We start from the raw sequence: 130,051 nt of genomic DNA on the forward strand, positions 1-130,051 counted from the left end.
TGAGCATGACTACCAAATTATCAGAATTGTGACCCTTTAAATGCAAGTTTGTTTACATAATGCTTACACTTTTTCATGAAATCAACACAAAACATTTTCTGAAAACTAAATGCCTGATATGCCATAATGAGTTAAAATGGGTAGTGTATATTGTGGGTCCGGTTTATTTGATCTGGTTTATTAAAGACTTATAGGAATTACTGACACATTTGCCAAAATGAAAGCTACATGCATTGAGTTCACACAGCAATATTCAAAACTTTTATAAATGTAAAAATCCAAAATTTCCCTAAGGATGCACAAGGGTTAATCAAATAAGTGACGCCTTGAAAATAAGTAAACTTTTGTAATCTTTTAGAAAATCAGCATCTGTGAATAAAATATTTTCACAATATTCTTTTATTTTGGAGGGCTACCAGAAGTAGTCACCTGATGATTTCTGACGTGTTTCCGCCAACGGTGGGCGCATTGCACTGAAGCATCAGTAGCTCGACATTTCTGTATCTTAACGCTTTCGTAAGTTATTTTTCACAAGGCTGGACTTGCACAATTGTTTCTTCAACCATAAACTGTTTCTCGCCACAGAGCTGGTGTGGTTAGCTTTCATTTAATGCGGCCGTGTCCAGTCAGGAAATGGAAATGTAACATCAGCTACCGGTTTTATACAAAGTAGGTTAACATTAGCTGTTAGCTTTTTTAGCCACTCAGGCCCGGCTCTATGTAAGCACAAAGGCCGAGTGCACCGCCTCGCTTTTTAACAATGTACCCCTCCTGGGGAAACTATGGGCCACCCCAGTCGCAAAACTTTGGAGGGTCTGTGCCCCGCAAGCAGCCCGGCCCCGGCCAACCCGCCGCGGCACCGGGGTTCGGCGGCTTCGAGGCCTCAACCGGCGGTGGGTCGATGTTCTCCAGCCTCCAGGAGCAGCACCTCCAGCAGATGCAGCAGCTGCAGATGCTGCACCAGAAACAGCTCCAGTCTGTGTTACATCACGGCAACAACGCTGGTCAGTACGGTGGTGGATACTCTGCTGGATACCCGGGGTCATCGTGGCATTCAGAAGGAGCAGGATACCCCGAAGGTGGTGCTGGAGCTCAGTATTTTAATCAAGACGAGACGTCTGGTCAGGCGGCCAGAGGTCCCCCTGCTCCTCAGACAGGTCACCCACAACCTCCTCCACCTCCACCACAGCAACCGCACCCCAATGAACCCCAACCTCCACCTCCAGAGCCCCCGTCATCCAACCCACCTGAGAACAACAGTGCTCCCACAGCCAAAGATCCAACCAGCAAAGATTCATCCACGACAGAGGACGACAAATCCTTACCTTTGCAGGTAATATCTTGTATCTGGACCCCACTCTTTGTATATGGCTATTATACGAGTTATAAAGATTATACTGTTGACATTAAGTGTGAACTTTTGGTTCTTTGAAATGTGTCTTTGAATATTTAACTTGATCAATTACTTTTCCAAATATTTGTTACTTTTTTAAATCTAAGTGAATCACTACAGCACTTACTTAGAAAGGATATGACCAGTTGCTGATCGCAAGTTTTATAACTTCACTCTTCACTTCATTGATGATTAACTTTACCCCAGGGAATGTGTGAACTGATAGATAGATAGATAGATAGATAGATAGATAGATAGATAGATAGATAGATTACTTCATTCATCCCCGAAGGGAAATTTGGTTGTCACATCAGTCCGGTATTCAAGTACAATAAAATACAATAGAATAAAATACTGAGGTAGCATAAATAAAAACAACAATAGAAAAAAACACGGAACAGAACAAGAACAAGGACACTTAAGAAGTTAAGAAAAGAACATCATCAGTTGGTAGGATGATTGTAACTGCATGCTTCATTACAGTGTTGCATCTTACTAAGCAAGAGAAAAGAGTCTAATTAGTGTTTCTTCAGTAGGCAAGCAAAGTGGAAAGAGCTCAGTCCATCTGATTGGTGGTTTTGGGAAATGTGTCGAGAATCACCTGTTTAACTGGCTTTAGCAGTTTCAGTAACAGACACAGGCCTCATTCATGAACTTACAGCAGTGCGCCGCTGCAGAATGAATGAAGGGGAAACACTGGAATGGATATTTGATGTTAATTATTTATTAATTTATCTTTGGCCTGCTCTGTACAGTTATATGGGACACACCTGAGTCCCCATTTAAAGCTTATTATTGTTTTTATTTAATGTCACTGGAAGTTACTAACATTTGAAGGCTGCAAGTATTTCATTGAATTGTTTTAGCATTTGGCTTTTAATATTGCATGCAAGTGGGGGGACATTTTTTTAAATCATTTAATTAATCAACGTAAAAAATATAATATAAAAATAGAAAGGAAATTGAAATAACATATTAAAAGGGGTAAATATCATGCAACTGATGAAGGCATCAAAGGCTGTGTAAATTACATGCAGACTGTACTATTGCAGCTAGTTCAATATTTTGTTTTCCGAACTATTATAACACTTACATTAACAAATAAACACACAATCTCTGGCAGTGTGAACTTGGGATGTATCACCTGTATCCACAGGGAGTGCATCAGGATATGGGTGTCCATAGGGTTTGCCAGCTGTTAAATATATATAATGTTGAATGAACATGTTTTGTTCTTACTGATCAAAGACTACCAGCAGATGATTTTAAAATCAAAGAGCAGATAATAATCTGTTAAAGTAATTGAATGTAGTCATTGATTTATAAAAAAAATAATGTAGATATTCTTGGACTCAACAAAACACATTTTGAGAGCCTTGTCCTGACGGATAGTTAGTCATGCAAAAAACTGGATGATCCAGTGTAAAATCAGGGAGTCTTTATTACTTACAGTGTGATAGTAAGAACGAGGATTCTTGTGTGTTTTGTCTGACAGATAATCTTGTTATTGTTTCACACAGGAGCAGCAGCAACTTTGGTACAAAAAACATCTTCAAAATCTACAGAAGTTAAAGCAAGAGAAAGCCAAACAGAATCAGAAAGAGGGTGATGGTCCTCTGCCACCACTACCCCCTGGCCAAGGGGTTGCTCCCCCTCCTCCATCAGAACCACAAAAAGGTGCACCTCCTCCACCCCCTCCAAGAGATGAGCCCCCCGCACCACCTCCACCGCCTGAAGAAGCAAAGGTAATCATTGCTAAGATATAGTCAACACTTCACTGCACTATCCCTCTGGTAGCAATACCAGTTTTTCCCCTATCATTGTCTGTGGGGGGCAACCCACTGCCTGATCTTTGTGTTTCACCAATGGTGGAGCTTTACAAACACACACACACACACAGTGCCAAGCCAATGCCAATTTGTCCCTGGGGCTTTGTCCAGGAGCTTAAACACGGTTGGGATTGAAAATCAGGACTAAAGTTGGGTTGTGTGGACTAGGTACTATCCGCAAGGCAACATACATGGGTACCTGTACTACCAAGGTTACTACTCAACCAGGTGATTAGGAGGATGATGGACAAAGTGGGCATGCTGAGAGAGAGAGCACACCTGTGACAAGATGTGATCTTTGCTCGTTGAGGATGACCGCTCCGCAAGGTCCCCTGAGGAGCTGCAGCCCATAAGAAAAAGCAAGTTTATTAAAAAGAAAAGTGTGCACTTCCACGGCCAAATCCACTGTGCCTGTTCTGTTTTGGGGAAGATCTTAAGATCAAACATTAAAGATCCAAGCAAGACCAGCCATATATTGGGTTTCATCAGACGAGTATTGTTTCTTGTGAAAAATTGTAATTGTGATTAACGAATCTTCCATTGATTGTAATCGTCCCACCTGCTCCGTGTACGGTACACAAGTAAAGTAATGCACTGGTATACATATTTTTACCCTCCTATTGCTTGTCTTTAGGTCTGGAAATAGTTGGCTACTGATCATTGGATTAGCTTCTCGATCCCCAACCCTGCGTGATGGTCCGCTGCCATTGCTGTGTTGAGTGTGTGCATGAATTGTTCAATGAGCATTAAAAACCTTTTATAACTTTAGATAAAAATGACATTTACCATTAGATTCTTTGTGAGTTACAAAAATATGCTTTTCTCCAATCTTGTCTTGTTTATGTTTCAAGCCTGAGATCCCAAAAGACCCAGAGGAAGCTGCCCGGCTCCAGCAGTTACAGGCTGCAGCAGCGCAATGGCAAAAGGTGCAGCAGCAGAAAGCAAGCTTGCAATACCAGGCTCTGATGCAACAACATGAAAAGCTTCAGCAGATCCTGGAAAAGTACCAACAACTAATTCAGCAACCTACAAACCTACAGGTAGGTAAATGGTAATTTTGTTGACAGCTACTATCTAGCTGTTTATTATCCCTGATCTGAAGACAGCCTGTACATGAAATGAAAGGTGAAAAGCAAGTTGAGTGTTATGTTTAGTGGACCAAAAGAAGCTGCAAACTCTGATCTGCAACCCTATTAGGATCTTGGAGACTCATGAGTTTTCATTTTTACACATCATGTCTCAGTAATTTCTTTGTTCTGCATGTATCAATATATTTATATTCAAACCTTTTGTTGTCTTTTGCAGTCAATGTCTGCTGAAATGCAGCTGAGGCACTATGAAATGCAACAGCAGCAGTTCACACCTTTATTCAAAGACTGGGAATGCTCCTTCACCTTGTGGTATGAGCAGTTCCAGACCTATCCTCACAAAGACCAACTGCAGGACTATGAGCGCCAATGGAAGCAGTGGCAGGAGCAGATGAATGCCACCAATGCCCACCTTCAAGAAAGGGTTGCCACTATCACTGCCGTGGTGCCATATGCCTCAGGCCAGTATAGTAGTGGGATGATGGGACAGTTTGGCCAGTTCCCAGGACAAGACATGCAAATGCAGCAGCAATCTGCAAACCTGGGTATGCAGCATTCCCCAGTTGGTGTTGGTCCTAACTCTCAAGGTCCACCACCTGCTGGTTTTGGGCCCCATTCAGAATTACCTGCTGGCCTAGGAGTCAGAACCCCAGGTCCCCCTACCATTCAGCCACCAAGCATCAACAGCGTCAGTGGTCCACGGTCAGTAGGGATTGTTTCATTCTACTTCGATTGACATTTTTTATTTAATTTGTTTAGAATAGATTTCAGAAGAAAAATGTTTCATAAAATCAGTTGAGAGTATCTGAATTCAGTAACTAATGTTAACAATGAAAATGCATTTTTTTATAGAGTAATTCTAGTATTGCTAAAGAAAAGCTTTATTAATATTAATATTTATGTCTGTAGTCCTCCTGGGCCCAGTGGAAACAACCCAAGATTTGACCAGCCAAAGCAACACTTCGATGGGCCCCCAAGGTTCGACCAACCACAACAGCGTTTTGATGGTCCCCCAAGGTTCAACCAACCACAGCAGCGTTTTGATGGTCCCCCAAGGTTCAACCAACCACAGCAGCGTTTTGATGGCCCCCCAAGGTTCAACCAACCGCAGCAGCGCTTTGATGGCCCCCCTCGATTTGACCAACCAAGGCATCGCTTTGATGGTCCCCCCAGACTTGACCAACCACGGCAGCGATTTGATGGGCCCCCCCGATTTGACCAACCTCGATTTGGGATGCAGCCTAGGTTTGAACAGTCCCCAAGACTTCCTGGAACGCCGCCTATTTTTGAACGCCCACCTGTGCCCCAGCAAAAACAACAGCAAGGTCCCCAACCTATCGCTCAGTCAGCCACTAAACAACCTGCCAACATGGATTCCAAGATTCTGGTCAAGTCAGGCAGCCAGCCACAGTCTGAAAAAGGAAAAGGTGAATCAGAACCAGATAAAAAGGCCAATACTGAAGACTTGACGGATGATAACTTGCTTGGAAATGAGGGCTTTTTTGTCCAAAATGACCCAATTCCTCAGACATTAAAAACAAACACAAAGCCTGAGGAATCAGATGGCAAAAATGCTCCCAATAATAGGGAAAAACCAAATCCTGGTAACAGCAAGCCTTCTGTCACTGCACCTTCTACTGTGGCATCAAAAAATACTGCTCCCCTCAAAACAGAGGTACCATTGACAAACAACAAAGCCCCAGTGGTTTCAAAGCCCCCTGGAATCCAACAGGAGCCCAAAGCTTCTGGCCATATGCAGTCAAGAACAGATCTTCCAGGGCTTCCCCCTGGGAGGGGACGGGGCCAGCCCCCAGTACCTGTCCAACTACATGGACGAGGACGTGGGCAAAGGGGCCGTGGAGAGTTCAGGGGACCAAACACTGTACCACTTGGGGAAGAGATTGGAGAAATGTCTTATGACTACATGCCAGCTGAAGAAAACTGCGAGATGTCAGAAGAACAGGAAGAATATCACTGGCAAGATCCTTCATATGAGCAGTGTGGTGATGAGGAATCGGAGGTGCCCCCTGAAGAAATGTGGATGCCAGACGATCATCACTTCCCAGAGGAAGAGTATTATGAAGAACCCATGGGGGGACCCCATATGCGGAGAGGAGGGCCCCCAATGATGAGAGGTGGGCCCCATATGGGAAGGGGAGGCCCACATATGGGCCGAGGTGGTCCTCCTATGGGCCGAGGTGGTCCTCCTATGGGCCGAGGTGGTCATCCATTGGGGAGAGGAGGGCCACCTATGGCTCGTGGGGGCCCTCCGATGGCAAGAGGCGGACATCCTATGGGAAGAGGAGGACCACCAATGGGAAGAGGCGGACTTCCTATTGGAAGAGGAGGACCACCGATGGGGAGAGGATTGCCTCCTATAGGAAGAGGTGGACCACCAATGGGGAGAGGAGGGCCTTCGATGGGAAGGGGAGGACAAAGAGGAGAGCCGATGGAAAGGCACTGGGAAGAACCTGAGTCGGAGGAGTACTCAGAGGAAGCTGATCCTTACTGGGGAGAAAGGAGACCTCCAATGAGAGGTATGAGACCCCCCTTTCCACCTGGCCGGGGTCGTCCACCACCTGGTCATGCTGGATTCATGCATCCAGGACGAGGGCGTCCCCCTCACCCTGCACATGGGCCATTGGATCATGAGTCATTAGGTCATGGCATGGATATGAATGATGCTGAAATAGATCCAGCAGAGGACCCAATGTACCACGGACATGACCCTCATAGTCATCCGATGCATCCTGATGTCGGAAGAGGCATGCGCCGCGGGCCACCACCACCACCACCTCACGAAATTATTGATACTATGGAGGAGCCATTGTACGATGAAGACATAGAAAGAGAATTAGGGTGGCAACCGCCACATGGCAGAGGTCCTCCGCCGCCCCCACATGAGATGATAGATAGGGGAGGAATGAGGAGGAGGCCTATGGGTCGAGGGGTGGCAAGAGGCATGTGGCGGCCAGGTCCAGGACATGAGGAATATGAAGAGAGACGTGAGGGTTTTGTGGAGGATTATGGTCATGGAGAAGAAGGCTATCGCTGGCGGCAACCACCTGACTATCCACCTGATGACTATCGGCACGAGGCCAAGTACTATGAGTCTGAATGGGACAGAGATCGTGCTCCTCCTGAGAGGGATTATCCTCCCCGCATGCCCCGGCCTGAGCCCTACAGAGATGATCATTGGCCAGAGGACAGAGATAGAGAAAGGAGTCGGCCATATCCTTATGATGAACATGAAAGGGGAAGAGGGGAACTTAGAATTCGTGAGTATGGGGATGAGCCACCATACCGGAAAGAAGAACCACCATACCCACCACCAGCTCCATCTTCAGAATGGGATAGGCCTTCAAGACTTCCTCCACCACCAGAGAGAGGGTATCCTGCTGACTATGAGGACCGTAGAGCTCGCTATGAAGACCGCAGAGAAGAGGCTCCTTTGGATGTACGTCAACCTTTACCTCCTGCTGCACCTGTCACAAACTTGCCAGAGGGCTCAGTTGATCCGGAATCACAAGGAGTTGGAGCAAATGTACTTGCTCTCTCCCAACGTCAGCATGAGATCATCTTGAAAGCTGCTCAAGAGCTTAAGCTTATAAGGTGACTCATAGACTTTCACCATTTATTAAACATTATGTGCTAGCTTCACTCATTTTAGTTCAGGTGATTTTTGGGGAACTTGAACTTGACTTTTATTCTTTTGGTTTTACAGGGAATTGCAGGAGGGTAAAGCACCAGGTCCTGAATCGAAGCCTACACCAACTGACATGCTGCCTGAGCTTCCTGCTGGTCTTCTTGGGTTGGAAATCCCAGCGGACATCAGGAATGTTCTGAAGGTAATTTATTTTTTACTAACAATTGAAATTGAATTTTTGGTTATGCAAGTTTGTACAACATTTTGACAGATTCATTTTATAAAATTATATTTTTACTTTGCTATTTTGTATTATTTTAAATTAATATAATATTTTACTTTATCCTTAGGGCATGACCGCAGCTGCAAAAACAGCTGTACCCGAACCTTCCCCATGGGATGCTAAGCCTGCTGTCACAGATTACCAGCCACCCACACCTTCAGTGATTCCAAAGACTTTGGATTATGGGCATGGACACGGTATGAGCAGCAAAGATAAACACATTTGACCATTTTATTGAAACAAACAGGTTTCAAGACATAAAATGGTAACATTAACACTCAATGTTTCAGAGCCTGGAGCCACCGTTGAGCGTATCTCTTATGGTGAGAGAATTGTGTTAAGGCCTGACCCAGTGCCATCAGACAGGGGCTATGAAAAAGGTGAGTCTCAGTCATGCAAAATTTATATTTCTCTTACAGAGCCTAATTTTGCAATTTTCTAACTATTGTTCAACAATGAACTATTTGATTCTCCTAGAACCTCTTGGTCCCAGAGATCCTTATGGCAGAGACCCATATTATGAAAGACGATTGGACCCTTACATGGACCGGCGGGAGTACAGCAGAGAGAGGGAATTGTACAGAGAAAAGCCTGAATATGAAAGAGAACGATATGAGAGGGAGCGCTATCCCCCACGGGAAAGAGATGAAAGGTAACGCATTCCCTCAGTGGCTCTTAGACACTTTTTCCAAACTGTGGGAAAGTGTGCTGTTTCCGTACATATGTAATATTCTTTTCTATTTGTCTGTTTTGATTCAAGCACACAGCCCATGATTGAAGAAAGGTACTATATCACATTGTGTCAATACATTGTGATTAGTTGTCAGTGCGTGCCAGTTTGAATCAAGATATTTTGTTGATGAAACAAAACTTAACAATGCTCCTTCTCTGTGTAGATCTCCACTGGCACCCCCTTCACGTTCAGGATACAGGGAGAGAGAACGGGATCTTCGAGAAAGGGAGCGAAGTGACAGTCGAGATCGAGATGAACATTACGGAAGGCCTGGCTATGATAGACTTCCATATGATCGCAGTGGACTCGACCGCAGTGGGCCTGACCGTTACAGCCATAGCTCATCACCTTACGGTATGTTCAATCACACACGGTAACAGACTTCCTTCAGCTGCGTTTGGTAGTAATTTGACTTCACGCTTCAATCATGAGCTACATCCTGAATTACTAAATAAATAATAGTCTTGAAGATTTCCTTAAACCTTCAGTTTGTCTGTTGCTGGATGAGTTAACACACACTTTGCTTATGTCAAAAATCTGATCAATTTTGACATCATTTTTCTTTCTTTCAAATTTTTTGTTTTAAACTATAAAAAAATCAACTGAAATACAAACATTACATTAATAAATATTTCATATTTAGTAGAGTTGTTCCGATTCTGATACCAGTATCAGAAATTGCTCCGATACTGCCGAAAATGCTGGCATCAGAATCCGCGAGCACTGGAGTCCAGGCACCGATCCGATACCACGTAATTTATGAAATGAGCTCTTAAAACAGTGGCGCTGTGCTGCAACATGCAGCCTGCTGTTTTAGAGGGACGAGGAGGAATTGATTACGTAACACAGACACAACAGACACAGACACACGTGTGTCAAAGCAGGTTGACGCGAGGCTTGGAGCTAAGCTAAGTAGCACTATCGTGTTGGCGGTGTGGCAATATTTCACACTGGAATCTCCCACCAGCATGCGCGCAGGTGGCACTAGGGACGGGGGGGATATGTCCCCCACAGATTCAAAGTGATCCCGATCCGTCCCCCCCATTTTCAGCAACAAACATCGTCGGTAAAACAGAGGAGTAATGTTCCGTTAGTTAGACTATTTACATTGCAGCGCACATAGAAAGTCAGGCGGCTGATGGTGCGTTCAAGGTCTACACAACTGTCAGAATTTTCAACGCTGTTCCAAGCTCCAAGTCTCGACTTTTAAGTTCTGACTTTGAGTGTTAGACCCGCCTTCAAAATAAAAGCAAACACATGTAGCTTTCAAAATAAGAGCACATGGATGTGTTAGCAGAGTCCACCACATAATTTACAAGAAGACTGTCAAAATAAGATGCCTTAAATAAAACATAGAAGAACATAGAAAGGGTTTAACTTGAGCCAGGCCTTACCACATTGATAATCATATCGCAGTCATGCAGGTGTAGGCTGATATTTTTTTTTAATAACATACTGGTATCGGATCGGTACTCGGTATTGGCCGATACCCACAGCACAAGTATCGGAATCGGTATCGGGAGGAAAAAAATGGTATCAGAACATCTCTAATATTTAGATAGTTGAAATAATATAAAATAATATAAAAATAATTAAATTAAATAATTAAATGGCTAAGATCAAAAAACATAAGATCAGGGTTGCTGTGTTGTTTGCACTGCCAAATATTCAATATGGACCAAAAAAAAAAAAAAATAATTTGTGCAAGATCCCAAAACAGTCCTGCAATTACTCGCCGTATGTGAAAAAATTATGCCATTTAGAGAAATACCTGAATTGCAATGATTATCTTACAATAGACAGAAGAAGTTATCCAGAGGACCGAGGACCTCCCTCTGCACCACCACTTCCACCTCCGCCTCAGCCACCTCCACGAGTCGAGAGGAAGCCCGAAATCAGAAATATTGACGATATCCTCAAACCACCTGGCAGATCGTCTCGCCCTGAAAGGGTACGAATTACTGCTGCATCTTTCTCAATGTAACAATATCACATTGAAATAATCACATTGTATGATATTAAGTGATAATTTTTGTCAAATATTTCAACAGATTGTCATCATAATGAGAGGGCTTCCAGGAAGCGGAAAAAGCCATGTTGCAAAGCTCATACGGGTAAGTGAAGTCATACCAGCAATTTATAGTGTAATAATTTAATTATAATATTATCTATCCAAAACTTAAAGTACAACATACAGCAACAAAATATCTACAGAGCCTGTTTATATTTATTTTAGTTAAAATATGTTTTTTTGACCAATATTTTTTAACAAAGCAAATAAAATATAAAAACTTAATTTCTCAATCTTGTTGACTTTATTTAGGATAAGGAAGTTGACTGCGGCGGTGCACCTCCAAGAGTTCTTGTTTTGGACGACTATTACATGACCGAGGTTGAAAAAGTACAGAAAGACCCAGACACTGGGAGGAGGGTCAAAACCAAGGTGAGTCTGACATTGAAACATAATAAAGTGTTAAAGCGTGCAGTTTGAAATCAAAGTTGGTGTCAGTGACCAGTGTCAGCTGGCGCATAGCGGAATTGTTAGTGTAAACGTCACAAACAATGTCATACAAAAAAAATGTGTCCTGCAGGTTCTTGAGTATGAATATGAACCGGAGATGGAGGATACCTACAGGAACAGCATGCTTAAAACGTTTAAGAAAACACTGGATGACGGATTTTTCCCCTTCATCATTTTGGACACTATTAACGACCGGGTTAAACACTTTGAACAGTTCTGGAGTGCGGCCAAAACAAAAGGCTTTGAGGTGAGTTGTGTCCATGAATGAGTTAGAAAAAAAATGTTTTTGTTCCAGTCAACCCTGTGCTAAGGAGGTTTTTTTGTTGTTATTTTAAGGTGTATCTCGCTGAAATCACTGGAGACACTCAGACTTGTGCAAAGAGAAATGTCCATGGGCGATCGCTTAAGGATATAATGAAGGTTGGTAAAATCGAAATAACTGTCTCAGTTACACCACTTCAGCTCATACATGTAGAATAGACCTGTTAATGGAGTATTCTGCACACAGATGTCCAACAACTGGGAGCCTTCACCGCGTCATATGGTGCGCCTGGATGTCCGGTCCCTGCTTCAGGACGCTGCTATAGAGGAGGTGAGGTCTCCAAGATGTGACTGTTAGATAATATTATGGACCTTTTTAGAAACAGAATTAAACAAACATGCTTGTGTCATTAGGTTGAAATGGAAGACTTCAATCCTGATGACGAGCCCAATGAGCCGAAGAGAGAGGAGGAAGAAGAGGGTGATCTGGTAGGACATGAACAAGCTTAAATTTATAGCCACATAGTTTTCAGAATCATTTCCACTTATTTGTATTCCCATCTACCACATAGGGCTTATCCAGTTATTTAATTTATTGTGAATCTCAAGTTTCCAAGGAGAAACAGAGCAGAACACAGAAAATATAAAAGAGTGACATAGAAACTAAAGTTCAGTCCAGTAACTAAAGGGGCAGTTGGAAAGCTTCCTTTTTAGTTTTTTTAAGCATATTGTCAAATTTCATTGTTAGATAGTTACCTTTGAAATAGCTTTCATCTTCACACCGAAGGGTGATTAGAAGAGTTGGTAACACTTTACTTGAAGGTATCGTCATAATAGTGACATGATACTGTCATAACTGTGACATGTCACAGTCATAAACGTGTCATAAACATTATGTCAATGTCATAAACGTTTATGACTGCTGTCATTAAGTGTCATTCGGTTTTTGTCATGACAAGTTGACATTCCTTGGGTTGTCTTGATTATGACAACTTGACTTTAATCAAAGTGATATTACCAGAAAATATCTTTGTCATGACAACTTGACATTAAATTTGTTTGGGATGTCCTTATTATGAGAACTTGACTTTAATCAAAGTGACATTACAACAAAATGTCTTTGTCATGGCAACTTGACATAAACAAAATATGTCAACTTGTCATGACAAAAACCGAATGACACTTAATGACAGCAGTCATAAACGTTTATGACATTGACATAATGTTTATGACACATTTATGACTGTGTCATGTCACAGTTATGATAGTATCATGTCACTATTATGACGATACCTTCAAGTAAAGTGTTACCGAAGAGTTTTTAAATTCATATTGTTGCTAAAATTCCACCCTCAGGGAAAGTTTTCCCAAACTTGAGCCTCCATCATAGTGGATGAGACTGAACCATACTGGAACGTTCAGATTTTCATTCACAAAAAAACTTTTTTATTTTTGCAAAAAATAAATAAAATAAAAAATCAAGAAACAAGAAAAAAAAGAAAACACAAATATTCAACTGGTTTCAAAATTATCATTCATATAAGCAATACATTTCTTCCTAACTTGTATGATGTAATCACCACAAAATTCAAAACTGTGAGATTTAAATGAAATAAAGGGATCACATTCATTTTTCTGCCAAATGAGTGTTGCAAAGATGAGGTAAAATATTACCTTTGACATGAAGGAAAATGTTGTTAGAAGCTTTTTATAATCAATAATTGAGTGTGTTTGTGCTCAGATAATTATTTATACAGCTGTAATTATTCTGGTGAAATTTAACAACAAAAAAAGTAAAAATTAGGAATTAGTTGGTAGTTATAAAATGAAAATTATGAACTTTCTAATATCCATTATTTTCAATTAAATATACTTTAAATCTGTAGCACTTACTGCTTTGTAACATATTTTTAAGGTTTTGGATTTTTAATGTTTCTTTTAGTACCAGCTTTGAGAGGGGCGGGTTGTCCTCATATGGTTTATACAAAGTTCGGGACCAAACCGGTCTGCGGGGCAAGAGTTCATGAATTTGTGATCATCAAAAAGTCATTTTCATAAGAAGCAAGAACAAAAGCAGCAGAAATAAACAAAGCCACCGGTCTCGGATGCATCGTTGCACAGTAATAAATCGTGGAACAAAAAATCTGCTTCAAATCTGCTTTATCTTAAAGCAGCTACAATCAGTATTTATATAACAAAGTTTCAAATGACAATGTGAAAACAATGTGACAATCTGAAATGGGTCGCTTATAGTGAACAGCCAAATCTATAGCTCCCCTCAGCTTTAAGGAGCTTTATAGTGAGGCTCACCTTGTTTAGCTCTCCGTCCGGCAGCTTTAATGTTTTAACTTACACTCACTGCTCACATAACTCACCGTACACTACCTGCTCATCAGCAAACTTCAGACACGGTGGGCGGCGAGCTGGTGAACAAAGTGAAGCATTTAGCTGCTAAAGAGATGGATATTTTGTTCAGGAGGTGGAGACAAAGAACAAGAACAAGGTCTCGTAGGGTTGCAGCAGTGTGATGAGGCACCATCCATGAGAATGGTACAGCACTAGCACAATATCCAAACGGCACATGAAAATGCTCTAGTAACATAAGAGAATGCTCTGAAGTCATAAACTCTAGCTCTGCACTAACAGTGCAACTTAAAGCCTGTCATGTTTATTATATACCCTCGTATTTATGAACCATTAACCGCTTTCTTTAAACCTGAACAAATTACAGTCAAGTTGACTTTGACATGACTGTGGTGACTGTGCAAACAAAATCTTGATAAATGTCCACATCGAATTTTGAATATTTTTTAATTTGCAGAATTGTCACAAATTGCTCCAATAATAGCTTGCCTCTGGTGCATGCATGGCAGTAGTAGCTTTTAAAAAAAGCAGAATTTAACTGCACAACATCTCCGAGCATAGACAACAAGGTCAGCAATACCTGGAATTTGTTATAAATATTGTAACCACTGGAAATCAAGGCTGGTATCATTAGTTCTTCTCTGGAAGAGGGTCATGTGAAAGGGGTCTGACAGATCAGGGAGGGACAAGATGTGACTAATGAGACCCAATCTAGAAGTGAATGTGGGTTCCAAAAGTCACCTTTTCCCCTTGTCCAGACCTAAACGCAATCTTGCAAATTTCGAACTAAAATGGAGTTAGCAGCTTTTAAAATTTGAGTTTGAAAGTGCTGGAGTAGTGCTGACACTGTTTGTAAAGGTAGAAAAACTGCATTTTAAAACAGAAACACATTTGTTTGGATGTAGCCTCAATACAGAAAGTTTACTAATTATATCTGTCACGCTATTCTTTAAAACATGATGATATAATGGTACTGCAATCACAACGCAACTAACTAATTTATTTATTTATTTATTCATTATTCTTAGTTGTTTATCTGCAGCCAGTCCCAGCTGACATTGGGCGTGTGTGTGAATGGTCTTTCATTGATCAGACCAAAGGATGAAAATATGCTTTGTACAAAATTCAAAATGGTCAAAAATATAGTTAAATGTTTTTCTTTTAGATTCTATTAAAAATGTGGTTGTAAATCTTTCTTGGCATCATAAATAAACTATTGTGGATGAAATCGAGAAACCTTTTTAAACAAAAGAAAGTCACAAGCCCCTTTCAAAGTGCGGTCAGCAAATGTTATATTGCGACCTCCGTTTGTTTATAACAATCACCGGAAGATCTGTGCACAGTTAGCGATGCCGGTTTGTTTACAAGGTTTTACAAACACAGTTGGCAACGGCGGCCACAGTTGTTGTGCATGCTGCTAATTCGATGACTGTTGGACCAAGTGGGAGGTGTGTGTTAGACGACACACGTGACGTCAAATATCCCGCTTCGCTCCGATGTCTTGTTCATGGTGGTCCTGCTTCCAACAGTCCCACCAATTTTCTGCCTCTGTGACTACCTCTGAAGGCGGAAAATTGGTGGGATCATTTGACCCCGGCATCCCGCTTCTGGCGCATTTATGGTGGAGGCGAGACGTTACAGAGCCGTAAATGTCCCGGGCCGGCATGAAACGGCACTATGAAAGGGGCTACAGACATCAGGATCAGTTTCCCAGTTTGGGAAACTTTTTGTGGTTCCTCAGTGGACTACTCCACAGTTATACAAAAGGTGTAGATACAAAATCAATCTATCTTGTTTTCAGAAAGACAACATTTGTAGTGATGCTTTAAATTGGCAAAATAACATCTTTATAAATGTCTCATTTCAGTTACAACAAGAAATTATCAGTTGCATTTAAAAGCTCATTTTAAATCTACAGAACAACTAAATCCAGTGGCATGAAACATTTCATCTAATGGGGCCATCTGTGCCCCTGAGCACAACTGATCCCAAGTGTGCAAAATGTTTGGTGTCAACTTTTACAGAAAGAAATCTCCATTAATCTTCCTTAGAGGAAAGGACATGGCTTTGTTCAAACCATGACACAGAACTAAATATAATAATTTGACATGATTACCTACAGAAATTTGTTAAATCCCCAATAAGATGATTATGGTACATTGGAAAAACACAATTATAAAATTGTCAGTCTACGCCTTTTCCCACTGTCCCCAAATGAGTTTCAACTGCAAAATGTACACCCATCCATAATCAAAATGTTGTTTCTTTACTTTATTATATACATAAAGTTGTTAGTGGCATAGTAAAAATATAATTAGTGTTGTGGAAATAAATAACTGTATTCCTTTTGTTCCATTCAAATTCAAAAGTCATCTGTATACACTAAAGTGTCTGTACTTTTACCTCCAAACTTCAGTACATTTATTTACTGTAAACTTGTTGTCTCAGTAAACTGCAGTTCACTGTTAAATGCTTCATGTTCCTCTGAACAGAAACTCACTCCTGCTGTGTGCTCAGCTCCGTTAGTTATTGGCTTTATTAGCTCTGTTAGTTCAGTTAGCTGTTGGCCAACAGCGTACGAAGCCTCTTTCAGCTAATTAGATCTCCAAGTGGTAATAAGTACAGTGACAACACAAGAAGATGTTCTCTGTTGTCGTCCTGTTGGAGCTCGGTTTAGTTTCATTAGTTAATCAATAGTTACATACTGTACTTACAAAAGTAAAGGAAAAAACTTTGGTCATCCCAAACACATTCCTCTGCACGATCCCACTGTTAATATACAGTACATATTTTAGCTATTTTAATTTAGCACACTTGGCATCACAGTTGGATGTGGTCAGATAGTGTTTTTTGCCCTGCAGGCACACCCAGCAGTGATGTTGCGTTGCACTGTGAGGTGATTTACTGCACAGTGTGTGTGAGAGTACAAGCTGCATATCAAATCTGAAAGTAGTTATCCCTCTTTTCTTTTTTTAAGGATGTTTCAGTTAAAGTATTAGTATAGTTAAGAGAAGTAGTGGGTTTTTTATGCTTATAGTATATTAATGAATAATCTGATGTCCTTTCTTCAGCTTTAATCAAGCTTCAGTTTGCATGTTAAACTCTGAAAATCCAGAGCACCTGAACTTGGATTAAACCTGAGCATGCACTGCTGGAAGTGAATTTTCAGCAGTGTATTTTTATCATTCATGTTTTGATCTACTTTACAATACAGTAGTGTTCAATATAATAGCAGTCCAATGTGACTAACCAGATTAATACAGGTTTTTAGTATATTTTTTATTGCTACATGGCAAACAAGGTACCAGTAGATGCAGTAGATTCTCAGAAAACCAACAAGACCCACCATTCGTGATATGCAGCTCTTAAGGCTGTGCAATTGAGCAATAAGTTGAAAGGGGTGTGTTAAAAAATATAACAGTGTCTGCTGTTGACTTTACAAACTCAAAACTATTTTGTACAAACTTTTTTGTTTCTAGGATTTAGCAATCCTGTGAATCACTAAACTAATATTTAGTTGTATGACCACAGTTTCTTATAACTGCTTCACATCTGTGTGGCATGGAGTCAACCAACTTGTGGCTCCTTTCAGCTGTTATTCCACTCCAAGATTATTTAACAACATTCTACAATTCATTTACATTTCTTGGTTTTGCTTCAGAAACAGCATTTTTGATGTCACCCCACAAGTTCTCAATTGGATTAAGGTCCGGGGATTGGGCCGGCCACTCCATAACATCAATGTTGTTGGTTTGGAACCAAGATTTTACTCGTTTACTAGTGTGTTTGGGCTCATTGTCTTGTTGAAACACCCATTTCAAGGGCATGTCCTCTTCAGCATAAGGCAACATGACCTCTTCAAGTATTCTGACATATGCAAACTGATCCATGATCCCTGGTATGTGATAAATAGGCCCAACACCATAGTAGGAGAAATATGCCCATATCATGATGCTGCACCACCAAAATGCTTCAATGTCTTCACTGTGTACTGCGGCTTGAATTCAGAGTTTGGGGCTCGTCTCACAAACTGTCTGCGGCCCTTGGACCCAAAAAGAACAATTTTACACTCATTAGTCCATAAAATGTTCCTCCATTTCTCTTTAGGCAAGTTGATGTGTTCTTTGGCAAACTGTGACCTCTTCTGCACATGCCTTTTTGCGGGAGAACAGAGGAACTTTGCGGGGGATTCTTGTAAATAGATTAGCTTCACACAGACGTCTTCTAACTGTCACAGCACTTACAGGTAACTCCAGACTGTCTTTGATCATCCTGGAGCTGATCATTGGCTGAGCCTTTGCCATTCTGGTTATTCTTCCATCCATTTTGATGGTTGTCTTCCGTTTTCTGCCATGTGTCTCTGGTTTTGCTCTCCATTTTAAAGCATTGGAGATCATTTTAGCTGAACAGCCTATAATTGTTTGCACCTCTTTATAAGTTTTCCCCTCTCCAACCAACTTTTTAATCAAAGTACGCTGTTCTTCTTGAACAACCCATTTTCCTCAGGCTTTCAAAGAGAAATGCATGTTCAACAAGTGCTGTCTTCATCCTTAAATAGAGGCCAACCTGATTCACACCTGTTTTTTTTACAAAAATGATGAAATCACTGATTGAATGCCACACTGCTATTTTTTTGAACACATCCCTTTCCACTAATTGCCCAATTGCACAGCCTTAAGAGCTGCATATCACGAATGGGTCTTGTTGGTCTTCTGAGAATCTACTGCACCTACTGGTAGCTTGTTTGCCATGTAGCAATAAAAAATATACTAAAACCTGTATTAATCTGGTTAGTCACATTGGACTGCTATTATATTGAACACTACTGCATGTGCATACTCGTAAACAAACTGAGAAAGAGTGATATATTAGGCATAATCTAGCAAAAAATGCACAATGTGCACCTTAAATCTATCAAATGAAAACACTGAACATCCACCTTCACAGGTGTTTTCACTTAACGTACCTGATTAGACTTCTGTCAGGACTTTGTGCTGGGCCCATGTTAAACCTGAGCAGAGGTTTAATCAGAAAAATGATAGAAAACACCTGTGTTAAATGTGTATTTTGACTGCTGTGGATTTCCTAAAATGTGAAAAAAACAACAACAAAAAAAGTTGCCAAATATTAAATTAAATCTTGCACAACAACAAATAAATGACAAAAGTGCAAAAACAAAAGTGCATAAATATGATTATAGTTTAAAATATTTTCATGTGGACTAAAACAACTTGCCTTAGATTTTATTTCTTTGTTTTAGAGAGACTGTAGTCTAATGTTGCAAGAAATAAAAAGGTGTTAGAAAGACACAGGTCTTTACCACAAAGCCTTTACAATTAAAGAGTTATAAAGAGAAAAAAATTCCTGCAAAGTTTAATTGCCCATATTTTAAAATTAAGCCACAATTTGGTGTGGTTGATATCTTAAATCTTACATTTGACTCTAATTAGGTGGTAAGAGTGTCACAGGAATACAGTCGTGTGTCTTAGCTGGCTACCAGCAGCACATTTGACAGTTGTGCATCAGTCAGGGAACAGTGATGCTATGTCAGAAAAGCACACTGTTTTTGACCAGAAACATTTACATGTTTAATTAACACCAATATTGGTGTAAAAGTTTGAGCAGCAGCACTGCAGACTCAGACATATGGGCATTGTTCTTTTAAATGTAAATTACAGATTGAGGTTTGACACTTTGGCACGGGATTTGTGTTCTCCAAAGCAGAACACAATGCAGCTTTTGTTCATTCTAACTTTCATTTTGCATGTTGCCAGAAACAAATACTTAGTCTGAACACATAAGTCTCTCTCAAAGATTTGCATGCCACTGTTGCATTTATGTCTTAATTAGACAAGTCCTCATCCTTCACTTGTCTTTGTTGTCTTCTGATAAACCAGTGTGCTCTCTTTTCAGCCACCACCCTGCTTTCTCTCTCCCTCCCCCTCTTTCACCCAGATGTTTAACCATTGCAGTGTTTCTTTATATAATATAGGGCTACATTCCAAAAAGCAAATGGGAGATGGACACGTCTGAAGCAAAACTTGGTAGGTATTCCTATTTGTTACACTTTATTTGAGGAAATGCGACCATAGCTTTGTATCTCTGTACGGCTGATGATATTAGTTGGATTCAAGATGTTTATAATGTCTCATAGCTGTGGCTCTGTGTGTATCTGTGTATCTGTGCACACAGCATGACAACCTAAACTGTTCATGATGTTATTGACAGATGCTTCAAATTGAACATGCTTAACCTTTTAACACCCACCCTTTTCTTTTCTTTTTTTCTAAACTTCATCAGTTCAAACATGGCTCCAAATACGATAACTATAAAAGTCACCACATGCCTCTCCATCTAGTCAACCACACCCGTATAAAATTCAAGACCTCTAGGTCTAACCTTATGGGACCTAGGGGGATTTTAGTTCACTGGTGTAGAGGTAATGAGTAACTAACTATATAGTATACAGTTTAAGCTCGCTGATGGTGGACAGGTGGGTTTTAAGTGGTTAAATTAATCCCACTTTTGTTTTCATCTGTAGAAAACATGCCTTTTATATATTGGTGAATGCACTGAGTGTATGAAAAGATGAGGTTCTGCATATATATAGCTCTTTAGACAAATTGTTCTCATAAACTTGGTCAAAAGTTCTACAGATCCCAGGCCAGACAAATTGATGGAAGAAGTGAATAAGAAACATTCTAGTTGGGTTGATGTAACTACACTGTGCCAGATGTTATTCTGTACAACTGTGTGGATGTGAAGCAGGACAAAACTAAAATGGATAATTCTGATGGACTTAAAATTGATGCTAGATTGATTAGGTATAAGCATTCATGACGTTTAGGAGAATTGACCAGAAAAGCTATCATCTATTCACACAGACAAGTTGGACGGTCTGGGGAGCGGCGGGAAGAGGAAACGTGAAGACATGTCAGACCTGGAGGACTACCTTCAGCTGCCAGACGACTATGCCACACGCATGTCTGAACCTGGGAAGAAAAGGGTAAATTGCCACGCTTGCGCTACAGAGCTGTGGCTTTGCTCAACCTCAAGTTGTTTTTGTTTGTTACTGAACGTAGGGGGGTGGGTGATATGTCAATTACACTAAGTGTATTGCAACTGGTTCTACGTAGGGTGTAGCTATTGTGAGTATGAATTGTCATGTAATGTTACGTTCTGCGCACCCAGAGGACGTAGCGTCCCATTGAGTCGATGGTGCTGTTAGGAACGTCACTGTCAAGCAGTTTTTCCATGAAAATAATGATCTTGCAGTCCATAATCCTTTATCATTGATCAATTTTTTTCCACCAAAGACCAACACTGGTGAGGAAAATGCTGGGTTGAGATAGCTAATGAGGACTTAGCTTTGGTCTGGGGTCCTCTCTCCCCTCTTATTCACACACAATTATATATTTATATTTATACATAGTATTATTTATAGGTCATATCGCGTATCATATTGAATATAAAACCCCAGTTTCAGTTTGGAAAGATACCATTTTCTATACCATTAATTGTTAACTAATGTAACAGATTTATCTTTAATGATGCTCTTCTATCCGTTTTCTGGTCATAATACGACGTCCTGTTTGTTTTGTCAAGGTTCGATGGGCTGATCTGGAAGAGCAGAAGGAAGCAGATCGAAAGCGTGCTATCGGCTTCGTGGTGGGTCAAACGGACTGGGAGAGGATAACGGATGAGAGCGGAGCGCTGGCACAAAGAGCTCTCAACCGTACCAAGTATTTCTAAGAAGATAATAATGCCCCCCTTTTGTTCCCTTCATTGAAAGGTATGTGTGTTACACTTTTGTATTACGTTGGCTCTACATGTTGCTGGCGGTTGTTAAGTTAGAAATCTGATTCTAATCACCATTTGTATTTTTGAAATATTGATATGATTAATCTTCTAACATTTTGAATGATTTATATAAGTACACATTTGATAAGGACATGTTGGAGGCCTTCTCTTGAAAGATGCCCTCTGTGGAAAATCCTTCTTTCAGTTTTCTAAATAAAAGCTCACCATTGTTCATCAAGCCATCTTCAAAAAGGCTTGTCTCAAGTTTTCAAGCTTAAGCGGAGTAAATACTGAAGAAAATGCTATGAATAGTGTAGTAATAGTTTGATTGCAGCCATTTGTTTTTACTGATTGACTATAATGACTTCTGTAATGATACAAATACAACATTTAAACACAAAATTTAATTTTATTCCCAATAAAGGTGTTGCTTTTAGTCTGAATGTATCTCTATTCACAACCCACTTAACAATTTATTAGGAAAGAATTATCTTTGTAATGACATGTTTTTTTTTTAACTTTTGCTAAATTATTAATAATTTGTTTTTGTTTCTGCAGGTTTCCAGAATGTGAAAACACCGAAGCTAACTTGTGGTGAAGACAAAGACAAGTAATGGATCAAGATGTTGATATCACCAGTAGTTAGAAGTCCTTAGTTATTTAACTGATAAGGATAATGTATAGGTTTATTTCTCTTATTTTAAACTAAGCACTGGTTATTCACAAATCAATTTGTAGTTTATAACTATGTGCTTCCTCTGGTCAAATATTCTGTACTCAGTTATGTTTCTTGCTGTTTTTTACTCTTCATGCTTTCTGTACTGTTTGACTGTAGAACTGTTTCTTGGTCAATGCATACTTAAAAAAAAAAAAAACACAATAAAACATTCACAAAATTACCAACCTGGGAAGTCTTTTCTTGCTCACTAAAACAGTGAAGCAGAATGTGCTAGAAAATTATCCATGAGGCTGAAGAATAATTATACATCTTACTTCACATGTTTAGCCCTTGAAATATTTCTTACGGACTGTTGTCAGGTGTATTGCTGTATATGGTAAAGCTGGGGTAGGCAGTTTTCTGAAAAAGAAAGAAAAAACAACAGCTCGTACCTCTCTGTGCTAAGCCCCTCCCAGCAACACAAGCATGCATGTTCTTCATACAGTAACCTGTATGAGCACTTGTCATCAGTTGTCGACCTTGATACTGTTATAAAGTGGCAGTTCTATGAGAATAACCAACCTTTTTTCTTTACAAGCTTGTGGCCCTGTAAAGCCCTGAGGTGACCTACTGAAGCCTCTTTCAGACTGCATTTCTGCAAAAGTGCCGTTACGAGATTTGCTGTCATTTTGCCTGACGACATTCATACTGATTCCACAACTGTGTCCATTCACATGGAAGGAGATGCAGTGCCGTGTAACAAAGCAGCGGCAGTACGTGTACGTGGCGAGTGCATTCAAAACAATTATAGCGGAAGAACGGCCCGCCATGCTGTTCATCACAGGAGAGATTCTAGAGACTCAAGCAAAGCTGTTCTGCATTTTGCTGAACATGATTTGACTGTTGGACTCAAGTGAGAGGCGTGTTTCTGATGACACGGTACACTTTATTTATTTATTATTCATTTAACACCTCTGTGACCCTTTTTCCATTTAGCAGTAATGTGGTCTGAGTGATCCGAACACAAGTGGACAGCTCTGTCTGTGTGTTCTCACCTGGTAGTAGCATGAGTCTCCACATGTGTCTTCAGTGACAACTTGTGATCCGATTCCACTTCCCCGCTCTGTATGTAAATTAACACGTTCATCAATTACGTTTGCGAAACACCGAATGCATTGCTGTCTTTACCTGGCGGGGGCAGCAGTGCCCATCCCGTGCCTTGTTGGCCGGAAATAAAATAAGTAGTAGCACTAGTAATAGAAGAAATCAAAACAATACATTAGTTGCCGTGTTCCAGGCAAACCACATCACCGAAGGTGTTAGGCGCACATTTTTGTCTTGCACGTACTTCCTCTCGAGCACGGGGGTGGCAGTTGAGTAAGCGGCCCCTAATGTTTTCACCTGTGTTTAGAGCTGTCCACTTGTGTTCGGATCACTCAGATCACATGTTGATGCTAAATGGAAAACTGGGTCTATTACTATCTCTGAAGGCATTACAGAGCCAGGATCACTTGGTCCCCCCATTACACCTCTCGGACATCACAGAGGCCTTAATATCGCAGCTTTAAACGGCAGTCCGACAGGGGCTTGTGATCTATGGTTCTAGTGAGCTACATAAACCTGAACTTGAATTAGCCGCAGCCATTAGCCTGAATCTCTCTGAAATACTTACAACAATATTGACATTTCTTCATAAAAAAATTAAAAACCTGCCTATCCCAGCTTGAAGTGAGGAGAATGATAGTAAGAGAGTAAATGGTCACATGAGCTTTAGTGATGTGTTTTATGTACATGCTAAATGTCCACAATGATTCCCTCCCCCTTGGCAAATTTTAGTGGAAAACGTATGCAAATGTATCACATCCCTGGGCAGTTTTTCACCCCTGTGGGTTGCCTCCCTATCCCTTAATAGTGGTGCATTTGCCAATTTGTCTTTGTTTGTTTTTGTTATTTTTTAAGAAGAAATACTATGAGGTAATTGCTGAAAAGGTGCAAATCATCAAGGGTTTTAAATAACACTATTTTTTGTTTTGGGCTGACAAATTTTTGCTTGTTATAGCATTTTCTCAACTTGTGCCTTGAATGGGTTTGCAGACAATGCTGTATAATGTTCATGCATGATTGTAGGACTGAAAAGGACCACCACACTGTTTTTTTAACCTGTAATAATGACAGTAATTTCAACACTTTCAGTGTTCAAAAATTTGTGATTACATACAATGAAGTAAAATCAGGAATAGTGGGAACACTGGGGTTTCTTCAAAGACAAATCACAGTGGCCTATTATTACAAGAAAAGTATTTTTTTTAATTTGCCAGTACTGCATTCAGCTGATTTTTACCATATAAGACCACTAATGCACATTATCAAAGCCCATAATATTTATTTACGTGAAAAAGAACAATGCAAATGAATTGCTTTTATTTTTGTTTATCTGTCTCACAAGTCAGGAAAACTTTGAAGCGAGCTGAGAACTGACTGCAAACATATGTCATCAATCTACAATTAAAAACATTTTTTAAGCAATATCTCTGACTGCTTAGTTCAGTCTGCCTGGGGCGTCTGTTTGACTCCAAATAACTCTGTGATAACTAGATATAATGTATATATATTTTGCAAGAAATGGTCACATAGATGTGCAGTTATGTTGCATTGCTGTGCAGTTTTCAAATGCCTATGTCCACGCTCAGTATTTAAAGGAACCAAATTCACTCTCACTGAGTGATATTTAAGCAGGTCTGTTCAGTTTTTTAAAATACATTTTACATTTACAAACTTGTGAAGAATAAATGTCCAGAATTTTCACTTGTGCGAAATTTTCATCAATATTATCAATATTGCTGTTACCGGACTGACTGAAGACAAAAGAAGGATCATCAGTTGTGACCTAGCCCCACTGACGAAGACCATGCTTGATTTGCCAATGGACATCCAGCCAGTGTATCATTTGGAAAGTGGACGGATGGGTCATCTTGGTAAGTATGCAAGAGAAACAGCTGCTATTTTAAAGGCACAATGAGTAGGACTTTTACTAAAACAGATCGTTAAAGCATCATTTATGACCCACTAGAATTGCGTGACTGAGTCTCTCTGAAACTGTGCTCTGTATTTTTTATTCTCTTTTCTTTTTTTTAATGATGTTATATTTAGAACGTTTCTGGCTGTGGTCCAGTCTAGACCATGGACGTATTATAGAACCGGATGATGATTTCAAGGGGCCATTCATGGTATTGTAACAAAAAAAATTTTTTTACCTTGGACCCAAAAAAGCATATTTCCCAAAGACTTCCATCTGTAAAACAAGACATTGTCAGTTCTAATTCTTTTTTATTATTTTTCAATTCATTGACGTTTTATATTTGTAAAACTTTCAAGTCTAGAAAATAAGTTTTTTAAAAAATCTGTGAAATCAATGTGAAGTCTATGGGCCTAGTAGTAATTTGTGGGCAGGGCCAGCGAGATAAGCATTACTTAGCATATTCAACAGGCTGTATACTGTGCAAGTAAACCCAGGAAGTTTGTGGGCACACACTCCAGGCGCTCAAGTCTCATTTTAAAAAATCCTACTCATTCTGCCTTTAACAACATAGTTTGTATTATGAGACATAATAGACACAATGTATTTATTTATTTAAGTCATTTAAAAAGACATGTAATTGCCTTTATATATATTCTGTTCACTATACAGAATGACCAGAATGAGTGCTACTGCATATCATTTCTTTTCCCTTTGTGATGTGGACTTTTTGTTGTGCTTATTAAAAAGAATGCTGCTCAAAAAACAGAAAATGTGTTCTGTCTTGCGTTTGAAGATATTTCAACAATAAAACTGTTTGACAAGCGATACAATATAAAATGTGTTATTTTATTGACCTCATGATGCAATCATAACAGCCAGCAAGAAAAGCCTTTGATGAACTCAGACATAAGTCTGCCATATTTGTTGAGATTGTAAATGTGCAGAAATGTACGTCACTCACCTATTTTACAATATAGCATGCTCTCCATTAAAGGAACTGGAATGAGTTTATGCATACTTGATTATGAAATGGTCTCAATTCAATGCTGATGCCTCTATTAGACTTATATAAGCAAACAAGACAATTGCCAAGATGATTAGTTATTTCAATATACTTCTTAATGTTAATTATTAATCTTCCATAGCCACAAATAAATATACTATCTCATCACTATGCATCCTACAAACAGCTAGCCTGGTAAGATCAAACTATCACGTGAACTCAACATAACTTTTGTTTGGCTCTGGCCTTCGTTTGTTTCCAAAAACTAATAGACGCCCTAAGCCAGATCAAGATCTTCACTACACATCGCTGGTGCTCGTGGAAACACTGCTCATACTGCTAATGTCCACAGGGGGCGCCAACACAAAAAGCTCTTTTGTAGTTGCTTTAAATATATATATGTATAGTTTGGTATTCAAAGCACAAGTAAGTCCACATTTTGATAGTAACCATTGTGGCACACAAAGTCTTCTGGTTTGTTCTCATCCAGAGCGATGACTTTTGAATTCAACTGGTACGTCACTGTCCAGTTTACAAATCACCTTGTAGATCGCTTTCTTCCATGATGGATCGCAATCTTTGCCCATTGAAATGGAAATGTAAAACTCCCTCAGTGTAATCTCTGCAACCTCCAGGAATCTGTCAGGGACCTGTGTATTAACAGGAAAAGATTAAAAACTTTAAGACCTTTTACACACATACTGTTTCTGTTTTACATAATCAGAATTAGGGCTGGATGATCAAGGTAAGTAACAAGTCAGAACATGGCAAAAGGGACTACAGTTCATTGAGAAAAATAGTGAACAAGTTGAAAGGATATATAACTTGACTTTGCCTTCATTACACACCTGTGCAAACGTACATTTTGTAATATTGTAGAATTCCAACAATACAGGAGCTTGTGAGCAATACTATGCTGCCAGGTTAAAAATGACATAACCAAAGATCATATAAAATATGGATGTAATCTCTGTAAATTGACCCATAGCTCAATCTGGGTGGCCTAAACCATTTTCAGGCTATAAGCATGTGTATTTCTGCATTTTAACATGGGGGTCTAGGTTGATTCTCTAATGGAGCCAGCCTCAAGTGGCCGTTTGAGGGACTGCAGTTTTTGGCACTTTCACGTTGGTTTAATTTTGCAGGTTTCCGTTTGGCTGTGACATACATATGACCAAACGTGACTGACGGGCATAATGTTGTTAGCATGTTCATGATCCATGATTCTGACTAGCTTACCGTTTACAAATGTATAAGCTAATGTGATGAAGCAACAAATGCCAGAACCATGCCAAGAAGATACGGCTGGTTGGCTAACCTTAGTTTAGGTGGCAATTAGCTAATTGGCCGGCCCTGCCTGTCTAACTCTAAAAGCAACACTGTTTGACATAATACATAGTTATTGTCATCGATCATGCTAGCTGGTGAAGTAATTTGACAAGCTAGCCAACTATCGTATACACCCAGGTAGTATTTTGCTAGCAATGTTCTCGGAAACGCGCATGAACGTTACATTCTTCCTGCCAAAACCAATACAGTCAAAACATCAGTCCACAGGCTGTTAAAGTCTCAGTGTTAAAATTACATTATCATCCCTTCACACAGCAGCAATACAAAGTGTGCTGCACCCAGACTATATTATACATGATATTATTTATTCCACTTACAGTTGATCATAACCTCAATATGACATTTCATCACCTCGGATGGCATTGCTTTTAGGCTATGTGAAGATATCACTATTTAGTCTTTATATGCTTTCTGTCAGCATGTTTTTGCTCGTTTTTAGATCAGCTATGGCTTACAATTACAGTAGATGCCAGTATGTCATACTTTTAAAAACAAAGATTCCAGTTCCAATCCCTCAGATGAAAACTTACTGTTTAAGTTGTGCAATGTAAACCGGTTTGAGACAAAGAGGACGATCTATGTTTTCATTCCATCTTTATGGCTGGTTGATTTCAGCTCCCACACCCAACATCACTGCTGGGTGTGTTCATGTTTGTAATCTGTTGGACATGAGACTGAACTATTGACTTTGTTATACACACAGAGCTGAAAGTTCAGTGTCTCTGCCACTCATCAGGAAACAAAGGCATGCAGCCAAATGATGGACAGTTAACTTCAAACCATAGCAGCCAAACGCTTTTATAGCTGGTAATAATTCTAAGCCACATCGTGCCGGTATCGTTTTCCATTACACTTTGGCTTTACTTTACTTTACTATTGTGAAACGGGTATCAAATTTCATTCTGTGTTAAATTAAACTTAAAGAAACTCAGTTTAAACTGTGTATAAGTATTCATACATAATAAGTAAGTTATTCCTGAATGTGGAGGAATGTTTTGTCTTGATGTTTTAAGCAAAATTGGGGGGAATTTAATATAATTGAATTAACATTTTAAACAACTTTTAAAATCTGGTCATCACTAATTAGAATGTGCATGAATTGTAATTTCTGGGTATTGATATATACTTTTTTTTAAATCTGAGTTTTCATTATCATAGCATATCTGCTGCTGACAGATTTAACAAGCTAAAAAAGTGCTAAAATTAGTATTTTTTTTAAATAAATATTAAGCTATAAAATACATAATTTTAAATAGCTGTGCATTTTCGCAACAATTCCTTTAAGGTCCTTAGAGATCACATTGTTACATTTTCTTTACTTCATCTGAAGCCAGTCTTCATTCACACTGTCCTTTAATACTTCTCATTGTTGTATTATTATGTTAAAGTTGTACTAGTGAGTATAATGAGTCTCAAAGCTGTGGAACTATATGTATATGTGTGTATGGTAATCTGTTTGGAGGAGTTCACATGTAGGATGGTTAATATGTGCGCTGACCGGGTGTGGTCCTATAAACAGATCAACACTCTTTAACTATATTATAAATTCCCAGATTAAGGTAATTATGCTAATAAAAAAGACTCACAATCCTTTAATTACAGCATGTATGCATGCATATAAATATACCATAACAATTTTTTATTACTGGCTTTATGAAGTTAAAATGTATTACAAGAGTAAAATTATTCACACATGGCTAAACCAGGGTTGTTGTTTTTTAACTCTAGAAGCATTTTTACTTATCGTAAATGAAAAAAAATGATATCTAATCATTCAGTGCTGGTTTTTTACTTTTTTGTGTTGTTTTTTTGAGCATCTGTATTTGGTATATTATTGTCTATAATTATCTTTAAATTAAAAAAAAGTTTAGATTTATTACCCACCGAGCACAAATTATCTGTGTACATCAATACATCTAATATAGGTAATATTAGACATGGGGTGACACTTTTATGAGTTCTGGCTATAATGAAGCACTAATTTATATTTTTCTTATTTTGTTTTTTACCTCTACTTAAATAGTAATATAAAACATAACTGTTCCTATTTACTTATGAACGAATGACTGAATTTTCATGTCTGATCGTTTACATGAACCATCCCTCACAGATTTATTCAGAAATATTAACTAACAACAAACCAAATATTCAGGCATATTAACCCACCATCATCTAAAAGCACAAAACATAAATGTCAATCATACATAAAAAGACATAAAAAAAACCCATCCAAACATAATTGTGTCACAGATTAACACACAAACGGGCGTCTAAGCAAAAGACACAAATCCAATATGGATAAAATCTATTCATGCCAAACACTGTTTATTTGATCCACTACATAAAGCAATAGTCTGCAATCCATATACTGTATGTGTAGGTATAATATAAACAATAAAATATTAGGAACATTTGTATTGAATGAATTCAGTAAAGCCAATATAATCTATATTAATTAGAGATAAATAGAAGCAGCGGAGTGGATTGATTAAAAAATGAAACTTTGAGAAATATAAAGTGCAACACGCACACATGTAATAAAACAGTACATGAGACAATAAAAAGACATCATTGAAAGCCCCCAAAGCAGAAAAATACTAATAAATCACCAGTATTTTATCCATTCAGAGCATTAAGAATGATGGTGTAGCATCAGTTTACCTGGAAGTCGTTGGCTTTGTTGTAGTGCATGTTGAGAGCTCTGAATAGTTCTGATTCTCTCCCCACAGTCAGACCCCTGACGTCCGACACTCCTTCGATGAGAGCGTGCCGGGCGAACTTCTCCATCTGGATGTAGTAAAACTCCCTGAAGTTACTGAACCACTTGATGAGCTGAGAGGTGATGCAGCGCGTGAACTGAGGACGAAACACAGAGACAGGTGAGTGAGATGATCAAGGTGTGTATTATGATACTGTATTAGAGCCTGACTGATGGGATTTTTTAGGCCGATGCCGATTTTAGAGCAGACAAAATTCACAGATTACCGACATAGAGGCTGATAAATGAAAATGCAGTTTTGAGCTGGGATGAAAATATATTTTTTTTTGTCATTGTGCATAGATACGGCAATGAAAAGTTACTCCTTTCTTAAACAAATAACTTTATTAAAGAATATTCATTGTTAAACAATTCTAGAAATTAATTCTGATAAAAGAAAGATAAAATATTTATTTTTATAAAAAAATAAATACCTTAATAAGTAATGTTTGTTCAGTATCAATGAATTGCTGACCATTTTAATAACATATACATAAAAAATAAACTGCCAACACCATTTTGAAATGACCCCAAACATTATATTCTGCATTATGTGTTCTGTAAGAAAGGTTTCATATCTGAGCATATCGAAAAACACACACTGCTGCATGATACTATGATCGGCTAATATCGGCTAGCTGGTAAATCGGTCAGCCTCTATTCTTGTAATTAATTAGTCTTTATGTGAGAAAGAATCTGCTAAACATGTTTTATTGTAAAAAAAAAACAAAACTATAAAATGTGAATAAATTCATTATTTCTACTATATTTCTGTGTTGCCATGTTTTGTACATTTTGTATTTAACAGAAAGGATCAGATTGTTTGATTGTATTGCTTTTATATGCAAATAAAAAAAAAAAACGTTTAATTTGTCTGAAACTGATTCTTTTTTTCCTCTGGTGACAGAGATTAATTTTGAAAGAATATATATGTATAATATGTCAACTTACATGCAAAAATGCTTTCCCAAGATTGTGATGAAAGCTATACATCTGTTTTTACTGTAAAATTAAGTCATGTTTTTTTTAAATATAACCTATTGAAATGACACTGTAGAAGTATTTCAGTGGTTCTCAGTATTTCCTCACCTGCACATCATGGAAACACATCTTCAGTACCAGTGAGCTCGGGTAGCGAGTGAAGAAGAACATAAGCTTTGCTTTCTTCAGATGATTTGTGGTCAAACCCTCCTAAATACACCAGTGTTAAGGGTGAAACAGGTGTAGGAGTCGGACAGAAGTATTTTTTCTCGAAGAAATCATTTAAAATTTTCTGCATGTTTGGAAGATCAACAGGAGGGCTTATTGGATTATTTAAGGTGCAAAGTTGTTGCCAATACGTGGATAAGGTTTCTAGCACGAGATGTCTTGTTATGTGCATCTCAAATAAGCAAAAGGTGAGTTATTATTGATAATGACAAAATAAAGATTTTCTGCCTTAATTAATATAGAAACTTAAAGGATACGTTCAGCACATACAGGTTGTTCTTCACCAGGCAATCAGACTCGATCTTGACATGAGGGAGACAGAGGCTTTCCAGCAGCAGGGGATCCACCGACACAGTGTGAGTCTGTGGGCTTCTGACAGATCTGGAGTTGACCTTTGATCTCACTTTGACCGAACTCCAGCGTGTGTCAAAAGTCTTTTCTCGGCCAACTTCAGAGCATCCGTCCTGTAAGCACTTGAGGGCGTGTTGATCGGCAGCGCTGTGGCTCTTCTCCGATGGCTGATGATCATGAGGAGCCGAGCCATAGAGAGGTTTGGGACGATGGGGATCTCTTGTCTTAGACTGGAGGATAAACTTGTTCTCCAGGGGAGGCTTTCGTACAACCAGAGACAACGCTTCTGTTTGAACATCTGGCACCTCTGCACTCCCACAACAGGACAGTCTGAAATTTTCATCTTTACGAGCTGATGACTGAAGAGGCACGTCAGTCTCTGCTTTCCCCTCATCGTTCAGCGATGTCTGTAGAAGCGGCATGCTTTTGAAAATAGAGTCGACACTCCTATTAACAGCTCTGGACAGTTCATACTTCAAAACATCTGCCATCAGCCAGATTCTCTCAGGTCTGGACTGGAAGTAGTTCATCAGCTTCACCTTCTTCCATCCTTGATATTTTCTACTTGAGCTGCTTTGCAATTTACTGTATGAATCTGGAAATGCATCCCTCGGAGATGCCTGAGAAGAATCCTCCCAGGTGGGATATTTCTCATCTTTACTGCTCTCTGAAGTGTCTGTAACGCCATCCACATGGGTGAACCTTGTTCTGAGGTGCTGATGCTGACTCTCAAGTGGCTTCAATGCCGTCTGACTGCCTAAACCACTTCTCTCCATGTGTTCCTGATCTTGAATCCTTTCATTGTCCTGCACGGCTCCTGAGACCGCCATCACATCTATGCAGTGCATACCAGGAGAGCTGGTCATGCCTTTGATGATATTTTCTACTCTGGCACGCTTTGCTTGATGGCCAATGTTTAAGTTCCACTCATAGTGACCACAAGAACTGGAAGCAGAAGATGGGTGCCTCCCTGTGGGTAAATCTCGAGATGGATTGGGCTCCAGCTGGCCAGCACAGGTCAAACCATCACTGTTGCTGCAGTAAGTCCTCTCTGGTAGCATTCTTATGTCCTCACCGTCTTTGTGTAAAGGCACAGAAAAATCTGACACATCTGAATTAGACAGCACAGGGTCGTGTTGGAAAGAGGAGAGGTGCGCAGCAGTGCAGCCATCAAGGCAAATACTGCTGGAAGAATACATACCTTTGCGCCAAACACTTGTATTCATGCTGGTTGGGTTAAAAAAGAGACAACAGTGGAGAGAAAAAAAATTTAGGTGTAAGGAATTGAAGATCAAATTGCTTACTGGAATTCATGGAGATGTCACAGTAAAAAATAAAATGTTGCACAAATATTGACCTGAATTGCCTTGAAAACCAAAAAACCAAAAAGCATTTTTCTTCAATTAAAGAAGGTTTTTTTTTTCAGTTAAAATTTTCTTTTTTAGTTGTTGGCTAAGTTAAAATTTCAGTATCCCATTCTAGTTTGACATGACTGAGTAAAAACTAAAATAACTTTGGAAAAAAAGAGCAGCACATCTACATACTATAATATTAATATGATGTGCTACAACCCACCTGTTGCCTGTTAAAAAGGACCTGAGGAGGCTGCAGGTCCGGAGCCTGCACGAGAAGGAGAGACTGAAGTATTTGTAGTGGTCCAGCTGGCTGAGAGCTCCTCCAAAAACAGGAGGTGTGGTCAAATACGTCAACCTATCCCATCCTTACCTGGACATAATAACATTTAAAATGTTAATCAAATCAGGCAACCCACTGTTAATGGATTACATGAGGAATAAACCTTTCTCTATTGTCACATCAATATAATTATGAATATGGTGGAATTAAAGGGGAACTATGCAGATTTAAAAAAAAATCATACATATTATTCCTGTGGTCTTAGACAGTCCAGAAATATTCAACTCTTTCCCAAATCCAACAACTAATGTGTTAAATTTCAAATTTGTGATGTCATCAAGTAAAAAGTCTGGAAGTGCTCCATAGACCATATATCAGGAAAGATAAGGGAATGGTCGGAGGAATACTAGACTACAATAGAAAAGGGCTCATATAGGTACAAAAAAAATAAAAATCTAATACAGTATCCGAGTCATTGTCCATGAAGCAGGTCCAGACTTGACACCAAATGTTTGAAATGTACTGCTCTATTTTTTATCCAAAGCGTGATACATCTGAAAGTACAACACAAGCAAAGATCTAGTTAGAAAACAAAACGAGTAAGTGCCATGGAGTTATGTTATGGACGTAGGAGCCATCAGGCAGCGTAATAAGGTTGTTGTTGTTTTTTGCCATTACATATTTATTCCCAATCATCAATGTCTGTTGTGTGTGGAGATGTTCCCATCAGAGCTGGGTCTTTAGTCTCTCTTTAAAGATTGAGAGGGACTCAGATCGGAGAAGTTTTGTTTTCTGGCTTTGAGAGAGAGTAGCTCATGTTCACAAATGCTTGAACTTTCCTTGGCCATAAAAACAACATTGGAATTCATTATTTAGTGCACCCCTTTTAATCTGAAAGAATGTAATGAGTTACTACAAATGCAGACAATGGTACAGTCCGGTTCCCTTTACATTAATGGTATTATTTTTCAAATCTGGAAAATTAACATTTGTTTCGACTTTTTCACAATTTTTGTTCATGGTGTTCAGCGAGAATTTTTCTGGTTTCTCGTCCCGGGTGTTGTCGCTCCGCCGCCCAGTACCCGGACCCCCCTCCCCGGCCAGCTGAAGTGGTTCCTCCCGCCCTCTCGCCTGGGAGCAGCGAGCTTCCGCACCGCTTCTTCTCCCTCCTGTCAGAAAAGTGATACAGCCGCCAGCTAGCGCTATGTTATCACGGTCCAGATGTGCTTACCAGACGCTTGGTCGCTCCCTTTCGGCGGTGAGCCAGGTAGGTTGAAAGGAAAACACTAAAGTGAGCCTGTGAATTAATTGTGAAACGCCTTCGACTGATTAAAACAACACTCGGCTAGCTGTTAGCTAATTATTAGCGTTCAACAGACGCTAGCTTGTGGAGCAGGGCCTCTCCTACCAAGGACAGACTTCAGGGGCAGCAAGTTGGAGAAGAAGCTGAGAACAATATTGCAATAACTACAACTAGAAATCACCTTTTATTTCATGTCCCCTCTAAGTTATATCTTTTCTCCCAGTAGTTGCTTTGACACTTCACGAAGCAGTCTTCACAGGCTAATGTTAGCATGTCATGTTGCCGTGTGTTTGTAGGTGTGTGCAGCTGACCTGACAGAAATAACCCTTGTCAAGTCAGTCACATTATGTACTGTGGGGTGATAACTTTGCCCTCACATGCTTCAGCTGTCTGTTCGGTGCTTTGAGTAGGTAATGAGGCTGAAACATGATCACGACGGTAATAACGTGTGTCTTGTCAAGGTTGAGTGTTACTTCTACCTACTTCAAGGAGACATTTGTGCAGAACTTGGACTAGATAGAGGTCTTTAGAAATATAGTCAGTTATTAGTTTGTTAGGTACACTTCTGCAGTAAAGCATGCATTCATTAAGGTAGCAATGTTCATGTTTGTGTTGGAAGAGTTTTAGACAACAGGGAGGTTTTGATTCAGTCACCTGGAAATGCAGGTAAAACAGATTAAGATAATAAAACAGATCGTGGTGCTGCTGAATGGTTTTGCCTTACCCTGAGAAGTCTTTCTATTACTTTGTCCACCCCATCTCGTGAAGTCAGGGTGGGCTCAATCAAAAAAACATCTTTCTAGATAATTCAGTAGTTCCACAAACTACATCCTTCAAAAGATCATACATCATTCAACACCTCTCTCAAACAAAAAATGATTTTAACCTTCATGTAGGCAGGATTTATTGCAGGGCAGCTGCATTAGACTGCAATAGTTTTAGTTATAATAATACCTAATAATAAACTGTCATGTGAGTGTTTTACTAGGAGAATAATGATTACTTGTCATAATTGCTTTGTTTAGTTTTTGAAACTGGAATCAGAGAATGTTCTGCATTTGGATATTTAAAGCTACTTTTGAACTTTTGAGTGATGGATCAAATAATTATTTCTGCTCTAGATAATGAGGGAATTATTTATCAAAGGAAGGATTTTATTGCAGAGTGGTTCTGTTGTACTGCATTGCTTTTATTAACCTTGCATATGCCGGTCTGTAATGGCACAAAAGACTGTTGTGGAAATCTAGGGCAGAATCTATCCAGAGTTTCGACTAAGGTGACCTCTAAATTAGAACAGATTGATAAAGTAAGTGTAGGAATACTGAAGCCAGAATTAAACTAAAAAGTTACTTCAGCCAGTCTACCGATGCACTTTCAGCCCTTCTTGGTACATAATCAACACCAGTTGTTTTAATGATTCGCTGCAATGCAAACTAAAAAAACTTGCTTTTGCATGCCTCCACATGCATTCTACTTTAAAGAGCCATTTCCGACAACTCCACCCTTCTCTGGCATCCCACATCAGTAGGTTTAGATTTGAGTATCAAATAATTTCCCCCAGACAAACATCTGTGTAAAAGCAGCCAGAACATGGCAGGCTTCTTCCCCCAAGGCTCTGCCCTTAAAATACCCACTCACATGACTCATAACACACAGCAATGCAGCACAGCCAGCCTTACAGTCAGCACTGTAAAATCCAGTTGTTTTACTAAAAGTTCAAGCTACAAAGGTTCAGAGTGAACTGATTAATTTAGAAGAGTTTACAGTTTATACAAGCCTGTTTTTTTATGTTCTGAGAAAGAGTGTAACAATAAGAGATTAACAGATTAACTGTCCAAACTCCTTGTAAGATTTAAGTTAAAGTTGCGCATATAAAGGGCTGCCAAAACCAGAATACATGTACAAACAACATATGTAAAGAAATAGATTTTTACTGTTTACTTTTATCTTTTCAGGCCAATAATGTGCTGGGCCGACAAAGCGTATCAGGTAAGTGTACTTCTGACTAAACAGAATAGACCTTTAGCTAGATTTGAGAACCTCATCAATAATGCAACATCGAAAACTCTTAATGTTACTTCTCATGAATAAACAAGCTCTTTGAGTGGATAATCCAAAGCAGAATGAGTAATGCTTGTTGAATGACTTGGATGCCTTCGGTGCCCACAAGTGGTTAATTGCAACCCTCAGAAAACTAACTCATGGAAGAGGGGAAGCAGTTGTTGTTGATTTTCTTTCTTCTTTCTGTCTTTTCTTTTTGTTTCCCTATTAAGGCCTCTCTTTCTGCAACCGGCTAGTTTACAGAAATTCTCAGCCGTAAGTGCTCTCTTGAATTACCATTAATAACCACTTCACGTGTAGAAACTCTTCAGAATTGTCTGTACAAGATCTGTACAGCTGTGCTGCATTAACCTAAATGGGTTTAATGTGGTAAATGGTATTGATTTTGAACCAGTAACTTGGTTTGTATAAGTACATTTGTCTAAAGATGCATTATCTTTTTTTCCCCTTTAGATGTGAATTTCCATCATCAGGAAACGTCTTCCACATCAGATACTTCAAGACATCTGCTATTCACAGTATGTATTGCAACAATTCTCAACATTGTGTATTGAATACTGTGTTTAGTTCAGTGTTTGAACTTACAGCAACTCTCGTTTTTGTGTTTTTGTACAGGGGATGAGGTTGTCACAGTCAAAACTCCTGCATTCGCAGAATCTGTTTCAGAGGGAGATGTAAGGTGGGAGAAAGGTTCGTAGGATAAGTTAACACGTTTGGTAAAATGCCATCAGTATTTCACAGGTGTCAGTTTCGCTAATAATATGTGAGTAGTAAACGGACATCCTGCAAATTAAATACATGCTTTTTCCATTGTTTATGTTTAAGCTGTGGGCGACTCGGTGACAGAAGATGAAGTGGTGTGTGAAATTGAGACTGACAAGGTATGAAAAAAAAAGACCATTAACCCTAATATCAGCTTGATAAGAACATTACCTGTAATAAATGTCTGTTTTTTTGTACTTCCAGACCTCAGTACAAGTCCCCGCTCCAGCAGCTGGTGTAATTGAGGAACTACTGGTGCCCGATGGGGGAAGGGTGGAAGGAGGGACGCCCCTCTTCAAACTCCGAAAAGGAGGTAAGCTGAGTTGAACATCGGAGGAATGTTTTTAAAATGCTGGTGCCAATGTAATACCTTAGTGCCAAAACAGTACAGTTTTGATTTGTTGATTAGAAAGACTGTTGAGTCTCAACACAAACTGCCTCGCTTTCTCCGAATAATATACAACATAAAATTGTCAAAATTAGTTTTAAATGATAAACATCCTAAAATTTATATTTTAATTTTCAACATTTGTACACTGAAATCGAACTCTGGTGCGGACCAAACAACCGATCTCTGGTCTGACATGAATTGAGCAAAAATGTATATTTTCTGAATCATTGCTCTCGTGCTACATTTGTCCTTCTTTACTTATGTTTCCTTAGCTGTTGCTGCCAAAGCTGCTCCCTCCCCAGCTGCAGAGGCACCGGCTGCAGCCCCTCCACCTCCACCACCACCTCCAGCACCCACTGCCATGCCTCCAGTGCCCCCAGTGCCACAACAGGCTGCCCAGGCCAAACCTGGTGTGTTTCACCTTTACCATATAAATTACATGCTGTACAAAGATTTTTTTTCTTAGTATAATTGCGCAGGATGTATCCAAGTAGACCACCAGCACAGGCTTAATGTCACATTCTGTCTTTCTTTCTTCATCAAGTTTCTGCCATAAAGCCCACAGCTGCAGCTCCAGCACCAGCTCCTCCAGCAGCAGGAAGCAGAGGAGAAAACCGGGTAACACGCATGCTTTATGATGCACTTGTTATGTTTCATTTATATGTTTCTTTTATTACATTCATGTTGGAAATAATGAGGTTTGTTCTCCTTCTCTGTCCAGGTGAAGATGAACCGCATGAGGTTGAGGATTGCCCAGAGGCTAAAGGAGGCTCAGAACACCTGCGCCATGTTGACTACCTTCAATGAAGTGGACATGGGGTGAGCAATGACAAAGGAGTACAAAAAAATCTGGTTCACATTTCAGGGACCTCTTTTTTCAAGCAGATTCTCTAATACTTCCTCAATTTGCTTCAGTAACATTCAGGAAATGAGGAATCTCCACAAAGATGCTTTCTTAAAGAAGCACAACATCAAACTGGGTTTCATGTCGGCGTTTGTGAAGGCTGCAGCTCACGCTCTGACTGACCAACCTGCTGTCAATGGCGGTAAGACAGCGCTGACTTACTCCCACTGTTTTTTCATTTGCTTAATATTTATGTCCAAAGGAGCTTTCGTAAATATTATAATAATTGTACTTTTTATGTGTTTTTCTTTCATTTTTCATCAAACTTTATCCCTAAAACTACAGTTATTGATGATACAACCAAAGAGATTGTCTACAGGGATTATGTAGACATTAGCGTCGCAGTGGCAACTCCAAAGGTACAACTTCTTGCTTAATATTTTTGTGTAAGAACTGCTTAACGCTGTTCAATTCTGAATACACCTGAATAACATGTGTTTGTTTAGGGACTTGTTGTACCGGTGATCCGTAACGTTGAGACCATGAATTTTGCTGACATCGAGAAAACCATTAACGCACTAGGAGAAAAGGTAAAAAAGATTTCTGAAAAAGATGTCCCAGAAATGTGTCAATTTAAACTGCAATGGAATTTTTTATAAAATCTATTTAATTTTTAATCTGTGAAATTCTGTAATGGTAACATCCAATCACAACACTTATCAGTTTAAATGAAAGATATGGCTTCTGAATCATCTGTATTTTAATTTATATCTACTCGAAAATGACAAAATAATTTGTGTTTTGTGCGTTAGGCTCGTAACAATGAGCTTGCTGTTGAAGACATGGATGGAGGCACCTTCACCATCAGTAACGGCGGGGTGTTTGGCTCCATGTTTGGCACGCCCATCATCAACCCCCCACAGTCTGCCATCCTGGGCATGCATGGCATCTTTGACCGACCGGTCGCCATCAATGGCAAGGTGAGAGTTTAGAGTCTATAGATATAGGTCACAGAGTTGTTTCTGCATTAAAATAAAACTATTAAATGAGCTATAATCGTATGACAAAGAGCACATTGAAGAGTATTACTGGTATAAAAAAGTCAGATGAGTTTGTAATACCCAGATTATAAAATGTTTAAGGCAATATAGACAAAAAGATGTTTCATTAGAAAAACTACAAAGCAAGGTCAGACCTGAGCTCCAAGTACAGACAGCCTGGAGGGACAATAATTATACACATGAATATGGGTTTACTGGAGTTACAAATACAAATTATGCACTCAAATATCAAATAAAAAATTAACCTGCTCTCTTCTTTGGCAGGTTGAGATCCGGCCCATGATGTACGTGGCACTGACATACGACCACCGACTCGTTGACGGTAGAGAAGCGGTCACTTTCTTACGCAAGATCAAATCAGTGGTGGAAGATCCACGAGTGCTCCTTCTGGACATGTGATGTTTCTGCCACCACCTTACTCTTATTTAAAGCTGCATAAAATGAATTCCAAGTCACAAAACACGCACAAAATCGCCTGCACAACTATTGTTGTCTCTTAACTGTTCAGTCAGACTGCGGGAGGATCTGGAGGTCGTGTTCCAGCACTCATATGGAGCTTAAATAGGTGGTATTATCTGTAGAGAATACGCTTAAAACGAGCTTTGGCTAGATCAACAAAGCTAAAAGCTTGCCTGCCATCTTCTATCAGTTACACTTCAAAATTTCAAAGCAAAGAGACGAGTCACATTTAATAACACGTCCTTGGACAAAAACTGGCTGCATGTCTTTCTCCCCTGATTGTTAGTTGGTGCTCCTGAGCCACTTTTTCCACAGCGGGGCCAAGCAGAGCTCACTCAAATTATTTCAAGATGTTTTTAATGTTAACACAGGATTGAGAGAATTATTTGGTTTGGTTTGCTCATTTTTTTACTAGCAACAGTCTGGAAAAAGAGATCACCGAACAGGAAACCAGGTTTTTGTATGGAACGCGTGTAAACCGGTGCCATGATGTTTGGAGGTGACTCCTGTTATATTCCTGCTTTGCACAGTCATGTATCACTTTAGTTTTGTTTTAAACCTGCAATGCAGACTGTTTGACCGTCAAAGTCTAAAAATGTTGATCAAACTGTTGGGAGCTTTTAGTAAAACGGACATTCATTAATTCACTGTTCATTAGCAGAAAATGTACAAAACATGAACCAAACACTATTTGTTTTGTTTTTTTCTAATCTGTATATTGTTTCTTCATGGGCAATATGTTGGGAGTAATGTTCAAAATGCACAATTTGGCAGCAGGTTTTTATGTTGAGCTCCAACGTTGGACAATATTTTCATTGTGCTAGCCTATATATATAAAATACTTGTATCTATTTAAAGAAACAATTTTAAACATTAAACATCTCAAGAGTTTTTTATGTACTGAAATTTGTCTTGCACATTTACTTTAAAAACTCTGTACATACTTGCTGTATTAGTCCAACAATGATTTATTAGAGTTGAAACGATTAAAAAGATTACTTTCGCTCAATATACTAATCTATTAATTGGCAACAATTTTGATTATCTGTTAACTGACCAAATCTAAGTCCCACCCGTTTTGGCTCTGTGAACCAATCACATTTGAGCAAGTTTGATAGTGGCAAGACCTTGGTCAGCTTTCACCTTGTTTGTTATATGCTATGTGCTCCTTTATGTTGAAAAGAAAAGCACTTTTTGAAGATGGTTAAAGACATGGCTGGGGGCCTACAAAAGTGACACTCACCACTGATTGTGACACAATCGTAACAGATACATTACATTGTATATAGTCGCATCTTAAGTAAGCTAATATTTGCAAAACACTAGCTAACATATAGTTAGAGGTAACCTCATATCAGATCCCCAATGTTAGCCAGGTTTGCTACTACAGATTTGGTAAAGGACAGATAGGTTGGTTGCTGTTTGTTATCTCTATAAGGCTAAGCAAGGCAACAAAACTAACTTTTCTTGATATTTTTCAGGATATACATGTCATTAAGCATCCCAACAGGAAATGCCTGGAGTCCTTACTGTCAGCTTCTTTAAGCTTTATTGCATGATGACCGGAAACTAATGCACACTGTCACCCAGATAATCTGCGTCTTTTTGTCGAGCTTGTTCGATTGGTCAATTGCTTAAACTTTAAGGATCCAGCCTTCAAATGTTAAGTTTTCCTACTCTAGTTGGTCTTACAGTTTGATTCTAAATTAAATCTCTGTGGGCCTTGAATTGTTCGCTCATACCACGACCTTTAAACATGTCTGAGGTTGTATATGTAGACTGCACAAGACAAACTGTTGACATTGATTTTATCTCAAGTTTTATCTTCCAAGAGCGGACTTTGTCTTTTTGAAAAGGATTCAAAATCATGACAACGGCAAAATGGGTCTGAGGCAGGGAACGTCTCCTCGGCCGATCTTGGCTGAAGCATTTTATCTCGTGCCAAGTCTATTTTGCTCCCAAATTCTCTGCTGCCGATGAATCCTGTGCCCAAGAGCCATCTTCAAAGCCTCATTAGCCAGCCTACCGCTCGGCTCTTGAGAAGCTCCAAATAATGGGATCATCTCTGACAAAGTCTTAAGGGTTGCTTGGCCCTTTCTCCCACTTCACAAACACCGGCTCGAGTGTGTGCAGCTGTGTATGATACCCCTTCAGTATTTCTGTTTACTTTAATAATCACAGGGGACAATGGGTCCTAATGTACGTCTTTGTTTCTCTGCCAGCACCTACACAAATGTCTGAACAACACTGTTTGGAGGAAAAACACAGAATTCATTATGAGAATACAAAAAAGCCCAAACATTAGATTACCATGAGAATACCGGAGGCCCTAATGGGCCTGAATACAGCAAACAATGATACAAGGGTTCCTTAATTTAATTATTTACTTTTATTACCGCTCAAGATTCCATTAGCGCTTTCGAGATCATGTTAATTGGCAGCGTGTGCCAGTGGGTGCATAGATATCTGAAGGGTTTGTTGGCAGGTTTTTTGTTTCGTCTTCAAAATTTGGCCAAATCTGTGAATTTCCAATTGGACTGCTCAATAAGACGTGGGTTTTAAGTCTTTGTGTCCATTCAGATGAAAGATGGCCCATTAGGAATTGGCAGCTAGCTGTTTGTTTTCATTAAGCCACATCAGAGAGATAATTTACCTAAATTATTCTGTTATTTTTTCTGTCCTTTTAAATAGCTAATTACGTCAATGACATTATATAAAGAATTGTATTTTAGTCAATTTTAAAAAGTGCATTTTGAGTTTAAAGTGATAGTAACATTAACAAGCTAAATTGCCCTTTTTACAGTTTTATTCTTAAATATTTATACTTTTAAATTATCGAGTACACCCTGTAAAGTTTGGAGTATGAAAAGGCTTGCAAGTACTCTTCATTTAGTGGAACATCTTCACACATTTTGTCAAATGAATAACCTTTTTATGCATGTAATTTATTCTAATTAACACCCTGTTAAAGTTTTACAGGTTATTAGATAAGTCTGTATATTTTAATAATTAGTTAGTTTAAGCTTTCCAGCAACAAATGGACCAAATTAGAAGCATGACTGCATTAGATGTATTGTTTTTTTAGACTATTATTATCGAGGCTCAGATAATATTGACAGAGAAGCATTAGTTCCAGTAAAATGAAATAAAGTAAAACTTCCCCAGTGATTTAAAAAAAGCTCTTCCATGAAAACTGGAAGTGTAGATTTCCAGTTGGCTTCTATGAATGGTGACAGTGACAATTGTGTCGATTCATCTTTTAAGGCCTGGATCTTGGGACCTCTGTGGCACAGAGATGCCATTCCTAACATGCAGATTTTGAATGATTAAAATCTGGAGAAGATGCGAAAGATGATAACGAGGAAGAAAGTTGAAAGAGTTCACAACTCTGACAGCTACTACAGCTCCTTTTAAAAAGTGATATTGACTGCATTGGCTTTGACGATACCAATGACGCTGGAGCTCACATTGGAAGTTAACCCCCCTGCGGAGGAAGACGATGCTGAAGGATCCAGAGGGGAAGACATGGAGGTAAAACAAGCAACAAGCTATATACGTCCATTATCCTTAACTGCTTATCCGAATTCGGGTCGCAGGGGGCTGGAGCCGATCCCAGCTGACATTGGGAGAGAGGTGGGGTACACCCTGGACAGGTCACCAGACTTTCACAAGGCACACAACCATTCACTTCTATGGACAATTTAGAGTCACCAATTAAGCCTAAGCTGCATGTTTCTGAACTGGGAGGAAGCCAGACCCATACAGACACAGGGAGAACATGCAAACTCCACACAGAAGAGCCGCAAGCCGGAGTCGAACCAGTGCTACGACTACACCAGCATGTAGCCCTAAACTATATCCTGTAATAATAGCAGTCCAATGTGACTAACCAGATTAATCCAGGTTTTTAGTATGTTTTTTATTATTACATGACAAACAAGGTACCAGTAGGTGCAGTAGATTCTCAGAAAACCAACAAGACCCAGCATTTGTGATATGCAGCTCTTAAGGCTGTGCAATTGGGCAATTAGTGGAAAGGGGTGTGTTCAAAAAAATAGCAGTGTGGAATTCAATCAGTGAGGTCATCAATTTTGTGAAAAAACAGGTGTGAATCAGGTGGCCTCTATTTAAGGATGAAGCCAGCACTTATTGAACAAGCATTTGTCTTTGAAAGCCTGAGGAAAATGGGTTGTTCAAGACATTGTTCAGAAGAACAGCGTACTTTGATTAAAAAGTTGGTTGGAGAGGGGAAAACTTATAAAGAGGTGCAAACAATTATAGGCTGTTCAGCTAAAATGATCTCCAATGCTTTAAAATGGAGAGCAAAACCAGAGACATGGCAGAAAACGGAAGACAAGAATAAGCAGAATGGCAAAGGCTCAGCCAATGATCAGCTCCAGGATGATCCAAGACAGTCTGGAGTTACCTGTAAGTGCTGTGACAGTTAGAAGACGTCTGTGTGAAGCTAATCTATTTACAAAAATCCCCCCTCTGTTAAAAAAAGGCATGTGCAGAAGAGGTTACAATTTGCCAAAGAACACATCAACTGGCCTAAAGAGAAATGGAGGAACATTTTATGGACTGATGAGAGTAAAATTGTTCTTTTTGGGTCCAAGGGCCACAGACAGTTTGTGAGACGAGCCCCAAACTCTGAATTCAAGCCGCAGTACACAGTGAAGACAGTGAAGCATGTTGGTGCAGCATCATGATATGGACATGTTTCTCCTACTATGGTGTTGGGCCTATTTATCACATACCAGGGATAATGGATCAGTTTGCATATGTCAAAATACTTGAAGAGGTCCTGTTGCCTTATGCTGAAGAGGACATGCCCTTGAAATGGGTGTTTCAACAAGACAATGAGCCCAACCACACTAGTAAACCAGCAAAATCTTGGTTCCAAACCAACAACATTGATGTTATGGAGTGGCCAGCCCAATCCCCGGACCTTAATCCAGTTGAGAACTTGTGGGGTGACATCAAAAATGCTGTTTCTGACGCAAAACCAAGAAATGTAAACAAATTGTGGAATGTTGTTAAATAATCTTGGAGTGGAATAACAGCTGAAAAGAGCCACAAGTTGGTTGACTCCATGCCACAGATGTGAAGCAGTTATAAAAAACTGTGGTCATACAACTAAATATTAGTTTAGTGATTCACAGGATTGCTAAATCCTAGAAACAAAAAAGTTTCTTTTAAATTTTTTTTAATACAGCCCTTTCAACTAATTGCCCAATTGCACAGCCTTAAGAGCGTGCATATCACTGCATGAATGCTGGGTCTTGTTGGTGAGAATCTACTGCACCTACTGGTACCTTGTTTGCCATGTAGAAATAAAAAATATACTAAAAACCTGGATTCATCTGGTTAGTCACATTGTACTGATATTGTTTTGAACACTACTGTATATACCTATAAAACTGAACTGAGTTGTTATTTTAAAAGGGTTATACTGTGTCCGCATGACCGATGCTAACAGGGGTCAAGCTGTTACAAATGACTCAATAAAGAGGTGCGTCCTGTCATTGTCTCCTCTGTGGTTACCACTGCAGCCACCAGACAGAAACAGATTGCACTTTTGGATATCACACCTTGAGACAATTCGCCCTTAATAAACCCACCCTGCATAAGTAATGCTGCACATGCATATTCATAAGCTCGCTGTTTCCTTTACAAGCCATTTCATTCAAAGCTGACCAACGTGGTGAAACAACTACCTTGCATCTGGCCCTATTCTTTCTCTCCTCTCGGTCCTTTGATATACACGCCAGCTCTCTTTTTCTTCCTCCTCTTGTTCTGTTGTCATACCAGAAGATTATTTTTGGATGGAGAGAATGAGGCAGAGGACCCTGTGGCCCAGCCGCAGACACAGCTGGCAGCGCTCAGGTGGGTGCAGCTGGTTGGTGTCAGAGGTTCAAGTATTCACACTGGACAGAATTGGGGTGAAATGAGGACTACAGTGGAAGAGGGGAGGGGGAGGTTTTAGGATACACCTGTCAGTGGTGTTAAATTTTATGATTTGTATTGCAAAAATGAAGGACCTACTGTAAAGTAAAGACTCGATTTATTAACTACCTACATTATAATTTGCTTTAATAAGAAGATGTCTTTCTTTTATATGAAGATGTTTTCCTCCTCATCTCGGTGGTGCTGTACATCCCTATATCTATGACAGCTCAGCAAACTGACTGCAACGAAAACAGACCAGTGAAAGATCACTTCACCAAAACTGCCTTTAAAGGGCAATTTACACTGAAAATCTAACTTGGGTGATTTGGCCCTTTAAAAATATTAATTTTCATCCACAACAAACCTCTGTTTATTGTCTTTTATAGTTACTTCATGGGGGGAAAAAGTTACTGCTTCTTCTTGACTAGCAAAAATAGTATTTGTCTGCATGCTATATACTGAATGACAGAATTATTATAATGATCTTGCATACAGCAGTTAGCCCTCTGACCTGTAGGTGATGTAGGCTGTGCGGTCCTTGTCAAACTTCCTGATCAACCACTCAACCTGCTGCCGATCCAGAGGAACGTTGGCTGCCTGCATGCATGACGACATCATTTTCTCCAATGCTCATCCATACAATAGTGAACATTTCAGAACAATAAAATACTGTAATAGATTTGTTGTACTCGGTGATGACATGAAGCTTTCAGTACTGTGTGAAATTGCTAACCTAACCTTAACAGCCTCCCTGAAGAGAGAGTTGGAGATCTTCATGCTTCCTTCTTTATCTAAAGCTTTAAAGAAATCCATGAAGCTCTCATTTCGCTCTTCAAGGAATTTCTATGAAAGAATTCAGATCATGTTTTAAGAGTACGCATACAAAGAAATGATCTCTCATCCCTCCCTGTTTTCTTAATTTTTCCTCCAGATTTCTGTGCCTTCCTAACCACTGACCAGAAAGATCTTGAGGGCCGCTACGTTCCTGGTGACAGAGCTCAAGGCGGTGTGCCGAACATCCAGAGCAGGACGCTTCTGACGGGCTTCTTCCAACAGCTCCACAAAGGCCTCACACACAAGCACTGTCTGCATAATACACACACACAGGCATGTTCAGAGCATAGCATTACTGCAGGTAGATTTTAATCATAAAATATGAACATACAGACAAGATTAATGCCCATACTTAGGTTAATTTGCTGAGGTGAAAATAGTTTTTACTGCACTTACAGAGATATCGATCTCCTCCAGGGCGGATTTCATGTTGTTTTTGACTGTTTTGAGCAACATAAGGGCTCCGATTTTTGTCATGGGGTTGTCGGAGAGCTGAACAAAATACAAGACACACCACACCTTATATTTAATATAAATCAAGAGATAGTTTTTTAGAGTGTCATGATGTTGATCAAACACAATGTAGAAATACTAGGGATGTGCACAATTCCATTGCTATTTGCCACTGGAAATCCGTTAAACGCATTATTTAAATTATTATTTTATTAATGTACACATTTAAGTTTCATACTGACATAATTTGTACCAAAATGTAACATCTTCCTGTTTAAATGTTGCTTTATAAAAATTTTTTAAAAAAGCATCCGTTAACTACAGATGTTATAATAATTTACGCTTCCTGAAATCCTGAACTTTTATTTAGTGAGTTAGTGTCACGTTTTTTGTAGATTATGTGAAATGTTCATAAAGCATTGTGCAAAGTATAACACTTTGTATCGGCATTTAAAATATGGTTTGGTTAGGGAAAAATGTGATCAACTATTTCACTTTACTTTGTTGTTACTTTGTTTAAATATATAAATTACATTGTGCTCAATTTCACAGTTTTTTTTGGGTTTTTTTATATTTTCTTCCTTTGAGATTAGTCTACTAGTCTTAAGTTTAAACTTGAATGTAAGCATCTGAGAAATTACTCTTTTGGAACATCCCTAAAAGATACCAGTGCTTCAGGATTTGCTTTTTGTGTGCTCACCTTGAGGACCCTGAGGGTGCTGTTGGTGGCCAGGCCCTGGCAGAGAAGTTTCACAGCCTCGTCGTCTATCCGGTTCCAGCTGAGGTCCAGCAGCACCAGTGTGCTGTTTTGTTTCAGTACTTGACCCAGGAACTCTGCCTCGATGTGGCCGAAACCATTCCACGATAAATGGAGCTGCTTCAGAGTCGAGTTCGCCTGAGGAAAAAAAGTGAGTTTCAAGCAGCTATGATAGGACACGGATTGTTAAATATACACTCAAGGTTTGTGCTTCAGTGTGTTTAGTTTGTCACCTTCAGCCCAGCACACAAAGCCACTGCACCTCCCATGTTAAGGCGGTTCCAGCTCAAATTTAGGTCTTCAATACCTACATTTGTGGCTTTGAGAAAGGGGAAAGTCATTTAAAAGGTCACAATACGTTTACAGACTTTATGAATAATTTGTGACTTAAAGCTTGAAAGTCAAACTGAAATGGAAATTAATTTTTGGCTATGAAATCAGCATGTACACTAAATATTCAATCTTTAGTGTTAATTATTAAATATGTGTTCAAACTTTTCAGTCCAGGCTTACAATGTCGGTTCTGTCATTTAATTAGTGTGATGAGCCTGAGTGTGTCACCAGGTAATGTGTTCTAAATTTTCAGTTTGCTTTGCTGTTCCCACATTTTGAAAGAACATTTTCTTAAAGTGTGATATTTCCTTGTGAGTTTTGTGAGATAATAATATGTTTATTAAATCAGAAGATTTGGCATTAGTAGTGATATCCCCCTCATACAGACAAAAATAAACTGTACCTAGCATATGCCCCAGGTGTACTCCTCCTGCTTCACTGAAATTGTTGTTACTGAGGTCCAGCTCTTTGACCACCTGGTCAGCCTAAGAAGAAAGAAACTGTTGAAGCTAATGTAGATGAGACAGTGTCTTGATTCGTTAGTAAGGGATATGTTTGTGAAATGAAAAAGAAGCTCAAGCGTACCTTTCCCCTCATGGATACAATTACTTTATACTCACCTCTAAAGCATCAGCCAATTGTTTAGCAGCAGTATCATCAAAATCATTTCCTAAGTAGAGAAGTGGAATTTGGTATAAATACTCGTCCAAAAAAGACCTAACTTATTTTTATATGCACATCTGTGCACCACTGTAACACAATAAAAATAGCTTGAGAGGAGAAGGACTTGATCACCTGAGAGTTTGATGTATTTGACGTAATAATTGTCTGACAGCATTTTAGAAATGCTGTCCGCTCCTTCAAGGCCCAGCTTGTTCATGGAAAGATTCTGAAATTTTAAAAATATATATCATGCCTTTTGCAGTTTAAAGCTGATACATATCTGGCAGATTTTTCAGAACAGATGTATTTGATGTGATAGTTTGGGAATTGTTACTAGACTGTTGATGGTGTTGTTTGCTAGAAGCATCTCCATCAGAGACTGTGTCCCCTTGGCCCCAATTCTGTTGGCCTCAAGCTCAAGGTTGGTGATGCTATTGTTATTCTAAAAAAAGAAATACATTTCAGAATGGCAGAGAATTAAAATGTTTTTTTTTGTCTGTATACATTAATAGACCAGTGAAAAAGGATGGGAAGAAAATTTTCACAGCAACTACATCAGCCATCCCTTACCTCAAACCATACTTTATTTTATTTTTTTAAATGCTCATTCAATTTTGGTGTACTCTACTAATTCTGTCCTTATAGTAAATATAGGTGAAGGGATTGAAGCCCCCCTACTTGCAGAGCTATGGCCAGAGCTTTGGCCCCACGAGGTCCCAAGCCATAGTGGTTCAGGTTGATATTGGCCTTATCCAATTGTTGCAGGAAGGAGGATGCAGGAATGCACCCCAACTGATGACAAGCCTGCAGGTAGAGCTCTGCATGGGACAAACTCGGTTTCTGATTTGAGCCATCTGACAGGAACAGAACAGAAAAGGAGATGGGAGGGTATTAAACTATCATCATTAAAAATAATATTTTATTTACAGTGTTATAAAAAAACGGTCTCTTTTTCTTTCGTTGTATTTGGCAAAGAGTTAACACCCAGAGAGCCTCTGAATTGCTTAAAACTGAAATATAGAATTATAATGTTGATATTTTGGTTATGATGTTATTACAAATTGTAATATGAAATAGGACAAATTATCATATGTGCCATGTACTGTACACAGAGCCAGGAGTCAGGACCCTTTTCAGATTATACAGTTTTGTCAGGGAGGACTATCATTCTATTGATGATAATGTTCTTTTTATTTTAATTGAATATGTTAATGTATGTTTATTTTATATTTCAATATATACATTTAGATTGTAAAGGATGACATTTTTTATATAGATCAGTCCTGATCAGTAATCATGTTATGATTACTCCTGTTTTATAAAATGATAATGCTACTAATATGTCTTATTATTATGTCCATTGTACTTTCTTATATGTTCTTATATATGTAAGACCTTGTTTTAACCTACTTTATAACTGTCATCGTGTAGGATCTTTTTGTTTTTGAAGCACATAGAGTCTGCAACTGTCGTGTGAAATGTGCCATATAAATAAACCTGACTTGCATTAAATAGTGAATTCCACTGTGTTCAGAATATTGCATGCATATCTGCACATAGTCATATTTTCACAGCTCACCATCAGTAAATGTTGTATGGTACATATTGGACTGCAAGCCTGCAAAGTTATTTAAAGCATTGACTGGGTCAAGTAGATTATCATCACACTGTTAAAATAATCGCCTCAGTCATTTTTTGTCAACATTTTTTTTTTTGCCTAAATCATCTCCTCATGATGCCGGCCACCTATGGTAAAATCACCTACATCCTCAGTTCATTCATTCATTCATTCACCTTTATTTAACCAGGCAGGTCATTAAGAACAAATTCTTATTTACAAACAGTTGATCAGATCATGTGATTTTACCCCTTTAAGATAATGGCCTATGTCAAGTGTGTGACTTAAGAGGATTTATTATGCCTAAGTCGAATTAAAATGTGACTAAGGCGATTTTTTGAACATGCCTTTGTGACTTAAGCAAGATATGATAACACTTTATTTTGAAGGTGTCTACATAAGAGTGACATGAGCATGTCATAAAAATGCCATGGGATGTGTCATGAACCTTAATGACACTTTGAGTAACATTAATGCTCATGATGCTTGTCATGTCATGTTTCTGACAGGCTTGTGTGACTCTTATGTAGACACCTTCAAAATAAAGTGTTACCATATCTTGCTTAAGTCACAAAGGCATGTTCAAAAATAAAAGTCATTTATTTCTCTTAAGTTACATAATTTACACACAGTGTTATTACTATGCCAATAGCCATCCTTTGTTACAAAGTTTTATGTGTTTCCTGCAAAACTTTTTAAAAAATGAGTTAGGCGATTATTTTAACAGGGTGACTATATGTAGGTGTGGTAACAGCAATAGTGCAGGGTTGGCCTGCGGTAGTGGGCTTCAATGTGACATGTTCTGTATGGTCACTTCAACCTACTGTCTGTTTCCAGGTCAGTGTCCCACTCATCACCACTGTCTTGACTCTGGGTTGGCGTCTCCTGGTCCTGCACCTGATCCTGGCTTCCTGTGGGCAGATCTGACTGACCAGGTGACTGCTGCTCTTCCTCAGTGACGTCATCCTCAAACTGATCCATCCTGAGACCTTCACCTGTATCTGCACTCAGGAGGACAGAAGTACGGCTAGCTTTTACTGGGGGTTTCTGTAGCAGTTTGAGCCGACAAAGTGAAAAAATACGGCATGGCTTGAATTAAAGACAGTTTATATCAAGTTTAAAAGTCCACTGTAGTTAAAATGGCTTTTTTGAAGCGTCAGTTGTGTGGAAATAAGTTAAGAAACAGCTGTTTGTAGCAAGTAACACGTTCATCAAGCAGGCAACGGTTAGAGCAGGCGAGGAAACCTTTAAATTGGACCAAAATAAAACATAAAATTAACTATTTTGTAGAAAAATATTAGCGGTTTGGTTTGACAGGCACGTAAAACTCCCCTTTATGTACAACGTAGAGAAACGAGAGCAGACTACCTGAGCGAGTTTTGTCAAATTTCGTATCCGTTAGTGTCCGTTAATTTAACTTGTTCAAAATGATGAACAGCAGAGAACCAAAGGTTATTGTTGCCGTTGAGAGAGCAGCAAATTCTCGGAGGGAACTACGGTTAAAAAGTTCACAGAAAAATAAATATATGTGATATATTGTCTTTTATGTTTGTTTTTACAGTAGCTCACAGCATATCAATAGGTAATGCGTAATTGTGAAGTCGAATTGATTTATCGGGTCCTGCAGTTAACAAAACGCCCCACTAGGTGGAGCTGTTCGCCACAGTCTGACCTGAGGCACACATACTATCCAAGTTGAAAAACAATTCAGGGCAATACCGCCACAGGTTACTTTATGTTCCAAAAGTTTTCCATTCAAATTGTGAATGTGAAAAGCCAAAAATATTTTAGGATATAATAAGGACTTTTCCTGCTGTCCAAAGAAAATATCAATCAGTGTAGTGAAGGGGAGATTCTGTTGTCCTCCTTCACCAAACAATGCTTGTAATTTGATTACGATTTTTCTTATTAAAAAACCACAAACAATGCTACGTGTTTTTCTATTACTTAAGTTAAAAAAACTAAGATTAAGGCATGTAAGGAGGTTAAAAAAGTGGAATGAAAACATAGTTTGCAAATCATTTTGCATATTTTTTCTTAACGTGTCATTGTTTCACCCCCGTGCCACTTTTCACACATTCAAGCCTCTTTCTCTTTTTAATTGTTTGTAAGCTTCTGTCAAGCCTGCCAGTACTCATTATAAAAATCTCAGTGTTGAAACAGTACTAAACTTTGATCCGTGTTGCAAACTATGCTGTTTTTGGTCCCTTAATTTGAGAAAAGTGGGCCTGGAAAGTCCTTGAAAAGTCCTCGAATACGATGTTAAAGAGCATGTGGGGAACCCTGTAAAACAAAAAAAAAGAATGAAATGATAAAACCACTAGGGATTAAGTAATAAAATCGGAGCATACATTCTAAAATTTAGTAATAATCAGGCTGGGAAGAAATAAAAGTATGAATGTCCTTTTTTTGAGTTTTGCATATGAAAGTAAAACCCTGATTTTGGCAATGTACCTCGGCTGAAGAAAACATGATTGCACAACTTATGTCACTTGATAGTTGTAGTGTCATGACCAGAAGGAACAAACACAAGGACTCATTTCAGTGAAACGCACTTGAGATATTGCACTTCTTGTGGAGTTAAAAAAAAGAAAGATGTGCTCTTTCTTGTAGTTAGAAAATAAAATTTAATCTATTCAGGGTAACAGAGTCATACATAGCAGATACAGGTCCAGAACAGATGATGAAATACTGCTCAGCTGAAAAGATTTCTGCTTGTTTTCACAGCTGTTTGACAGCGCAACATGACAGACACAGACTGGAAAGATTGAAAAGACAAATCACATCAAGTGATTAACAAGCATTTTCATATATGTTTTTATGTATACAAAGCAGTATAAAACAAGTACAATAATGGACAGACAACAAGTCCAAAAAACAAGGGTGTAAACATTTTGTGTATATGTGCTTTTCATGACGCCAGCGTCACCACAAATCGGATCAACCGGTAACTGCCATCGTCGAGGCAGGGTATAGAAATCAACATTACAAAAACAAAATAACTCTACTCCGTCTGGTGTACTTGTATTGAGTATTGTATCCTAAAAACTCTACACCTGTATATTCAGCTAGCATACAAAGGAAAGCTGCAGAACACTTAGCCTTTGCCGGCCTCTGCATTGAAACAATGCCACACAATCTACTCAGGGCTTTTGTAACAGAGCACCATATTGATATTAGTGTGTTTCCTCAGCGTTGTTTCCAGTCGTACTCTACTGTTTCCATTGGTCCCTTTATGTAGAGATGGTTGAAGTAACAACTAGGCACAGCGGGTGTCAACAACAACACTTAATGCGGAGATGAAACTGGGTATTTCCAGTCTTCCAATGGACAGAGCCAGCTCATGTAGCAGTACTAAGGAAGCCCTACAACCTCAGGTCTTTGGGCAGAGTCTCCAAAAGTCTTCAGCCTGGAGCTCAAGTGCTTGTTTAGAAATGTATTGCCAGTTATATTTTTCAGTTAAATGGCTGCCACTGTGGGGCTAGTTTAGGCATCAGGAACTCCTCGTCTCTGTTTTTCCTGGTTTCACTTGGCGTCGGTAGACAGCTGCTCCAGCAGGGGGTTGGCCTCACTCTCCGGTGTTTTCACGCTGTCGGTCCTCACGATGCAGGTTGGCCTGTGGAGGTTGAGCATCACCATCAGCTGCTGCCTCTCCATGCGGAGCTCCTCGATCTGGGCCTTCAGGTCGGAGTTCACCATCTCGAGACGCTCCGATTCCTGAACAGAGATGAAGAATAATAAGATACTACCGAACATCGTTTAGAGTAGTTTTTATTACTTCTGAAAAGTCTGCCTTTGAGTTGTAGAGGTGCAGTAATCTTGGGCTTGTATTTGCCTCATTGTGTTAGCTCTGAGTTGGCTTAAATCAGCTGTTTAGGTTAACTTATGTCAGACTTTTCTTGGCTACCACCCTTAGCTGCTGCTGGTCATCAGTATGAAGTGCTGTGTCATGAACTCACCCTTTGAAGGAAGTCGGTGCGTTCCTTCTTTTTGTTTCGGCATCGTGCTGCTGCTACCTTGTTTTTCTCTCGTCTGCGTTTCCTCCTTTCCTCATCTTCGTCCATCTGCAAACACAACGTAATGTTAATAAGAGAAACAGGTACTACATGACTTTTTTTATATAAAAATACTTTCTGAATGACATAAACCAATAACCAAACGCGGGGATCACCTAGACAGGGGAAAAAACAATGTTTTGCAACCTTTACGGTAACTCTTTTTGTAAGCACTAGAGGGGGTAAAATAGAACCAACTAAGATGAACTGTTTATCGTGACAACATACTGTTTATATGTATACTTATTGCTTTAATCTAGTTTTTACATTTACATGGAAATAATGTAATAATTGAATCCTAAAATACAACATTACAGGATCCCCCAGCCAATGCATCTACAACTACTGACAGTAATATGTTATAAAATAGAGAAATAATAATAATAATATTGTATACCAAGCCTGTCAGGGCATTTAAATGTAATTCTCTGTCATGACAGTTTCTGAGCAACTGGCACCAGAGTACGAAAATCATTAAAGTGAAATAACTAAATCGCAGGAGGCATGGCATATTTAAAAGGCAAAATATGTGTTCAAATAGCATTCTGAATAAAATATTGTGGTGCTGCATGAAGAAAATATAGTTAATATAGTTTTCAATGAAAATTAGAATAATGATTCAAAAATAATCGTGCCATCAGTGTCATTAATTGTATATCAGCTAAAATAATTGCAATCAGGTTTTTTGCTTTTTTTCCCAAATTGTGCACCATAAGTCATTATAAAGGCCTCTCTTTCTATTCTTTCCATCACCTCATATTATGAACATCACTCAGAATGGCCTGCATGTGATACTGAAATTAAAATTGAAAATAGTTTGCTTCTTTATTGAGAAATGTCAACAAACGAAGGTTTTGATACCTCCTTCTTCTTTCTACTCTCTGACTTGCTTGATGTGCATCTTTCACACGCCCAACAGCTACACTATTTCCTCTTTTCTCTCCCTCCTCACCTCTGTCTTGATGGCCAGCGTTCTCTTCCCAAGCCTCCCCAGGAAATGCAGCGGGGACAGCATGGTGCCCAGCTGGCGGAAATCGGCCAGTTTGAGCTGATCTGTGAGCGTGGTGGCCGAGATGCCCGCCAGCGGGCCCAGGCAGGGCAGGGAGCCCGCCGCCAGCGAAGGGTCAGGTATCTGTCCCGGCATCATGTCCGCCCCGGCCACCACCGCCGCTGTGGGGGGAGAGAAAAGAGGAAGAGGGGGAACAATTAGGGTGAAGAATGAAACTTAAAAATAACTTTGCTGACATAGAAAATTCAATGTAGTGGAATGGAAACTGTATTTTAAATATTCCATTTTTTTGTGTGTGAAGCCCATAAAAGAGTGTACAACATACGTTTTTCCAGATATACAATATTATATCAATTCTTCGGACAGCAATACATTAAGTTACATTATTATCAGTTCAAAAAAAGCAATTAAAATACTATTTTTTCTTGCTCTTCCAGACAATTAAATGAAAAGCAATCTATTATTTTTGTATAAAAAGAAGTGGGAATTTCAAAACAACGGTATCCTTTAAAGATAATGATTTGTTGTATCGATTTTTTAACTTTGCATCGGAGATATTGGATCGTTGATCATACAGTATCGTTACACATCTAGTTTACTTTGCATTCTTCCACGCTCTGTTGGAAACATGAGCCATACAATTTTACTCTTCCATTGTTATATTACAGACATTTGACAGTATCTTTATTGTGATGACATTCCATCCACAAAAAGATTAATTCACTGTCTTCCGTCCTTGTCATCAAGCATCTTTCTAAATACGGGGTTGCTGTTTCCAAGAATGCATTCAATCGTTGACAGCTTTGACAGCTGTGTTATCTTCTTAGTCAGCAGCTGGTGAAAAAACAAACTTCACACTGTCAGCAGCTACACACTCATCTCTGTAGTTTCACATGCAAGGGGAAGCCATGTAAAACTTGGGCTTGATCACATAAATCGAGAGCTATCTTTGAGTTATGTTTCTAATAATTTGCCGTGAGTGGTTTTTGTCTTGAACGTTCTTTTTTGGTTTTCGTAAAGATGATTTAAAGGATATCAAAGGGACTCCTGTCAAAACCGAGCATTCCACTGCCACCCTCTTACAACAATTTTGGGTGGTTTTGAGGGGTTGACCACAGCACTTTTTAATGTAATCAGTGTGGAATGAAGGACAGAGGGGAGAAAAAGGAGAACTTGTGCAGGCCTAAAGGAAGTGGCTGGAGAATTAAGACGTCTCTCTAATTACTGTAAGACCAAGAGTTGGAAAACTTCTGATGGCCAAATAAAAAACAAATGTTACAGATGGGAACAGTGAAACATGAGCCGGCTGTACCCTGCCCATCCCTGCAATCTCTGAGGAGAGGCAGAGCGAGACCAGCAGATTTTTAGACAAGAAAATTGTTTCTTTTGCTTTTCAGTATTTGTGTAGAAAAATAAACACTGAAAATGTAATTAGGGAAAAGATAATGGCAAACATTCAGCTCCCATTACACATTTTGTTCTGATGAAATGTTACACTGAATAGAAACAGAATCACTTCTGTGGATCGGATTTTGTTTTTGACAAAACCCCTGCATGGCTGATACAACTGATACTTCAGTAGCTTTGGCACACTGACAAAATGTCAGCTAGGATTACCTGCTCGACCCAAAGCTACGAGGAGTTTTAAAAAGATTGATGATATCAGTGTGACTTCTACATTAACAGCTTAATTCCCATTTGCCTCCAGAGTATTGGGCCAAAGCTGAACCTCTACAGGTCGGGCACAACCCGAACAAAGCCCCTCTCATATGGAACCAACAAAGACGAGTATTGTGAGGTGCTGCGGAAACAGCTGACTTTGCTGGTGGGTGACTAACTGACAGGCCGACTGTATTGTAAGTTAAACCAAGTTTTTCTTTCTTTCTCTTTCTATTTTTTGTTGGGCTGAAAGACTCGCTCTATTACAAAAGTCATAGAGGAGGTAATGAAAAAAACAAGGTTATGTAACTCTATTCTGATGTACTCCACCCTGCTTATGGGCTGGTCTCAAAGTGTTTTTACAGTTGGACTGGAGTTTACTGTCGTGCAAACCAAATCAGTCCACTTTTAGTGAGAGGGAATCAGTTCTGAAGCGCTAAAGCGTTGGTCCTCTGCAAAAAGATTTAGACTTTGGACTTAATTTTTGCTACTGTGTCATCTACATTATAACTTGTAAGTTTAACAACCAGTAGGCGCAAATTGATGAGTACTTTTTGGAGGAGATTATTGCAAGTAGAATCTTAAATTCCTTTATTAATTACCCTAAAACATTAAGTATTACAGTCACATTTCACACTACTTCTGATCTGTTCCTTACCACCTCCAGTCTGCATGATTTATTCGCTTCAAGGACAAGTTGGTGTGTGGAGCCAGTGTCCAATGAGGCATTTTATTATTTAAATCCTGACTGCCCCCTCCCTCACTCCCTCTTTCTCTCCCTCCCTCTCTCCCACTGTATGTATACTCCCATTTACACTGCACTTGGCAGCCGCCTGTTGTTTTTGCTGGAGAGGAAAAGAACAAGACAGCTCTGGTAAAAATCTCTCTCAGACAAAATTCCCTCTCTCTCAAACTCCCGGGAGAGCTGCAGGACTGGAGGGTGCCAAGGCCTTCTCTTTCTGCAGAGAGGCTGTCTAAGAACAAGGCGAACCATATGGCAGCTAATCCAGGGGTGAATGAGAAAGAGAACTCTCAAATAATAGCCAGACAAAAATTTAAATTGCCGGGCTGAAGTGACTGAACCGCTGCGCTTACTATAAAGTCCTTAGACTATTCCATTAACGTCCAAGTTTCACATCACATCTGATAAGTTGTGAGGAAAAGAGTATGCCCATTTTTTTCTCACGTTGCTCATTAGTGACCAATAACTGTGCTGGAATTCAAAAGATGCAACGCGCACTAACCCCTAAACTGAGAGAACAGCCACAGGAACTGAATCGCCCGTTAGGAATGACTGAGCAAATTGCTCTCAGAGCCAAAATGGAGTCCAATATCCAAGTTGGCCAGACACTCAGGACCGGTTAACAGACTCAGATTAGGCTCCATCCTGGACAAACACTTTTTTTTTTTTCAAACTGGAAATTGAACCAAAAAAAATAAGTCAATTCAAGAATAATCATATTTTGTGTCTATCAGACTGGCTCGTATGCAGTACATTGTAACTGAAGCCTGCTCAGTCAGACATATTGAAAGGAAAGCCCCCATTCCATGCTGTGACTTGTTGAAGCATGTAGCCGACTCCAGACCTCCACACGTAGAAAGACTTCAGCACATAAACATACATAAACCTCATATTTGTCTGCATGACATCAGATCACACAAATACAAAAAAACCACAATGGTAGTTTTGCCAGCGGCCTCTAAAACAAAGGTGAAATGATGTCTGAAGCAAGACGCCTTTAATTACGAGACATAAAAATGAGTTACGCACCATTCCAGACAATTTATAGTACTGTTGTAAACTCAAACACATAACTGACTCTTGACGTGCCTTGCTTTTGAGTTGAACATGACTTTTAAGTCGAGTAGAAAGATTGTTTAATCTTCAAGCTGTTCCGTTCTGTTTCTTTCAACCTGCCACACAAGTGTCTTGAAATCCCCCTCGCAAATTCAACTCCCCATGAAGCCTCGAGACACGAAACCCTAAAGTCTCATCTGTGCTACACAGGGAAAGTTTGCTGATGCATGTCTTGTGCTGCGTAATTATACCCCCAAAAGCATGAGTCAAAGTGATTTTTACATTTTTCAAAAGAGGTATTTTTCTCCCTTTTTTTATTTTTTATGTCAGCAGCAGCCTGCAGAGGAGGATTAGTGGTCAGCGTCTGATGATGCAACGCCGTTACTGTGCTTTTGCAGTCAAGCAGAAAAAGCCAGCGCCACAGCTTTTAGGCCCACACTAGCCTCAAACAAAGACACCTACACAGACCGGCACGGCCGCCTCTCAGCGGCTAACTGAGAGGAGACGAGCTGAAGCCAAGGGCGGGGAGCGGAAATGTCATGTATTGGTTATGAAATATAGGACCGTACTCAACGCAGGTTCTGGCTCCAGCCCAAAACTAATCTGACTGCATGTGAGCCGTAGATAGCTGGAGGTGTGTGTGAAGAGAGTGTGTGCATGTTATGGCTCCTATATGTAATGTGCAGGCAGTCAGTCTGTCCCATACACTGTATACCTACAATCGGCTGGTTTCTTTGCGCACATACTCTATCTGTCTTCAGCTCGGCCAAATGTGTCCATTTCCTGAGTCATTCCTGCGAGCAATTAGCAGTGCTGAGGAATTCAGCCCCTTACCAATAGCCAGCAGCACGACTGGAGGCCCTATTATCCTCATCCCCTATAGAGACGGTGAAGGAGAGGGCTGGGCAGGGGGGTGTTAAAGGGGTTTTTCAAAGGCTACTCATTACCTTCATATACTGCTGCTTTTAAAAAAAGGAGCCCACTAACAGTTAACCTCTACCAGCAAACTAATTTTAGTGAGTGAAAACAGGAGCCAAAAGTATTTACTTTATAATTTATCTTTGCCTGAGACACAAAGTTAAATCTTTGTGCAGCCACACTATTAAGTCTGCCTCTAGTAGAAATGGGACAATATTTTATTGCAGGTCACGATTAAAAACACTTACAATAAGTTGATTGTGGTGAATTTCCATTATCAGGATAATTGCTCCTGCATTTATTTCCTGATTTATTTTGAATTACCACAAATATTATAACATTAGCTCTGTGCAGTGAGGCCCATCTCTTCCTATCCTATACTTGGCTATTTTCACCAAAGTCAATTTTTCCACTTTCCTCTAACCATAACACTGATTTGATATCGGTATATATCATCTTTAGGATGTCAATATCTTTATGTTTGAATTCCCACTTATTTTTTAAACAATACTGTTTTTCATTTAAATTTCTGAAAGAGCATTGTGATAAAATTGTCAAATCATATTTTAGGTGCTTTCTGTGAGTTGATATCAATTAACTGGTTGTGTTAAATGTGCATATGGTATCGTCTCATACCGTTGCAGGCCCCTGGATTAAAATTAATCGAATTGGAATCATGTTTTGCCAGATTTTGTGATATCAGCAAATATCGTATTGTTGTCCGAAGAATCGACTTGTGACTCACACCTTCCAGACATGTTTTATGTATAGCTCATCTACCACTTCTTCCTCATTGAGAAATTCTGGATCTGGCCTCTGCTCTGCCCAGCAACGCTGCTCGTGCTAGGTTAACCGATGAAAAAGCAGTGCAAGCCAGCCGCAGCTCATGATCTGCAGACTGCTCTGGTAGTTTCAGATTCTGTTCTATTTCTTTCTCGTACTTGTTTGAGCTTCCAGACTCAGATGAGGACTCTGTTGTGCACCAAAATCTGTGTCTAGCAGACATATCAGAATGGTGAGTGTAGTTAGCATCGTTATGTTGTTTGTTAGCTTGTCAGCTTGTGTTTGCCAGCAGCTGACACTGTGTTAGTGGTGGTGAAACGTACAATTATCACTGCTACAATGTTTTGTGTTTTCACTCTCTGTACTGACAAGGGAAGTGCACAGACATCTCTCTTATCAGTAAAGGAATGTGAAAACACCTCTCTGGTGACAAACTTTGAAGAGATACAAGTCATGGTCAGACATTTTAGGGGATGTAAACAAAAGAGAAAAAAAAACATTTTGAAGTGATTTTTTTCATTTTATCACTGGATCATGGCATTGGGGGAAAGACATGCACACTTTCCATGAAGCCATTTCACAACTTTTTTATCTATGTGTTTTATTAAAGTCTAATTTAGGACTAATGTGGCCCACACACCAGCATCTTGCAAAACTCTTGCAAACAGCTTCTCCAGCTCTAATTCCACATGAGCGCTGAAAAAATGAACAATGAGAGCAAAGGCTCGGGCCAAGGCATGCTCTCTAAATCTCTGGCCAAGGTCTGAGCGATCATCATTACCGTCTGCACTCAGTCAGGCTGTGTGTTGAGTTACAGCCTTTCGCAATCCTCTGAGGAAACCAGGGAATTTGGCACCGACTTTCCTCGAGGACGGGACAGTCCAAATATACAGTATCAACATTCCTCCAAGCCCTCATTATATTTTCATTGGAGGGACAAGACACAGGATTGAGAAAGGGAAGAGACTCTGTAATAATGGATGCTGTTTTGATCGTGCTGCGGTCATACCCAGGCATTAAACTCAGGGGTGATCGTGTGTGGGAGTGGAAGTGATTATCACAACAGAAAGTATGATCTCTTTTCATTTCAGCTTTCATTTCTCTTTTGGCCATTCTTAAAGGCTAAACAGCTGCTACAGATAGGAGGAACCTTTAAAAATCTCTCTTGTGAAGATTACTAAAACTTCCCAAAGCAATTCATCGCAATTATGAACATTTAACCTTGCAATATTGTCAATGATGATGAGACCCTCAGCTGCAGCGATAATGAGCAAGCTTCATTTCCCCTCACAATTACAGTTTGGATGTCTCAGCAGTGAGCAAGCCGGAGCACAGTGCATGCAGAGGTTATCAATGAAATTACACAAGAGGGCAGGTAGTTTAACTATTTCATTTTATTGTAGACTTCAGCCGGAGAATGAAAAAATGTTGAGGTAAATGGAAACACAAAGCACCTGCAGATATGCACAAGGCATGAGGACTGTGGCTGCCTTCATTCAAACATTACTATGTGATCATTGGCTGGGTTCCTGCTTGGCCTGCTTCATACCATTCAAACAGTCACACATCTATATTCTGCATCTGGGTGGTCCTGCTTGAATTATTATATTATTACTATTTTTCTCCACGTTGTAAGTCAGGATTAGACTTTGCATGGCAGTGAGCTTTGGCTTGGCTCAGACAAGGATTAAATGAAAATACAAAATGCTGACAAAAGCCATTTCAAATGTATGGACTTCACGTCTATGACAAATCCAAGGCAAGTCAGATATTGGCCAACCGAGTCCAGAAATCTGATTTAATGCCGCCTGTTGAAGCAATCACCGTTATTATGTAACATGTGGTTGTCACTTTAATGCCGTTTCATACTTTGTCCTCTGATGTTTCCTCATCTGCCCCACGTCAAGCGCACGCTTGCTCTGGTTAAACAAGCCCCTGTGTCTGCACTGTGCTGTGTGTTCAATCCTTTTGTTCATCTCAAAGGCTGCCAGCTCTATGTTTAGGTCGACATTTAGTGACAAGTAGTGCAAATAGAGAAAGTTGGCTTCAAGTCAAAAAGAAATTCAGGAAATCTGGAAATCATAACTATGTAAAGGAGCTTTTAAAGAAAACACTGGCTTTAATGTCTCTTCTCTCGGTTACACCTTTGGACATTTGGGTGTTTTCTTCTACAGTGCACATCTAGTCTGTCCTGACACACTGTTTTTACAAACCATGTGGAAAGGCTTATGGTGACTACAATGTGATACTGATAATGTGATACACACAGCAGTGAATAGCTGCTCCCCCAGCATTAGTATTAGTATCATTGAGCCTGGCTGTTGCATAGTTGGCTTGCTCGCCTGCAATGCGTCTGCTGTCTATTCAGTGTACTGGGGTGCAGCTTGGCAATTCCAGCTCTCCAGAGACACACTGGAAGGCATTTCTACTTAAAATAAACCCTGTGCGCCCACGTCCAGCCTCTCAGCCCTGTCGGCCCTGCGCTGCTTGTCGGCTCGCCAGCCCTTCCCCATTAATCCACTGCAGCGTTCCATTTATGCAGAAACCATCCTACGGATGTGCCCAGGCAGGCGCTGGGGCATTTAAACCCTCTGCAACACACGCTTGTTCACTTAGAACACACGCAAACACAGATAAAGACACAAAGGAAACACATTTATAAAGAGCACACACAAATAGTTTCCCCTGCCTGGCATGTAGCGAGCAGCGAGCACTGCACCAGCTGAAGAGCATGCACTCTCTGTGTAGGAAAACACTGAACCTGTGAACTTGCAAGTCACAAACCCACACACATGCACATGTTCCATCCCTGCCAATCATGTTTCCCATTCCATGATTGGCCTTTACCCTTCAGGCCAACAAGGGCAGATAACTTAACCTACCTCTGGCCCAGATAGAGTTACTGTCACACAGTAAGGTGTAAATCTTTTAAAAGACCCTGATGTGGACAAAAGGATGATCTTTACCGGCTCATCACAACAGTACAGGGAAAACAAAGGATTACCGTGGCGATTAAGATGAAATGTTCTATTATTGGAGTCTGTTTTGTAGTATGCAAATCCACATGTGAGGCCTGTACACACACAGAGTTTCACTTATGCAGTGCAGTTAAACATACAGAGCATGTGCACCATGATGGGCCAAAAATTGCAAATCTGAGCACACATTCTTTGCTGTGCTCACATGCTGCCAAATAAACTTCACACTTCATTTACATCACTCGTGTTTCAAGGTGAGCCCGCTATTCCAAAAAAAAGTTTTCATGCAGCAGAAGGAATTTTCGAAACAGCATCAATCTATTAATTCAATCTAAAACTGTTTTAAATGCCTGATACTTACTCAGAGAAAACTTGTCAGTCGTCTTCTGTCAATGATGCAACTGTGTTTGGACGCTATGAGAGAGAAGTAATAGAGTATTAATTACTATTCAAAGTATACTAAAGAAAATCAACTAGTAGTTTAAGTGAATTATCAAGCAAAATCGCAGAGCAGTATCTGGTTCCTGTTTCTCACATGTGAGAATGTTGTTCCTTTTTCTGTTAACCGTCATTGTAAGTTTAATATATTTGCAATTGATCCGACAAAACAAACCACTGGAAGACATTAAATTTGGATCTGGAAAATTATAATTTATTAGTTGCAGCCTCAATTAATATTTCCTTATCCATACCTGCAGAATCACTGCTATCAGTCATTTTGCAAATCAGGTATTATTAGCTTGTTATGTATCCTGCAGTTGCATGCAAAGTGTTGAGTCTAAAGTTAAGAGTTCAACAAAGGCAGATGAACTTGACCAGCTAGCCGAATCTAATGATACAACACACGTAGCAAATGACACGACTGTGCAGCAGTAACAAAGTTTGATTCACGTGTTTCTTTAATGTGAAAGTATAATATCTGGCAGATTGCGCGCAGTTTGGTGCACCAGACCAGCTTAGCTTGCAGTTGCATTGAAACCCCACAGTGTGCGGCGTGTGTAGCGTTACATAATTGTCTTCACCAGGCTAACCGACACTTCTCCTGTTTAGCAACACTGAAATTAAAACTCCTAAGATGAAAATACCTCCAGTCCGGCACAGGCTGCTCTGTTATTTAGCTAACGACTCTGTAAATAACGAGCTGTTAAGCGACAGTTGCTACAACAGTTGTAACAACATCGTATTTAACGGTTGTGGCAACAAATTGGGCACGGAAAACTTTAAAACTATTGAAACCTCAGCAATTCAATAAAAATAAAACATCATTAAGTATAAACATTAGCTGATACAAAAACTCGTGGTACAAACGTGTGAAAAATCCAGCGTGTTGAGTCTGTACAACGTGGTGAGAAAAGTGAAAAAATGTGCAAAAATGTTTAGCCCGTGTAAACATTTGGCCAACTACAAGTAGAAAAACAAAGAGATGATAAAACAATAGCAACATACGTCGACGGCTCACACACAGTCTTACCTGTTGTGCGTCCAAAAATCCGCAGTAACAATGTGGCGGTGCGGGTGTTCAGGAGTCGGATGTAGGTTTTGGGACTAAGTGAAGCCGTTGCATCAGCCCGTTTAAGTACCGATCTTGTCTGTGAGGGCTCAGGAATGCGGAACTGCTGTCCCAGACGTAAGCATGGATGAAAATAATGTAAGAGGAGGGCTGAAGACACAGAGGTTTGTTTGCTCCACCCCTAGCAACCAAATAACATACACAGACTGGAGCAGAGGAAAGTTTCAGCTAGATAGAGAGATAGACGAGCAGTAAATACACGCCCACAGCCATTAACGAGTCAATAAATAAAAGTTATGGCTATAAACACATATACACTCGTCTTAGCGGCAGGTGTTTTTATTATTTCCCAGGAGGTGACGGGAGAAAACTGAGCCCTTGCCAATAATAAAATGCTTCTTAACCTTCTGGGGGCCTGTGATCGTGCCAGCTGATTAGATCACGCGACATTTAACAAAAAAAAAATTCAACATTGACATTCCTAGGTCATGTAAAACCAAAGATATGATAGTTTTAATTTGATAGTGCATAAATATTTTAGCGTTGGTGTAACTTTGTGTAATTTCGCACATAGTTTGTTTTGAAGAGTTGCAGCTAACAAGGAAAATGGGAAATGGGTTTTTATGGGACTTTTTTGTATATAGTTTTAATAGATTTAAATTTTACCTTTTTATATGTTCATATTGGTATCCTATGTTTACATTTTCAAGTTCCAAAACAGTTCATTGAGTATAGTTGTGGGTTTTTTTTGTAGTAAATAGTATCATTTTTCAACTCGGATTTCATGATTTTTGGGCTCAATATGTTAATCAAGTAAGTGAGAAAATAATTAGAATAATAAAATAATAAAAAAATGGATACCAATAGGGTAATGTATTTCTGTCCAATTGGGAACTTATTTATAACCAAGACTGGGTCAGATTACTTTAAAATGTAGTCAGTTGCTGAATACAAATAACATGGCAATTTTTGTAATTAGTGACATGTTCCAGCAGTTTACAACAAATGCAGTCTGGATATTTTTGGAGTACTTTTAAATTAAACATTAAAAAGGATTGCACCTTATACTTCAACAAATGGACGGAGCTGCACAAATGTGAGTTCCACAAATACTCTTTTCAAACATCAACATTTTTTCAATATCTCTTTAGAGGCATTAAACATCAGACACAATCTCTCTTATTCATTTCACATTCATTTCCAAAGCTTTTTATAGACATAAACCTTTATGTGTGTCTAAAAATGTCTAAACATGTCATACACAAATGTATGACAGGAACAGAAAAGGAACAGTGAAAATTATAAACATGTGGGGAGGGATCTTTTCTTTACATCTCTACAGCTACATTTTCAATGCAAATTATATTATTTTTCACATGTGTAGCATTTAAAGTAGGTCAGTGGTGGCACAAACTATAGGTGTACCCTGTGTATACTATATGTGGGTGGCTGTTTCTTATGTGTAGCTTTTTGTAGGTGTTGTTTTTTTAATCAAAGGCCAGTATGTCAGACATGCTTTTCTTTCATTATTGCACTGATTATTGTGACAGGAAAAAAGTCATTATTGTAAAATTGCCATATTTCAAGGATGTAACAACAACGTAATCAAGCTAGTTTTGACAATGTAACTATAATATTATTGAACATTTTTATAGTTGTTTTTTTTGGTACTCTAATTGTATACAACCCACATTTGCAGAACTCTTAAAAGAGTCCATAGTCTCAAAATATTCAATTAGAAGTAAAAGTCCTGAATTACTATCAGCAAAATGTACCTACAGGATAACAAGTAGAAGTATTCAGTATGCAGAAACACCTCTTTTACATGATTGTATTATTAATAATGCATTACATTATTTATTTTATTACTTAATGTGCAGGCATTCCTTTATACACTACTGATTAGTTTCATTATAAAGCAGAGTTTATACCAAAATGTGTTGTTTGTCAAATATAAATCTGAAAGGTAATTCTAGCTGTCAAATAAATGTAATGGAGTAAAAAGTTCAATTTTCCCTCTGGAATGTTTTGAACAAGAGTAGCACAAAATGGAAAAACTCAGATAAAGCCTCAAAAAAGTTCCAACCTATTGTACTTTAATAAATGTGTTTTGTTATGATAAAACATTTCAAGGGTGGACAAAATTTACCGTATCAGATTGTTCCATTTAAAGGATTATCAGCTATTTTTCAAGAAATTAGCCCAAAAAATAGAGCAAAATCAGAAAAAAAATCAACATTTCTGATTTCTAATGTCATCTTATGACCCCTCAGATGTCTCCTGTGATCTCTTGAGGGGTCCAGACCCCCTGGTTGGGAACCTCTGGTGTGGTGGATTGACACTGGGACACTTTACTCTGCAGCACATGCTATTATTAGTCTTTATTAGAGTTTTAAATGGCATTTAAATCCCTCCGAACACACCACTTTTGATTATTTAAGCTTGTGGAAGGATGTGGCTTTGAGCCTGATTACTCTCAGAAGATGTTTAACGTGCTAAATGTCTGTGAAACCCAAGAATAAGGAAATTAACCATTTAGGCTCTAACAGGGAACTGAGTTTGTCAACAGCCCACGGTGGTTCCTGACAGCAAATGACTTGCAGCCCACACCCTACTGTGTAGTTCCAAATCAAACATTTAGGGTTTAAATGTGACATGTCATGGTCTTATTTTCCCATAAAGAGTCATTACTTACTGTTTAATCCCTAGGGTATTTACCTTACACCTTATCAGACAGGGTTAGGTTACTTTCATTATACATGCAAAGGTGAAAATGAAAGTACAGAACTGAAAAATCCTCTCATGACAACTGTTTTGACACTGTTTCATTGCTTTTATTTCACTTTGTTTTTCATTCCTTAACCCAACGTCACCTGCCCTCAAAGTCGCATGCATCAGTTTTAAGTGTTACGCATATTTATAAGACTGAAAAAGAAACCCGCCATTGCTCTTCTCTCACAAATTCACAGCGAGCTAGAAATCTTATTATTTCAGGTGGCAGAGGAAGTCTAACTAATGCAGTAAATCTTGCAGGGTATTTGCACATGTAGCTTTAGCTGCTGTGAAATCCAATTTTATTTTTCTTTAATCTCCCTCTAATAAAGCTGTTACTTGATTCATCATAACACATAATAACTTAAGCACACATGCACAAAATCCTGTCTAAGTGTTTCTGATGGAGGTTCCAGAAAGTTCTATTAAAAAAAGCTGAATCTCTAAGTGTTTTCCTGCTGCTTCCCTCTAGTGTTGGCAGCTCTAACTACATCCCACTATACTGCTCCCATAAAACTGAAGTGTGGCTGTTAGAGAGCACATTATAGAAACATTAAGTTAAGCATTGAAAGCAACCATTGGATATGTAATGCTGAATTGCTGTTCCCTCTATTTCTTTTTCATTTAGATTTTCATGTTTAAGGTTGTGCATGACTATAATGTCTTGTTTTATGTAGATATCAAAATCCTAACCCAATCTACCTGTGGATTATTTTACAAATACCACTAAACTGCAATTTCATATCCAAAATCGGAACAATTTGATGTGTTTTATCCTGAAATTACCTTAAAATAGTGTGCTTTTGTATCATTATAATCAAGAACAACCCCTCCATCCTGTGCACCTTTTATTATATGCCACATTTTTATCATCACCATTATCTGAGGCTCTGTTGGGTTTTACACGATGCCATCTCAACTGTTCCACCTAGAACAAGCAGCTGAGTTACTAGAGGCTCACCAAAATACCCCCACTCTGTTCCTTTTTTTAGATTCTAATTTGGTTCCGCCGTGATTTATGTCTCGCATCTGAGGGGAGGTCGGGGGGGGCTGTGCGTCACCGTCGCTCTGAACACAGATGACAAATTTTAGGGGGAGGCATTTGGGGTTAATAAAGCAGAACTAAGCCAACAAGCAGACAGATTTCATAAAACAGGAGGGTCCTGGATATCTGTAGCTGAGACCGTTCAGAGGTTTTCCCTTCGCAGGTGTAGACTTTCAGCTGAATTCCTCTGTGCCTGCAGGGAGGCGGCCAGAGGTGTCACTCAGTGCATGAACACACATGGCGCGGGCCCATTTGGCACTTTAAGCCTGTAAGAGGGAATTGTCCCTGCCAAGAACAATAAGCTTTGATAATGAAAAAATATACCAGTCTGGATATGCAGACTAAGTATGCAGAGCATGTAAATTTGTTCAACAACAGTTTTTAGATTAGATTAGAATCAACTTTAATGTCATTGCACATGTCACAAGTACAAAGCGACGAAATGCAGATAGCATCTGACCAGAAGTGCTTAAGCAGTAATTAAGTGAATCATATTGCAATATATACAGGAATGAATTGTATAAAAATGCAGTATATATAGGTATAGATTATATAATAAATAATTAAAATAATTAAATGCAGATCTAACTGTACATTAGTGCAAGTAGATATATATACATACACAGACACACATATACACATATATACATATATATACATACATACATCTTATATAACTTAAATTACGTTTGTAAGTCAAGTACTTTAGATACAGTAAGTGTAGTGGTGGAAAAGTATTCAGGTCCCTTACTTAAGTAAAAGTACTTATACCACACTGTCAAATTACTCCACTAGTAAAAGTCCTGCATTCAAAACTTACTTCAGTGAAAGTACTAAAGTATCAGCATCAAAATGTATATAAAGCATTAAAAGTAAAAGTACTCATTATGCAGAATGGACCCACTCAGATTGTTAAATATATTCTAAATATGTTATTGGATGATTATTTTGTTATTTTTTTTCACATTAATTCTTGACCTGAAAAGCTGGCAGCTAAATGTAGTGCAGTTAAAAGTACAATATTTGCTGCTAACATGTAGTGGAGTAGACGTATAAAGTTACATATGTGGAAATACTCCAGTACTTGAGTAAATGTACTTAGTTACAACTTAGTCCACCACTGACATGCTAACATAACACCAACGACTGAGGATAAAGCTAAATATCACAGTAAAAAAAGTGTTTTCACTTTAAATGTTACAATTGAAAAGGCTTTAATGACTAACCAATGTTTTCTGGCAATTTTTTTCTATCTAGGGTAATGGTGTGCAGGTTGCTGTACTTGAGTAAATGAACTTAGTTACATTCCGCAACTTATTGAGTAAGATACATCATGTAAGATATCTTACATCCACAAATTAAAATAAGTCAATGCTGATATTTGGTTTTGCAAGGGAACTTATTTGTAATATGTCAAAAACAAACACAATATGGGAGAAAATCTGTTTCCCTCCACATGTAATTCATAATGCAGGTTTGTTGCATGGATTGTAATTTTTATCACTGTTTTCATGTTAAATGTTTGAAGCTCATTGTTCCTTTTCCCTGTTTAAATGTTCAGAATCATATCTCAACATTGTATATATCAACATATTTATTTCTGTTTGTTCCAAGTTTCTGCAAAGTCTTTGCACTAAAACATGATCTTCTGTGCACTTTCCATCAGCTGCCCAAATGATGAATGGAGACGGAGAGCAGTTTGTGGTTTTGCAGCTTTGCCAAACTCCTGCAGAGTTCTTGCTGTGTGGGCGTCAGATGTCAAGGCAAAAACAATGAAACAGCTCTTTGCACAAGCAAGCATTATGTTTTTTTCTCGCTGTGCATTCATTCATTTTTAGACAGACATTTACACATGTATCTGTAATATTTATTGCTAAAACACCAGCGCCTCCTTCCTACTAAAGACTCCTGTTAAACAAGTCATTCATAACTTCTCATTTTCTTCAACCTGATTAAGTGGTTCTTCTTAAAATTATCCAATACCACATCTTTGGGAAATACCCACAAAACCAGACACCTCCAGACACAATCCTGACTCATCATCCACCACACTGCAGACAGAATAGACAAACTTTATTTTTATCTCCGACAGCTCCATTGAATTTTCTTCCTTCCTTCCTTTTTTTTCTGCTTTCAAAATAATCTCAGACGGTTGTAGAATTCGTCAAAACATGTCTAGCAACGTGTCAAAAAATGCAGGTTATTTAGAATTGTATGACCAATGTCCTGTTTTTTGCCATTTTGGAAACATCTTGTGCAGGAGAATATTTCCCTTTTTTCTGACATGGTTTTGGAGCAAAATTGATTTTGTCAGTGTAGTCAGTGAACAGCGAATTTGTGCAAAAACCAACATGCATAAAATATGGTGAATACAATTAGTATCTAAACTGAAACAAACAGCCATGGACAAAATTATTAGACCACCCTTGTTTTCTTCAGTTTCTTGTTCATTTTAATGCCTGGTACAACTAAAGGTACATTTGTTTGGAGACATATAATGATAACAACAAAAATAGCTCATAAGAGTTTAATTTAAGAACTGATATCGAGCCATTTTCGATGGATTTCTTGATAATAACCAAAATCATTATCAAGAAAACCATGGGAAATGGCTAGATACCAGCAATTAAACTCTTATGAGCTATTTTTGTTGTTATCATTATATGTCTCCAAACAAATGTACCTTTAGTTGTACCAGGCATTAAAATGAACAAGAAACTGAAGAAAACAAGGGTGGCCTTATCATTTTTTCCATGTCTGTATATTGTTCTGAGAAAGCATTATCCTGTCTAATCATGTACACTAATGCATGTCTTTGTTAATGGATTTAACTGTGATGCTGTAGTAGACTCACATCGACTCCATTCACAGATATTAATTCAATCACTAAGTACACCAATTGCGTGCTGGCATTGACTTTAAAAACCCTCCCCCTCTTCATCATCATCTCCCTCTCTCACAACAAGCTGTCATGAGCTCCTGTTTCCATTTGAATAAAAGCCCTGTGTGTTATTAGTGCTGTGAGACCTAAAAACAAAATTATTTTGCACAAAGAAATGACATTTTTGCAGTTTTATACATGTTGGCAATTTAAGGGTATGTTAATTATGACAAACGTGTGAGTCATTTCAAAATAAAGTGTTGTATAATTGGAGATCTCCAGTTGGAACACTGCAGTGTTGTTTGTACGTGTTCGTATCAACACCACCTTTGGCGCTGTTAGTGTTGCTCTCCTCATAGCCTTACTCATGTCAGGTGACCCAGTCTTCCTCAACCCGTATGACATTGATTTATTCCCTTAAATATAGCACTTCCTTGGGAATATCACAGCAAGCAGGAAACTAAGTGGTCAGGAGGTGTATGAGGGTGAGATAACAGAGGTGGAAAGAGTGAGCACACAACAAATAATAGAAAGATAGAGATCTGTATTATTACAGCATGCTGATGTTGCTAGGAGTTAGAAAACATGAAGAAATTTGCTTACTGCAGTAATGTTTCAGGATGCTATATCTTATTCATTGGTCAGGGCAAGTCAGTGCTTTACAATGCACAATTCACTCGGTGCTATAATTAGAAAAAGCACATAAAAACTATTTAAAAAACTATTTCATAATTCCTAAAGCAGTTCCTCAAAGGGGTAGAGTGCAACTACTATAACTTTACATTTTGCATAACAATTACATTTTGCATTGCATGTTTTTAGTTGCACCTGTGCTTTTCAACAAGTCAAAAGGTTACTAACATACTCTATGTAAAGGATCTGCACACCCACATAGGTGTTTTCCGACACTGTGCGATTAGACCTCTGCTCTGGTGGAGGTGAAGCAGGGGTGTGATTTGAATTATATAAGTTCGCCAAATTAAATAAAGATGGAAGTTTTCCCATCGTCACAAGTGCAACAAAACTAGCAGGAGAGTGAGCAAGATGTCAATCAGGCAGTCTGAACACACCCACACAATCCTGAAAAGAGCTTCACTCAGCCAAAATAATGGAAAGCACCTGTGTGGGTGTATAATTTTGAGGTACTACTTTTCTTGAGCATTTTTAAAAGAAACCCGTCCCCCTCAGCTCACATCTTATACAGTCAGGTTGTGACTTGATGGTTGGTTGTGAACTCTATCAACGTCATTTTAAAATGCTGAAACAGATATCACACTGCTGGACAGTGGTAGAGGAAACATTCACATTATTTACTTAAGTAAAAGTGCTAATACCTCACTGTGGAATTACTCTGTTACAAGTAAAAGTCCTGTTTTAACATGTAACTTAAGTAAAAGTATAAAAGTGCAAGCAGGATAATGTACTTGGAGTATGAAAAGTAAACACAAATCATATGTGATGTTATACTATTATACTATTACATATGAAATTATTATTTCTCATATATTCATGTGAAAACCTGCACTTTACTTTTTGTTTGAGATTAAGTTCTTTTTGAATCATTAACTAATAAATATTATCATTATGTATTATTCTGCTAGTCTCAGTGAACTAGCTTGTAGAAAATCTTGACATTATTATTAATACATCAATATTATTGCATTTATCAAAAGGAAAAGCAGCAAGTCTTCACATTTGTGAAGCTGGAACCATTAAATGTTTTTAAAAGAAAATTGCATCTGCCATCAAAGTAGTTGTAATTCAAAAGTCAATCAACTTTTGTCAACAGTCATGTGCAAGAATCTTGATTAGTAAAGTAACTAGTAAGATGTCAGACAAGAAGTGAAGTAAAGCTAGATTTAGATATCTTTATTGTCCATGTAAAAGTACAAAAAAAAAAATCCAATAGGAGCTCACTTACAAGTACTATATAACAATACTATAAAATACTAGTAAGAAAAATGCTATAATATACACAAGAATAGAATAGAAATTAGACAGAACGTGAATGTGCTGCAATGTATCCCTGAGTAAGAATTAAGCAGTGTTGACAATTTGTAATGTGAGTATTAGTGTATCGTCCGAGCCGTGGTGGAATGTAACTAAGTACATTTACTCAAGGACTTGACATAAGTACAGTTTTAAGGGATGTGTACTTTATATGAGTATTTCCATTATATGTAACTTTATATTTCTACTCCACCACATTTAGCTGCCAGCTTTAGTTATTTTTCAGGTAAAGATTTTCAAGCAATTAGACATTTTTTAAAATTAAATCTCATAACAGTGTATTAGTAGTTAAAATGAGCCAGATATTACACAATTAAAACATTGCTTATATAAATGCATCAATACAAATAATTTAAGAATATATATAACAATGTGAGTGGGTCAATTATGCATAAAGAGTACTTTTATTTATGATACTTTAAATACATTTCGATGCTGATACTTTTGTACTTTTACTTAAGTTTTGAATGCAGGACTATTACTTGTAGTGGAGTTATTCTGCACATTTACTGAAGTAAGGGATCTGAATACATTTTCCACCACTGGTTACTTGCCACCTGGACTCATAGTTTGATGGAACAAGTGGACAAAGAGTGAGTCAGTAGACATCAGAGCTGTTGACAGGCTCATCCATCATCACTCTAAAATAGCCAGGCACCAACACATCACGCACACATGCGGTTGTTAACCTGAGGAGCAGCTCTGTTGTTTGTTGCTGCACTCTGCTCACCCTGTAGCTCCCCCTACTGATGAAAAAGAAAGACTGCACTTCTCACACACTTAATGGAAACATGGCAGATGTTGTAAAACGTTCAACAAAGGCTTCCTGGCATGCGTACATGAATAAAATACCCACTCTGGGTGAATGTGGTCACATTAACTGTACCCACTGCGGTGTTATTGCTGCCGTGAGGACCGAAACCAAACAAGCTGTGGTCATTAAATGTCCCGTTTGGTGTTCCGGGAAAGGCTTTGGCACAGTTAAATTACTTACAAGACCACTTATCATCATGCCCGCTCTCTAATTGATGAGAAAGTTTCGCTGAACAGCACTCCTGCTCGCTCATGCTTCGACTTTTTCCGGTAACATCCTCCGGCAACGATATATGACACCCGTCACCATGGAAACAAAACAACTGCAGTTACCCATACATGGTCAACGGAAGAGACGCGAACACCGCAATCGCGCGTTGACGTCACGCGCAGCACGCCACGCAACTGCGCTGCTGCTGTAGAATCGGATTCCCTTGACCGTGACAATAGTGGAGCCGAGAACGAGCTATGAATAAATAATTAACCTGTTTCTGCTGCTCCCACTCATTTTAAACACGGCTCAGTCCCCGGTGGTTGTACTTTATGTAATCCTGACTCCAAAAATAGGCTCACTGACATCTTTATGGACTCATACACAGTAACTAAAATATTAGTATTGCAGAGTTAATTTATTGTTGACCCTCTTTTTGACTGTTTAGTTAGTTTTGCAAAGCTGTCATAGCATATTCAATAATTGTTATTAGCAGATGGAGGATGAATAATTCTCATGCAAATTGAGATCCTCATTTTGAGCCATTAGGCTTAACTCAACATTGCTACATATCCTTTACTATCACATACCTGCTGTCTGCAATATTTAATGTCAACAAAAGAATGCATGATCAACATGACACTCATTTTTCTATACTGTTATTTATCTAGCCCATCTATTTATTGTTTTCGCTCTCTCTCTCTCTCTTTTTTTTTTTTTACATTTGTGCAATACTGCTGGAGATACCTATTCTTACACACAACCCTCATTTCCATATATGTAGAGATATATTTGATATATTTTATTTATTTCATACAATTTTATCCTTCTAATAATTTTCATTCAAGCTTCTCTTATTGTCCTATTATCTTATTTACCTTCTTACCTTATTTCTTTGTCGTGTATATGCTTTTGTTCATGGATAAATTACTTAATGGTCTTAATGGGCAGGATTTTACTCAAAGAGACCATACCAACAAGGAAGAAACTCAAAATGGCCAAAAAGAAACATTAAATACAAAGAGACACAAAAAGATATAAAATAACTGAAAATACTTTAAATGAGACGCACAGAATTGACCCCAAACTGTCATAAATAATGACAAATAGATGCAAAATGCCTACAAAAAGAGGTCAAACAACCATGGACAAAAAAATAAGGGCCAAACAACTGTCAAGTCTTACTACAAGATCCATTTAGGAGCTGTTCTGGAGCTTTTGGTCAATATCTTATGATCTTTTTTGAAAAATGTATTCATTCAATTGTCATGGAATTTTAATTGATTTTCCTTTTTTTTTAAATCAGAGGTTCAAAATGAATTCTCAAACTGGGAAAACACAGTTTTGGAGCCATCTATCATGTTACATGGTGTTCATCAGCAGATGAAGTGACAAGCTGAGAACCAGTTGAGACACTTTAGAGACAAGAAGCCCTTAAGGAAATCTGAACATCTGCCATTCCATTACGACTGAGCAAACTCTGTCTGCTGATGGAGATCATGTGATATGACAGAAAACTCCAGAACAGCCAGTGAATGGACCCTATGGTGAGACTGTTTATTGAAGTGAATATTCCTGACAGAGTAATAACAACAGCAACACATCACGTGGTTGTCTTATTTTATTTCCAGCGTTATAATATTTTTGCATCTGATCATTTTTGATAAGTAAAAAAATAAACTATGTCATAAAATACATCTTGATAAAATACATGACATGATCTTTTTTTAATGGAAAAACATGAAAGGAAATGCCATGATAGGGGACACCTTACAGCAAGATGTGACACCTATACACTACACATTAGTAACCCTGCTATTTTCACTTGCTACAACACAACTTTATCAACAGTATTACACATACATTAGGCTATTGAGCATGATCTAACTTCACATCACATTTAAAAAACACAAGATACCACCTCTTCTTGGATCACGGATAACTTGTATTTGCATGCATTTTTGTCACCAGCGCAAAGTCACACCTCAGAGAATTGCACCAGGAGTGTGGAAGAAGTCAACCCTGTTACAGTCACAGAAAACATGTCATGTACACAACCTCCGATGTTTGATTTACACAACATCAAAACACACGCTACAAAACATTGTTTTTGAGAGAGATCATAGCTTGCTGGCTGGTTAGAATACAATTACAGTATCATTTGCATAACTTCTTTGCATTCACAAGGCCAGAAGTGTTGGAGAGTTAAGACTATCTTTCATTAACTCAGACGCACCAAGGCTGCCTTTGAGGCTCTCGAAGCCCTCAGCCAAGGAATCAATCTCAGAGTAATTAAAGGAAAACACTGTGCGGTAATTGCTACAAGTGGGACTGGAAGACATGACTGGCGTGCTCAAAGATTCAAGGTCGTTTGCCACCGACTTGTACAGGGTTTCCCAGTCTGAGAGGCAGAAGGGGCCGCTCAGATCGATGTCGGGGACGGATGCAGCCATCTCTGGAGTCACTGCCATCTCTAAGCTGGGCACCAAGTCATCCAGGTCATCTCCTTTCAAGTCCTCCAGAGCCTCCTCCTCTGCACTTGAACACAGGAGGATGTTGGAGTTCCCCAAAATGGCTGCAGCAGGGATGCAAGAGTCATCGTCCATGTCTTGACCAATGGAGGCTTCTCCGATGTTTGTGTTGCTCTCTGGGGTTTTTACATTCTCTAAGATGGACAGCAGCTGTGGGGAGGCCGGAGGATCCTGCAGCATTGTGTCAACGTCATCTTCATTATCATCCTCCTCCTCATCAGCATCATTATCATCAGCATCATTCGCGGGGAACTTGCAGGATGGCTTGTGGGTCGCTAAAACCTGCTCCAGCCTCTCCTTCTCCTTCAACAAGTCGGCTATCTCCGTCTGGAGGGCAGACTTCTCATCTTCAAGCGTGTCCGTCTCCTGAGGTGAGACAAAATGAGAAAAAGGAGGTGGCATGAAAACACTGCTGCCCTGTGGTGCTCTGCAGTCCTCCCTGCTGTGCGCCTGTTATCCTTAATGATAGTGACATGTCATACAGTGCTATGGAGGAGTGCATGTGTGGATGTTCTCTATATGATCTCAGCATACTTACAGCTTGCAGAGTGTCTATCAGCTCCCTTCGTCTGTTACGACACTTTGCTGCAGCAATTTTGTTCCTCTCCCTCCTGATCCTCCTCCTCTCCTCCTCCTCTTTGGAAGGCTAAAAAAATCAATCAGAAATAGCCAATTTAAATGCGCATCCTGCTGAGTTTTGCCATATCAGCAGTTGGCTCGTCAGCACCATTTCACTTGCCAAAAAATAGAAGAAGAAAAAAAATCTTTCTTGCAGTGTATGCTGGGAATACTGATCTGGTCGGTGCAGACTCTCTTTCAGTTCAGGCGTTAAAATGCTGCACCACTGGCACGGTCTAGTCGACCACGTGAACGCGCACATTTATGCAATTTCCCAATCCCATTCATAAACAGTGCTGCGCTCGTTACTCTTAAAGTAATTACTCGCTGCACCAATTAGACATAATCCAATCACCTGATGTGCTATTCCCCGCAGTCATTTATTTGCACTGCTCGCTACGTTAATTTTCCTTTAACACTAAAAACAATTGCATCCTCTCAAGTCCTGTTGAAATATCGCGATAACTACATGTTCATTAACCTCTATCAGTCTATTAGGAGTCGTGCCCTGAAATATGTTAAGATATTTTTGAACAATATGGACTCATTGATTGATTGATTGATTGGTTGATTGATTGGTTGATTGAAAGTGACATTTAATTACCACCTCTCCCCTCCCTGTTTCCATGCATACCTTGTCTTTTAGCCCTTTCCTGTTGGAGGGCTTTGCCTTGTTTGCACCTGGCGGGGAAGACGACTGGGTCGAGCCGCCGCGAGTTTTGGTCTTAGCGCGGCCGGACGCCGGGGAGACAGATGTGATGACTGTCGGCTGCACCATCCACCTTAGATCCGGCGAGGTTGAGATTGCAGTCACAGTCGGAACAAAGGAGTCTGCTGCTGCTGCACTGGTCTCCTGGAAAAACCCACATCACAGAGACATGCATATGCATGCAGTCAAACACTAATTTAGCTTATCTGATGAGTGAGGAGCCACGTTCGTGTCTGACCTTTAGATGTGCTTAAATGGTACATCAATCATCTGGCTGAGGGATGCCAAAAAAAGACTCAATCAATACTGAATACTAAGGATTTATTCAAATTAGATGCATGCCTTACCATCACGTCCTTATCATTCTTTTTAATCATCATTATTATCACTCTAAAATGAAAGGTCACGACTAAGACATGTCTGCAACATTACAAACAGTTCCCCCCACAAAATTAAGACAGAACATTCTGTCTTCCTCCAGATGCATGGAGACGGAGACTGCCTATATGTTCCTATAGCATCGGCACGGGACAATGTTCCTCTGCTGTCTATGAAATGTTCTTGGATATGTGTGAACGTTTTGTACCCATAGTCACCCTTTGCAACCCATATTAGCCATATGCATGAAAGATCCTGCAAGATTTTTTAGTATTATTACTATCATTATTATTATAGGACGATGAGATCCGCTTCTATACCTTGGCGCTGTCCACTGATGATGAAAGCGAGTCAGGAGGATGCTGGCTGCACCCAGGGGTGTCCCCGCCAGGCGATGCTGTGCTACAGCTGGACGATGAGTCGAACTCAGTGCTGGAGTCTGAATGCATGTTGTCGTCTTAAAAAAATCTCTGCATAAAAAGATAGAAATGTCTATCTAATCTAAGTAGAAAACGGACGCCTGAACCCCTACTTATATTCCATTTGCCGGGTTCATAAATGGTAACTGTGCAGATAGTGGAGAGGCCCGCCTTTTATAGTGAGCTGGAATTTTATGAATGAAATCTGTGTGGTGAGACCGAACCATCGCACAGAGGGAGAGGTAAGGGGAAAAAGCGAGCAGATGTTTTCCAATTTAACAATTAAATCCATTAAATGTCTGAACGACAATATTAGCAACCTTTTCATTTCTACTTATTTTATTAGCTCGCATATCACAAAATATTGAACATATATTAAGTGACACCCCCGCCTGCACGAGGTGTGCATCGCCATGAATGAACTACGTCACTTCATGTATGCAGCATCTGCATCGTGCACATTATGTTCCCTATACGTCCACATATGTTCAAGCGACGTATCTTAATTATATTAACGCATTCATGGACATACATGTTCTTGCAGGAGAAATAAGATGATGTGAATTCAGTATATTAATAAACATATTGAAACAGTGGGTATATGCCCCCTTTTGAAATAGCCCAGACTGCTACTGTAATTAAAAAAATAATTTAAAAAATACAATAAAACAGCTGCCCAAACTTATAATTTGGACCAATATTATGAAACCCAGCATGATTTAATTAATGCCCACAGCTTCCAGCACACCGGCTGATTATTTATGAGCCGTTAAATGAAGTGTCATCCATATATCACACCGCTCTTTTCCACCTGTCTCTGCATAAGAATAGAGCTCCAGCAACAGAATTGTCGCTGTAGTAAAGCAGCCAATCGCCGAATGGACCGACCGAACCATATATGGTGTTTCCGGAGAACAGGGGGCGCGCTGTGGCGCACTGAGAGCGCGCAGACGGACGTGTGGCTGTGTGTGGCCCACTCACTCACAGTCACAAAAGAAAGTGAAACATGCGCTAAAAAATCATCGTCATGCATTGTACCTGATAAGAGCGTCATTCGGCTGCTTTTAGGACACGAAGGCGAGGGCATACCCCTGCGTTTGACCCATCTTTTAGTACAACATGCCTACACTGCCTGTTTACGCACATACAGGCTGGAGGTCTGTGCGTAAACATTGCAAAGAAGTAAAAATGTCTGCTTTTCTAAAAGTAGGGCTTGATTCAGTGGCTGATTTCCAAGTGATGATCTTCCACTGTTTCTGTGCTTCCACGCAGTGTTAATGCAATTTATTGGCATCAATTATGTAAGCCTGATTCCCGCACATGCTAATCCAGCTCCTATAAGAAAAGGGATTATATAGGCTGGATAGGCTGTATTTAGGTTCAACGTGACCTCACGGATCCATTGGAGTGAAAAGGATAGTTGGAGAATAGAGGGGGGCCTCTCCCCGGCTCAGAGGGGCTGCGCTTCGGGCTGCTTCCCGGCAGTCACAGCCCCCTCTAGGCTCATTTACCGGCACATCATTAGGTGGTCCGCTTGAGCCCATTCAGTCGCTGGCGGCTCAAGAGCAGCAGGGTTCAGAGGTCGGACATAACAGCAGACACCCGTCGCTACAGCTCAAAGACTTGTTTTCTTTGAAGCAACTTGAGCGTGAATGTGCAAAGACAGGGGGAGTTTATTTTTAGACTGCGTGACATCAGCGTTCAAAGTTCATGTAAATTAGACAAATAGATAATTAACACATGTGCTCCTGTGATCAACACCAAGCTCCTATGTCATAAACTTATGCTAAAAATAGAATGGAGGGCTCAAAAGTAAATAAATAAAAAGAAATCCGTTATAAAATAAAATAAACATACAATAGGTAAATTTGGGCTGCGGGTGTAACTCGCAATAAATTTAATTTTATTTCAAAATGTTTCTCCCAAAAGTTTTATGAATATTATCTCATACATTAGCCCTCCTCTGTGTTGCTGAAAGCTTATTGATTTATTATTATTATTATTATTATTATTTATAAATAACCTAGGCTATTATTAATATGGTCTCCAATGAACTTATGTCAACCAAGTGGCTATATGGTATTTGTTAACCTATCCTTAATGTTTAGTAATACGTCTCAAAAAACATTTAAAAAACAAAACAAAACAAATAGTTTATGTTAGCAATGCTGCTTTGGAAGCTGCTGCTCAAACATTTTTTTTATTTGACTGCTTCAAACAATCCTTAAGGCAAACGGGTTGTTTGGTGTCCTGTTTCAGACACCCTGCTGTCTGATAGCGCAGACACAGACAGAGCTCTCACTCTGACACTGTTTTCCGGAATCTGAAAAACGTCATGACGCAGAGTCGGCTACAGGTCTTCTCCAGACGTTGCCGATGAGCCGGTTTCTGTTTTCCGTTGTTGAGTGATCCGTCGTCACAACACTAACGATCGTTGTTGCTATGCAAAATGAGGACGTCACTGACGCGAATGGGTGGAGTGTTGCTATGGCGACCAGGAATGTTCAACAAAACAGGAGCGCGGGAAACAAAACACAGCTCCTTTCACCTACATTGATGCACTTTGACACAATGACACTATTATCAACTCTTTATGTATTAATTAACGTCATGTTAACGCCTATAATATCTGCTTTATTTTTAACAACAGCCAGCCTGTAGCGTCTTTCATAAAGAGGGGCATTCCCAGGAGGACCCCTTGGAATGCCGCTTAGGTCATCTATTGTGATGTATGAATGACCATTGTGGCCAAAGTTTACGTTATCCACCCATTCAAAAGTCTTTACTGAATGACAACACTAAACAGTTAAGATGAAGTCACACATATCCAGTGGTGGAATGTAACTAAGTACATTTACTCAAGTACTGTTCTTTCCTACAATTTTGTGGTTCTTGTACTTCACTTGAGTATTTCCACATTTGTAACTTTAGGGGCAAATATTGTACTCCACTACACCTAGCTGCCAGCTTTATGTTGATAAATTAAACCACATAAAAGTATATTAAGTAGTTAAAATGAGCCCTACCTGGACAACAGTAAAATGTTGCTTACATAAATATGTCAAAATGTATTACGTATTACGTATTATGTAATACAATACTATATTTAGAATAGGCCTATATATAACAACAATAACAATCTGACTGGGTCCATTCTACATAATGAGTACTTTTACTTTCGATACATTTTGATGCTGATATTATTTGTAGGTAAATTTGTTTGCAAGTTGAAATGGTCTATATACAAGTACAAGTAAATGCTTAATCAACAGATGTTGCTACCACTACTAAAATTGGACTGTTGTATTAGACCTTTGCTGTATAGGACTAAAGTATTGTCTTAATAATAAAAATATATATTAATAATAATTTATATTGTTTTATTAATTAAATGTTATTTTTAGCCTGTACTTTTGCTTCTAATGACTTTTATGTTCTTCAATAATATTTCTTAATTCTGTTTTTTTTTATTTTGCTGATGTGACACACTTTGTAACCATGAAAAAAGAGAAAGTGCTGTACATGTGTAGTAATAGTTTTATTACCAACCAAGGGCTAATTAACAGATCATAATGGGCACAAAAATATGTTGCAAAGCCTTGGAGTAGGCCTAATCAAGTTAAACACTTAAATTAAAGAGCAAAACAAAGTCTAAATATTGGCTCAGTGACAAAGCTGTATGATTCATGTCGCTCATTATGCTGATCATGAGGATTCCCTTTACCACAGTCTTAGGGAAAGACCTTTATGCCGCCAGGACAGCCCTGAGAAAAGCAAACTGCTATCGTGGAAAAGTACACATAACAAACCAGTTATCTACCTGCTCTACAACTAAACACACCCTCGTGTGGATTGCACACAGAAGGTACAAGTACTGCCTGCGGGTAGAGCACGTATGCAATCACCTCTGCTCCGACATGTTTTCATTGCTGTTTTGAATTTCATTCAAATGAGCTTACGCAAAATCCTTCATCACACTCCAGTAAACACAGTTCTTAATAAGTCAGATAAACTAACAAAGAATCCAAGCCTGCAGTTAAAAAAAAGAGGCTTTTGCGGCAGGAAGCCAATAAACAGAGTTACATTTACATAATTTTTGTTTTTGTTTTTTGTACAGTAATCTAAACAACATGCCACCTATGGGAGTTAGATTAACATCATATATTAAAACATAAAGGTTTGAGGTTGAAAGTAACATGAACATAAACATGAGGAATAGCTGCTGTAAAATACTATAGCTAATATTCTATCTTACAAACATGTCTAGCTGCTTTGCATAGAGTGAACTCTGACCTGTTTGAGCAGTGGTAACAATTCGAGGGTCAAACATTTTAACTATGTGTAGGGTATGGGATTTTGTCTGTGTACTACAGCTTCTTGGTGTGACATGAAGAGCGGTATAGTTTGTATTGTTATTTTCAATGAGCACTTTTCTTTTATTTGGTCACATATGTGTGTTAACTCTCCCAATGCTGACATTACATGGCAGATTTGCTACGGCATGCTGGCACAGATTCGTATTTCCTACTACGTAATCAGGCAAGATGATGTGGTCTATGTTAGGGAACAGTAGGAGTGTGAGTAGATGTGCTCAGCTGTGATGCCCAGAGTGGGGATGACACTGTGGAGTTTAATGTGACCATGGTGAGAGCAGGTGGAGTCGGAGGAGGTAGCTAGTTGAGTTGGTGGAGCTCTGCCTGATAGTTGGATCAGTGTCAAACAGACTGGTGAAAGTACAGAGTCTAATGGAGAAAAGGCAATTTGTGAATAGCCACCCTTTATTTAAGTAAAGTATAAGTAAAACACTTTAAGTTGTTGTTACTGAAATATATCTAACACAGTAGCACTGTACCTGCTAGAGTTTCTCCAACCATAACTCGTTAATGAAAGTGGGTTTTTCAGAAAATTATTATAAAATGCATTAAAGACTAGCTTAGGAAGACAAAAAAACAGAACTGCTGTAGTCCTGTATGTACTTGATATAAATGATAATGATTCAAATTAACTGTTAAAATTGCATCATTTGTGTGTGTTTTTTATGCGTTTGTTTGATATTCCGATTTGGGGACAGACAGACAGACCTGCATGTTCAAATGAACCTTTGATATATTTGCTGTGTAGGATGTTCTTTAGCTGACCATTATCCCAGTTCTTCAGCTTTCACAACAGCCGCTGTGTTTGTTGTCTTGCATAACGTCATGTCGCTGTCGGCCAATCTCAGATGGTCTAGCCTATTTCCCAGCAAGGTCGGCCCCCTCTCACAGGATACACCATATATGGAATATGACGTATCGGGGATCCCGCTTCTGGAATATTCCATTTCTCGAAGATGAGGTTAAAAAATATCTCTAAATGTTACTTTTCACCTTTGAACAGCACTAACGGACATCGCACATTTAACTTATAGTGTATAAAATTAATTTCGAAGCAATATTTGTCGTTGTTACCGCGTTGTTATGTGAGTGTTTGCTGTGTTTGTCCTCGCGGTGTCGGGTAAAGGCTCTCCCCTCTGTCTACGTCATTGTCTCAGCCTATAAAAGGGCTCCGAGCTCTCAGAGTTGGCAGTCAAACTTTCAGTAGCAGAACAAGAACACACAGGACAAGAGAGAATATATCTGGAGCGACGATTTAGGAGTTTATCCCAAACCTACAAAAGGATTTCCTCATCTCAAGTTTACATTTGCTTGAATCGTCCTTCTTGTTTTTTGGGGGAAAGATGATGTTCACCGGTTTCAACACGGAGTGCGATACCTCCTCCCGCTGCAGCACTGCTTCCCCGTCCGGAGACAATCTATACTACCCCTCTCCAGCGGGATCTTATTCCAGCATGGGCTCTCCCCAGTCTCAGGTATGTCCAGTGAAATATTATTCAACTTTTATAAAAAAAAAATGTATGATATTTAGCCTTCATGTTTGCATGCAACTTGAGTTCAAGCTAATTCTAGAATTCACTAACTCATACAGTTTAAACATAATTAATATAATCTAAATGAGAAATTGTCTTAGCCTACATTGATGTGTGCTTGAAATAGCTTAATGACCTGCTGCACACAGTGCAAAGCGCGCTTCATTCATTCACCTGGAAACCCCATAGAGAGAGTGTAACGTCATAGTTGACATCATATGGATATTTTTAAACCACACAGCTTTTTATAGACCATCCTGCAATGCTGCATCCCCTCTTCAAAGTATACCCAATGTACTCATGGTCCTCTTGCTTCATTACCCACAGGATTTCACTGACCTGACAGCATCAAGTGCCTCCTTCATCCCCACTGTCACAGCTATTTCGACAAGCCCGGATCTGCAGTGGATGGTCCAGCCTTTGATCTCCTCGGTGGCCCCTTCACACAGAGCTCACCCTTACAGCTCCAGCCCCAGCCCTGCTTACTCCAGACCAGGCATGAGGTCTGCCTCCAGGGTTCACAGCTCCACCAAGAGAGGCAAAGTGGAACAGGTAATTATCATTTGACCATGTACTTGAAGTGTTACATAACCTGTTCCATATGTTACAGTTCATTAATTATGACAGAGCTTGGAGACTAAACTTTTCTCTTGTCTTATGTTCAGGTGACACCTGAGGAGGAGGAGAAGAGAAGAATTCGCAGAGAGAGAAACAAACAGGCAGCAGCAAAGTGCCGTAACAGAAGAAGAGAACTCACTGACACTCTGCAAGCTGTAAGTATGCCATGGATTTGCCATTATTCATCAAAATGTGTTTTCTCGCCACAGCTTATAACAGTGTTATGCAGCAGCCAAGCTAACGCCACTTCCTCTTTTTTTCCTTTTAGGAAACTGACGAGCTAGAGGATGAGAAATCCAGCCTGCAGAACGATATTGCTAATCTTCTGAAGGAGAAGGAAAGGCTTGAGTTCATTCTGGCTGCTCATCAACCCATCTGCAAAATCCCCTCAGAGCTGGACAGTGACTTTGCCATGGCTTCCATTTCTCCCGTCCATGCCTGCCTGTCCACCCAGCCACAAACAACCATCCCCAGTGCAACCACTATCACTTCCAGCCAGCCAACCTTCACTTCAACCTCCAACTCTATCTTCTCCAGCAGCACCCCCGTCCTCTCCACCGCCACTGTCTCCAGCAGTGCGGTCAAGATGACAGACCTGGAATCCTCAGTCCTGGAGGAGTCTTTGGACCTGCTGGCAAAGACGGAGATGGAGACGGCGCGGTCGGTGCCAGAGGTGGATCTGTCTAACTCCATCTACACAACTCAGGACTGGGAGCCCCTTCACGCCTCAGCCAATAACACTGACTTTGAGCCCCTGTGCACACCCGTGGTGACCTGCACACCAGCCGGCACCACCTACACATCTTCTTTTGTGTTTACCTTCCCAGAGGCAGAGACCTTCCCCACTTGTGGCATTGCCCACAGGAGGGGAAGCAGCAGCAACGACCAGTCCTCTGATTCTCTCAGCTCCCCAACCCTGCTAGCCCTTTAAACACTCTTCCAAAAGACAATAATACTTCCTATTAAGCACATTTTCTTAATGTATGAGATATATGTGCAGATCACAGGGCTATGTATGGAATGGACTTTCACCAGGAAGCAAATTATTTATGATTTTATTCGCCTTTATCTATACTTGCCTATTACACCAATGTAGCAAGTTAAAAAGCATGTTTCAACTAATACCACCTAGTCGTTTTATGAGTTCCTATATGATTTTATGGTGCTAGATAACAATTGTTGTAGTGTTGATGTGTTCAGAGCAATAGTTATTATTGATCCAGTTTGTTTTCTGGTTGATGGAATGTGAGAGTAATTGTGAACTGTTTGTGAAGACAAGAAAAAAAATATATATATACTTAAAACGGACGTGCTTTGTCTTAACCATGATGGTCTGAGTGGTCTATTTTTGAAGTTTTCTGTGAAAACATTAGTGTTTTTAATTTATGAAATTTCAATTTATTTTTTTACAGAGAGAAAGTGAAGATGAATGTTTGTATGATATGTAAATAAAAAAGATAGTGATATTTAAATTCAATTATCTGCCTGGTTGTCTCTGTTGCACTCTACACACACACACACACACACACACACACACAAACACACATGCATAAATATTTTCTCTCTCTTGTGAGATAAGACAGCAGTGTTATTCAACATTCAATTAAAATAATGTCTAAAATTAGCCTCCATAAGGGATAGCAGTATTTTTCCTGCACCTCCACTGGCTCTATTTATTGTTCCGTCTGTTGCCAAGGTTAACTATACGTCAGGGCTCCTACGTCAGTGCGTTCTTTCCATTTTTTTAAATCTGCAAGCATAGCGCGGTGACGTCGTACTTCCATGCCCAAATATAGAACGAACTACGAAGATTCTCTGCTGCTGTTTGCCAGTAGACTGCAGACGGGCTTTTTCCGCTCAAACACATACATCTTAGTACATGGCTGCGGACAGAGACATCTGATTTGATTATTGGAATATAGGAAAAGGAAAAAAACGTGATGCATTGCTTCCCTCATCAGAACGATTTGTTGTTTTTTTAAAACGCTGCAAGACAACCGCTGGTCACGTATGCTTATACAAGACAACTCGCATGAGGATCCGAAACCAACGTTTTAACCACGATCTACGTTGGTTAACGTCGCAATAATGTCATCTTATCTCACAGTCTAAGACGCACGTGTGAGTTACACCGCAATGCAAAAAAACAAACTGACCTTAGAAATTCATGAACACAAAAACAGCAGTTTGAACTGTGTTTTGTGCAAAAGGACTGAGACAGCTGAACATGGAGTGTGAAGTGGTGTTATCATTCAGCCCGTTCTAAATCTTCATCCCCACTACACAGACAGACTCTAAATGCACCTCTTCTGGAGGCACAGCTGGGCCAAAATTAATACTGATGCAGCACGAATGATGATGAGTAGGTCACATGTAAATAATTTGGAAAATGCTGATTTAGAAATGTAAATAAATACTTCACCCACAAAATGACCAGTTGTTTATTAGTTTGCCCACTCACTCTGTTACCCTGATCTTTCAAAGAAAATTTCACATGTCTCAATGGTGAACAACAAATAACAACATAGAGAAAATTCTAGACGAGTGGAAGTAAATGGAGGCCGAAGCCAAAACATCCAATTACAAAGTCTCATTTATCTGGTCATATGCGTACTACCTCCTACCAATAGCAAACCAATACTTTTTTTTTTTTTATAGCAAAAATCCATTTGTTTGGACAGTACTGCACATATGACTGGATGAATAAGATTTGGATTATACTGCAGGAGTTGTGTGTGAGTCTGCCAACGGGTGTTTTATCCAGTTATGTTGTTGAACGCAGCTCCATTTACTTAAATTCTTCAAGGATTTACTCCCTTTTTTTCGATTCTTTACTTCACCATGGAGGCATGCTAGTTAAAAAGTTTTCTTTAAGAATTCAAGGTAACGTGGTGAATAATTTATATCCTAAAAATGGCGATTTTTTGGGTGAAGTATTCCTAATTCACAAATGGTCTAGCACATGTTTGTTTTTTTTCCCCATTGGTTTTTATTGCAAGAACACTGACAGTCTGCAGGCAGACATACAGTGGTATATACTGTACACCCTGTGACTAATGATCCTGTTTTTTCTTCCAAGAAACATACATCTGACTCAATTTTGTGCAATATGTACTGCCCTATCTATACATTTTCTACATGGTTTCCAGTACATTGAGAGCATTTGGGTGCTTAATTTAATCTCATAACTTTATGGCCGTGGTGCATGTTAGGTACTCTTAAAGCTGGGGGTTAAGTACACCTGTGTACAGTAATGCAACCCATATTTGATTTGAAATTAAACTAGGTGTGAGATTATTGTGACTGCCTTATGCAACTTTTCTTCTTTCATCAAACTACCTGATAAAAGTTTTGCCATAACCATTTCAGGTGATCTAATAATTTGACTTTGTCATCAAATAGCTCATATACCGCTCCCTGCTACTTGTCATTCTTCCCACTCACTTGCTCATTTCGCCTTTTATCAATATTTCAACATGTAAAGAATCATCAGAAGGCGGGTTGCTAAATGGCTCTTCACAGGAAATGCGTGGTTTGTGTGCACAGGAGTGACATGCAGGGTGGAAGACTACCATCGCACAATAGCTAACGTACTCTGACGTTTGAACCCTTCCAGTGTGGACACACCCTTTTTGTGCAACATGGCCAAGATATCAGCAGTTTCTACTCTGCTTCCTGTATTGGATAGAGGCCGTCTCTGCTAAAGTACAACATCAAACAGATAAAGAGTTTAACATATTTTATAAAGTTTAACACATTCAAGTTGCAGAAGTACAATGCTACTACCTTGACTCTTGCTTGCAGAATCAAGGAAGTAGGTTGGATTGAAACTGTGCTTGCACAGAGCCTCTTGTTTAGTTAGCACTGTGCTATTGCATAACAGCTGAATTCTGAGTATCTATCTGTTTTCCTTTGCACTTAAGCAGAGCCTCTTTTCCCTCAATAAAGCCTCAATGTGCGACCATGCAGCACCTAATAACTCTGTCTATTAATACCTCTTTGTCGGCCCCAGGGAGATGGGGTAGCAGCAGAAATAGCAGGTGCCTATTGCTTCTTTTAACATCAGCATCAACAGCAGTAAAATTAGACCACTATGACGCCAACCTGCGTCGGTGCTGCAACCCAGGGGAGGAACCAGCGTAAGCCTGATAGAAAGAGAGGAAGAAAGTAAGAGCGAGGTGAGGGGAGGAGGAGGGAAGGAGAAAATGATGAGTATATGCAGCAGGGAGGGAGGCAGACAGAGATCCCTTCCTTGGGTGTATTTGTGAGCACAGTGATGATGAAACAGCCAAGTTCGCCTCTGTGCCACGACGACAGGCTCAGTTTGGCTCGGTTCACAGAAACCCATCCCCTGATACCGTTCTTTTGTTAGGAGAGGATATGAAAGCTTTACAGAGCCATGAATACTTCAGTGTCTTCCCCCTGTGGCTGAAAGTCTGTCTGCGTGACTGAGTGATACTGTGATCATTATGGCATTTACAATGACAACAAATTACACTTTTATTGAAGCAAATGACACATTCCTTTCTTTATGTTACACTCAGTCCAGCTGACTCAATGTAAAGTTCACTGAAAGTGTGTGACAAATCAAATTTTGGTTTCAACTCAGTCTGTTTTTTTGCTCTTATCAGCATATGGTCTGATTTTTATGTATCTAGAGCTGATAGCAACCACAACTCAGAGAATGGCAGCAATTAATTGGAGGGTGTGAAGACACTTGCGTCAGCATGCAGGCTTATTTGAGGAAGTATTCCACTTCGTAAAGTAGGGCTTTCATAGTGACATGCAATTCTGAATCAGTGCCCAGAGGTGATAAAAAGGTTAGTCAATCAATACTAAGATTACGGAAGTACCTTTCCATCCTTATAGTCCTTAAAGACTGCACCTCACCCCAAGAAATCACTGAAAGTGGTTTATTGGACAGGTGTGACATTCACAAAAAGATGTAAAAATGTAGATTAGTCATATATGAAAGTTTTATGAATTTCATTTTAGCCTAAAAGCTCCATAGCATGGAGGAGTGTGAGCTATTCTTAGCGGTTATTTGACGCACTAAGCTACAATACTGGAGGGATTTCTCTATCCAATAATTACTGTTCACTTAGTGCCAGACTCCCCACACAGCAGCGCGTCCTCGTCTCGCCTCGTGGGATCAGTAACAAGGATGTTTCCCTGGAAACTGGACAGCTCTATCATATGTAATTGGGTAATCCCTGCACTGCTGACAGAAAAATAATAGCTTTTGGGATTTTCAAAATACCCCAGCCAACACTGGGTATGATATGTCTGTTTTGTAACCCAGATTTACCATTATCACATACTGGACGGGTTATTATGCAATTACTGTAATATTAAAGACATTTTTGAGTGAAAATCTATAAATATCAGTAACCTAACTGAGAACAGTAACAATAAAATGACAAGAGGTTATTTCTAATCTTATAACTACAGTGTCAACAGTAGAGTATCATCCGCTTTCTTTGGAAGCCAGTTTAAAATATATATAGTGATAGAAATAGATCAATTAATGCTCATTTGGCTAAAGCATATGTCTGCTGTCCAAGATAGATAGGTCAGCCTTTTATTCTCCTCACAGAAACCAACTTCGTCTTATGTTGAGAACAATACTATCATAATAGACAAGACTCTGACTGGTATCTAAGACCTGTTAAGGGGTATTTTTTATATTAATTTCTATTTCAAAAAATATGCCATCTACAATATATTCAGTAAAATAAGTGCAAACCCCTGATTTGCCATCATGTGGTGAACTTAACATGTCAGTACGTGACTTCCCACACTCATGAACAGTCTCTGGAATATTGCCATTTCGACCCACTAGAGGGCCCTAGGTCATAAATGTATTGGAGTCCATATCAGGGTCCCACTGGAATAAGCTCAAAATTCTTGATTGTCCAAAAGGAGTTTTGTGTAAGGTATTGGGTTGTTAAAATTTTAGGCCCACCACTTCATTATGTATTATAATGTTCCCCACAGATGTTGTGTTTCATGCTCTACTTCGGTTTTGCTCTCTGGCTCTAGTCTTTAGGGAGTACAGGCAAAAAGCTTAAGGTGTTGAATAGTTTGCGGTAAATTACTTATGACTTGAAGACTGGCCAGGTGTATGCCTCTGGTGGTCCCTGTTGAGTTAGCGTTGTCTGTCCTGGCCTTTCATTGGGGTGGGATTGTCATAATCCACTCCCTTTAACCACTGGCCCTGAATGCCACCTGAACCCTCCTTTCCTCTGTCCTCCGAACTGACAAGATGCTCTGGTTCTCTTCGGCCCCCTATATATATATATATATATATATATATATATATATATATATATATATATATATATATATATATATATATATATATATATTGTACTTTTACTTACTTTTCTACATTTAGCCAACAGCTTAAGTTACTTTTCAGGTCACGATTTAACATAAAGAAACATGAAAAATTAAAAGTGATTATTCACTCATAACTCAAAACAGTATATATATATATATATATATATATATATATATATATAGTACTTTTACTTAGCCAACAGCTTTACTTACTTTTCAGGTCACGATTTAACATAAAGAAACATGATAAATGAAAAGTGATTATTCACTCATAACTCATAACAGTATATTAAGTAGTTAAATTAGCCCTATCCTGAGAAAATAAAACTCTGCTTACATAAATGCATCACACATAATCCAATAATATATTGTACTTTTACTGAAGTAAGTTTTGCAGGGCTTTTACTTCTGGTGAAGTAATTCCACAGTGTGGTATAAGTACTTAAATAAGAGATCAGAATACTTTTTCCATCACTGCTTATAGCCAGGCAAAGTTGGCAACTGCCAAGACATCCAGGGCAACAGATTTATTCGGTCATTCACACAGAGGTTGAATTTCGTCACCCTGTTGAAATAATTAACTAACTAATAACTAACTAATTTTTTCAAGGTTTGCAGGAAACACAAACAACTTCACCAAAAGTGTAACATATGACATTTATTGATCATTTCACTCAAAAAGGATGTAACAAAGAATGTGTAAATTATGTAACTTAAGAGAAATAAATGAATTTTTTCAACATGCCTTTGTGACTTAAGCAAGATATGGTAAGACTTTATTTTGAACGTGTCTAGAGTCACACAAGCCTGTCAGAAACATGACATGACAAGTATCATGAGCAATAATGTTACTTCAAAGTGTCATTAATGTTCATGACACATCCCATGTCATGTTTATGATACGCTCTATGACACGTTTATGTCATTATATGTGTTACGAATATTAGTGTCAACAATAAAACACCGATAAACTAAACTGATAACTAAACAATCTCCCTCTAGCTCTACTTTGCTGGGTTCTTATTTGATGCCTATGAATGTGGCAAATTTTCAAAGAAGTGATTATCTTAAAGGGGTAAAATCACATGATCTGATCAACTGAGGATGTAGGCGATTTTACCATAGGTGGCCGGCGTCATGAGGAGATGATTTAGGCAAAAAACAACAACAATTTTGACAAAAAAATGACAGTGTGACGTTTTTTAACAGTGTGACGATTTACTAACCCGATTGCAAAGGAGCGCACTTCTCCCTCCAGGCCAGCGGCGGCGCTGCAGGGCTCGGTCAGGCCGTTTGTGTGAGCTGGAACTCGGTGTTAAACTGGTTGCTGGCACGGGCTGGTTGGTCGGTCGGTTGAGGGTAGCCATGGCTCGACTCGGTGCGCTACTGTTGTTACCGGTTCTTATTGAATCGGTATTTTCCATTTCTTTCTTTTTACCGGTCAACTCAAGAAAGTGTTTACGGGAGGAGATCCACAAAGACGTCCTGGTAACGGGGGAGTATGAAATAACTGAACAGGCAAACACCAAAACTAATCTGAAGGTGAGCTCAGACCTGCGGCCAGCTACAGTAACCAGCTTCTGTTGAGGCTGAAACAGCGTCAGTCTGTTAACATGTTGGTTTCAGTAATCTACCCTTTGGCAACGAAATCCACTGCTTGTGTTAAAATCGTCTCAACTGTCGGTGAAGTGCGGCGGAAATGTGTGACAACTGTTGGTAGCATTGAAGCTAACCTAGGCCCCGAAAAACACGTCTTCCTGGTTTTAGTTGCTAATTAGCCAGCTAACGTCAGCTTGTTAACATAATCATTAAGTATTCATCATGCCATCATCACACATTACTCTGACACAAATTAACGCCAATTTCGTCACCTATCGTGGGTGTTTGTGTCACAGTTGGTGTGTGTTTTATTATAAATAATCCAGTCACTGTCAGCGGCTAGGCTCTGCTGCTGTTACACGTCAGTCTTACAGCCTGCAGTCACAAGCTAGCCACATTAGCACATTAGCCACCGCAGCTAGCGGGTTCATGTCAACGACAGGTTGGATGGAGTCCATGAAAACACCTGCATATTACTTGTTCATGACGTGAAGACATAAAAATGAATCAGCATTGAGTCATCAGCTTCCCTCTAAAGTTCTGGCTTGAAACTACGTGCCAGATTCCCTTTTGATGTTATTCGGCCAAGTAAAACTGGAGATGTTGTCAAATATATTTAGTATAAAATATTGAATTAGATATTATCCTCATTTTACCTGTTACATGTTATATTTGCAACCTGTATTCATATTTGCAATATTTAAAATTCTGTGTTTTGAAACATAATTTTCAAGATCAGACTTTGTTTTCTTCACTTTCTTTTGAGTTCAACATTTTGATCAAGTAAGTCAAAGTTAAAAATTCATTATCAGGACATATAGGTGAGGTAACGCTGAAAAACCGATACAAACATGGCATGTTAAAGGTTTTTAACAGATTTTTTTACAGACATAATAGCCGAAGATTTCAGAGGGTTAATAAATAAATTAATGAATGAAGTCTTAAGATGTCTCCCATACATCATACAATGGCGTCTATCCTCATGCTGTTATTAACCCTTTTCATCTTCCTAAAACAACAAGATTCTGTAAAAAAAAACGTTTCAACAGCTGTCCAATAACACTGTTTTGCTGGTATTAGAAAGGTAATTGTTGGTTTTAATTAATGTTTTACACTCATGTTATTGCAGTCTCTTTTGGGTTACATGCATTTTCTTTGGCATGCCAAACATTTGGCCTATCCCACATGGGATTACAACTATCATTACCCACATTTTATGGTCTTGTATACACAAAGCATGTGGAAAAAGGAAGAAGATACACAGACCAACTCAGTAAAAAGCTTTTTTTTCCCCACTTCTCCGAGCTTTCCCCAGACAGCTGGCTTATTTATTTTTCATTTGTTAACAGCAAGCTCAGTCTTTGTGCATCCTCCATGTTTACAAAATCAATATTTATTTTCTATCTTGTGAAACAAAGCATTGCACTATTCACAAATAATTTAAAAGAAAAGAAGTATTAATTCTAAAAGAAAAACGGTGCTAATTTCCTATATGGTTTAGACAAAACACTTGGGGAAGAATAATAATTGTTAGTTTGATTATAGCATGTAATGTGTTTAGTATTTGTTATAATTTATAGTTTACTCTATAAAATGACATAATTGTTTACCAGAGCACAAGCTGAAATCTTTAAAATGCTGTTTTTTTGCAACCCCATAACCATTTTTTTAAATGTAGAAAGGCCATAAATACTAAGGACATGATTCATTCAACAATACAGTTAATATTTATCATTATTCTATTTAACTTTATAGATCACAGATTCCTCCAGCCACACTCTTTACTCCAAGGAAGATGCAACAAAAGGAAAGTTTGCATTCACCACAGAAGACTATGACATGTTTGAGGTGTGCTTTGAGAGCAAATCACCCATGGGTAAGTGTGTCATCTCATAGGCACAAAATTATAATTTATTTCTCACTCACATCAAAGTAAAATGTCATTATTATTCTTTCACTGGTCAATATACAGAAAGAGTTTGCTACAACTGTTATCAAGACACACATAGTTTGACCAAGAGCAAAGACTGTTAAATATTTTGTTTATAAATAAAATGTGCAGTAATAAGATTTAACCCTTTGTGGATGTTTTTGATGTGGTTATGAGTAGTTGGTTATACAATTTTTAGCTGTGAATTTATGTAAAAGAGTGATGCATCATGTTTTATGTAATGATTTAGATTTACTCAGTAGTGAAGAAAAGGCAAAAAGAATGAGGGGGGGGGGGAAACAGAGGAAACTGATCATGATGACTAGAGAAAAACTTCTTAGTCGGTTTTTTTTGCAATTTTGCAACCAGGCTAGGATTACATAGCACAATGAGTTTACACAATGAACTTTAAATGTTGTACTTCAGTTAATTGTTGCTCTTTTTAATCAGGGACTGGAAGAGTGCCTGACCAGCTGGTCAATCTGGACATGAAGCATGGCGTGGAGGCCAAAAACTATGAAGAGGTAAGTATTTGAGTTCAAAGCATTTGCTTGCTTTTCTTGAATGCTAGAGATACTGCAGACAAAGACAGTCTGTCTGCAGCTTGTAGACTAGGTCAGTGGATGTGGGACACTGGTCTTGCAGCAGATTCGTAGTGCCAGTTTGAGCCACAACCTACTGAGCCACAAGTTTATTTTATTAATTGCCAGCATTCCTGAGCCTGTTGAAAGTGTTATAGGGCACCGAAAATTAATCCACTGGATCAAATTTGCTAATATACCCCTGGTCAGGATAGAGGGCCTTACATATCGATGTACCTTTTTCAACAAAAGGAGTTCAGATTCAAGATGCAGGAGGCGGACAATTCTTTCTTTGGAACCATTGCATAACATCAAAATAAGCAGTGACTTCATGAGATTAAGAAATCAAGTGGAGCTGTGTAAACATGAATAGCTCTAGTACGTGCATTTATTATACATTCAATACTTGTTCCTGGCATCAATGTGGATGACCGGTGCTGAATTCGTAGCATTACCAAGTGCCTGTTGTCAACATATAATATTACGTCAAGGTGTCTCTGTCTACAGAAGAACGGAATTAGTGGAGGAGGTTCTTTGCCTCCCAGTCATTCAGTATTTTCCTAAATAGGGACACATTGTTGTGCATCATCACTTCCATTACTTGGTCATCATTCTGCGAGTGGATTGCACTTGGCATTGTTGCTCCCTCAGAGGCAACACTTAATAATAAGTACAGAAGTGATAAAGTCTGTGAGCTGAGAATCGCCCCCATCCCACACATGGTGCACGAACATGACGTTCTTTTCTACCGAGTGAGCACGTGGGCGGATGCTTAGGGAGAGCTCAAGCAAGTGGGCTAGCCTGTCTGTGGGCAGGAGGGTTGGGCTAAAATTGTATTCACCTACGTAGATGGGTGTGTTTGAACAAATCTGCAAGATGTTCAGTACATGATGAATTGGTGATGGCTGAATGTGCTAAAAGTCTGTTACACAATGTTTGGGAATGTGTATTTGGCTGTTGCATGCCGTTTATCAGGCAGGTTTTAATATGCAAATTCCACATTGGGAAAATGTTGACGTCTGCTGCAGACAAGTTAAGGCTGTAGTTTGGTTAATTTGTCCAAATGTGGCAGCATTCTCGCTTTTTAGTTAGTCCATTTAGGGTTCACAAAGAATGTATAGGTCACATGGACCATTGGTACCTGTTCACTGGGCAGGTTTTGTGACCTGTCCTGCATCATCATATGCAACATTACACAGTTAATTATTGTGTCTAACAGCATGCCGTACCAAGAGAGCACACACTCAAATAGTTGGTGTGATTATTATTAGTTAAGACTACAACTTGACATCCATTGTAAATAATTTAAAAAACAGTCTTCATAATGTAAAGGAGAAGAAGTATCTGTCACTACAAGATGAGCAACAATGGTTCCCATAACAGTAAGATTTGTACACGTCACATTAATTTCACATAATCCTGTGGTTGGTCCATTTTGTGCTCCACCCTCTCGGGCAGTGCAGCTGTTCAGTTCACACCAGAGTTCAAGTGGCAGCTTTCTCACCAGCCTAAATAAACACGAGTAGATGGCAACTCACACATCAGCAGTATACTCCTCCTTGAGGCAAATTTGTGATATGTGATACTGGACTATACAAATAAACTCAACTTTACTACATGGTATCAGAGTGACACCTGCTGGACAAAGTTCATAGTGGAACTGTTTGTCTTTCCTACCATCGGCCTCTCAGGCTTCACTTTTCAGTGGTTTTATCAGCTTCTGTTTTGTTTTGTCAGATTGCCAAGGTGGAGAAGCTGAAGCCTCTTGAGGTCGAGCTGAGGCGACTGGAGGACCTCTCTGAATCCATCGTCAATGACTTTGCTTACATGAAGAAGAGAGAGGAGGAGATGCGGGACACCAATGGTAGGAAAACAGAGGGCACATAAAATACTTACTGCATGTACTTTATTGAGTTCTTAAACCTGTAGGACTCTGTGTGGATTAGGTCAGATTTGAACCCATAATTAATTTTAGAATAGGGCCAGATTGGTTGTTTGTGCAGTATAAAGAGGTTGATGATGCCAGATTAATTGCTAGGATGATAAACGATCAGGCTTTCTGTCTGTTGATCAGATGGATTTCTGGCATCTCTGAAAATATGGTCAGCTTTCTTGCAGTTTGAGTAGCCTGGTTTAAATAATTTTTTTCAATGCCAATCAGATTTTAATTACCTAAGGGAAGGAAAGTAAAACCTGTTTTTGTTGATGTTTCATTGTATGAACAAAAAGTATTACTCCCTGGCCAATAACATGAACACTTCTCTTTTTTTTCACCCTTCTTTAGAGTCCACCAACACACGTGTGCTGTACTTTAGCATATTCTCCATGTGCTGTCTCATTGGGCTGGCCACATGGCAGGTCTTCTACTTGCGGCGCTTCTTCAAGGCAAAGAAGCTGATCGAGTAGAGCGGCCCCGAGCTCCTTAACTCGGGGGAAGCTGCCCGCTGGTCAGCCAACACATCCCAACATCCGCCCTCCTTGGACTAGCTTCAGCAAACAACAGCAAGTGGGGTTGAGGGGCTCAAATTCTAGTTTTCACGGCTGTAAGAGAGAGTACCAAGGTTGTCCTCTGAAAAAATGAATCACCTGCTTATTTAGTGGTTTGAAACATGATAAGCGCTGTAGGGAGAAATGCACTGTGAGACATGGGAGGCGTATGTCACTGCAGTAGTGAGATATTTCCACCTAATGGTATTTCACTTTTCTGTCTGCACTGTTTTGAATGTTGCAGCTTACTTAATAAGACCTTGTTCCTTCAACCAGTTTGACCAGTGATGTTTGATTTTGAGCTCGATTTGAATGGATGTGCCATGAGCGAATGTCTTTTGCCCTTCTGTTGATGTACACATTCTTTGCCATGCCAAGCAAACTAGATCCTTGGTGCCCTTTTATCAAGTGAAGGCTGTTTTGAAAAAAAGTGGTTCGTTGTTACTTAAAAAAATCAGCAACCACTGAACTTCTGTGTTATGTCACTTAATTTGCATACATGTTTGGTAGCTAAATTTAACCGTGTCTTTAGTTTGTTTTCATATTGTAAATGCTACTTAGTTGCTTCTACAGGTATATTTTCGGGGGGTTGTGAGTTGTCGGAGTAATATTCTCTTAGTTATAAATTAGGTCACTTCTATGAGCTCTTGCACGTCTTGTTTTTGAAACATCTGAACATTAATTTGTCACAAATCAAAAGTAAGGAGAAACCAAAAACCTTGTCCTTAGGAAGGAATTTGCAGCATTATATTGTATGTATATGGCTATGAGTAATTTAACCACCTGACTTCTATGATACAGTTCTTATATACTCGTGCAGGCTTCTCTTGTCAGACAGCAGTGGAGGGTTTTTTGACAGGAAATGTAAAATAGGCAATCCAAACACTTTCTGAAATGTCCTCTCAGTCATCGCCCCTTTTATTCACACACTGGTAAATTTAATTGTCCTTTTGCAATTTTCAAAATGTCACTTCACAATTACAGAGCAGATCCATCCAGCGTGCTTCTTTTCTTTAGAAATACTTCTGAGGCTTGGGTTACATGAGAATGCGGGTGGTTGTGTTCAGATTGTTTTCAACAGGGATTAATTGAGGCATCTGTCATGGGTACATTTTTAACAATGAACATGCGCATTGTGCGCAAATCAATGATTTTTATGTTGACTGATAAATTTTGTAAATTTGTGTTGGGCTTTTATTCAATAAAATATTGGATGGATTTACATTAGTTATGGTGTAGTTGAACATCTATTTCCCACTTGTGATGCTAATATATGGAGTGTGAAAGATGGGTTTTTACTTTAAAAAACAGTTTACCATCCAACAGATGTAGGCTGTAATATCACATTTGTCAGTGCTAAACTGAAGTTGCTACAGGAAGAGAAGGATTCGATTTTATTTCAAACATGTGAAAGTTAATTAAATAATACAGGAAAACAAAACAAGAATACTGCAGGCTTGAGATAATTAATATAAATATATATAACATAACATCAATAAAGTCAACAGACATGTTCTTAAAGTGTGTAAAATACTCTGCTGTAAATAATATTTTGTCTAACATGGTTTCCCACATTAAAAGTGAAAAACTTTGAGATTAGGCTGAAAGCACATCTACTCCTCCCTCACTGAGAGATACTGGATCTGGCTTCCAACACCACTTCTTGTGGATAAGGATGACCTGTAAAAGTGCAGTGCGAGCTGGTCGCTTAGCTCCACAGCTCACATACTGCAGCTGCAATGTCGGTGTCTGGTCTATTTTCTCACTTGGATGAAACATTAATGGGCTTTCAGACTCAGACGAGGAGTCTGTTGTGCACCAACATCTGTGACGAGCACACATATCACAATGGTAAGTGTAGTTGGCTTTATAGTGGTTGTGAAACAGACGATCTCTTGAATGTGTTTGCTCTCTGCACTGAGGATTTCAGGTTTCTTTAACTACTTCTGCTTAGCCTTGGAAGTTGTGACGTATTAAACATACTTTTCCTGGCAAACAATTCAGTCTCAGATTTTAGGAAAGTGCAGAAACATCTTCCCCTTCAGTAAAGGAATGTAAAGTCCTCAGTATAATCAATATAGTCAAGATCAGACATTTTAGGGAGCATAAACATGTTTTTAGTGGAGGGGTGCTTTAAACATTCTATACCATATTCCCCAGTGTTCACAATACACACCTCAATCAAATAGAATAAAAATTAAACAATGTACCTGTCTTATACGAGTTCCCCTCTCTGACCATCTATCTCATATTCGTTCATTATGTTCTAAAACGTGTTTAAACCATAAGACTATAAATAAAGTTAAAACTTGTTAACTGGTCAACCCATTTTCATTTCCTCATTACAGTTGCTAGGTGGATTCCGTCATTTCTAATACATTAATAATAATTATAAATTTAAGTAAAGTAGGCTGTAGGTGTGAAAGGTATAGAATGTATCCAAATTGAAATACATTTAAATGACAAAGCATTGGTTGCTCTGATGGTCACATTACTGTCCTTTATAAAGATATTTTCCTGACTACATTTTCTTTCTTAATCTTTATAAGTACAAAGTTAATGTCTAATTTATGATTTATGATGAGTTCTGATTCTGAGGTTTCACTCGTTCACGTGACCACAGCTGTTTACATCCTTGGTGCACTTTAGAAAGAGGAAGCAGTCATTAAACTTATTTGGAAACTGCTTTTATTAAAAACAACTTCAATACAACAATAAGTGCATCAAAACTCCATAGCAACAAGAGAGAAATTGAGCACCACCTTTCCAAACAAACAACTGAAAGCATTTTACAGCTGTGCAGTACAGAGGCTCATTGTGACCCTCGCATGTCATCAAAGCTCCACAACAGACAGTGGATGAACTGTGTTATTACTTTGATGCATCAAAGAGGGTTTTTTCTGTCTTTATATTCTTCAGAAATATTAAAATGATATCCATGTTGTTGTCTTTCAGATTTGTAACTAGTGGACTCAAGGTAGGATATATATATACAGTAGGGTTCAAAATAATAGCAGTCCAATGTGACTAACCAGATTAATCCAGGTTTTTAGTATATTTTTTATTGCTACATGGCAAACATGTAGCGTACGTACCAGTAGGTGCAGTAGATTCTCAGAAAACCAACAAGACCCAGCATTCGTGATATGCAGCTCTTAAGGCTGTGCAATTGGGCAATTAGTTGAAAGGGGTGTGTTCAAAAAGATAGCAGTGTGTGAATCAGGTGGCCTCTATTTAAGGATGAAGCCAGCACTTGTTGAACATGCATTTCTCTTTGAAAGCCTGAGGAAAATGGGTCGTTCAAGACATTGTTCAGAAGAACAGCGTACTTTGATTAAAAAGTTGATTGGAGAGAGGAAAACTTATAAAGAGGTGCAAACAATTATAGGCTGTTCAGCTAAAATGATCTCCAGTGCTTTAAAATGGAGAGCAAAACCAGAGACAAGCAGAATGGCAAAGGCTCAGCCAATGATCAGCTCCAGGATGATCAAAGACAGTCTGGAGTTACCTGTAAGTGCTGTGACAGTTAGAAGACGTCTGTGTGAAGCTAATCTATTTACAAGAATCCCCCGCAAAGTCCCTCTGTTAAAAAAAAGGCATGTGCAGAAGAGGAACATTTTGTGGACTGATGAGAGTAAAATTGTTCTTTTTGGGTCCAAGGGCCGCAGATAGTATGTGAGACGAGCCCCAAACTCTGAATTCAAGCCACAGTACACAGTGAAGACAGTGAAGCATCATGATATGGGCATGTTTCTCCTACTATGGTGTTGGGCCTATTTATCACATACCAGGGATAATGGATCAGTTTGCATATGTCAAAATATTTGAAGAGGTCATGTTGCCTTATGCTGAAGAGGACATGCCCTTGAAATGGGTGTTTCAACAAGACAATGAGCCCAAACACACTAGTAAACCAGCAAAATCTTGGTTCCAAACCAACAACATTGATGGCCAGCCCAATCCCTTAATCCAGTTGAGAACTTGTGGGGTGACATCAAAAATGCTGTTTCTGAAGCAAAGCCAAGAAATGTAAATGAATTGTGGAATAACAGCTGAAAGGTGCCACAAGTTGGTTGACTCCATGCCACACAGATGTGAAGCGTTTATAAAAAACTGTGGTCATACAACTAAATATTAGTTTAGTGATTCACAGGATTGCTAAATCCTAGAAACAAAAAAGTTTGTACAAAATAGTTTTGAGTTTGTAAAGTCAACGGCAGACATTGCTATTTTTTTTTAACACACCCCTTTCAACTAATTGCCCAATTGCACAGCCTTAAGAGCTGCATATCACAAATGCTGGGTCTTGTTGGTGAGAATCTATTGCATCTACTAGTACCTTGTTTGCCATGTAGCAATAAAAAATATACTAAAAGCCTGGATTAATCTCGTTAGTTTTAGTGATTAATCTGGTTAGTCATATTGGACTGCTATATATATATATATATATATATATATATATATATGTGTGTGTGTGTGTGTGTGTGTATCATCAATTCTATTTCCCATCAATAATCTACATTTAAGGCAGGTTTTGGACTTCTCAATAAAGATGAACCCTCAGAAGATACTTGCAACATTATTGTAATCATCATCCAGTCTAAAAACAAAATCCATTAGAAATGACAAATAGATCTTAGCTATGCAGGAGAAACTGTAGGCTACCTTACCTTCTCAATTTATGTTTTCAACTAGTTTTTTATTCTCATAATAAAAGCCCTACTACATAAATACTTTTACTATTATTGTATTTTTAGGGCTAAGTGTTTGTGTTGTATGTATTGTATATCTACATCCGCGATTGTCAACTATCAGTTAATAATAGCCTAATAATAATACATAATATCAGACAGCTAATCAGTGATCTGAAGTATACATAAAGATGTAGCTGTGGCTGCTGTTGTTATTTCATTCATGTATAATTATACCACTGTTAAGTGATATTAGCAAAAATAAACAAATCACTACTTAATCATCACATCACATCACAGCTTTTACAGTGACAATTATTAACAGCTGCACTTTTATTTCCGGCCGCTAGAGCCCGCTGCAGCGCGCTCCCTGGTGACGTCACTTCAGTCCAACTCATAAGCACTATGAGCGAGCCTCTTCCTCGCCGGGTGCGGTGGCGCGCGCCTGTAATCCAAGCTACCGGGAGGCTGAGGCTGGCGGAGCGTTTGAGCTCAGGAGCTCTGAGCTGCAGCGGACTATGCCGATCGGGTGTCCGCACTAAGTTCGGTATCGATATGGTGCTCCTGAGGGAGCTCGGGACCACCAGGTCGTCTAAGGAGGGGTGCACCGGCCCAGGTCGGAAACGGAGCAGGTCAAAGCCCCCGTGCCGCTCAGTAGTGGGATCGCGCCTGTGAATAGACGCTGTAGTGCAGCCTGAGTAATACAGCGGGACCCAGTCTTTTACACACAACAACTCACTACTCTTTTCATACAAACACTCAAACATTTCATATTTACACCACACACCAGCGGATTCCTCTTCTTAGTCTCACCAAAAACACACACAAACCAGCTGCTGCAGCTGTCCCACACCGCCTCCACCTGGACCACACCTGCTACTACACCAACCACACTCAATGCTTTTGGACACATCTCTCAGATATAATGGAGTCTCACTCATCATGTTTGTGGTTCTGAGACATTTCAGTGCAGTTTACATGCGCACTAGTATCCTGGTTTTGAGCCAGATAATCGAGGAAAAAATCAAGGGAATATACTTTATTTGGGTATTGCCATTTTATGCACACATCTTGCTAATTCTATAACTGCTTGCTAAATTTCTTCTTTAATGATTTTTTAAGTTTTATCTGGACATTTTATTTATGAATATTGTATTTCATCTAGTTGCAAAGCACTTTATAGCACTGTTAATAACAGTAATATATAAAGTGTATTATTATGTCATGGGGAAATATTTTACTTTTTACTCCACTACATTTGCCTGACAGCTATAGTTTTCCATCCACTTCCTGACCAGTGAAAACCATGTTTCCTTCTGATAAACTGAAGGATTAATTGTCATTTTATTGATTGAGAAAATTTTACCAATTATTTAGGATAATAAAACAATTAACAAAAAAAATTGAATTAGCTCTCATGTGTTACATATAGCAATGTCTTTAGAGGAGCACTATACACACGTTTTTGACAAAGTTTATAGTGTAATTTATGCACTTGGCAGATGTAATAGTCATTTCAGTATGAAATAACAACCTTTATTTTTATATTTCACCATTTTCTCATCAGTCTGGGCAATTGTACTTATGTATTTATTAACCCTGACTCATGACCAGGCCTGTTTGATATCATACTGTAGTTTATAGTAACATTACTAATATACAATTTTACTTAAACATTAACGTTATCTGGGTGGGTGGGTGGATGGGTTTTTTTGGTATACCCTGTGGTTGTTTTCTGTTTACCACTGTGATGTGTTAAATATGATAGACTGGACATTTTAATCCTGTATACCATAGTATATAGTTCCACTAATAAAATGTTATAAAAAGTTACAGAAAATGTATTACTTTAAAAGCAAATTTCTGTGACATTTTTATAGCCAGTTACATCATCAAGTAACTGTCATATAGCAGATAAAACCTAAAACTAATGTTAAAAATAAAAGAAAGTCTCATAATGGTATTAACAAGTTTCAAAAACATTCCCAGTAGAACCCATTAGTTACGTCAGCATATTGCACCTAGTCAAAAGAAACACAGATGACTGCTTCAGTTCTGATTTAATTTATTTGTTAATAATTACACTTGTTAAAGTTCGTGGTCTTCTGGGTGGTAAAGTTCGCTCATCAGTCGGTAGATGTATGACGGCGCATGTCCTCCAATGTTAGAGATGAACAATGTGATGAGCTCAGGGGGGACGTAGTCAAACACCGGACAGTGCACGTTCACCTTTGAGAGAATCTCACCTGGAAGACAGATTTGAAACAGTGAATTCCTCAGCATATTAACCAAAGGCTTAAAAAGTGATGTGGAAAAGATGAAGATTTGGTTGACTGGTTGTTGATCAGAATTTTGTGAAGAATGTCTGAGTTACCTTCAGTGAAAGGAAGCACCTCATGGGGAGAGACAAACTTATGGAAGGTATCTTCTTCATTTGGGAACTAAAGACACAAAATATGTTCGTTGTCATTTCGCCTTCAGCAGAAAAGACAGAAATCTGGCAGATTGGAGAGCCTTCTTACCTGAGGAGAGAGTTTGAACATGGGAGCACAAACAATGAGCGGAGTTGAGTGGTGCTTGGCTGCAAGAGCCAGCGTGTGAGTCCCGTTGACGGCCCTCAGACCTCCGTTTGCCAGAACTGTCTGCGTACCGATGATGACCTTGGGAGGGGGAGGGAGGGAGGGAGAGAGAGAGAGAGAGAGAGAGAGAGATCTTTATTTGTCACTGTCACCTGTACAATGAAATTGGAAAACATGCTCACCAGTCGGTGCAAACTCCATAAAAATAAATAAAATCCCTAGATTATATAAAAAAAGCTAAAATGCCAGAAGTTAATTAAAAAAATAGATAGAACTTAATAAATAAAAACAGCATTTTCATGCAGACATTCTGTTAGTATATTGCACAACCACGATCAGAAAACATTTTTTTTGTGTTGCTTAACTCTTTGTACTGCAGTTGGATAAAAACTGTCCTGGAACCTGTTTGTCCTTGTTTTATGGATCTGTATCTTTTGCCTGATGGCAACAGTTCGAAAAGTGAATGTTCGGGGTGGGAATTAACCCACATGCTCTGATGTGCCCATTTCAAAGTCTTCTGTGGTGTTTAATACCTTATTAACACGAGACATGACCGCAAATATGGCAGCGTCTGTGATCACGGTTGTTTCGATGCCGGCTTTTGAGAGACTTGTTGCCATCTCATGTCCCTGGTGGAAGGTAAACAAACAAACAAACAAGATAAACAGTATAACATTTGAGCATCATCACATTTTTTTTTTTACTTTTTCCGACATTAACATCGTGTTTTGTGTCTTTGATGTGTTTCTGCTACCTGGCAGAAGGGGGCACACTCTGCGACAATGACATGGAACTTGCGTTTGCGTGCAGCGTCTTTGAGGAAGGCCTCCACGGTGCGAGATCGACCAACAGTCATGATGACCTCATTAGAGTGAATGTGTTCCAGAGCCTGCATTGCAATGTTGTCAGTTGTTCCCTCTGAAAAGTGAAGTCATGTATGGAGAAACAGCAAAATCTTTTAACTTAACCGATAAATACAGGCTTTGCTTCAATTTAATTGACAAATACCAGCTGTTGGATCCATTTTATTAAGAAAAGAAAAATACCCAGCTCGGTCAACAACTCGTTAATGGCCTCGATGACGTTTGCTTTGAGGGCGGCGAAATGTTGTTTGAAGTTCTCCTCGTTAAGTCCTCCAGAGGTCAGCAGCTTGTGGAGAGATTCCTGCTGGTCGGCCTCTTCACTGCTGCCTCGAGATCTGCAAGAACACAACAGAGCAAACAAGCTCAAACTCAACTGTGCAAAAACATTACACACAGTATTATAGGCATGTTACTTAAAAGGCGCAAGACAAGAAAAGGGGCACAGAAGACATAGTGAACAAAAATATCAAGTAATACAGCAAATACATATGAAAGGGAAACACCAGGAGCCTCATGTATCAACGCTGCGTACGCACAAAAACACTGCGTACGCTGTTTTTCCAGCACACACCACATGTATGAAAAGTGAACTTGCCGTGAGAATGTGCGGACCGCTGCTCAATCTCTCTAGGTGCCTTGAGAATGGAAATCCTTTCAGAATATGTCAGGAGTTGTGCATATTTGATCCAATATGTGATGTTTAATTGGGACAACAAGTTAAGTGTGGCTTATGAACTGATGCGTAAAAATTAGTTTGGCACGCATTACGCACTGGCTGCTCTAGGAGCGTATGTTGAGGGACTTCTGCCATGGTGCAGGTCTCCGATCCGCCTGTGTTAACAGCCACAGTAACACCTTGTTGCTGATCGCAGAGCTGAGGCAACAAATAGCTAATTTTTCCTGCCTCCACCTCAGAGATCACCACGTCCACCTCGTGCGCAGTGGCAGCACGTTCATTTGCCATTGATTTGTCGATAATAATTGGGCATGCCGGCGATTTATAGTCATCTGCATATTCATTTGTAGGAGGAGCCGGGGCCATGTGCGCTCAGTTCCCCGCTGGTTGGGATGTATCAAGGAAAGGTGCGCTGAACCTGGTGTAGGAACAGTTTGATTCATGTGGAGGTGAGTTTGCGTACATACTTTTCTAGTTTTGGGAGTACGCCATCTTTCAGTATGAAAGCTACGCACTCTTTGATACATGAGGCCCCAGGTCACCAGAAACACATTGAAGGTACTGGGTCTATATTTTCTTAATTAAGTTTCCAATAATATTTGATAAGGACTTAATATTTAATCGGCTAAGTTTAGCTGTTCGTGGGGTGGCAAAATTGCAAGTATTTCCAGGAAACCTCCTCAGAAAAAAATATTAGAAAACTACAGACCTGAAGAAATTATTTTAGCAAACATTGTTGGGTTTTCTTTGAAAAAAACAACAACAACCGGGCAAATTAAAGTGAAAAAGTCAAGTCAAACAAAGACAGGATGTAACCACAATAAAAGCACAAGTTCATCACAAGCATCAGTTATAAGATTTATGGGCCATGTCAGTGTGCATAATCAATGAATTTATCCTTTGACCTTTCCAGTGTTGTTAGTGGTTTCTACAGTTGTCATTCTGCTCAGTTCTCACCTGGCATATTCCTCTCTGATGATCTTCAACACCCGTCTGATCATGTTTCCAACAGTGGTCTCTGAAGGCTGGGCGGCTGTCATTCTCCTCCCCTCATTACGGATTATTTCCATCAGATCACCTGAAAGAGAGAACAATCGAGTTATCTGTTAATGCTAAAGCTTGTGACAAATTTAACCCTAACCCTAACTCCTGTTACTGTTTAATAACATCTACAACCTACAAAGCACCCACAAAGAGATGTATCCCTAATAGATTTTTCCCCTTTTTCTGCATAGTTAATTCGTTGCTTTTGGTGAATGGGCAATATTGATTGTAAATGCTCTACCTGTGGATATTTATATCTGATAAACTGATTGAAAGTAGACCTGTCTAATGAATAATGACATTTGAAATGCTTTTTGACAAATTGAGGCTTTTGTCCCTATTTGTCCCTCTTTTCTTCTCTTTTGATTTATAGAAGGAATTTAATATAAATGATAACACTTAAAGATTATTGATATATCAGTATGTTAGCCGCACCTTTGAACACCTTACATTTGCACTGTCACAGCTCTCTGTATTATCTATCTATCTATAGTCATGGAAAAAAACATTAGAGAACAATCAAAATCATTATCAAGAAAACCATGGAAAATGTCTAGATATCAGTTCTTAAATTAAACTCTTATGAGCTATTTTGTTATCATTATATTTGTCCAAACAAATGTACATTTAGTTGTACCCGACATGAATTTGAACAAGAAAGCAAGGAGAAAACAAGGGTGGTCTAATACTTTTGGTCCATGACTCTATCTATCTATCTATCGATCTATCTATCTATCTATTTATTTATTTATTTAACACAACCAGTTTGACAAGTCCTCAGTGTTCAGCTACAAGAATATTTTTATACATATACTGGCGTACGGTCTGAGTTAAACTGCGTATTAACAAAGTTAACAGTAGCATGGAGCACCTGCGCTGCTCCACCGAGCCTGGGCTGTGATCCTGCGGAGCAAGGCTGTCGTCTCCCGGGCTGTCTCCGCCGAGCCCCGCAGCGGTCCGGTCCCGCTCCCTCCGCGCTTCAGGTCGCACAGAAACGCTTCAACTCTCTCCGTCAGGTCTGTTTCTTTGTCTGGGCCCGGCATGGCTGCTGTAAAAAGGACTTGCTGTCAGTGTAAAGACCAAACAACTCAGTAGTTGCTGTAACATGCAATTATTTTGACGAGGAAGTAGTTTGGGAGTACATCCGGGGCATTATGACTGCGCTCTCTGTGATTGGTGGACCGCTCCACAGAAACATTGCAACAGCCGGGCCATTGACAACACCGGTGTACTGTCCACCATAGATATATATATATATATATATATATATATATATATATATATATATATATATATATATATAAACACCTTTCTTATATATATCTATGCTGTCCACTACTGTGACCATTTTAATCGATGCCCGGAAAACGCCTGGAAACCTCCGAACAAAACCATAACCCATTTGATTAAATTAATTTACTTATACTGTGTGAAATGTATGTTTTGATTTAGTTCCCTGAATTCATATAAATATGTTAATGTAGTGTTTAAAATGTGCAATGGAAAGAGTGGTACACAACAGTATATCTAAAATTTTCCAGTTCAAGTTATAAAAAAAATGTGTATTGATCTTAATAAGAAAAAGACTTTTCTCAACCCCTAAAAAAACAATTAATCCTTTCGTTCATAAGGGAAAAAACTAACTGCAAACAAAATTAACTAGGAACTAAAACTGCCGATGAATGTAAGTATTAAATTGCATAAAATGTACATTTTCAAGTAAAGAACAAGTACCTCGAATTAGCTTTTTAGTAAGTAAATGACCCTCACCACATTTCACCCCTGTAAACAGGATTTCATATTCCATTATGTAATCGCCATATCTCGATAACAGGATAAGACACTCCATTATATCTGAGAGATGTGTCCAAAAGCATTGAGTGTGGTTGGTGTAGTAGCAGGTGTGGTCCAGGTGGAGGCGGTGTGGGACAGCTGTTTTTTGTGAGACTAAGAAGGGACAGCTGTTTTTGGTGAGACTAAAAAGAGGAATCCGCTGGTGTGTGGTGTAAATATGAAAGGTCTGAGTGTTTGTACGAAAAGAGTAGTGAGTTGTCGTGTGTAAAAGACTGGGTCCCGCTGTATTACTCAGGCTGCACTACAGCGTCTATTCACAGGCGCGATCCCACTACTGAGCGGCACGGGGGCTTTGACCTGCTCCGTTTCCGACCTGGGCCGGTGCACCCCTCCTTAGACGACCTGGTGGTCCCGAGCTCCCTCAGGAGCACCATATCGATACCGAACTTAGTGCGGACACCCGATCGGCATAGTCCGCTGCAGCTCAGAGCTCCTGAGCTCAAACGCTCCGCCAGCCTCAGCCTCCCGGTAGCTTGGATTACAGGCGCGCGCCACCGCACCCGGCGAGGAAGAGGCTCGCTCATAGTGCTTTTGAGTTGGACTGAAGTGACGTCACCAGGGAGCGCGCTGCAGCGGGCTCTAGCGGCCGGAAATAAAAGTGCAGCTGTTAATAATTGTCACTGTAAAAGCTGTGATGTGATGTGATGATTAAGTAGTGATTTGTTTATTTTTGCTGATATCACTTGAGAGTGGTATAATTGTACATGAATGAATGTAATAATAACAATATGTATGACTTCAGATCAGTGGTTAGCTGTCTGATATTATGCAGCATTATTATTATTATAAACTGATAGTTGACAATCGCGGATGTAGATATACAATACATACAACACAAACACTTACCCCTAAAAATACAATAATAGTAAAATTATTTATGGAGTAGGGCTAGTTCAAACTAGTTGAAAACATGAATTGAGAAGGTAAGGAAGCCTACAGTTTCTCCTGCATAGCTAAGATCTATTTGTCATTTCTAATGGATTTTGTTTTTAGACTGGATGATGATTACAATAATGTTGCAAGTATCTTCTGAGGGTTCATCTTTATTGAGAAGTCCAAAACCTGCCTAAGTGAACCCTTTGAAATTACCTACGTTTCTGCATTAGTTTGTCATAAAATGTGATCTTATTTGCATCTAGGTCTCAAGTATAGACAAACACAACATGCTTAACCTAATAAATAATAAATAAAAGCCTTAAATAAAAGTGCAGCTGTTAATAATTGTCACTGTAAATTAAAAGTGATATGATTATACATGAATGAATGTAATAACAACACCAGCCATAGCTACATCTTTATGTATGACCTCAGATCACTGATTCGCTGCCTGATATTATATTATTTTTATGAACTGATTGTGGACATACATGGCTGTGGAGATACAATAAATATAACACATACAATTATCTCTTAAAATACATTTAGTAAAGAATAAGTATTAATTAACTATAAAATTGAAAATGAAGACTCAGAAAATCTATTATTAACCCAGATGTATTAGTTGCAGTCACAGATTTATAGGGTTTATATTAGGTTTATATTAGGACTGAAGGCAATATTAGGTAATGGTGTGTACTAGGTAAAAAATAACAGTCCTTGTTACTGTAAGAAAGTCGTTTTTGTGTATGCCTAGTTATGAAGTAACATAGCATACAAAAATACAAAGAAAAAAAACTGATTTACCTTTACTGAAATATTTTTATCTGAGGTATTGTAGGTATTTCAAGTACGGTTAAAAAAATAAAAAAAAGACAAGTTCCATAAAAAAAATCATGTGAATCATGATAAACTGATCTTAAAAAGCAGTCAAGTCTGTTCGAGCTATGGTGAAGCTGCTAGTGTGTCTATTTACCTTGTAAGAAAAGTACAACTATACAATATAAAAGCAAAAATTGGTTATGGATGGATAATGGTCAGGGTTTGCAATATTGTAGCAACTCCTACAAAAAAAAAGAAAGAGAAGATTGAATGAACACTTATTAATCAGCGTTTTAATGCGCCATCTGGCGGCCACGTGACCGGACACACCTCAGACCACACCCACAGGTGCTTTCTGTGTCTAGCTAACGCGCTAAATGCTAAGATGCTCGTAGTGATTTATGCGTTCACTTTTACTTTCAATGAGAACTTCCTGCTGTTTGTGACTGCAGCGCGTCATTCAGGTCAATATGTCTGTAAACTTTGTGGACGTGGGATCACAGAGGCCGAGTGGACTGGACCTGGGACCTCATGAAGCCCACAAAATGCCCCTCAGACAGGTGAGTACAATAACACACTGAATAAATCAGGTTGTCTGGACATTAGGGCTCTGTGTGTAGGCCTAGTCTATTATGTTCACTTGTTAATTCACTTTTCTTTGGTAAAACTTCCTTACAGTAACAGTACTTTTACTTGAGTATAATATTCTCATACTCTAGTTTCTGAGAACACTAGCTCAATCAAGATTTTGTGTAGATTGTAGTTTCCAAGCTCTCTCTCTATCATTAAAAAAAGCTACAGCCTATATATTTAAAACTCATTTTGTTTTGTTGTTGTTTTTGTATGATGTTGACTGTTGATGTTTAGTGTAAGCAAAAGAAACACACACTCAGGACAAGTGACATACAAAAATAAACAATTAGACTCACCTCTGTATTTTTCCCTGTACAATTACATGTTCTGTATGTTTTATATAACAACCTGAAGGGCCAAATTAATACTGTTTCAAAGTCTTATAGACTGTCAAGAATACTGGTGGGGAAATATACTGAAATAGCTAATATGAACCCTTGAACAGCCCTAGAAAATATTCATCATGGGCCTTTTTTTAAAATCAAGGAATTTTACTTTCCTCCTAAACTAAGCATTTTTTATGTAGGCCCACAAATTTCATTCTACATACTTAAAAAAACAGTTTTTGTTTGTTAAAGAACCTCTCAAAAGGTCACACCATGATCATTTTTGCTATATTATTCATTGAAAATGAATGATGATACAAAAATGATCATTCTCTCCTATAAGGTGAGCCATGTTGCAATTGCAAAATAAGTTAAAATAATCGCAATTAGATATTTTTTCCAAATTGTTCAGCCCTACCTCAGTTTCTAGATAGATACATAAAAGTGTAACTGTAATATCTAACCACAAGGTGACTCCCCTCCCCGCTTTATTCAGAGGTATGAAGCAGCTCTCCCAGTTAAAATCCACAGGGATTTTTGTGTCTGCCAAGTGTAACGCTGAGTTGAGTGGTTGGATGTGAAGGCTTTGGGATGGGGGTCAGAGGGGAGCATGAGAGAGGCTCTGGCACCCCGCTACGGTCTAACAGAGAGAGAGTGCATTGTTCTCTGACCTAAATTTCTTGACCTGGAACTGCAGAGAAGAAAGGTCAGCATGAATGGGACGCAGCAACATGTCTCCACTCTCCACTGCCCCACACTTGCTGGTCAGACCATGACATCATCCAACTGTCAAACAGCATTTTCTGACAATTAGCCCCTCTGAAAAGATTAAGACCCAGAACAGCAACCAGCAGTGTAATATATCTGCTCTCAGTTTATAGTAGATCATCATAATGATTCACTCGACTTGTGTTGAATAGATTGTGTCCGTGACTGCCTTGTTATTGGTAAAACATCCAAAGACTGATTCTGAATCAAGCACTTTAATTTTTGGCACCTTTCCTGATGTCACATAACACATTAAATTAAGTTATTTATTCATTAAAGATTCTGCCTCCACCTGAAAAAATGTCTACAGCCCCTGAGCTAAATTAATTTCCCAGTATGAACAGTTGAATAGCCCTGATTCGCAATCATTATGTTCCTAAAAGTTCATAGAGTTGTTTTCCTTCCTCTGTTCATGTGAATGAGTCTGAGCAGCTGGGAGGCGGAGCCAAAGGAAACAATAGTGTGCTTGCTCTGTGGGCTTATAGATGCAGAATGTTTTGGGTGATTTGGGTGAAGTATGACTTTTTGGCTTTATGTGCCATTAAGCTACTCTCATAGGAATGAATGGGGTTAGAAATGGTAGCCTTGTCCACAAAACCAATGGGTGACGTCACTTTAGCTACGTCCACTCCTTTCATTCTGTCTATGGCTGTAACAGAGTATTTATACATTGTAGATGGAATATTAGTAGACCCAGACAGATAAATCGGTCGACAGATAGTATTGGCCGATATTGGCCTATCAAAGGCATATCAGTATTGGTGTATATGCTGTTTGATATGTGTCCTTTTTTTTACATAACATATAATGCAGAAAACATTGCTTGCCGTAATTTAGAAATGGTTTTCGCTCTTATTTTTTAACTACATTTTTAATCGACAGCAATTAACTGAACAGTAATGATGTTCATTTAGCTACTTATTTTATTCCTATTTATTCTTTATTTTCTCACGTATCATTGATAGAATTGACTGACAGTGTTGTGTAATGTATAATTATGTTAAATATTATTTAATAAAGTGTTGTGTTTGAGAAAGTTGCTGTCTGGGTACCTTTGCAGAGTGGTTAAAAAAATCCGTGCACAATCCAATTTCATTCCAGCTCAAAAGAAATTACCATATCGGTTATCGATGAAGCCCTGAAATCAGTATCGACATCAGTCTCAAAAATCCCATCGGTCGGGCTCTAAATATTAGATGCAGAATATTTGTGTAATCTTATACACGGAAGTCAAACTTTCTGGCATTACTATTCATAGGAATGAATAGGGCCCCGCCTCCAGCATCATATCCATTTCTCTTTTAACGTCCATGTTAGAAATGTAGTTTTGCTGCTTTTACTTAAGTAAAAAGAGTACTCAGTTCTCACCTGCCCGTCATTGCCCTTAATCAGCCAGTCAATAAACAGCTTGTACACCGTCTACAAACACTAGTTAGCTGCCTGATTGTCAGTTCAGCTTCATTTTTTTGTGCGTCCTTTTTGTGCTTGTTCCCGCCGCCAGCTGCCCGTCTGTTGCCTCCTTCTGGCCCAAACAGACAGAATAAACCTCTGCTTGAATTCTCACATGTAGTCGTGACAGAAAGACACACTTACGTTACTGTCTTTGGCCAGCAGGCTCATCAGCATCTCAAACACATCCAGTGGCATCATCACATTTACGGGTGTGTCTTGGCGAGATCCCACTTGTCATTTCTCTGAGCTCGTCCTGGTGCGTTGAAGAGGAGGAGGAGGGAGGCAGATAAATCTCATTCTCTTTTTCATCACACTGACTTCATTCTTCACAGCCCTTTGATGAGACAGGGGAGCAAACCTGGGTGGAGTCTGGAGATTTACGGCTGACAGAAGTGTGCAGGCCATTAAAGCCTGGCGTCCTGCTAATGAACAGTCAGTGCAATCACAGTGAGAGGAGTACAGTATGTACAGAGCTCATCGATCCAGTGTCATCCTTAGGGACGTGTAAGCTGTAGTCTGACCCTGTCACATGAAAGGACAACAAGATTCATCTTTATTTTCTAATCAGAACTTGTGTTGGATTATATGACGCTGTATATCTCACCTCAGACTACGTGTTATTGTGTTACAGTTTCAGAGTCTAAGCAGAAATCTAATTCAACAGATTGAGAAGCAAAGACCACATCAGAGTTTGGAAGTCATGTGCAAAATAGCAACAAAATCACCCCTTCATGGTGTGAATGAATGCACAGTGTTACCCCAAACACACACACACACACACACACACACACACATACGCATCATTCTCCCCCCTCTCTGTGGGTATTGACGTGCAGCCGGCAGCCCCAGCTGTTGCTCGGTGATGCAGAGTTTCAAACTGTGCGGCGTCTTGTCATCAGAGCGGCGGCGTCTCGTGGGAGAGCAGAGATGAGTGCTGTAATTAGCGGGGGAATGAGGCCAGCGGCAAGCCGAGTGTTCCCACGGGGCCTCTGGAGGCCTCAGGGGACTTTGAGACGCGTGGCTAACCTGTGGGGCTACCTGTGGCTTTGAGTGCTGACGTGTTGCAACTAAAGCCATGAAAGAAACATGTTTTCACTTATTAATGTTTGGAGACAGCAATGGGATGAATATGAATTTGGTTTTGCAAGGGGGGGGCTGGCATTAATAATCAATTTTGGATTATAATAACCATTAAGATCTAATTCATAATTTATGTCAAGGTTGTGTACTGTAGAGAAGTCCCTCCCTTTTCAGCACCTTATTTAGGAAAAAACAACAACTTTGGTATTCAACAGCGAGAGACAAAAGTTTTTGATCACATTTGAATTGTGTATTTATATGTGTTTGTTTAATTTAAAAAAAAAAAAGTAAAGTTAAGAAAGTTGTAGTTTGTCCACAAACTGTTCAAGACTGTGAACCCCAATTCCAAAAAAAGTTGGGACACTGTGAAACGTTAATAATCACAGAATGCATCAATTTCAGAATTCAGTGTATTTTTACAAAGTTTATCAGTAAAATATATGACAATATATTTTACTGATAAACTTTTTTTTATTGCATTTATGTCACAAAGGATTAGCAAATTCTTCTTTTATCTAAAGATTGCAACATGTTAAGTCATAATTTCTCTGTCACTGAAGCTTTGAAGCATCACTTGCTAGTCAAGAGTCCATTTGTCATAGAACCATTTAGTTTTGTGTGAAACACTCGGTGAACTACATTTACAGTCTTTCACAATAAACATCAAGCTAATGTTCTGTGGTTAGGGTTGAATAAAATAATCCCTCCAACAGTGTGAAATGGCTTGCATCTAGCTTTGAGAAGAGTTTTCTTTCATTTGTGGATGTGCCAGAGGTATTATTAATTAGTGACTTGCAGCATGTGCAACAGGGAGTTAAACCCACCAACATTTCTGTTTTTAAAAACATCTTGCTATGTTTTGTGGGGGCAGAATGCACCCAAGGTCTCATGGTGGTCCACAGGAAGTGGAGGGACTTTGTGCCTTTTTTTTCCTTCTCTTTTTTTTAATGTAATCTTAAATTAAATATATTTAAGTTTGAACTGTCAGTCAGATTTAAAAAAAGAATGAACAGTAAAGATTAATTATGTTGGAGACTTTTTTTCATTAATTTCTGACATTTTGTGGACTTAACAATCAGTATCAGTAATCAGTGATTGATAGCTCAATCGATTCTGCTCAATTGAAGCCCTAAAATTTAAAGTTATGCCCTTTCTTAATAAAATGTAATCTTGGTCTCAGTTTGGTCACCTGTTGTGGGGATATTTTATTTTATTTGGTTTTTATTTAATCTCAAATACATTTTTCTTGACCTTCAGATAAAGCTCACCAAATAAAGCTCACCAAATGTCTTGTTATTCCTCCACTGTCAGCATATACAATAATAAATTGTGTGTGTGTGTGTGTGTGTTTCCCTGTGTGATGCACACCGTCTGTCTGTGTCTGCGTGCGCTGGTGTGTGCAGGTGTATGACGGCTGCTTCTGCTCCATCTGCGTCTGCCGCTGATGAGTAAAGCCATGAAATAGATCCAGCTGGAGATGTGTGGAGGAGACTGAGGCCTCCTGGGAAATCATCCACACCTCCACCAGCACCGTGTCCACTTCCCCAGCACCCCAGAGAGCTATCAATAAGTGGGTAATTGAATTTTAAGCACAAACATTGCCGTCAAATGAGCGTCGACGTGTGTGTGTGTGTGTGTGATGGGGGGGTGTTTAGCTGTGTGAACATGGTGAGGCTGTCGTCCTGCCCTCTGGGGGTTTGCACAGGAAGGATGAATGTTTAATCCATTAAATAACAATTACAGCCTGTAATGGTCCAGAGTGGCTGCTGGAGGGAGGAAGGCAACATGGCTGCTCACGTGTCTGAAAATCAGTTTGCTCCTTCATGACACAAAGCATCCTTACATCACTGTGAACCAGCACACACAGATTAGTGAAGCTTTGTATGCTGCAGGGCAAATCTGAGAGTTTTTCAACCTTAAGGGGCTTTTCTGTACATTTACAGTAAGAAAAACATACACATGGTGGATCATTTGTTGTTGATTCCAGCATGTATTTAAATTGGATTAGTTTTAGGTAAATAAATGAATAAAGTACTTAGTATTTCTTCACTAGAATGTTATTCCTGGCAGTAGGGGTTGGGCTTTTTAAATGCTTTTAAAATAGATTTCATTAGATAACTTTGTTAATTCCCACAGGGGGAACTGGTTTGGTCATCCATGCACCATAACAATTAACAGAAGAGACACAAGTCTGACAGGAAACATTCAGACAACATATAAAAAGACATACTGCAGTGACCGTAACATTAGAGCAAAGTAAAAGATAGTGCAAGAGGATGTTAGCTCAGGAGCCTGAATATCCACTGACAAAAAACAATGGCAGTGTTAAATTAAATAAAAATAATTTAAAGGGCAATCAAAAGGGATGCACATAAGATAAGATATGATAAGAGATAAGATATATTTATCTGGCAGTGGGGAAATTTAGTTGTCACAGCAGCTCAAGATTCAGGCACAAATAATATTAAAAAAATAAGACATATACATTCTATACACATTCTATACATACATTTCTGCTAATTGGCATTTATTGTTTATATATATATATATATATATATATATATATATATATATATATATGTATAATTATGTATGTATGTTTTTTTTCCTGGAAGTACCTTGCATTTTACAGATATTGCACATTGTAGAAAATATATTTTAGCATGTTAAATAGGTTAAATAAGTTGTTGCATGTAGTAGTAGATAAAAGCTAAATCTATAAATCCGGAAATGCATATGAAAGAAAAGGCAAAGCAAGGTTTATTTATATGACACATTTTAGCAACAAGGTAAATTACTTTGTGCTTTACATAAAACATTGAGACGAAGTGCAAAATAAACGCATAATAAAAGTCATTAAAGAGCCAAGGGAAAATACATTAAAAAAGCTAAAATGGAATAAGACCGGTACAAAATACAAGAATGAATTAATTATTTGATTTAATATTAGGGGGAGTCAAACATAAGAAGAAGAAGTCTTTTAGCCTTAATTTAAAAGACTTGAGAGTTGCAGCGGACCTGCAATTTTTAAAAAATTAATAAATCACTAAAACCTGTTAACAGGCTGTGAGCTGTGCTAATATTTGGTTTTAAAGCCTGGTTCTGTCTTCAAACACCTTAATACAAACCTTTTTAATGAATTAGGAGTCAAACCAATAAACCAACTTTTGTCTTATAGTTTCCTAATCATTAAGAACGTCTAGTAACTTATTTTTCATGTCTGATGCTGATAACCCAGCCGTGAGAATCTGCTGATACCAAACCGATCCCGTCGTTGTCCTTCCTTTATACAACCAAGCTTTTAATAAGATATTTGTATGGATTCACTTTGTCTAACCATCAAAACAAGTCATGTTTAAACTGTGAAGCAAAAGAAATGAATATGTCGGCCATACACAATATGCAATACTGCGGCTTCTTTTTATTTGAGCACACAGCTCAACACATCTCTCTTCTCAGCATGTTGCTTGAATAACAAAAAATACATTTAGGCTAATAAATTGTACCAATACTAAATATCTAATCGACACATCCCTACTTATCATCTTTTTTCCAGTTTCTTGGAAAGAATTACCTGAGCTACTAATAATAGGGAAAATACAGGCTGTACTGATGCATTTATTAACTTTTCTGTATTTAATTTTCTGTGAGGCAAAGGAAATATTCTGCCCATTTTCAATAAAACTTGCCAATATATAATTAATAAACTCAGTAAATAACAAATCAGTCATTTTTTTTTATAGTTAAAAAAAATAAATCTGAACACGTTTTTTTTTTTCAGCATCTTGGGTGAATGTCGACTTATTGCCTTATATAAGAGGGGATAAAAGTGAAGAAAACCACTTTCAATCCAAAAAAAGGAAAGAAAAAAGTGATAGATAAATAAATAAATAATATATAATATAAAGATAAGATTTTAAAAAAATACAATTTAAATAAAATAACTATATACATCTATCACCTATATCTCCATGTTGGATAATTGCTCAGGATGTATATAGTGTGTGTTTTATATGTATATTTTTACTTCTAATCAATCTTTACTAATTGATTTATCTCTGCACTAACTGTTCAGCTCATGTTATTGATACAAAGAAAGCGGCACAATGAGGTGCAGATTGTTTAATTAGTTGCCCACTTGACCTTTTGATCAGATTCATTCATCAGTATCCTCATCATGTGTTGTGTGAGTGTAAAAACCTCCCGGCCCCGTCTCAGCGAAAATTAGATTTTAGTGGTTATAAGTTCTTTCTCAGTAATATGCAACCTTGAAAAACGACTGTATAAAGTCAGAATGTAGAAGCTGAATTTAATGTCTTCGGAACTCATTTGTTTTTTTACAAAGTGCTGCAGACAACCTGACTTAAAACAGAAGCTGTGCCAATATTTTATTCAGTCAACTGGAATAAACATCACTCTTAGGAATAAAAAAAAAATCAGGCTCTTGTCTTGAGAGTCAGAAGCGAACAGATGTTTGTTGGGATTACATTTCCACTGTGACTGTAAATTAAGTATGTGGACTGCATTACAACAGCATTTTCTTGAGTCTGAAGCTGTAAACACCGGATATTAATCCCAGGGAAATCATAAAAAATTGGAAAATTGAATCAAACTACGGTGTCAAAAATACATCTTTTTGTGGAATACCAATTTGAATGGCCGGAGGAAGGTCACAGCTAAAAACTTTTTGATTATTCATCTCACAGAGAGAACAAATATTCTAGAAAAGTTGGTTTAAAAAAAAAAAAAGTGTCACCTACAAATACAGTGGCATCCATGTACTCTCTCGTTTTACATCATCCGGTGTGGCAGCAGTGTTTGAAAGTAAAAGTCTTAGTAAAGGTCAAGCTGCTGTTCAGTCAACACAGCAGTCATCTTACTCAGATTTCAGACTCAGAGCTATTTTGAGGATTAGAAAACTAGAAACATTTAAAGGCCTGAATTGAGTGTTAGGTGCTTATCGGTGGTGGAATGTAACTTACTTAAGTACAATTTTGAGGTACTGTACTTACTTGAATATTACCATTTTATGTAAGTTTATACTTCTACTCCACTACATTTTTAGGCAAATATTTAACTTTTTATTCCACTACATTTAACTTTAGCTACTTTTCAGGTCGAGATTTAACATAAAAAACATGATAAATTTAAAATGATGAGGCATTTTTATAAATTAAACCTTGTAACAGTATAGTTAATAGGAGCCCTACCTTTACAAAATTATTATCTAATAATATATTTGGTATATTTAATACTTTAATGCTTCTGTGATACATCAAGAACAAATGTAATCCTTGTTTAATCGTACAGGAACTAGGGCTGTATTAATAACATGATATCAATATTTAATTTTATGAATACCACTGTTATGATCAATACGTGAGTTAATATACACAATATAAAATGTATTCTGGTTTGTTCACACTTTTTTGTTTACTACATAATTATGTGTTCTATCATAGTTTTTATGTAATCTACAATGTAGAAAATATAATAAAAATAAAGAAGAACCATTGAATGACAAAATGTGTCCAAACTTTTGACTGGTACTATATATTTACAAACATCAGACACTGCAACAACACTCAGATTGTTACACATATTACAGAGATTGTCACTCAATTAAACTGTATTCTGTGTCAAAGTCAAAATAGTAAAAAAAAATAAAAATAAAAAAAAGGCTGCCAGACCCATACCAACCTTGGTTGAGTATTGTGTAGGTGGGGTGGACAGAGAAGTTTCTGATCAGTGTGTGTAAAGAGGAGGTAGATGGAGGGGTCCAAAATATACGGGACTATATAATGTCCTTTTGTTTCAATTCACAACATTAACCATCAAAATGCGACCATAATCCGCCCATGTTTATATTGCATAGGTGTGTCGTGTTCATTTATCGATATCACTACATAAAAATAAAAAAAAATAAAAATATGAAATGAAAACTTTTCAAATGTCATGTACAACTCTTGTATTTTACATGTAGGTCTTTCCAATGGACATTAAAAAAAAAGTTTTAACATGCATTTAAAAACAAAAAAAATCTGTGAGAGGTAAAGAACACCATTGCACTAAATATTGATTGAAATAGTTAGCCATGGAATTAATAATGAAATATAAACAATTTTTACTCAGATTTTTTGGTTTCTGACACTTTTGCATAATTAAAAATGTTTAATTGACCCATTATTAACATTATTAACATTATTGCTGTTCCTGAGAAACGATCATAATAGGAGGGTTAAACATGAAAGCTGTTATGGTGCTCATTCAAGATACATAAAATAACAGCGATAATGATTTATTTAAGGAAATAATTTAGTATTGCCTGGTCACCTAAAGTATGTAACTTTACCCTCCCTTACACACACACACACACACACACACACACACACACACACAGAGAGCTCCTGAACACAGTGTGTCTGTGTGATCGTTAAGTTGCACTTGTGATCCAAAGCGAGTTTGCTAGCTGTGGTTTTCTCATGCTGCTCACACAATGGCCTGTATATGGGAGCTGCCTGGTGGCATTGCTTAATTAGGCGAAGAGTTGATTCGTTTGCACTAATTGACAGCTAATTAAAGGAGTGAGGGCACATCGGATTGACGTTCCTCTGAGTGCAGAGGCTTTGACTGCAGGGGATGTCAGAGAGAGGGAGTTATGAAATATTGAGTCTTCTGGCTACCACCTGCCATTAGAGGTGGCCTCAAACATATGGACCCATCTGTGTGTGTATGTGTGTGTTTGGTTCAACAGGCTCAGTGTTGAAATGCAGCCTGTAGAGTCTGGCTGCTTGTGGTTCAAAGTTTTCATAAGCTGTAAGAAAAGGAAAGTGAGTCTTAGTCTATATCAGGGGTCGGTAACCTTTGTGGGCAAAAGAGCCGCTGCTGGCCGAGAAAAGGGAAAAAATGTCAGAATGGAGCCGCAAACCTTATTTCAAGCCTTACAATGACGATAAAACAGCCTACTAAGTTTAAACTAGCCTACCAGCTTTACTAATAGGTCATAATAAGCATTTATCAATATGATTTTGTCAGAATGCAGTGAGAATCAATGTGCAAATGAGAGGCTTGACACTGAAGAAATATCTCAGGAGATTTGGAATCAAAAGCTTGCCTAGCTAGAGAAACCTAAAACTAGAGGTTAAGGTGCCGTGCCGTAGACTTTTGTAAGCTATGATGCACATTTAAGTTGACCCCAAAAATTTTTTTTTATGTTTTAATACCGTAAATAAGCTGCACATTTTTACAATCGAAGAATATGAATAGTTTTTGATCTACATTAATGTTAAATAAAAATTAAACATAAACAAATTACCATTTCATTTTGTATAAATGTTTTGGTCACAGCCGCTGGGAGCCACTGCAGATGGCCTGAAGAGCCACATGTGGCTCTAGAGCTGCAGGTTGCTTACCACTGGTCTAAATACATGTAATAATACAAAAAATTTCTGATACACCTCAGAAACTTTGCTGCTCCTGTGTCTCTGTCTTAAACACGTTGGCAGCTCTTCAGGTTCGGGACGCTGTCAACCTACGTTAACACAAGCAGTCTGGAGTTCGAGGGCCAAACACTGAAGCTCCTGAGTGAGTCAAGTCAGATCTCTCGCCTCCTGCAGGACAAGGGAAGCGCTCTCTGCAGGAGACCAAGAATAGGCTGTCTTCATGTCTGCTGGTGCTGCCCATGTGTAATAAAAAAAGACAATTAGGGGCTTATTAGGGTCTGAGGGAGACGTAGCTCACGGGGCTCTGAGCCGCTGCCATAGCTCAAAACAGTCAAGGGCATTGTCTCACCTAATTATGCTGAAACCAGAGGCCCCTTTTTGTGTTGCCACTGCCATGCCTGTCCGATTCCCTTCTCCTGCCTAACCGCTCGTCCCTGTCCACCGTGGAAGTGTGCTAATTAGACAAGAAATGAGCCCGAGTAATTATGTCCATTCTCGTTACGGCTTGCCACAATGAGGAATATTATTTTGTCAGGAAAGTTTTGGGGGGTTCGGGGGGCCTCTCTCCCACGTTTCCCCAAGTATTCTCCTCATTACGCCAATAACACATCTGCACATGGAACAAGGGAATGTGGCACACTCGGCAAGTCAGAGTCCCCGACAAACTTCAGAGCACAAATAGATGCACTCATACAGAAATGGAGACTATAGAACGGCAATAGCATGAAGTTATTGCCCTAATTAATGCTTTGTGCCCACAGAGCAAACTGTTGAATCACCAGTGGCACATTGTTAGGATTGTGAGAGCCTTTTGTTTCTTCACCTTAATAGGATGTTTTGATCAACGGCTGTTTGGTGACCCAGCTCTTCTTCTTCAATGCCGAGCTCTGGGAAACAGCAATTAGCTAGATTAGAAGAGCCATTTCTGGAGCCCCGGACAAAGAAAAGATGGATCAGACAGAAAGAGCTGATTCACAAACCTTTCACTGACCCAGACTGTTTTTATTGAAGAGCTGTAGTGAATGAATGTTAATCAGTGATATATTCTATAATAGATCATTTATACATTTGATTGAAGTCAGAGGTCCTGTGTGTCTGCTTTAGTAATTTGGCTCCTCATAGTTTCATCTTTATTATATTTTCTTTCTTTATTGTTTCTTTGCAGTGCTTGTGTACAGACAGTGATTTGAACAGCTGTTTGTTTTGTCCTCCTCACTGACAGGGGTTCGGTCACAATTTTAACAATTTTTTGGTTTTGTTTGTCTGTTTATCATCTGGATTTAATAACCACCGATTCTCATGAAACTTGGTGGAGGGGTGAGGAAGATCCCATTAATTTTGAGAGCGGATCCAAATCACAGGGCACATACATAGATTATTTTTCACTTTCAGTAACATTGTGAGATAGATTGTGCTGCATTTATTTTCTGTTAAATATTCAGAAAAATTACCTCCCAGCTGGGAACATTTACACCACGCCCTCTCAAGTCGGAACAATTTAGAAAGTCTATGAAAATGTTGATACATACAGTCATGGAAAAAAAATATTAGATCACCTTGTTTGCTTCAATGTCTTGTTCATTTTAATACCTGGTACAACTAAAGGTACATTTGTTTGGAAAAATATAATGATAACAAAAATAGCTCATAAGAGTTTAATTTAAGAGCTGATATCTAGCCATTTTCCATGGTTTTCTTGATAACGATTTTAGTTATTATCAAGAAAACCATGGAAAATTGCTACCTTTGCTCTTCGTTGTCATGAAAATACTTAAAATGGCTTTTAACGTGTTGTTTAAACTCTCTGAGCAATAAAACACAACACATCTTCTTTGTAGCATCTCTGTCGTTTCAACTAGAGCCCCAGATATATCGGTTGACAGATATTATTGGCTGTATGCTGTCTGATATGTACCGTTATTAAATTTTTTTCACACAATATATAATGCTGAAAATGTTGCTTGCAGTGATTTAAAAATGGTCTTAACTATACATTTTCTTCTTTTCTTTGAAATGTTCAGCTATTGACTGAAACTGAACAGTAATGATGTTTATTTAGCTATTTATTTTTGTTTTCTCAGTTGTCATTTATAGATGTAATGCATTGTTTGTATAATCATGTAAAAAAAAGTTAAATATCAGCCCCCATATTGGTTATCAATTAATTCTCTCCCTCTAAATCAGTATCGCCATTGGTCTAAAAAAACCCATATCGGTCTAGTTTCAACTTAAAAGTTAATGAATGCACCAATGTCACAAGAATGACTTCCCAACTTGTGAAAAGGCACCATCATTCTGTGGCATAGATGCTCTCCCAAGCTTTTATTTGATTTTTGTTGGTTGCATCATGGGTACAATTGAGTGGGCCTATAGATTGAATTACGATAGAGCGAGCCCACGTCTATTCTTATCAGTTAAGTTTTTTAGTCAGCAGGCTAAACTTGATTTAATTTTTTTATTGTATGAACATTTTCACTGAAAAACAATCTAATCAATGTCTCCAAACTAAAACAGTCGAAAGGGAAGATTTTGGTGCTTTATAGAACCAACTGGTTAATGCTACAGGGAGCGATTACATTAAAACCAGTATAGGAACGACACAATTGCTCACATATGCTTTTAAGTAATTTATTAAAATGCAAACAGTTAAATACCCAGACAAAGGGTTATTTGTAGAATGCTGCCACACATTTTCTAATTCTAAAATATAAAAATGGATGTTTTAAAAAGTCATTAAAAAAATTCCTGTTAAATGTTTGGAACGCTTTCAGATAAAACATGTACAGTTATTAGGTTTCTTCTACCAAACTCTAATATAATATTCATGTTTTACAGGATGTGAGGGTCCCTTTTATTTGTGCTTCCTCTCCATGAAGAGCTGAGCTCTGATTTTGTGTTTTTCTGAACCCAGAGGTTTAGAAAGTAATAAGATAGAGATGAGACGTGATGCATAGTAGGATGCAAAAATGCGTTTAGCTGCATCCTGATCCAAATGGAAGGATGTGCGCGTGCGCGCGCGTGTGTGATAGCGCGTGTGTATGCGAGTGATGTAGAAACCTCATTAGCATAGCTGTTGGTATGGCATTGATCTCTTCATTCACCTCTAATGAAATGTCTCTCTAATAGCTTCTCATGAGATGCTGAAGGTAATTTAAGTTGCTTCACTCCTCTCTCTTTCACCCTCACTAGTTCTGCAAAACATCTGGTGCATTTTAGTTTATATTTGTCATTTTTATTAATTTATTTTATCACAATTTCTTATCAGTTTTGTGAATTGTCCTATGTTTTACAAATATCTTTTTTGTGTATTTATTTGTTTTTTATTACAGTTTATTAGCATTTTTATCATTTATTTGTATTTTTATTACAATTTATTAGCATTATTTATTTATTTGTATTTTGATCACAATTTATTAGAATTGTTATTATTTATTTATTGTGTTTTTATTACAATTTATTAGCATTTTCATTATTTAGTTCTATTTTTGTTTATTTTTATTGATTGTTTGTATTTTTATTTGTTCATTTTAAACGAATCAAATGGCTGACACTTTTTAATTTTTAATTTTTCCATCACATTGATAGTTTTAAGCTACAATTTCAAACTGACTAAGGCAAATAAATGCAGAATTATTTACTAAAACAATGTCTTAAACTAAAAAACAGTTAATAGCGTTGTGTTATTATAACACAGGGCTTTTCCCTCCGCACTCTGAGGCCTGCGGTGTGTTTTCCTGCAGGGAGCTGCAGGGTAGTGAGCCTGATAATTGAGTTGACCGGGTGAAGCCGCATCTCTTGATCACATCTCCGATTACAAACCAGTAAATGTGTTGTGGGTTTGACCGCCACTGACAGCCTGACGCACCAGCTATTTATTTCTTTATTCATCACCACATGTCCCATTGATAAGACTGTATCTGCGCTTCCCTCGCGCGCGTCCACTCATCTCCATAAACTGTCCTCTGCGTATAATTATGTGTCCAGATGTCCGAAAGTGTGCCGCACATTATCTCCGAACGATTGAAAGTGCGCAATAATTGAATAACAGCTGATTAGTGAGGATTAGGTTGGTGCAAAGTGAGAGAAAATGAGAGTATTTTCACTTCATTTCACATTTCAGCGCGCTGAGGCTAAAATACTGTGATAAATGAGTGTGAAGAGATGATTTCCCCTGACATCACAAGTGTCTTTTCTCTTACTTTCACTCGCTAAAACATGATGCAACTTTCCCGCAGCTTTTTTCTGTTTGCTATCACACCACACAACAGAAAAAAACATAAATAAATCTGTTGCTGTGGCATGTGCTCCCCTGTTGCTCTCACATCTAATTGCCACCCTGGTGTGTCCTAAATACCCCGAACATTGTATCCTTTATCATGTGACCCGTCAGAGAATAAAAAACGCTTAATAATCTATCAACAGATGCGCAGACAAAACGTTTAGTGCGCAAACCTAATTAGAATATGCAAATGACGGTGCGCGTTATATGGGACGTTAGGGAGAGAGCTGCAGCCTGCTAACGGATCAATCAGCCTGTGGTCCAATAATAACAAGCTGGATTGATTAATTAACTGAAAGAGAAATTGGCTTTTTTTTCTCTTTTTGCTGCTGATCCTCTGTGACCTGACTCTAATGTGCACCAGGTTTTTTTTATGGATTAGCCTCATTATTGGCATATTTATTGGAAATTTAGAAAGCTAAGTTATGAAGATCAGTTGCATTTATTGAAATGTTATCAGATTGCTCATCTTGTCAATTTCAGAATTATAACATTTACTGTCATGCAGGCCATAGCCTTATAGATGCATTTTTAAGGTTTAAGGTTTCTTTTAAAGGCAAAATGCTGTTTTTTAAATTATTATTATTATTATTATTTAACATCAAAATATATTTGTACATACCTACATCATTGTAATTATATAATAGGCTGAAATAAAATGTTAAGCTTGGAGGATTAAGCTTATAATGTCGTTTTTTTCATGAAGCAAAGCAGCAGA

General features: G+C 38.8%; 9 protein-coding genes across 13 annotated transcripts; 4 read left to right on the forward strand and 5 right to left on the reverse strand.

Moving 5' to 3' along the window:
• Window positions 1-466: 466 nt before the first annotated feature.
• Window positions 467-26,047, forward strand: ylpm1 (YLP motif containing 1). 2 transcript variants are annotated; one of them, XM_059355816.1, is made up of 22 exons: window positions 467-1,333; window positions 2,914-3,138; window positions 4,074-4,262; window positions 4,528-5,012; window positions 5,220-7,922; window positions 8,035-8,158; window positions 8,307-8,436; window positions 8,530-8,619; window positions 8,717-8,891; window positions 9,000-9,023; window positions 9,136-9,326; window positions 10,772-10,923; window positions 11,024-11,086; window positions 11,296-11,415; window positions 11,564-11,740; window positions 11,830-11,913; window positions 12,002-12,085; window positions 12,169-12,243; window positions 20,111-20,162; window positions 21,003-21,124; window positions 21,724-21,910; window positions 22,477-26,047. In XM_059355816.1, the coding sequence occupies exons 1-21, from the start codon at window positions 761-763 to the stop codon at window positions 21,868-21,870; spliced, it is 5,985 nt and encodes a 1,994-aa protein (XP_059211799.1). In that variant the 5' UTR covers window positions 467-760; the 3' UTR covers window positions 21,871-21,910; window positions 22,477-26,047. The 2 variants fall into 2 exon arrangements, with proteins under 2 accessions (XP_059211799.1, XP_059211800.1); XM_059355817.1 differs by lacking the exon at window positions 9,000-9,023.
• Window positions 26,048-27,080: 1,033 nt separating this feature from the next.
• On the reverse strand, window positions 27,081-33,492 carry LOC131990702 (prospero homeobox protein 1-like). The gene is made up of 4 exons (XM_059355818.1): window positions 32,173-33,492; window positions 31,796-31,897; window positions 30,610-30,804; window positions 27,081-27,248 (listed from the first exon to the last, which is right to left on the reverse strand). The coding sequence occupies exons 1-4, from the start codon at window positions 33,490-33,492 to the stop codon at window positions 27,081-27,083; spliced, it is 1,785 nt and encodes a 594-aa protein (XP_059211801.1).
• A 1,548-nt stretch (window positions 33,493-35,040) lies between these two features.
• Window positions 35,041-41,791, forward strand: LOC131991579 (dihydrolipoyllysine-residue succinyltransferase component of 2-oxoglutarate dehydrogenase complex, mitochondrial-like). The gene is made up of 15 exons (XM_059357043.1): window positions 35,041-35,168; window positions 37,160-37,193; window positions 37,478-37,520; window positions 37,719-37,783; window positions 37,881-37,955; window positions 38,091-38,146; window positions 38,232-38,340; window positions 38,691-38,828; window positions 38,963-39,036; window positions 39,140-39,237; window positions 39,334-39,464; window positions 39,608-39,681; window positions 39,769-39,852; window positions 40,075-40,242; window positions 40,588-41,791. The coding sequence occupies exons 1-15, from the start codon at window positions 35,106-35,108 to the stop codon at window positions 40,720-40,722; spliced, it is 1,347 nt and encodes a 448-aa protein (XP_059213026.1). The 5' UTR covers window positions 35,041-35,105; the 3' UTR covers window positions 40,723-41,791.
• A 632-nt stretch (window positions 41,792-42,423) lies between these two features.
• LOC131991385 (leucine-rich repeat-containing protein 74A-like) lies at window positions 42,424-52,927 on the reverse strand. Of its 3 annotated transcripts, XR_009396141.1 has the most exons (15): window positions 52,758-52,927; window positions 52,214-52,390; window positions 50,450-50,625; window positions 50,106-50,213; window positions 49,904-49,997; window positions 49,729-49,778; window positions 49,512-49,593; window positions 49,009-49,094; window positions 48,719-48,913; window positions 47,962-48,057; window positions 47,689-47,817; window positions 47,470-47,574; window positions 47,243-47,328; window positions 46,862-46,970; window positions 42,424-43,029 (listed from the first exon to the last, which is right to left on the reverse strand). XR_009396141.1 is itself a non-coding variant. In XM_059356785.1 (14 exons), the coding sequence occupies exons 2-14, from the start codon at window positions 52,368-52,370 to the stop codon at window positions 43,008-43,010; spliced, it is 1,386 nt and encodes a 461-aa protein (XP_059212768.1). In that variant the 5' UTR covers window positions 52,371-52,390; window positions 52,758-52,927; the 3' UTR covers window positions 42,424-43,007. The 3 variants fall into 3 exon arrangements, 2 of the variants coding, with proteins under 2 accessions (XP_059212768.1, XP_059212766.1); XM_059356785.1 differs by lacking the exon at window positions 46,862-46,970; XM_059356783.1 differs by lacking the exon at window positions 42,424-43,029 and having other exon boundaries at window positions 46,734-46,970.
• A 1,065-nt stretch (window positions 52,928-53,992) lies between these two features.
• Window positions 53,993-66,227, reverse strand: LOC131991386 (jun dimerization protein 2-like). 2 transcript variants are annotated; one of them, XM_059356786.1, is made up of 5 exons: window positions 66,061-66,227; window positions 64,951-65,003; window positions 56,397-56,614; window positions 55,349-55,453; window positions 53,993-55,106 (listed from the first exon to the last, which is right to left on the reverse strand). In XM_059356786.1, exons 3-5 carry the CDS (start codon window positions 56,589-56,591, stop codon window positions 54,915-54,917), a joined length of 492 nt encoding a protein of 163 aa, XP_059212769.1. In that variant the 5' UTR covers window positions 56,592-56,614; window positions 64,951-65,003; window positions 66,061-66,227; the 3' UTR covers window positions 53,993-54,914. The 2 variants fall into 2 exon arrangements, with proteins under 2 accessions (XP_059212769.1, XP_059212770.1); XM_059356787.1 differs by lacking the exon at window positions 66,061-66,227 and adding an exon at window positions 65,282-65,406.
• Window positions 66,228-76,922: 10,695 nt separating this feature from the next.
• LOC131991577 (protein c-Fos-like) lies at window positions 76,923-80,824 on the reverse strand. Its single transcript, XM_059357041.1, has 4 exons — window positions 80,388-80,824; window positions 79,615-79,833; window positions 78,901-79,008; window positions 76,923-78,728 (listed from the first exon to the last, which is right to left on the reverse strand). The coding sequence occupies exons 1-4, from the start codon at window positions 80,514-80,516 to the stop codon at window positions 78,012-78,014; spliced, it is 1,173 nt and encodes a 390-aa protein (XP_059213024.1). The 5' UTR covers window positions 80,517-80,824; the 3' UTR covers window positions 76,923-78,011.
• Window positions 80,825-86,064: 5,240 nt separating this feature from the next.
• Window positions 86,065-88,435, forward strand: fosab (v-fos FBJ murine osteosarcoma viral oncogene homolog Ab). The gene is made up of 4 exons (XM_059357042.1): window positions 86,065-86,334; window positions 86,719-86,943; window positions 87,057-87,164; window positions 87,278-88,435. Exons 1-4 carry the CDS (start codon window positions 86,203-86,205, stop codon window positions 87,938-87,940), a joined length of 1,128 nt encoding a protein of 375 aa, XP_059213025.1. The 5' UTR covers window positions 86,065-86,202; the 3' UTR covers window positions 87,941-88,435.
• A 6,231-nt stretch (window positions 88,436-94,666) lies between these two features.
• On the forward strand, window positions 94,667-101,175 carry tmed10 (transmembrane p24 trafficking protein 10). The gene is made up of 5 exons (XM_059356805.1): window positions 94,667-94,893; window positions 96,706-96,826; window positions 97,331-97,404; window positions 99,199-99,325; window positions 99,746-101,175. The coding sequence occupies exons 1-5, from the start codon at window positions 94,717-94,719 to the stop codon at window positions 99,865-99,867; spliced, it is 621 nt and encodes a 206-aa protein (XP_059212788.1). The 5' UTR covers window positions 94,667-94,716; the 3' UTR covers window positions 99,868-101,175.
• Window positions 101,176-106,687: 5,512 nt separating this feature from the next.
• eif2b2 (eukaryotic translation initiation factor 2B, subunit 2 beta) lies at window positions 106,688-110,968 on the reverse strand. Its single transcript, XM_059356535.1, has 8 exons — window positions 110,673-110,968; window positions 109,715-109,835; window positions 108,265-108,416; window positions 107,973-108,136; window positions 107,752-107,847; window positions 107,162-107,299; window positions 107,014-107,080; window positions 106,688-106,885 (listed from the first exon to the last, which is right to left on the reverse strand). Exons 1-8 carry the CDS (start codon window positions 110,842-110,844, stop codon window positions 106,728-106,730), a joined length of 1,068 nt encoding a protein of 355 aa, XP_059212518.1. The 5' UTR covers window positions 110,845-110,968; the 3' UTR covers window positions 106,688-106,727.
• Between the last annotated feature and the right edge of the window lie 19,083 nt (window positions 110,969-130,051).

Source organism: Centropristis striata, chromosome 18 (genome assembly GCF_030273125.1).
Source record: "Centropristis striata isolate RG_2023a ecotype Rhode Island chromosome 18, C.striata_1.0, whole genome shotgun sequence".
Lineage (NCBI taxonomy): Eukaryota > Metazoa > Chordata > Actinopteri > Perciformes > Serranidae > Centropristis > Centropristis striata.

Excerpts from the sequence above, each read along its gene's own strand:
- ylpm1 (XM_059355816.1), top strand. The coding sequence starts at position 761 with ATGTACCCCTCCTGGGGAAACTATGGGCCACCCCAGTCGCAAAACTTT. Across the intron at positions 3,139-4,073 it reads CACCGCCTGAAGAAGCAAAG|CCTGAGATCCCAAAAGACCC; the intron begins GTAATCATTGCT and ends TTATGTTTCAAG. Across the intron at positions 8,620-8,716 it reads AGACAGGGGCTATGAAAAAG|AACCTCTTGGTCCCAGAGAT; the intron begins GTGAGTCTCAGT and ends TGATTCTCCTAG.
- LOC131991579 (XM_059357043.1), top strand. The coding sequence starts at position 35,106 with ATGTTATCACGGTCCAGATGTGCTTACCAGACGCTTGGTCGCTCCCTT. Across the intron at positions 35,169-37,159 it reads CCCTTTCGGCGGTGAGCCAG|GCCAATAATGTGCTGGGCCG; the intron begins GTAGGTTGAAAG and ends TTATCTTTTCAG. Across the intron at positions 39,682-39,768 it reads TCGCAGTGGCAACTCCAAAG|GGACTTGTTGTACCGGTGAT; the intron begins GTACAACTTCTT and ends GTGTTTGTTTAG.
- LOC131991577 (XM_059357041.1), bottom strand. The coding sequence starts at position 80,516 with ATGCATTCAGACTCCAGCACTGAGTTCGACTCATCGTCCAGCTGTAGC. Across the intron at positions 79,009-79,614 it reads GGAAAGGGCTAAAAGACAAG|CCTTCCAAAGAGGAGGAGGA; the intron begins GTATGCATGGAA and ends TGATTTTTTTAG. Across the intron at positions 78,729-78,900 it reads TGATAGACACTCTGCAAGCT|GAGACGGACACGCTTGAAGA; the intron begins GTAAGTATGCTG and ends GTCTCACCTCAG.
- LOC131990702 (XM_059355818.1), bottom strand. The coding sequence starts at position 33,492 with ATGAATACAAGTGTTTGGCGCAAAGGTATGTATTCTTCCAGCAGTATT. Across the intron at positions 31,898-32,172 it reads ACAACCTGTATGTGCTGAAC|GAGGGTTTGACCACAAATCA; the intron begins GTATCCTTTAAG and ends TGGTGTATTTAG. Across the intron at positions 30,805-31,795 it reads TGTGTTTCCATGATGTGCAG|TTCACGCGCTGCATCACCTC; the intron begins GTGAGGAAATAC and ends TTTCGTCCTCAG.
- LOC131991386 (XM_059356786.1), bottom strand. The coding sequence starts at position 56,591 with ATGATGCCGGGACAGATACCTGACCCTTCGCTGGCGGCGGGCTCCCTG. Across the intron at positions 55,454-56,396 it reads CGCTGGCCATCAAGACAGAG|ATGGACGAAGATGAGGAAAG; the intron begins GTGAGGAGGGAG and ends TTGTGTTTGCAG. Across the intron at positions 55,107-55,348 it reads GCACCGACTTCCTTCAAAGG|GAATCGGAGCGTCTCGAGAT; the intron begins GTGAGTTCATGA and ends ATCTCTGTTCAG.
- eif2b2 (XM_059356535.1), bottom strand. The coding sequence starts at position 110,844 with ATGCCGGGCCCAGACAAAGAAACAGACCTGACGGAGAGAGTTGAAGCG. Across the intron at positions 108,417-109,714 it reads ATCAGAGAGGAATATGCCAG|ATCTCGAGGCAGCAGTGAAG; the intron begins GTGAGAACTGAG and ends GTGTTCTTGCAG. Across the intron at positions 108,137-108,264 it reads CGAGTTGTTGACCGAGCTGG|AGGGAACAACTGACAACATT; the intron begins GTATTTTTCTTT and ends TTCACTTTTCAG.
- fosab (XM_059357042.1), top strand. The coding sequence starts at position 86,203 with ATGATGTTCACCGGTTTCAACACGGAGTGCGATACCTCCTCCCGCTGC. Across the intron at positions 86,944-87,056 it reads AGAGAGGCAAAGTGGAACAG|GTGACACCTGAGGAGGAGGA; the intron begins GTAATTATCATT and ends TCTTATGTTCAG. Across the intron at positions 87,165-87,277 it reads TCACTGACACTCTGCAAGCT|GAAACTGACGAGCTAGAGGA; the intron begins GTAAGTATGCCA and ends TTTTCCTTTTAG.
- LOC131991385 (XM_059356785.1), bottom strand. The coding sequence starts at position 52,370 with ATGGATCAGTTTGAGGATGACGTCACTGAGGAAGAGCAGCAGTCACCT. Across the intron at positions 50,626-52,213 it reads CACTGACCTGGAAACAGACA|ATGGCTCAAATCAGAAACCG; the intron begins GTAGGTTGAAGT and ends TGTTCCTGTCAG. Across the intron at positions 50,214-50,449 it reads CTCTGGCCATAGCTCTGCAA|AATAACAATAGCATCACCAA; the intron begins GTAGGGGGGCTT and ends TTCTTTTTTTAG.
- tmed10 (XM_059356805.1), top strand. The coding sequence starts at position 94,717 with ATGGCTCGACTCGGTGCGCTACTGTTGTTACCGGTTCTTATTGAATCG. Across the intron at positions 94,894-96,705 it reads ACACCAAAACTAATCTGAAG|ATCACAGATTCCTCCAGCCA; the intron begins GTGAGCTCAGAC and ends TTAACTTTATAG. Across the intron at positions 99,326-99,745 it reads GGAGATGCGGGACACCAATG|AGTCCACCAACACACGTGTG; the intron begins GTAGGAAAACAG and ends ACCCTTCTTTAG.